Source organism: Pogona vitticeps, chromosome 4 (assembly GCF_051106095.1).
Source record: "Pogona vitticeps strain Pit_001003342236 chromosome 4, PviZW2.1, whole genome shotgun sequence".
NCBI classification, from domain to species: domain Eukaryota; kingdom Metazoa; phylum Chordata; class Lepidosauria; order Squamata; family Agamidae; genus Pogona; species Pogona vitticeps.
Window position 1 is genome coordinate 21979087 of NC_135786.1, and position 144179 is coordinate 22123265.

Consider the following 144179-nt stretch of genomic DNA (forward strand, 5'->3'; position numbering starts at 1 on the left):
TGTTGTCTGCTCACCCTATTTCAGCAAATCAAAATCACTTCTTGATTCTGTACATCCAAGCACATAGCATTCTTTCTGCTTGTCTTGCTTCTCTGTGTCACCTCCCTCTCAAGTGCCTGGCTCCTGCATTTTGTATTATTCTTCCCATCCTCCCTGTTGCTGTTCCAGAAGAAAAAATTTATTTTCCATGACAAGCTGAAGTGTGGACAGGTGGGCCTCAAGTTGCTGTACTTTCTCTTCTAACAAGACAACCAGCTTGCATTTGCTTGCTGCTGCTATGGGTTTTTGCATCTTAAGGCAAAACGATAAATAAGTCACATGTGTTTCAGGTCACTGGAGAGGTTCTCTCTTATCCTAGATGGGTGGTAAAGCAACATTACAGGCCTCCCCTTCAGACTCCCCAACAAAACACCAAGGCAACACTGAAATCTTAGATTACTTCTGTTGTCCCATCAGCTTCTGCTCACAACCCTTCAGAGGTCCTGAATGCCAATATAAGCATTAACACTGCTAACTCCTTCCCCGAAAAAGTCAGTGCTATCACTTTTTATCAGTCCTCACTTCTGTAGTCCCTCCAGCTAGCACCCTGTGCTTGGACCAGGGCACATTGTTGCAATAAAAAAGTCACAAATATACAAACAACCCTCCAAGAGGCTCAGACAATTAGCTTCAGGCCAACAAAGAGCCTCATTCTCTCCTGTCTCTTCCACTAATCCCATGCAACCTGTTCACAAATTCTTGCTCACAACCTTATAGGGACTGTCAGTACAGCTATAGACCTGACCACTGCACAGTACAGAGGTTTTCCTGTTGCTTCTGACATAGCCTAGTGAGCCTAGTTAGAGGAAGAGGCATTAGATTAGAATCTTACTGCATAAAATATTTAGCGGGCAACATGTTGAAAAGTGGTGAACGTTATGATGCCCAGTCATACTTACATGTCTTGTTTGTATGGTTTGATAGGTATGTGAAAGGAAGACGTGAGTGAAGAGCACAGAATGTTAGTAAGAATGGTTCTGATTGCCTGGGAGAGAAACTAGATAAGGAGTGTGTGTGTGTGTGTGTGTGTATGTATGTGTGTGTCGGGGAGTCGTGTCTAAATAGAAATCAGTCTTGAGTTGGACACAGAGGAGTAGTCTGGTACAGAGAGATCAGTAAAAAGGTGGTTCTGGGGTTTGAGAGATAAGTCTGAGAGAGAGATGGGGTAAGTAATAGAGGAAAGGATTGTACTGCATGAATGTAAAGCCTAGGAATAAACAATTTTCTTTTTAAAACAGTTGTTTAATAACACTTTATTTGTTCTGTTTAAACAGAGTGATGCTGAGTTCAATACTTGAAGGCTGGCTATGTGGAGAGTGTTATAAAGGCCGGAATGAAGGGTTAAATATATACTATACACACAAGAGCAACTAAAGTTTGGTGGCAACAAAAGAGAAGGACTAAGTGAATGTTGTTAAAGAAAACACATGTATTCCTGTGGCGATTTAAAGTCATGTATCAAGACAAAGAGAAGACTGATCCATGTTCTTAGGTGCAGTTTAAAGGAGCTGTGCATGCTCACTGTGTCCCAGAGTCAACTCTGCTGACTTTCAAGACCCCAGTTTTGCTTACATGCAAAAAACTTGAGTAGGCCAGGTCTTGGAGACATTACTATATAGCCACCAGTAATAATAGATGTCTTTCTCTAACAAAACAGGAAACCTGGCAAACCACAGAGAGAATATGTTACAAATCATTTTTTTAAATACAGAAAAATAACCTTGTATTTTATAGTTCTTATGTGTAGAAGTCCTCTAACATTGTCATCCTACACGTCTTCCCATGACAGTAAGGCTTATCCAGATGATGTGTTCATTGCCCTAAAAGTATCTGTTTCATCACAGATTGGTTCAATATTTTTTAAATCTTGCAATGTCATGGTTGTCTAAGTAACGACAACAAATCTCTGCTTCCCAAGCTATTTTGTACTTATTGATAGCATGAGGGGGAGATTGTTCCAGTGTATGTTATGCAGTGTGTGTAAAATTTAGCACCATGGTGTTTTCTGTGCTTCCTTTGCAGTTTGTTTCAGAAGACCCTCCTGATCAGAGGTATTTAATTAAGACACTATTAAATTTTAGGAATAGCTCCAGAAAACAAGCAACAGTAAGGGGTGTGAATTTCAAGCATGTATTTCAAAGATCACCTGAAAATAAGCATTTTTGGAGATGCAGATTTTAAACCTCAGAGTATGAATTAATCCTGTTAAGTCTGCTGACAAACTGCAGCCAGTTAGGGCAGTACTGAATGGGACTTTTAAAAAAATGTTTAATAGAAGTGGAGGATTATACCGCCCTGTACCATTTGCTTTGGGGAGCTAATGGCATATTATGAGCAAATGTTTGTAACTCAGCTCTGATACATTTTTTTAAGTGAAAAGACCTTGTAGAACGAAGTTTAGAAAATAAAGGTATGGATGGGGAAAATATTATGCAAATCTTATGTTGTTTCTTCACTATAGATTCCCCTTTTTAATACTGAGGTTTATTGGCATGTTCCTGACTGCTATGCCCTAAATGAGTGTATTGGAAGGTTACATTTAAAAGGACTGAATGACAAGGTAGCTGTTTAGTCCAGCTAAATGGCATTTCCTATGAAGATAGTTGTAAAACTCTTCTAGAATATTTCCAGATAAGTGGAGCTGAGCTCATAAGAGACTCCCCCACTTTTTTCATTTTTATTTGCTTCATTTATTTTTAAAAAATAATATTCAGATAACAGAAATAAAATTAAGAAGTTTAAAGTCCTGCTTGAGAACCAATCAGACTAAAAATGTAACATTATCCATTTGGTTCTTCCCTCCTGATGCAGTTCTTTCCTCTTCCTCTTGCTTCCTGTTGTATCTAACAAATGCCATTCTCTGTGTGTTTCTCAATACAGTATGCAGTGTGCATTTCCTTTTTCTACAGTGCTTATAACAAGTAGGCCTGCTCATTAACATAATGTTCCACTTTTTCCATCTCCACATATTTAAGGATTGAAGCTGATTCACCCTCCATGTTTTCCACACCCAAACCTGATGTGGCTTGTGATCAGTACAGAGGGTGCCTCCCTGGAAATTTTGGGGTATGGTACCCATTGTCCTTGTCTACAAAACACCCCAGCTATTAATGTATACCATATCACCATGTGGTCTTTGTTATTTCTGCTTTCAGACAGCCCTATAGTACAGTTAGAGGGTCCAGGTGAGTTTTAGATCCTCTAATGTCCTCAACATGTTGCAAAATAAGTTACTCATAATCTTTAAAATGTCTTCATTTCCAATATACCCAGAAAAGGTACCTGTTACAGACAGCTATGACATCACCTGCCCGTCACTGCTGAAGCTGTGTGTCATCTACCAATGGCGTGACGGAGGGTGGGACATAAGGGGTGGAGCTGTTGTATATAAGGGGAGTGAATGGTGTGAGAGATTCAGATAGGGCCAGTTAGGGCTTGGAGATAGGGACGGTTAGGGCTTGGAGATACTGTGCTATATAGTGAGGGTTTGTGAGAGTGTGTGTGTGATTGTTATATTATTATAGTGATTGCTTTATTATTTATATTCAAGTGATTTACCATTCCTTTTGTTGTACACAATTGTCACATACAGCACTGATGGTACCTGTCTGTCATGGGTTTGGAGGGAAAGTTCCATCCTATGGGGAGTGGAAGGCGGGACATCAGGGGGGAGGAGCTGTACTGTATATATATTTGGAGCTTGTGTGGAGAGAGAGAGTTGGAGTCTGTGTGTCAGCCTGAGTACAACTGTGTGTCAGTTAGTACATACCTGATAGGTTCAGGTTTCTATTTAGGTAGCCAGAACTGATAGGTTCAGGGTCTGTGCGTTACCTTAAAGGGTTCAGTGGGAACCAATCTGTTGTATGTGTGTGATTGGGGTTATGCCACGTTACAGTATCCTATTTACCTGATTCTTTTATTTACCCTGTTTGTTATTTCAATAAACCTTGTTCTTTTGTTTGTAAAAATCCATTCCTGGTCTGTGTGACTCCTTATAGGGAATGGTTGGTGGCAGCATAAGTACAGGGTGGCATACTCCAGTAGGTCTGGGGTTGTCACATTGATTGGTGTCCAGCGTGTGGGATACGACTGGTCCAGTTGTCCAGTGGTCCAGCAAAGCCTTGGCAAGTGTGCCCAGAGCAAGGGGGGTCTAGTCAGGGACAATCTGAGGGCGCGTAGGTAATCTTCTAGGCTTACCTCACGGGGAGGTAGGCTAGTGGAAGAACGTGCACACTCGGATTGGGGGGACTAGATTAGGGAGCTCTGAGGCAACCTGTTTTGGCGGGAAAGGGCTGAGGCAAAACTGTGTGAAGTAACAGTGATCTAGCCTGTCTGCTGAGAGGCCTAGCAGAGGGGGTGGATTCTGCCTGGCAACAGTTGCAAGTTGGTGCTGAAGGAACAGCAGCAGTCTATAGAAGGCTGTTTCTGAGGCAAAAGGAAAAAAGTCGTCGTTTTATTTTGAGGCTTGACTTTTGAAGGCAGCCTGTTCTGGGGGGGGATTATGCCCTTGACTCGAAGCCAGATGGCAGAAATGGGGGAAGTGAGAGAACCACAGGGAGACCAAGGTTCTGAGGAGGAATTTGGCTCAGTGCAGGAAGAGAGCACGGGAGAACTGACCTCAGAACTCAGGAAAATGCTCCTAGCCCAACAGCATGAACTGAGGGTGAGGGAAATGGAAAAAGAAGAAAGATTAGAGAGAGAAAGAATGGAGGAAAGGGAAAGAGAGAAACAAAGACAATTTGAGATAGATAGAGAGAGAATGGAAAGAGAAGAAAGATTGGAGAGAGAGAGGATGGCGTTTGAGTTAAAAAAAATGGAAATGATGAATCAGAACAATAATAACAATAGAGATTCTGAGGTGGGCCAATTGTCTAAAACTGACTTGAAGAAATTCCCTGTGTACCACAAGGGAGATTGCCCTGAGGTGTTCTTTTCCCTCGTGGAAAGAGCGTTTGTGGACTTCTCAGTAAGGGAAACTGAGAAGATGACCATTATGCGATCTTTAATCAGTGGCAGCCTGGCAGAAGTCTATGCAGAGATGCCAGTGGAACTGCTGAAAGACTTCGCTGAGTTTAAAAAACTGGTGTTTGCCCGACATGGGATAAATGCGGAACAGCTGAGGCAAAGATTCAGGTCACTCACAAAAAAACCAGAGCAGACTTTTACCCAAGTGGGGGCCCAACTGGTGAGGTTGCTAGAGAAATGGCTGTCTCAGGAGGGGACAGAGACCTTCCAGCAGCTCAAAGACCTGATAGCGCTGGAACAATTTTATTCAGTCCTGCATGGGGAACTAAAGTTCCATGTGAGGGAGAGGAAACCTAAATCGGTGGCAGAAGCGGCAGAGATCGCAGATTTTATTTCCCAAATAAGGAAGCCCTTAGGTGCTGAGGGGAAATCTGTGGGTAAGCCCAAAGAAACCTACAGCAGGTACTCTCAGGGACCAGGGAAAAACCAGCAAGGGGGAGGGGCCCATGTTGAAGGGAAGCCCTCAGACATGAAACCACCAAGACCTCAGATTTTGGAGGGAAAACCAAAACCAGATGAGAAAGACTCCAAGTACAGCAGAAAATGTTATTTCTGTCAGGGAAAGGGCCATCTAATCTCAGAGTGTGAGAAATTAAAGCAGCTAAAGGGAAATTTGCCTCATGATTTGAGTGGAACCAAGCCAAAAGCTGTGTTCTGTGTCCAGACAGAGCAAAGCTCCTTGCCATTGAGGGAGCCTGTTACCATGGCTACTCAATCTGGACCAGTTACATCTGCTGATCAGGCTGGGGAAAATGGTCCTCTTGTGGAGGTCAAGCGCTGCTTACTAGTGAGGACAGATTCGCAATTGTTTGAGACCGCAGGGGTGGACGTAGGAATACTTGACCATCAGTATAGGGGGCTAAGGGATACTTGTTCCCAGGTGACCCTGTGCCATCCAGACATTATTCCTAGGAAGTATGTAATCCCAAATGAGAGCCTGAAGGTGGCAGGGATTGAGGGGCAGGTGATCTCACTGCCAGTAGCTGAGGTACCTGTGAGCTTTCAAGGCTGGAGGGGAGTTTGGCGGCTAGCGATTTCATTGACTCTGCCAGCAGCCGTGCTCGTGGGAAATGACCTGGCTGAACATGTGAAACGGGTGCTAGTGATTACACGCTCACAAGCTACCACGGGGACAGTTCAGGGGGGTACTGAAGAGCCCGAGGTTGAAGCAGATGAGGGTAGTCCCGAAGCTGTGGTAGAAACCTTAGCCACGGACAGCAAATTTGGCCAGGAGCAAAAGGCAGACGCCACTCTCCGAAAGTGTTTTGAAAAGGTGACAGACACCCAGCTAACACCTGAAACCCCAGCGAGATTTCGCGAGAAAAAGGGAATTTTATATAGAGAGACCCTGATGAATATCTCAAAAGGGGGAGATGGGATCAGAAGTCAGCTAGTTGTACCTGAAAAGTATCGCCCCATGATCTTACAAAGGGGGCACTCTGACATATTTGCTGCACACTTAGGGGTGAACAAAACACAGCAGAGAATCACACAAAATTTTTACTGGCCTGAAATAGGGAAGCAGATCAAGGAGTTCTGTAAACAATGTGATGTGTGTCAGAGGCAGGGGAATAACCGTGACAGGACCAAAGCGAAGTTGTGCCCTTTGCCTGTGATTGACACCCCGTTCAAATGTATAGGAGTGGATATTGTGGGACCTTTGCCCAAGGCCACAAAGAGGGGGAACCGGTTCATTCTCACCATTGTGGACCATGCCACGAGGTACCCCGAAGCCATTCCCTTGACTAACATCGAAACTAACACAGTGGCAGATGCCTTGGTGGGGTATATGTCCAGGATGGGATTTGCCTCAGAAATAATCACAGATTTGGGCACATCGTTTACATCAAAGCTCATGAAACGGTTATGGCAAATCTGTGGAATTAAACACAAGGAAACCACTGCCTATCACCCCGAAAGTAATGGGTTAACGGAGAAGTTCAATGGGACTCTGATGCGCATGATTAGGGCTTACTTGGCAGAGAATCCAAACAATTGGGACCAGAAGCTGCAATCCCTTTTGTTTGCTTATCGATCAGTGCCACAAGCCAGTACCGGGTTCAGTCCGTTTGAACTTTTGTTTGGGAGAAAAGTAAGAGGTCCACTTGATTTAATCAAACAAAATTGGGAGCAGATCACCCAGGATGACCCACAAGATGTTGTGACGTATATAGACACCTTAATGAACGACCTGAAGAGAAACCTAGAGCTAGCAGCAGAAAACCTGCAAGCTCAGAAGGTCAGACAGAAAACCTGGTATGACCAGGAAGGCAGGGAGAGGCACTTTAACCCAGGGGAGGAAGTGCTTTGGCTTAGGCCCTGCAAAGAGAACAAACTGCAGCTCAAATGGGCAGGACCATACAGGGTCATTTCCAAGATGTCAGATCTGAACTACCTTATAGAACAGGAGGAACACCAAACACGAAGGGTGGTACATGTGAATGCCCTGAAACCCTACTACAGAGGGGAACAGAGGGTTTTATTTGCCATAAAAGCAGCTGAGAGTGAGGAAGCTGAATTACCTTTCTGGGAGGGTAGAGGGGAAGTGAAATACAACCCAGATGAGGTGAAGATCAGTCCTGCACTCACCCAAGACCAGCAGCAAGAACTAAAAGTGCTGCTCACGAAATATCATAAGGTTTTTTCGAATAAGCCGGGGACAGTGAAGGGAGTGATGCATCGGATCCACACAGGGGATGCACCCCCGCAAGCAGTATCCCCATACCGAGTGACAGGACCCTATAGGGACAAGGTGCGGAAGGAGCTGGACGAGATGCTTAGGGAGAACATAATCGTCCCCTCTTCTAGTCCTTGGTCCTCTCCGATAGTCCTGGTGGACAAGCCTGATGGGAGCATTAGATTTTGTGTAGATTACCGGAAATTAAACCGCGTAACCACTCCTGATGCCTACCCAATGCCCAGGCTAGACAACCTGATTGAAACCATAGGGGGTTGTCGGTTCATTTCATCGTTGGACCTAGTAAAGGGTTACTGGCAATTAAGGATTGATCCCAGGGATCAGGAAAAGACCGCATTTTGCAGCCCTTTCGGTCTATATGAGTTTAGAGTCCTTAGTTTTGGTCTCAGAAATGCACCAGCCACATTCCAACGGCTGATGGACCAGACCTTAGCAGGGCTCAGTGACTTTACTGTGGCCTACATCGACGATATAGGGATCTTCAGCAATACCTGGGAAGATCACCTGAAACACCTGGAGATAGTGCTGCAGAGGTTAAGTGCAGCAGGGCTAACAGTAAAGGCAAGCAAGTGTCAGCTGGGTAGCCCAGAAATAAAATACTTGGGTCACATAGTAGGGGGAGGAGTGATCAAACCCCTCGAGGCCAAGATAGAAGCCGTTCGTGATTGGCCCAGACCCAACACCAAGAAAAAAGTCAAATCATTTCTTGGGTTGGTGGGCTACTACAGAAAGTTCATCCCGAGGTTTAGCGAGATAGCGACTCCGCTGACCGATCTGACGCGGAAGAAGTCTGATGACCGCATCCCGTGGACCAGCGACTGTGAGGAGGCGTTCCAGAGGTTGAAGGAGGCGCTCGTCCATTATCCAGTGCTGCGTGCTCCCGACTTCGACCGGGAGTTCATCATCTACACCGATGCGTCTAACAGCGGGGTAGGAGCAGTTCTTTGCCAGGAGGATGAAAATGGTGACCAGCATCCAGTGTCCTACCTGAGTAGGAAACTCCAGAAAGGTGAGAGACATTTGGCAACCGTGGAAAAGGAGTGCCTGGCCATAGTATACGCGATTCAGAAGGCCAAACCTTACATCTGGGGAAGACATTTTGTTCTGTGCACTGACCACTCACCACTGCAGTGGTTAAAGACAATGAAAACCCATAATAGTAAACTTATGAGGTGGGCTTTAAACCTGCAAGATTTTGACTTCGAAGTGAAGGTGGTCAGAGGGTCAATGAACTGTGTTGCTGACGCCTTGTCAAGAAGACCCGACGAGTGAAGACGGCGAAGAAACCATGGACTATGTATATTTTGGTGACCAAAAGTTAAATGTAACTGTTTATTGAACAGGCTTGGTTTGTATTAATAAAGGTAATTTAATGTATTGCAAATATTAATGTTTAAATGTATAGTTGATATGTTTGACCTAGAGTGAGTAAGTATGGGTTATGTGATTGTATGATATTGTATAACTGTTTATGTATTTTGATCCTGGTTGTTTTTTTTGGAGAAAAGCACTTTAGCTTTTCCCCTGCAAAACAACTTATAAAGAGGGGAGGTGTCACATACAGCACTGATGGTACCTGTCTGTCATGGGTTTGGAGGGAAAGTTCCATCCTATGGGGAGTGGAAGGCGGGACATCAGGGGGGAGGAGCTGTACTGTATATATATTTGGAGCTGATGTGGAGAGAGAGAGTTGGAGTCTGTGTGTCAGCCTGAGTACAACTGTGTGTCAGTTAGTACATACCTGATAGGTTCAGGTTTCTATTTAGGTAGCCAGAACTGATAGGTTCAAGGTCTGTGCGTTACCTTAAAGGGTTCAGTGGGAACTAATCTGTTGTATGTGTGTGATTGGGGTTATGCCATGTTACAGTATCCTATTTACCTGATTCTTTTATTTACCCTGTTTGTTATTTCAATAAACCTTGTTCTTTTGTTTGTAAAAATCCATTCCTGGTCTGCGTGACTCCTTATAGGGAATGGTTGGTGGCAGCATAAGTACAGGGTGGCATACTCCAGTAGGTCTGGGGTTGTCACAACAATAAACCTAAGTTTTATTTTGAAATCATACTTTGGCCTGAAGCTTCATTTGAGGGAATGGTTGGTGGCAGTGGAAACAAAGAGTGATTGAGTGTGACGTAACAACCCCTTTGTGAGATATAAGGTGGCTGTTACAGTACCTATCCTGTTTCTACATCTACAGCAAAGAACTGAAACATCAATTTTAGTGGCTTTGCACTATATGGTTGCCCTCATCATTACCTCTTCCATGTGATCTAACTATGTGGTACCCATATCTTGGCTATTTTCTCACAATCTTGTAGACCAGTGATCCCCAACCTTGGGCCTCCAGATGTTCTTGGACTTCAACTCCCAGAAATCCTGGCCAGCAGAGGTGGTGGTGAAGGCTTCTGGGAGTTGTAGTCCAAGAACATCTGGAGGCCCAAGGTTGGGGACCACTGTTGTAGAACAGTAAAGTTACAGGGTTTGGCTGAATGTAGTAAGATGTTGCTGTTGCTCCTGCTGCTGTTAAAAGCTTAAATATTTAAGTCAGGGCTCTCAAACATGCGCCCTGGAGGCCATTTGTGGCTGCCGGCCCATAGTTTGTGGCCCCTGATTTGCCTGCCCCCCCTGAAGCGCCCACTGCTGTCAAGAGTCAAAAAAAGCCTCACCTTACTCACCAGCTCTCCCCCAAGACAGCGCCTCTTGCACCAGCCAGCCCGCCTGTCTGCCAGCTGGCAGGCTGCAGTTCCGGATGGAGGGTGCAAGAGATACTGTCTTGGGGGAGAGGCAGCGAGCGAGGCACGCTGCCAGCCCTTTTCCACCGAGCGACACCTGAGAGCGGAGCTCGCTCCCAACCCGTCCTTGAAGAGGGCCTCCAAGCCACCAACAGCAGCTGAGGCCGCCACCACCTCTTCCAGGGAAGCAGCTCTCTGGCTCTCTTTCTCGGCACCCCCAGCACCAGCCCAGCCAGCAGCCGCTTCTGTGCCCAGCGGTGCTTCCTCTTCCTCCTCCTCCTCCTCCTCCTCTTCATCCTGCTTCAGCCGCCTCAGCTCTGGAGGCTGCCTGAGCTCACCTCAGTTTACTGCTCTGTCATGGTGGGGGTAGCTGCTGCTGCTGAGTGTGCCTTTTTTTGAGGGGGCCCTTCAAAAAAAGGTTGTCGGACCTCCATATATGTGAGTGTGTGTGTGTGTGTGTGCGTGCGTGTGTGCGTGCGTGTGCACATGTGTGCGCACACACCTGTGGGGCCCCCTGCCCCATTCTGTTTAATTTTGCGGGTACCGATGGGGGCTTTTCTCCTTTGGCAAGGCGATTCTGTGAGGGGTTTTTTTTTTAATTTTATGTTGTGCCCTCCTCCCCCCCCCGGCTAGGTGGTCGCTGGTGCTCCCTTTTTTTTTTATTAATACCCCGCCTATCTGGTCGGTGAGGTCCACTCTTCTTCGTCCTGCTGCTACTGGTGGTGGTGGTAGTGAAGAAGGAGCTGGAGGGGGTTGTGGCTGGCGACGAGGGCTCGCACACCCCTCCTCCTCGGAGCCCCAGCCGGGTTAAGGAAACTCCTGGGCGGCTGCCTTGGGCTCTTGCTCTGCTTGGCAGAAAATCTGATGTGGCCCAGCCTCACCCAGACTTTGCCTCCAGCGGCCCCCAGGTAAATTGAGTTTGAGACCCCTTGTTTAAGTCTTTTGAACTGGGCAAAATCCATATCTCTATCCAAGGGCTGGGCTGGACAATACAGTAAGCTGAGTTCCTTCAAGAGATAGGAGACAGTATATTAATTCTAACATGAGCTTTACTCAATCTCAGTTTTGCAAATCAAATTGATTGAAGATAAATGCAGGTCTTGATTTCTCCAGTATGCTGTCTTGAAAATTTTAGGACAGCAAGAACTACACATTTCCTTGAGAGTATGATCTGACCCCCAGTCTCTGTCATGACTCTGTCACAGGGATGAATGTTACAGAAAAGCCTATTATTAGAAGAGGGAAGTTGTAAAGACACAACAGGAACTTTTCTCATCTCTCTTAATGTGAAAATTAGCTGGCTTCATTTTGTGATTGGGCTTCAGTAGCTAAGCACAAGTTTTGTTTGGAAATCAGCGCCAAGTTGAAAGTCTGCTAATTATGTCTCTATAACCAGTGGTTCTTAACCTTGGGTTACTCAGGTGTTTTTGAACTGCAACTCCCAGAAACCCCAGCCAGCACAGCTGGTAGTGAAGGCTTCTGGGAGTTGCAGTCCAAAAACACCCGAGTAACCCAAGGTTAAGAACCCCTGTCTATAACAATAATGTGACCTCTGGTCTAATGATAGTTATCTGTAATATATAGTGTTATTTTGTCATCCTGAACTTCCTTTCCTCCTACCCTTCCATGCTTAAATCTGTAGACCAATCCCAAATTTCAAAACCATAAACAAATCAACTTAAAAAAACTGGTTTCCTGCTTTATGAATCAACAGCATCCCATCTATCTTCAATTAACTGTGCATGTTTCCTTTAGGGAGTATTCAAGATTTTGTCCTGTGAGTTATTGCTGATTTACTGCAATTTCAGTCTTAATGAATTAACTTACAGTAATTGCTCTGGTTAAATAAATGTGCATTAAAAGGAAAAGAAATTGAATAATTCATAAAAATTATGCATAAATGTTTTAACTGCAGAAATGAGTACAAATATTCTGCCACACTGCCCAGTAATGTGAAACTGCACCATGGGGAGGCATGGAGAGGGAAAGAGAGACCTTAAAGCAGCATAGCACCTAACATATTGCAACATCTATTTTAAACTAGTTAAATTATACGACGTAACTGAAATCAACATGAATTCTCACTTGCAGTGGAACATAAAATATCTCAGGTCAATGCAGTAGCATATCATCTGCTCAGGCAGACTGTTCCCAGACCTAGGCATGCTGGTGTACAAAAAGTTATCATTTTTGCAGAAGTACTTGCCTGCAAAGCTTTCATTTGTGGTTGTCTGTTGCTTGGCTAATAAGCATTTGCTAGTAAGTTTGAATATGCCCCAGAATTATGGTTATTGCTTGAGATTTTGTCTCCCTGTGATGTGGCAGGACACTTCTCTGTATTTAGTCTTATGTTCTAGATCAGTTTAGTCTAAATATCTGTAAGTAGGTGTGAATGAATATTATAACATAGTTTAGCAGCAAAAAGCAGTATAATATTGTAAAACTATAATGAGAAGTGCTGCTTATGTCAGATTTTGTTGCTTAGTCATTAAGTTGTGTCCAACTCTTCATGACCCCATGGACCAGAGCATGCCAGGCCCTCCTGTCTTCTAATGCCTCCCGGAGTTAGGTCAAATTCATGTTGGTAGCTTCGGTGACACTGTTCAACCATCTCGTGTTCTGTCGTCCCATTCTCCTCTTGCCTTTACACTTTCCCAACATCAGGGTCATTTCCAGGGAGTCTTCTCTTCTCATGAGATGGCCAAAGTATTGGAGCCTCAGCTTCAGAATCTGTCCCTCCAATGAGCACTCAGGATTGATTTCCTTCAAAATGGATAGGTTTGTTCTCTTTGCAGTCCCAGGGGACTCTCAAGAGTCTCCTTCAGCACCACAATTCAAAAGCATCCATTCTTCGGCGGTCGACCTTCTTTATGGTCCAGCTCTCACTTCCATACATTGCTACTGGAAAAACTAGTTTTGACTATGTGGACCTTTGTCAGCAAGGTGATGTCTCTGCTTTTTAAGATGCTATCTAGATTTGTCATCGCTTTTCTCCCAAGAAGCAGGCGTCTTTTAATTTTGTGGCTGCTGTCACCATCTGCAGTGATCATGGAGTCCAAGAAGGTAAAATCTGTGACTGCCTCCATCCCTTTTTATTTTCCAAGAGCTGATGGGACCAGTGGCCATGATCTTTATTTTTTTGATGTTGAGCTTCAGATCATTTTTGGCACTCTCTTCTTTCACCCTCATTAAGAGGTTCTTTAATTCCTCTTCACTTTCTGCCATCAGAGCGGTGTCATCTGCATATCAGAGATTGTTGATATTTCTTCCGGTAATCTTAATTTTGGCTTGGGATTCATCCAGTCCAGCCTTTCGCATGATGTATTCTGCATATAAGTTAAATAAGCAGGGGGACAATATACAGCCTTATTGTACTCCTTTCCCAATTTTGAACCAATCAGTTGTTCCATATCCAGTTCTAACTGTTGCTTCCTGTTCCACATACAGTATAGATTTCTCAGGAGATAGATATCTAGGTCAGGCATGCTCATTTCTTTAAGAACTTGCCATAGTTTATTGTGGTCCACACAGTCAAAGGCTTTTGTGTAGTCAATGAAACAGAAGTAGATGTTTTTCTGGAACTCTCTGGCTTTCTCTATAATCCAGGGGATGTTAGCAATTTGGTCTCTAGTTCCTTTGCCCCTTCGAAATCCAGCTTGTACTTCTAGGAGTTCTTGGTCCACATACTGCTGAAGCCTACCTTGTAGGCTTTTGAGCATAACCTTGCTAGCGTGTGAAATGAGTGCAATTGTGTGGTAGTTGGAGCATTCTTTGGCACTGCCCTTCTTGGGGATTGGGATGTAGACTGATCTTTTCCAATCCTCTGGCCACTGCTGAGTTTTCCAGAAAAGGTGAGTGATTCAGAAAAGTAGGTATTGGGTGAAAGTAAGTCATGGCTGTTTTCAGAAGTGGTATATACACAGTTCCATGTGAAATGCACAAAGATTTCATTTTGTCTTAGGGAACACACACAGCCTTGTGTGACATGGGTCTATTTGCAGATTCCCCTCCTAGGCCCAGCTATTGTTTTCTGTCTCTTTTGTTGACTATGAGGACTACTCCATTCCTTCTATGGGATTCTTGCCCACAACAGTAAATATGATAATCGTCTCAATTGAATTTGCCCATTCCCATCCATTTTAGTTCACTGACACCCAGGATGTCAATGTTTATTCTTGCCATCTCCTGTTTGACCACATCCAGTTTACCAACGTTCATAGATCTTACATTCCAGGTTCCTATGCAGTGTTTTTCTTTGCAGCATCGGACTTTCCTTTCACTTCCAGGCGCATCCTCAGCTGACCGTCCTTTCGGCTTTGGCCCAACCACTTCATTAGCTCTGGAGCTACTTGTCCTTGTCCTCCGCTCTTCCTCAGTAGCATGTTGGACACCTTCCGACCTGAAGTGCTTATCTTCCAGCGTCATATCTTTTAGCCTTTTGTTTCTGTTTATGGGGTATTCTTGGCAAAGATACTGGAGTGGCTTACCAGTTCCTGCTCCAGGTGGATCGCATTTAGTCCCAACTCTCCACTATGATCTGTCCGTCTTGAGTGTCCCTGCACGCATAGCCCATAGCTTCTCTGAGTTACTCAAGCCCCTTTGCCACGACAAGGCAGCAATCCATGAAGGGGCAGCAATCCATAGTTCTCACCAAAATTTCTCACTCGTCCCTAAACTGTAATGCTGATTTGTGGGGTGCCCCCAACGCAATATGTTTATACTGCAATGACACATCAAACATTTCTCAGATTAGACATTTAGCAATTCTGTTGACATATTTTGTTACACTCAGCATTAGTGCATCTGCTTTGTGCAAAGAATGTTCCTGATTCAGGCTCTGCTGTCTCTAGGTAGGGAAAATTAATGTTCCTGCCTGGAACTCTGGAGTGTTGCTTCCAGGAAGAGATGCCAGTACTGAGCTATAGGTACCAATAATCTGTCCCAGCCTAAAGCAGCTTCCTGTATGCTTTCTACAATCCCAATCCAGATTGCGTCCCCATCCATGCTATTTGAATTAGAAAAATCATGCATGTTTGTGCCAAAGTAAAGCTTTATTTCCAATACAAATTTCATATTTATACTCATTAAGCAGATTATTCTTCATATTTCTCACCAAAAATGGTATTCAAGGCACCTAACAGTAGAATCAAATTTTGAAAAAGCAGATTAACTGAAATACAGAACAGAATAAAAAGCTTGAAAACCCAGCTCTACAAGAGTCTGTTTCCATCCCCCATAGTTGTTACTTAATGGCAATTAAGTGCATGCCATGAAGGCCATAGTCACAAGGGCCCTTACTGAATATTTGCCTGGAAAAGAACTGGTCAGTGTGGTGTTCATTTAAGCTTTTTGCATTGTCTTAGCTCTAGCTAGGTAGACTGTAGAGAGGGGGGTGGTTTTGGATCACAGTATGGAGAAGTGGCAAAAAATTGAAGCCCTTCTCCAACACACATATCTTACAGATGTACAACCATACTATTTACATTTTTAGCTGCCTTTTTGTTTGACCATAAGACATAAGTAATGTGCAGTCCTATATTTACCTAGAAATAAGTTCCAAAGAGTTCAAAGGGACCCACTGGCAAATTGTGTGGTTCTGCTTCTTATAGAACAACTGCACCTACTTTTTTACTATGGAGCTAAGCAGATAAGAGAAGGGGAACCACACAAGATACAGAACGAGTGTTCATTACTTCCCTCTATCTGCTTCTTCAAATAAGAAAAGTCAGTGCAATTGTTTTTGTATGCTGTATGCACAATTTATGCACATGTACTCAAAGAAACATCTGCTACTGTCCTAGCTGCATGATTTGATTTGACATCTGGGGGCATGGGAATGCCTTTTACTGGGGGGAAAACCCTACCTTGCACTGTCACCTGTGAGCAACTGAAGTTAGATTAAAATTGTAGAGAATAGTTTTGCCTTAGAAAACTGATGGCAAAAGGAATGAATGCTCTTTTGCACTACAGACTGCCTTAGTTGAAGAAATTGTAGACAGTCCTTATACCTCAGGTTGTTTGATTTATAAGTGATCCTTGAGTGAAGATGCAAGACCTTTCGCTTATTCTTATTTTGTTTCTTAGAGCCTTGCATGTTTTCTCAGTGCTCCTGCCATTGCTTTCTGTTGGCACCATGTGCAACAAGGACTTATCTGTGAACCTCTGGTAGAATCCATCTGCTTCTGTTGTACTCTCTCCAATTAATCATGGACCAAATGTTGACTTTGCTGATAAAACCAGCACTCATTAATGTGTGAACACAGTTCACTCTAGCATACCTTACAGAGCCAATGTTTTCAGTATTGTCTGCAAATTGTTTTTGTTACCCTGGATAAAAAAAACAAACTGTCATCTTTAGAAGAGAACGTATAAATTCCGATTTGGAAAAAAAAATGGATTGATGTGAGGGGCTGGCTGTCAAGAACATTTGATGAAATACATTGTATCTACTATACAGGCATAAATTCCGTGTGAGCCAGAATTTTAAAAAAACAACACCGATATTAACATGTAGGCATGGTTTGCAGCAACAGTGGATGAATCCCCTGCCCTGTTTCTCTTCTGATTAGCTTGTGTTTAGCTAGTCCAAGGGTCAGCTCATGTGGCTTTATTTGAAGATGTAGAAGTGGACAGCCTAGGTTGAATGCATCACTTATTTCCAATCAATTGCTGTAGATAACATTGATTAATGCATATCAGGACTCAAAATATAGCATCCACAGCCCTTGCTTGGACTAATCCAATTTTAATATGGCATGATATAAGCTTTTATAGATTGCATTCTGTTTTCGTAGGTGCTAAAGTTCAGTAACTGGCCTCCAGTGGTACAAAGAAATCAACAGAATGTTTACTCTCAACAGTCCTAATTTTTAAGAGAATGCAGCCTTTCCTACCAATATATGTAATTGCAGAGCAAGGGTCATGCGAAGACAGATTGTTCACTCTGTCTTTCTAGTGAAAGAAGAATGCAGCACAATTGCTGTTTAAACCCTACTCTGCACAACCAGCTTTTCCCATGAATTTCCATTCTGTCCTACGCACTACGCATGTCTCATGGATCAGATTTTCACAATAAAGTTCCTGGGCCTCTTATGAAAAAGCTTCCCTAGGTTTTAAGACCTTCCAGGGAGGCCTTTTTCTCATTCCCACTGCCCTCACAGCTAAGATATGCTTGCTGTAGGCACAAGAGAGGGCCATTTTTGGTGGCTGCTACCAGCCTGGTCTCCCATGGAAGGGGAAACCAGGGTGGTCCATCCCTGCTTGATCTTACACTGATAATCAAAGACCTTTCTTCCTAAGTATGTTTTTAATTAGTAAATTGCTGCTTAAGATTGGGTTTTAATAAGGAAGTTGGGTTTTAAACATCTTTTAACATGTGTTTTTAAATTGTTTTAAAGAAGTTTTATTTAGTTCTTTTAAACATATTATGTTAATAGTTTTAAAATATTGTAATTTATTGTGTTTCAATTTAATTTAATACCTCTTTTTGTTTTTAAATTCTCTGGGCCCCTGTGCTAGGAGAAAGGGAGGGAGTGAAAAAATTAAAGATCTAAAGAAAAACTACATTCTTTTTCACAAATAGAAAATGTTTCGGCTTTTGGGCCTAAAGCTCTCAAAGTACCAGGGCTAGCATGGTTAATCTCCTCAGGCAGGTTCTTAACAATCATGATTGAATCTCTGAATGCCTTCTTAGAGTTAAGATAGTTTTTCATGTTTGCCTGTTTTTAATTGTTCAGTTGTATTTTAATTAGCATATAGCTTAATTGTTTTTTAATGTCTGTGTTTTTAATTCTATTCCCTTTAATACTGTGAGCCACCTGGAGTCCCCTTATCAGAATAAAGGAGCATATGAATAAAACAAGTGAACAAACAAATAAATAATGACCATATAGACTGTAGGATTCTAGGAGCTATCCAAAAAAGCAAACATTTCCCATATCTGCCTCTTACCACTTCTCACCACGTAGAGCAAGAAGGGAGACTCTTTAGCCTTTCAAATGTTTTTAGCCCTCAGCTCCACCCAGTAGGGCCATTAGGAGTTGTCCTCCAAAACATCTGAAGGGCCAAAAGTTTCCCAACCCTATCTTAAGGATACAGAGGTAGCCCAAGATGTTTTGCTGCGTGAAGTCAAGGTCAAGATACCAAATGTGCCCCTCCCGTTTTCACATACAGAAAACGACAGGACTGACAGATAAATCTTGACATGACGTGTTTCGCCACACCCAAGCAAGCTGCTGTACAATAGTTTTAAACATTTGTATATCTTGCAGAGGGAATATTTTAGAAAACACAACAGCATTTCCTTCTCAGAAATAGGTGCTTGAATGAATCAAAGATATTTTCATTTTGCATGGCGTGACTCATGATATAGTCCTTTCTCACAGAAACTGTTTTACACCACCTCCTTTAATCTAGGGTTGGGCGGTGGGGGAGATCAAGTTTCTTGCCTGACATCTGTGAGAAGCAAAACACGGTTGCTTAATACCCCACGATATGCAGCTTAACTGTCTTAGTGGAAGTTAAGGCATCCCTGTGGACAGCAACAGTCTGAAGGGGGAATTTTCCTTTACATAAGGTAGTGACTCCCAACTTTGGGCCCTCAGAGGTTCTTGGACTAAAACTCCCCAAAGCCGGTTCAAGATTTCTAGGAGTTCTAGTCCAAGAACATTTGGGGACCCAAGATTGGGAACACCTGGCATAAGGGGACTTTCCACACAGCACCAGTGCAAGCTACTCTACTGTGTGAAGCAGGAAGAGAAACACCACAGATGGCACTCGGGCTCCTTGCCACCATATCACAATATTTAAGGAATGAGAGAGAAGGAAAGGGGCATAGTTGTATTTTGTCTTAAACATCACCGGCTCGGCAATTCTAAGTACCTGACAGGCAATATTTTGGCCCATCCTACAGTGCTAGCCTTGAAGACCTTAGGAGCCCACCATTATTGATACTCATGCCTGAGAACTGGATGTGCTAAAGAGGCAGTAATTGGAAGGAAGACACCAGTAATGGCTCTGTGCTTAGGCAGGCCCAAGTGGGCACCAGGAGCTGCTGTTCCACCAATTCCCTTGCTCAGGCACTTGAGGTAACTACCTCATCCCAGCTAATGACCAAGCCAGTCCTATCTTCATACAGCGAGGGACCCTGATTTTTTTAACAGTCCTCACTACCAATAAACAGGTACCGTACATACCAAAGATTCTTCTCTTCAGATTGCCACTTTGTACATGTAGAGGATGACAACAGAGGAAGTGGGGAGTGCTCAGCCCCCCCCATGAGTCTCCACTTCCCTGAATGTTTAGATTAATCCTGTATGAACATACATAGTTCATATGAGCTGGAAAGAAACAGAGATTTGGAAAGGGCCTCAAAGGTAATCAAGTTCAGCTGACAGGCTCAGAGCCAGATTATGATAGATAAAAAGCATAAAACATTACTGAAGCTACTGAGCTCACAGTGTGAGGTGGTTGCAGGAAATGCTGTGCAAGAGAATGAAGCCATTGCTTTAGAGAAGCTTTGCACCGCTGATGTCAGAGTCACCAGTCAGTTGTGGTTGATGAACAGAACAACTATTCTCAGCACAGCCACAAAGGTTGTGCAGTGGTTTTAAAGACTTCTGCATATGTGTTTAGGACATATACCATATTTCTAGTTGGGGCTGCACTTTATATCTATAATATAGACGATTAATTGGAGGGGGGAGGTAATCTGGTTCAGCCCCTTGGTGATACAGAAAACCCAGTACCGTAACATCCCTTAGCCTCTGCTTAAAAACCTCTAATGGTAAAGTTTGCTGTTTTCCTGAGGAGTCTATTCTAGCTGGTTTGAGTCAAACACTCATGGCATCAGGAAGTTCCACCTAATGTGTATATATTTGCATGCAGTTTGAATCTGATAGCTTGGGTTCTACCTTTTGGAGCAACAAGAAAATAAATGTGCTGCATCATATGTAGCCCTTCAGATATCTGAAGGTGCATAATGTATCACCTCTTAATTGTTTTTTTCTTAAAGTTAAACTTTCCTAAAACTTTTCTTCACTAGTGTTGATCCTCATCTTGAAAGTGACCAAATAGCATTGCAAGCCAATAGCACTGGATCCTAGAAGAATAATAATGAAGAACAATAATTAGACAGAAGAGCTACCTCAATATAAGGCTATATCTACATATGTATAGTTAAATGTTTCAGGTTCTGCTTTTGGCTGTAACATAGGGTTTCAAATGACTGTTCTAAAACAAAATGATGGTTTAAAGAATGCTCAGAATGCAATAGCTCTATTCTAGTCAATTAAAAATTCTAATAAATAAATTAGTGTGGTTCATCAATTAAGAACATAAGAACCAAACATGATCACTACAAAGCCTATTTAGTCTACAAGCATCCAGACGAGGTGCCTGCAGGATGTTCACAATCAGTGCAACAGCATGTGTGTGCATGCATTCTCCCTCCTTCCCTTACACACACACACACACACACACACACCATGCTCACCAGCAACTGTTGAGAGTGGTATGTCATATTCAGTCCTGGAAGAAGTTATGTTTATTGGAGTTTTATTTGCAACCTCAAATGCTGACTGCAGTTTGAGTGAATGGGAAGGACGTTTCTGAATTGAGGTGATTTTCTATCTATCCAGTACTAATCAATTGTTCCTTGGAGTTTTTGAAATTTAAAAAGAACTCCCCTTTCTGTTGAGTGTTTTTCTCTCTCTTTCATTGGTTGCTGGCAGTTGTTTTGTTGCTGTTGATCTGTTTGTTTGGTTGGTTGCTTGTATGTTAGGGAGGCACACATAAGAAAACAGTATACATAAGTATGTAATTTCAAGCAATTGTAAGTAAAGAAACATTTTTATTCTTTCTCCTACAAATGTCTCAGAGTGAGCTGCTGAGACTTTAAGTGCTAGTTAATTAGAAAGAGGTGGGATCCGGAGAACTTGTAGCTCTTCAGTGGATCTCAATTTCCATTGTGTTGCAAAAAGATAATTTTGCCAGAAATTCAAAATTGTGCAACAATGTTTTCACCATGACTTATAGCCTCAAACAACCTGAGCCTTCATGGATTTGTCTAGTCTCTTTTTAAATTTATCTAAATTGACAGTCATCACTGCATCTTGTGGGTGGAAATTCTACTGCTTTAACTATGAATTGTGCATGAAAGTGTTTATTTTCACCTGGCTTTTAAGTACTAGTTTACTTAATGTGTCCTGCAATTAAACTTTGACTGACCATCTCCACCCCATGCGCTTTCCATAAACTCCAAAAATATTCATTCAAAGAAGGACTGCACCAAGTTTGTCTTTTAATATCACATGTAGAATTCCCAGTCTTTTCCAATTGCTTGCCATGGTGATATGCAAGTTCTCATATATGTTTCAAATTTAGACAATCTGCAGTGGAAGCAAAATTGCCATTTGTCACTGTATCCTTGAGAGGTTGACAGTTTGGAACAGATTATAGACCCTACGGCAAGTTTCAGTTTATTTCCATGAGTGCTCACTGAAAGGCAAAGCGGCATGTTCCTTTCAAGGTAATATACTTTAATGGCCTCCAGCCTTCAAAGCTAGCTGCAAGTACAAATTGGTCTTACATAAGAACATAACTTTCCAGGGCTTAGGAAATACTGCAAGCTGTGATTTGGTGGGTGGTGGTTTTTGCTGTCCATAAGGTATGAACTATTGCCTTTTTAGTTAAATCAGGAAGAAGTTCGCTCTGAGATCCTTTATGTGTGATGTCATGCTTTCCCTAGCAAGTCCTGATGTAGGGCTTGGTCCAGGTTTCAGTTTCAGTAATTATCTATGTGTGTCTCATTCAGCAACAGAAACAACTGAAATCACAAAAGGTATTGTGGAAATCTTGTGCCTGGTGTGTCTAAAGAAGTGGACTGCAATCCACAAAAGCTTAAAGGTAAAGGTAAAGGTTACCCTTGACAATTTTTGTCCAGTCGTGTTTGACTCTAGGGGGCGGTGCTCATCCCCGTTTCCAAGCCATAGAGCCAGCGTTTGTCCAAAGACAACCTTCCGTGGTCACATGGCCAGTGCGACTTAGACACGGAACACTGTTACCTTCCCACCGAAGTGGTCCCTATTTATCTACTTGCATTTGCATGCTTTCGAACCGCTAGGTTGGCAGGAGCTGGGACAAGTGACGGGCGCTCACTCCGTCGCGTGGATTCGATCTTACGACTGCTTTGTCTTCTGACCCTGCAGCACAGGCTTCTGCGGTTTAGCCCGCAGTGTCACCACGTCCCTTTCCACAAAAGCTTACACTGAAATAAATGTGTTAATTTTAAAGGTGCCATAGTACACTTGTTTTGTTTTTGGAGTGGAGGGGCATGTCTGAACATTTGCAGGCATGTCTCTGTGTTTCTGTGAGTGAATTCCCACCATCTTGTTTCACAAACATACTCAAAAGAGAGAGAGAGAGAGAGAGAGAGCACTTGCTATTCTTGAGAATGCTGCCAAAACTTTGAACAGATATCCTGCAAGCAGAATCAGCCAGCACATGCCTGTTTTCCATGCTGTTACTCACACTTTGGCTTTCCATGTGTAAAATGTTTCTTTCGTCAGTTCCCAGAAATTCACACCCAGCATGGCAGTGGTGGTGATAGTGATGGCATCCTAGGGGTTGTCATCTAGAAAGGGAAGATTCCCCATCTCTTTGCTGACATACATACCATTCACAGGCTTAAGCCTCTGATGAGGGAGAACACAACAAGCCTGTGAATGTCATCTATACCAGCCAAGAGATGGGGAATCTTCCCTTTCTAGATGACCACCCCTAGGATACCATAGCCTGCACCATTACTGCCATGCTGGGTGTGAAATTCTGGAAGCCGACAAAGAAATATTTCCCCTCTCTGTTACAGCAAGTACTAAGATGCTAGAAAGCCCGGCTATGTAAAAAAAAGAAAAGAAAAGAAAGAAATGTATACTCATACACACTGAGGTAAAACTATTGTTTTAAAACATGTTTGTGCTGGGGTAGGCATTGTCTTCTCCATTATTGTGATTTTTTTAAAAATTGCATTTCTCTCTCATGTTTCCTTCAAGGAGCTTAAAGCAGCACATCTGATCTTCATCCCTATTTTCATCCTGACAGCAACCGTGTGAGGTAGATTAGGCTGAGGAAAAAGTGACTGGCTTTTTCAGTGAGGTTCACAGCTTGACGGGAATTTGGACCCAGAACTGTTTCATCCTAGCCCAGCACTTCCACCATAACCCAGCACTCAAACCACTATGTCTCAATAACATTTATCCCAACATATTGTATTTCTGCAACCAATCTGTACGAGGAAAAGGTTTACAAACCTTCATGCCATCTAGACCTGTGACCATTTGGAGAAGCAACAGGAGCAGCAAAGAATCTCAAGGTGAGCCATGCCAGTTCTAACCATGATGCAATAGATTTTGAGTGGTGCCACAAGCAGATATTCATTTACGGTCTGAGTCTACAGCTGAACATTTTGCTTTCATTTCATCTCCTGATGTACAATTTGCACTTGTTAATTTTCTAAGGCATCATGTGAAGCAGAGATGTTTGCCAAAACAGCATTATTTTGCATAAGCATAGAGCCTTGGCCCAATGTTGCTTGCCTTGATTGTCTAAAAAAATTGCATGCAAGCAGTTCTTCCCTTGCCCACTCCCTCAAAACTGTCCACTCCATCAACATCTACATCATAAGCAATTAACTTTTGCCTCTGTTAATGTGTCCCTGAAAAGATTATTATGCACCCTATTGCCAACATTTGAATGCAGCCAAATAAATTATTAGCAGAAGCAACTCGGCTCCAAAGGGTTGTGCTCCAGATGAGGTATAAATCACTGGCAACTAAAACTGCAGCAGCAACAGCTGTGCTCAGACTAGAAGATATGCCTCTCTGGCTAAAAATGTACCTTCTTGCATTTTGTGCTTACTCATAATTGTTCATTTAAAGCTTCTAGAGTGGGAGATAAGGAGAGGGAAAGAACAGCAACAACTTGCAAAAGCAAGCATTTTGTTATACTGTAGGTCCTGAACTGCTGGCTGTATAATTGGGATGCAGTGATTCTTTAGCGGAGCGGGGGGGGGAACCCAAAATCATTTGAGTTAAAAACAATAATTTTAAAACTCCTAAGTATGCAATCCTGTCTCCAAGAGTCTGAGGAAAAGCCTCCCTGATTACAGTGGGTTTCAATTCTATGCACATTTATTCCCAAATAAGTCATAAAGGTAGGTTACTTGTGCCTCTCCAGAAAAGAGGACACCAATTTATGTAATACGTGTGCTAATTTAAATCTACAGATGTGCATTGTGCAGCTTAAATAAAAGTACATTTTTTTCATGGTGACAGTTTACAGTCCAGGTGATAACTGTTCATTGACAGCTCTGCTTTTTTTAATGGCTCCTTGTCTTTCAAACAGGCTTAGCTTATAATACATGTATAACTCAAAGGCATGCCAGCTAAAGTGGATTTGGGATGGGCAGAAGCCTTTTATTGCCCTTAGGCCATAGATAGCTCATTGGGTGGGCAGGCAGGTGGATCTCAAGACATCTGCAGGCACAGTTGCTGTGCTAGCTAAGATCAGCCAGCAAAGAAGCCAAAAAGGGAGCAAAGAAGGGTGAGAAAAAGGCTGCATTATGCCCGATCCAAGTATCTTCCAGACCAGGGAATTTTGTCAGCATGAGGTTAGGCCAAGGAGAGGATAACCCTAAGTAATTTCCAACATCCTTCAGAACAGAGGGGATACAGCCCAGCTTAACTAGTCTAGCATCAGTTCATCTGTCCCTCTCCCATCTTGGCTATTTAGGACTGCACCCTTAGACTGAACAGACTCAAACAAAGGATAATTTCAAATAGAGGACTTTTCTCTATCAGTCCTACAAATCAAAGACTGTCCTCTATAAAAATGGAACATAAGGGTATTCAAAAGTCCCAGGGGATTTAGTGGGACTTTGTTTTGACAAGCCATCCTGCCTATAGTTTATGCAACATTTTCTCCTTGAAATACCAATTTTAGAAAAAGAGTTAATGTCTGTAATTAGTGGAATTGCCTTCAGTAGGAGATGGGGTTGGGAACCATCCTTCTTATCCTTCCACCAGCAGACAAAGACCATTCTCTTCAATTAAGTATATGGCCACTGATCAGGCTGCAGAGGGACTTTTTTACAGGGGTGCTTCTGTTTCTTTCTAACTTTTTAATCTATATACTGGGGTATTTTTAATTTTTAAATCAAGTCAAGTTCAATTGTATTTTAATATTCCTAGATGTTTAATTGCATTTTTAATATTTTAATTTACCTATCCATCCTCACTATCACCACTGTTTTGTAAGCCACCTTATGTCCTCCAATTGGGGGAAAAAGCAGATTATAAATGAAATAAAAGAACTAAATAAGAAAATTTGAAAATAAAGATGGTATGGAAAGCTTGGAATTCATGGATTAGAACTAGTGATATTACATGTAGGCATAACATACTGATTTTGAGCAATAATGAAAGGTAACCATAACAACATTGTGTTTTTTTTTAAAAAAATAGTTATGTGCCATCAAGTAAAAACTGACTTATAACAACCCTGACAGGGTTATTAAGGCAAGTATGGTATTTAAGGAGCGGTTTTTCCCGTTCTACTGTCTCAGTGAGTTTCCATGGCTGAGCCAGGAATCTAACTTTGTTCTCCAGAGTCCTTGTCTGTTACTCTATCCACTACACCACACTGCTTTAAAAATAGGTTAGCAATATTCATTTTTTAAAAAATTGCTGTGCTAGTTCAGAAATGTCCTTGTTACTTTTTCCAGTTCACTTTGAAGGGGGATAGAATAATATGTCATTATGTATATATGTATATGTAATTATTCTATCTTTAGGGGGTTTTACCTCACCCCAATAAGATGTAAAAATGCAGATTTTTTGTTGTAATCCCTTCAGTCTCTAGTAGAACAAAAAAATGCAAGTTAACAATTTTTTTAAGTATGAGTTAATACTACAAAGTCAGGAAACAATGGAAATAACTATCAATATTAATATTCAGGGCATTCAGCATTGTATAGTGGATTGAATGAAGAAATAGGACTCTGGAGACCAGGGTTTGAATTACTGCTCAGCCATAGAAGCTTACTGGTGGGGGAGGGCACTAGTAAAACCACTCCTTAAATATCTCACCTCAAAAACTCTATTAGGGTCACTACAAGTCAAATATAACTTGGCAGCACATAATATACACATTATATTTATGGCTTTATTTTATTTTTTGCCTTTATGCCAGTTTTATAATTTAAAGGCAAGGTGTCAGCAAGGATGTATGCAACATTTTCTGACTTTTCTGAATCAATCAGTCCACTAAGAAGTCTCACATTGAAATGTTTCAAAGAATTTCTCTTTTTATTTTGCCTCTTACACGTTTCTTGAGCTGAAGAGCAAATTGCATTCCTAAGGGAGCCATCCTCAAAAACAGAGGTCATCATTCCTTTGGAATCATTCCTTTTCATCTGTATTCATTTCCCCTTATGATATCAGAGTGTTCATCTCGGGGACTCCAAACATGCCAGGAAAAAGAATGTTGCTAAGGAGAAGCAAATTATCTTAGGTGCAGAAGGCACCAGACACAGCAGGAGACTCCACTTTCTGTAAATTTCCCAGGGGGAGAAAGCCTCTATAAACAGCTAAGTAAAAGATAAAAGGAAAGGGGCACATTGTCACTGATTAAGCCTTTCCCAAATCCTTTAAACAAAGACTTCTTTGCATATGCCTTTTGTCAAGGTGTCTTTCAGGAAGCAATTAGGGAAATGAAATAGGTAGAGCTCAGCTTAGCAGTATCACCCATGGACTGGTTGCTGATTACCCCCTCACTAAGTATCAGGGGGCATAATGTGCAGTATGAAGGTCAGTGCAAATTCCACAAAGTAAAAGAGCAGAGGATCAAGCCTGTGTACAGTGGTGCCTCGCTAGACAGTTACCCCGCATGACAGTTTTTTCGCTAGACGTTGACTCTTTGCGATCGCTATAGCGATTCGCAAAACAGTGATTCCTATGGGGGAATTTCGCTGGACAATGTTTGGTCCCTGATTCACAAACCGATTTTCGCTAGACTACGATTTTGACAGCTTCCTCTGCACTCGCGAAACAGGTGCTTTTGGGACCTAAGCTTTGCAAGACAGCGATTTAAACAGCTGATTGGCGGTTCGCAAAGCAGCTTTCCTATGGCTGATCTTCGCTAGACAATGACGATTCTTCCCCATTGGAACGCATGAAACAGGTTTCAATTCATTTAAATGGGGAAATGCTTTTCGCTAGACAATGATTTCACTAAACAGCAATTTCAGTGGAACGGATTATCATTGTCTAGCGAGGCACCACTTTACTCCCATCTAGGAGGATCAGGCCATCCTTTGCTATTTGGCTAGGACCCAAATATATGCTGTCCCAGCAGTAGTGATTGGAGCTGAAAGGGAAAGCCAGAGGATTTGTTCTGGTTCAGAAGGACCAGGGAAGGAAAGTCTTGTGCTACTAATCTGGCTACTTGTTTGCAGAGTAGCTCAGAAGAATAATCAGCCCTCTCCTCATCTTATGTTTTCATATACACCTTATTAGAAGCCGCCCAGAGTGGTCAACCAGACCAGATGGGCGGGATATAAATCAAATAAATAAATAAATAAATAAATCTGTGCTTAAAGTAGAAATCCACAGCCGGTTGGGCAATTCATTCTTATTTTGTTCCCTTCCTCTTTTCCTGCAATGACACTTCAAGGCAACGCCCAAATATTTAAAATTTAACTGAACTGAAGAATAGGTTGATGTGGTAAGTTTCCGTACTATTGTACTTGATTCTCTGCTGGTGAGTAATGTGTGATCTGATCACCCTTTCTAGCCAGTCTAGCAAAGGGACAATGTCCTAACTGCCTAAAATAACAGCTTACACTGTATCTATGTAACAAGTAACATGCTTTATTTGTTCTGATAACATTTTGCTGTTTTGTTCCCTATAAAGCTCATTTTCCAAGTCACATAACTCCTATTTTTACAATGTTGCAAAAATAAACACAAAAACACCACACCCTTTTTATCTTCAAAGCCCTCCATGGCCTTGTCTCTCCTTTTCTCCACATGTGCTTATCCTTGTACATCTCTGCCGATAACCTTTTGTTTCTCCAGTTCAGGTATCTTCCACCATATGAAGGCTTCCTGTTCCCTCAAATTCCCAGTCCTTTCTCCATTGCTGTTCCTTCCACATGGAACAACATCCAAATTTAGGATGGCCATGAGCTCTGTTTTACAGAAGATAGCCTTCTGGTGGAAGAAAGTACATCCAGTTAGCTCTGGTGTAAGGTACAGAACCATTAAGAAGAAAAGGCAAGTGCCTTGAGATGTATTAATTGGGTAGCAGGCCAGCAGAGAACTTACTAGCCATTTTGGTACCTGGGGCAATCAGCACCTTCTCCCATCCACTCCACCCTAACAAATGGATGTGAGTCACCCCCAAGGAAAAAAAAGGAGAGAAAATGGTTACCCTCAACAGCAACAACTAAAGAACAAGTTTCATAATAGTGAATTGGATGAGGAGATGCTGCCGTTTATTTTCTTAATACTAATTAGTAATTTAACCTCTAAAATGTCATGCCCTGGGGCAACACCTCATTTGTGCCACCCTAATTGTGGCTCTCTAAAAGGGACGTGGTGGTGCTGCGGGTTAAACTGCTGAAGCCTCTGTGCTGCAAGGTCAGAAGACCTGCAGTCGTAAAATTTATTTATTTATTTTATTTATTTATTGTATTTATACCCCGCCTATCTGGTCATTTCAACCACTCTAGGCGGCTAGAGTCCACGCGACGGAGTGAGCCCCCATCCCTTGTCCCAACTCCCGCCAACCTAGCAGTTCGAAAGCATGCAAAATGCAAAAATGCGAGTAGATAAACAGGTACCACCTCGGTGGAAAGGTAAACGGCGTTCCGTGTCTAGTCACACAGGCCACATGAGAACGGACAAAAGCTGTCTGTGGACAAAAGCTAGCTCTGTGGGTTGGAAACGGAGATGAGCACTACCCCCTAGAGTTGGACACGACTGGACAAATGGCCAAGGGGAACCTTTACCTAATTGTGGCTCTCTAGATCAGAGATAAGAAAAGTTGCTTTTCGAGATGCCAAAGTTCCAGAGCCAATGTGGCCAGTGCATGGCTGACTATTGTATTCTTGAAGTTGCATACCAAAAAAGTCATGTTTCCCACTTCTGGAGTAGACGACGATACAGTCATATAGGTCACCTAGTTATAGTCTTCCTCAGTAGATATAAGATTTCTACTGAAATTGTAATTTTTGTAGCTAGGAGCCAACAGAGTACAGTACTGAACTTGATGGAACTGCTTTTGTCAGCAGAAGCAAAAGGAGGTGGGCTCCTTCCCTTCTCTGCAGGCCCAATGGACTCCCAAAACTTGCTCTGGACAGCTGTTGTTTTTTTTTAGATTGTCTGTGTGTGTTAGGGAGAAACAGGAGAAGAAGAAATTACCATCGCCACTGCTAACAGAACATTGGATTTCAGCCATTATTTCTTAATCTACATATATAAGTGAATATATGCAAATATTATACAAATCTATATCCACTTTTCAGGTCATGAGTGTCTTGGGTTTGGGCAATGAATAAGTGGCCTGAATGATGATGTGCTGGTACCTCTCTTGCATCTGTAAAGCCCTAACTTGTATTTCACATGTAGCCTTTGTCACAGCTATTAGGTAAAGGTAAGGGTTCCCTTTGACATTTAGTCCAGTCATGTCTGACTTGAGGGTGCAGTGGTCATCCCCATCTCCAAGCTGTAGAGCCAGCGTTTGTCTGTAGACAGTTTCCATGGTCACGTGGCCAGCGAGACTAGACATGGAGCACCCTTACCTTCCCACCAAGGTGGTACCTATTTATCTACTCACATTTGCATGCTTTCAAACTGCTAGGTTGGCAAGAGCTGGGACAAGCGATGGGGACTCACTCCGGTGCATGGATTCGATCTTACGACTGCTGGTCTTATGACCTTGCAGCACCACCACGTCCCCATCACAGCTATTACATGGGGAACAAACATCCCCTTATCTTCAAAACAGAGAACAAGGTGGATACTGTCCCACTGATAAAAAGTGGCACTTGCCTTGTTCCCTAGTTTTGGGGATACCATCCAGTTATCCTGACGTTGGGAGGGACTCCAGTAGGTTGCTCCTGTGTGCCTTCCCTGCCCCCATATCTTGAAGCCCTCAACATAATGTTAGGAAGAACTTCCTAAGAATGAGGCCAGTGGAATAGAAACATCAGAATGTGTTGGACTTCACTGACATTTCTAAAACTGTAGTTGGATGGCCACCTGTCCAGGATGTTTTAGATGTGGACTTCCTACTTCCTCAGGGGGTTGAACTGGATGCCCTTCAATTATTTTAACACCCTGCGACTTGAGCACAAAGCTTACCAGGTCTGGAGTACCACTGTGGCTCACAGGTCCTTGAGGCCTTCACATTCACCAAAATTGGCACTCATGGCTCCAGAATAGGGGATTGCTCCTTTTCTTTGCATCAGTTCCTTTTTTTAACCGCAGGAACAGTTTCAGTAATATAACACACTCAACACTGTAGGCCCAGTTCAGTTTACCACTTAGCTTACTGTTCTGCAAAAGTGTGCACCACTTTTGTGGGTCACTTTAAGACTTGTGCTCCACTTCTGCTGGAGAGACGTTCCTCATTGATGTTATCTGTTTAACAAGGCAATAAAATGCATTCAATGTTTGTGCAGGGCTATTAGATCTAGTCAGTGTTAGCTACCTCCTCAACACAATAAAACAAGGCTATTAAGCAATTATGTTCTCTTGAGTTTGACAAGACTCTTGACTATCTCATAATCAAGGATTTAGAGGAAGATGCCCAGACTATATAGGCTTTGAGCACACTTCTCTCTTACCCTTCTACAGGACCTGGAAAAGGTACTTTTTGGACTATAACTTCCAGAATCTATGGACCATTTGGCTTGAGATTCTAGGCATCATAGTCCAAATAAGTATCTTCTCTCGACTCTGCAGAGCATACATAACACAATGGGATATCCTTACCATGAGAAATTCTGTCTCTATTCTAAATTGTTTTATTTAAAAAATGCTAAGAATCAGTGTTACCCAAAATATTTGACACCCAGGTTTGTATAATTATCTACTAGAATTAAAAACGCAAGGTGAAATAGTTAAAGAATGTATGATAAAATGGGCCCAATATTAACTTAAAGTCATGGTCACAAATATCGGAAGGGCCAACAAAAGCAATTAATTACAAAGAAAATATATAAAAGATGTTCTATATACTGTAGATGATATATTACACTTGGAAAATTATTGAAAATATATCAAAGTATCTCTAACAGATGTTGGAGATGCAAATCAAAAGAAGGTAGCTTTTATCATATATGGTGGACTTGTAGGGAAGCTAAGAGCTTTTGGAAACTAGTCCATAAGTTTTTACAAAAAATGTCATCCTCTATAATTCCATATGAACCTAAACTGTTTTTGTTGAATATAATGCCAAACTTGATTGAAAAAGAAAAATGATATTTGATCATACATGTAACTACATCAGCAAGAATTTAATATGCCAAAATACTGGAAAAAAGAGGAGATTCCAACAACTCAGGAGTTAATAGAATTTTTTTTTTGAAGCAGCAGAGATGGATATTTTAACTGAAGTATTAAATGACAAAGAAACTGCTGAGTCTATAAAAAAGTGGGAACTTTTGTATAATTGGATGAGAGATGAGAACACGAATGGATTAAATTATGAGAAAGAAAATATAAGATATAATTTTAGATTTTAAAGAGTTAGGAAAAAATGTAAGATAAGTGTGAAGTATGCTTAGTAAGAAAACATATCGACAAATGCAATAACGAAATACACTGTTCTCTATCACATTCTGCATTTTTTATTTACCCCAATACCCTGATCCAAATCCCCTTCCCTATAATCTTCCCTTACCTAATGGGAAATGAATAAAAAAATAAATATTTTACACCCAGGCAAAGTAATCAGTGGTGCCATCCACTTCCAAAGCCAACATGTACAGTATCTATGCCAGTCAAATTATTTTGGCACCTGTGGCGGAAAATCTCACAAGAACTTCTACACCTTCCCAGCAGTCAAAATATGATAATCAGAAACTAAATATGTATCTATTGCCTTTTCATGACACACCCAGTACTTGATACCTGGCCTGCTGGGAATCCCATCCTGAGTTTTGCACTTCCCCCCCTATAAATGTCAAACGTGGAAGAAATTGTTTGTGGAGTGTAATATGGAAAAGGGATTTCACATGGCAAAGCAATATTTTCCCCCATTCATTTTAATTTTGAACCCTGCACATAAACAGGCTCCAGATTTAAACTCTGACAATAACTCTTTCACAGAAACTAAGGATGAGCAGCTTCTGAGGATCTGGTGGATATTTTGCCCACCCAAACTTGGAAGTCCACGCACACCTCACACCTCCTGCCCTTCTCAAAAAGAAATCCATCACTCCCATGTTTAAAACAATTATTTTAAAGGCGTTTTCTTGCAAACTCATAACCATGGCTTCCTGTGTTGAGTTAACCCATCTCTTAGTATTCCTCTTTTCCTGTTGCTTTAAATTTTTCCCAAAATTATCTTCTTTTCCAGTTACTCCTCTATTCTCATTATGTGCTCAAAGTATGGTGGGCTCAGGGCTCAATCAGTTGGTCATTTGTCCTGCTGTTTGGTCTGTTGCAGAGATGCAGTAGTTCACTCTTTTTCCCAGATATCGCATGACATCCCCAGAGTGGTCTTACTCACACCTTTCTAAGTCTGTCTGGGCTCTCTCTCTCTCTCTCTCTCTCTCTCTCTCTCTGTGTGTGTGTGTGTGTGTGTGTGTGTGTGTGTGTGTGTGTGTGTGTGTGTGTGTGAGAGAGAGAGAGAGAGAGAGAGAGAGAGAGAGAGAGAGAGAGAGAGAGAGAGAGCAGGTAGAATAACTCTGTTTTGGTCCATTTCCAGCATTTGTGATCACTAGGAATGGTATACAAGTGAGCCTTCCAGCTGTCAAAGTTCCTTCCAACTGGACTTTCCAATTTCATGAAGCATGTTAATAAACAAGAAACTGCAGTTTCTTGACTAGTTCTTTAAGAGAAACCAAAAAATGTTGTTCTCTCTCTCTCATTTTTGAAGTGATGCAATGCCTCAGTGATTGTCTACTAGACTCTTAAAAGAAATTTCATTTCCTCTGCCCCTCCACCTACAACCAGAGGAAGTGTACAATTTGCTAATATCCAGAAGTAGCTCACTTTTTAAGCCACTCCATAATACCAGAAGGAGCCAGACAAAATAGGGTCAACTGAACTCCAATATGCTATTTGAATGCAAGGATCACACCCTATGTCATATCATACCTCTGGGAACCATGGTCCAAAAATACAAATTTGCACAACTATGGCATTAAAGATGCAGGTTTGAAAAAAATGTAGATAGAAAATGCTGGTTGTGAGTGTTGAGAATTATCAAGATGACATCAGGTATGGAATTTAACTCTTTCCTTTCCTGCTTTTATCTTGATTAAAAGCCCTCCTTAGAAATGTTATGGTATAGTTTAAGGACAGAGATTTTCTTTAGAACAAGAGAGGATGTTGCTCACCCAAAGATTGCTGTGATTGAGGCCATCCTCATTACTTCTTTCCAATGAATAACATTTCCATTTTTCAAAATGTTGACATTTAACATTAGATCTGGCTTGGCCCTCCTGAGGTGTCACATAATTCTGCTATCTTAAAATAGAGAAGATTCTACTGATGCACAGAAAGAATGATGTAAAGTTCCTGCACTTCTCATAGTTCTTTTTGCACATCAGATGCATAGTGCAGCAGAAATTAAATGCTAGCAATAACATGCAGAGTACAAAGGACTTCAAAATGGCAGGGAAATTTGTTGATCTCTGCTTGTATTAATATTCTCCTCCACTTGCTTCATCTCTCTGAAAACTATGGATTGTCTGCCTTTCCACTTGCCCATCTCCCCCTTGTCTTCCTGTATTCCTGTCTCAACTCAAACTATTATTATGTGCATTTATATAAGGTATTGCATTTCCCACCTACCATTAAACTTTCCTCCATCCACTCCTGCATGCACTTCTTCCCTGCCTACTACTTCCTTTAAAGGTATATTCTCTGAGTTGCTGCAGGAGCCTGACAATGTTTTTCAGAGATTTCTGGAACTGCTATGCAGAAGAACTATGGCAACATACATAAAGGAGTTTGGAAAGGTTACTCTTTGAACTACAAGCTCTAGTCTTGACAGATAACTTTTCCACACAGCTATGATCCAAAGAAAGAGGAAATGAAACAAAAAAATTAACACTGCTGGTTGGAGTTTTGGTGCTTGATGTTTTGTCACCTGTGGCAGTAAGTAACCTACTAAAGGTAGTTCTGTTTCCTTAGCATTGAAAAACCATATACAGTATATTTCCCTGTGTTTTAATCCAATCACATTCCGTTCCTATTTATATTGCCATTTCCAATGCCATTTAATTTGACACAAACAGGAATTAAGAAATGTCAATACTGAAGAACAAAATGGGAGAATGGTTCAATCTACCATGACAGTCTGTCATGGGAAAATGTGGTTTGACCTTCTGAATGGTTGTTGTGGGTTTTTTGGAGCTCCTTGGCAGTGTTCTGAAGGTTGTTCTTCCTGATGTTTCACCAGTCTCTGTGGCCGGCATCTTCAGAGTGCTGTCCTCTGAAGATGCCAGCCACAGAGATTGGCAAAACGTTAGGAAGAACAACCTTCAGAACACGGCCAAAGAGCCCGAAAAACCCACAACAACCATCAGATCCCAGCCATGAAAGCCTTCGCAAATACATTGACCTTCTGAATATTTGCAGTTTATCAGATCAGGTTTTCCCAGGTCAGTTGCACTGCCATCCAGATTTCAATTTGCATCAGTCATCAGGGAGAGGCAGAGAGTTAGTTTGCAGAGAACTCCAACAGCAGAAGCCTCCTTAATCTGCTAACAGGGTGTTAATTGGGAATATCCAACTCTTTTTAAAAGCATTTTCCTAGGTGCCCTAGCAATAGTGTGTTCTAGCACTGAATTGAAACCTTTTTTTAAAAAAAAGAAACTGTGTGGAGACAAGTCACACTCCGTTTGACACCCCCACCCCCACAGGTGCTGCTTTGCATCTGTCAAATCAGGCAGTCACACTGGACAGAGAAAGCAAATGAAGGCATTGTAAATCCAATAAGAAGAATTTCAAACCATCTCTGCTGGCTGAACAAAAAAGATGATTCCTTGTTCAAAAAAAGATAATTCTACAATGAGCTTCCCTGCATTAAGTTTATATTCTATAGTCACTGGGTTTTAAAGTAAATTTGCATGGGATTATGGCTTTCACCCTGAACTCAGCCTAAGGTACATACAGCTGCTGGTATTTGAATCGCTAGCTGTTAGCAGCCCAGCACGTGTATCCTTTCTCCTGTGTTCTTTTTCTGAGTAACTCCTTACCCTAAAGTGACATTAAGCAAAAGTTCCCCTTGACATTTAGTACGGTCGTGTCTGATTCTAGGGCGCAGTGCTCATCCCTGTTTCCAAGCCATAGAGCCAGTGTTTGTCCGTAGATAGTTTCCATGATCACGTGGCCAGCGCGACTAAACATGGAGCGTTGTTACCTTCCCACTGAGGTGGTATCTATTTATCTATTCTCATTTTTACATGCTTTCAAACTGCAAGGTTGGCAGGAGCTGGGACAAGTGACAGGAGCTCACTCCATCATGTAGGTTTGATCTTACGACTGCTGGTCTTCTGACCTTGCAGCACAGAGGCTTATATCATGTGAAACCCACATGAATATATTCAGGAGATTGGGTGTTTCCTGTGGTCAGGGTGTTTTTTGTTATGGGTGTTTTGTTGTGATGGGGGGGGAGTTGATCAGTCACTGTGATTAATGGGTGATATGGTGTGCATGCTCCTCGATTTAGCACTGCAAGAAAAACCAAATGAGACAACCTTGGTTTGTCAGCAGTGATAGTGGCAAGAAGCATGTGTCCATCTATTGTCTTTCACCACACAGTAATTGCTATAGCAGCAGTAGTAATAGGAGTGAAACCCACATGAATAACAAATAATTTCTCCCAGATAAGGCACACCAAATGCTTTGAACACTTGAGAGTGCTATCCAGTTATTAAGCAGAATATCTGACATCCAGAGCTAAAAATGCTGCAACTCCCCTTTTCACCTTGTATAGGTGTCAAAGGATTATTAACAGGTTGAAATGCACCACCCCTTGAGCTTCCCAGTTTTGCAAAGCTAATACTCAGAAAAAGTCTTGAGAATATTTTTGATTCAACCTATTGGTAGAGGAAGCATAATCAGGCATATTTGTTCTCTCCTTGCACTGCTTATCTGTGTGAGCTGCTCCATCTCTGCACTGTGTATTGTAGCTGCAGACTTTGGTTCCCACTGAATGTTTATGTCCAAAAATTTGAGATGGGGTCCCTGTGAGAGATCTAGGAAAATGTCTATTAGACAGGTGTTACCATGTATAATTTAAAAGACTCCTCTATTGTTTCTTTTCTTTGTTTACTTAAAATATTTATCCCACCACTTACCAGAGTTAGTTCCAGGGCAATTTTTGAGCTTACCATTACATTGCAAGGTAGCTGAGAACGCTGCATTTGTTTTTACCTTCTGTTATGCATGTCTTAATCATTCTTGTTACTTCCCCAGCTGCACCCATTTTTTTTATCTGAACAAGATATTCCATGACATCTTCCCTCAGCCTTTAACTGATATGTAGGAAGCTGGCTGAATAGCTCAATTCTTTAAGTATTTGAAACTGGGAGTTAGATTTCCCCATTGTGCCTCTTGGCCTTGGGCAAGCTGCACAGTCTGGGGGTGGCACCCCAGAAGAAGGGAATGATAAACCACTTCGGAGTATTCTCTACCTAGAAAACTGTGAAAAGGCTGGCCATTAATAAGAATTGGCTTGATGTCATGTGATTGTAATTCTTATTTAATTGGCATACTCTATCATTTTTATATGTTGTAGGTTTGTATCAGTTGTTTAAGATGGTTTCAAATGTATTGATCGTTCTAACAAAAATAGAAGTGGAAAAGTAGAACTAAAATTTAGAAGAAAATTGTTCTAGTGGTTTTTCTGGGTTTTTCGGGCTCTTTGGCGTGTTCTGAAGGTTGTTCTTCCTGACGTTTCTGTGCTGTCCTCTGATGGTGCCGGCCACAGAGACTGGCGAAACATCAGGAAGAACAACCTTCAAAACATGGCCAAAGAGCCCGAAAAACCCACAACAACAATTAGATCCCAGCCGTGAAAGCCTTCGTGAATACATTGTTCTAGTTTTGAAAATATATTGGGTCGGACACAGATTTGGAATAACATTACAGAAAATTGAATGCAGACTTCCAAAAATAGCAAGGAGAGACAAGAGGGTCTTCTTAAATGAACAGTGCACAGAAATAGAGGAAAAGAATAGAAGGGGAAAAACCAGAGACCTGTTCAAGAAAATTGGAGATGTTAAAGGAACTTTTTGTGCAAAGATGAACATGATAAAGGACAAAAATGGTAGGGACCTTACAGAAGCAGAAGACATCAAGAAGAGGCAGCAAGAATACACAGAGGAATTATACCAGAAAGATTTGGATGTCTCAGACAACCCAGATAGTGTGGTTGCTGACCTTGAGCCAAACATCCTGGAGAGTGAAGTCATGCGGGCCTTGAAAAGCATGGCTAACAACAAGGCCAGTGGAGGTGATGGCCCTGAAAAAAAAAATCTACTTCTGCTTCATTGACTACACAAACTATGGCAAGTTCTTAAAGAAATGGGTATGCCTGACCACCCTATCTATTTCCTGAGAAATCTATACGTGGGACAGGAAGCAACAGCAGAATACTGTACATCATGAGAAAGGCTGGACTGGATGAATCCCAAACTGGAATTAAGATTGCTGAAAGAAATATCAACAGCTTCTGATATGCAGATGATACCACTCTGATAGCAGAAAGTGAGGAAGACTTAAAGAACCTCTTAATGAGGGTGAAAGAGGAGAGCTTAAAAAATTGAGGCTCAACATAAAAAACCCTAAGATCATGACCACTGGTCCCATCACCTCCTGGCAAATAGAAGGGGAAGATATGGAGGCAGTGACAGATTTACTTTCTTGGGCTCCATAATCACTACAGATGGTGACAGCGCCACAAAATTAAAAGACACCTGCTTCTTTGGAGGAAAGCAATGACAGGTTGCTGTCCTCTGAAGATGCCGGCCACAGACTGGCGAAATGTTAGGAAGAACACGGCCAAAAAGCCCGAAAAACCCTCAACAACCAAAAGCAATGACAAACTTAGACAACATCTTAAAAAGCAGAGACATCGCCTTGCTGACAAAGGTCTCCATAGTCAAAGCTGTGTTTTTTTCCATTTGCGATGTATGGAAGTGAGAGCTGGACATAAGGAAGGCTGACCACCAAAGAATTGATGCTTTTGAACTGTGGTGCTGGAGGAGACTCTTGAGAGTCTCCTGGACTGCAAGGAGATCAAAACTAACCATTCTGAAGGAAATCAACTCTTGAGTGCTCACTGGAAGGACAGATCCTGAAGCTGAGGCTTCCATATTTTGGCTATCTCACGAGAAATCTCCCTGGAAAAGACCCTGATGTTGGGAAAGTGGAAAGGCAAGAGGAGAAGGGGACAACAGAGGACCAGATGGTTGGACAGTGTCATTGAAGCTACCAGCATGAATTTGACCAAACTCTGGGAGATTATGGTCTGTCATTGAACAACCCACAACTTGAAGGCATCTGCATAACAATTCAAGCATCAAGGCTCCAAAAATGTAGGTCCACCATTGGGGGAAGGTACTGAACTCTTAGGAATGAGGTGTTGAGCCAATGTTTAAAGACCCCCCCCCCGACAGTCTGATAATTTTGTTTTTCTTATTTCTTTAGAAGGCCATTTTGTAGAGGGTCTCCCTTCATTTTTCCACTTTTGGGGGGTTGTGTTTGCATCCATCTGACCACTACAATGTCTCAGAATGCTACGACTAAGTATTGTAGATGAAGCAAAATGCTGGCCAACACACTTGTGTTTTTAGCTCCTTGTAATGGCAATGTCAACCAACCAACCAAATCTTTTGGAGGAGAGAGAAAAGGGGGAAAATCAAAAGTTTTCTTACAATCACTACTAATATTGAAGAGAAACTAAAAACAAAGAAGTCTATAACATTGTGGCAACTTAAAGACTCATTTAAAACATTTAATGTGAGCTTTTGCGGATCAAATCCACTTCTTTATTGTCAGAAAAAGTGAACTGGATCTGCTATTTATACAGTAATAGTAGTTTTTCTTTGAGGTGCCACGATGTTTTTGTCTTAATTTTTATTTTTCGTTTGTTTTTGGCCTGATCTGCTAGCAGAGACGAACACAGCTACCTCTTCTAAAACTGCTAATAAATAAACCTGGGCTGTGGAACACCCTTCCAACCGAAATTCGGCTGGCACCCTCGCTGGATGTTTTTAAAAGTCAGTTAAAAACTTGGCTATTCAAGCAGGCCTTCCCTCCAGTCAATTAAGTGATTTTCATCCTTACCTTTTTCTTTTCTTTTCCCTTATGATATGCCATCTTGGTAATGTCTTGTTTGTAAGTAATTGCTATAATTGTAATTTTAATTGTAATTTTTAAGATGTTATATATATTACTGTGTTTTATTTGTAAGCAGCCCCGAGTAGACATTGTCTAGAGGGGCGGGGTAAAAATCAATCAATCAATCAATCAATCAATCAATCAACCAATCAATCAAACAAACAAACAAACAAACAAATGTACTAAGAAACTTCCTCTGGAGAAATTGGGTGGAATTCTTGCCCAAATACGTTCCAACAGTTAGTTAGTTAGTTAGTTAGTTAGTTAGTTAGTTAGTTAGTTAGTTAGTTAGTTAGTTAGTTAGTTAGTTAGTTAGTTAGTTATTGGACTTATATACCGCCCCATAGCGCTACAAGCACTCTCCGGGCGGTTTACAATTTTTTAATTATACAGGCTACACATTGCCTGTAGTCATCAAAGTTAGTCATCAAAGGTCAGGATGCTCTCAGAGATTTGGGAAGGCAGTGGAGATGGGAGGGAGAGAGGGAAGAAGGAAGGAGCGAGAAATTTGCAGAGGATCCCTAGTCTGGAGAGCAGAGCGGGTGTTGTGTTTTTACTGCCGTGAGAGCGGGAGTTTGCAGAGAGCCCCTGGCTCCTCCTCCTCCTCCTCCTCCTCCTCGGGCCCCTCCTCCTCCTCCCTCCAGCCTCGCTTTGCCGCCGGCTCCAGTTTCGCCGGCAGCAACGCCGGCATCAGCGAAGGGGAGGAAGAGGAGGAGCGGGGAGGGAGAAAGGCGATAAGGAGGGTTTTTGTCGAGCGCGGCCGGCTCTTCATTCATGCATCGGGTCGGAAGAGGGAGCGGCGGTGGCGGGGACGGAAGGAGTGAGTGAGCCCGCCTGCTCGCCCGCCCGCCCGCTTGCGAGGGAGGAGCCGCTGCGGAGCCAGCCGCCACCTCCCCAGTCGGCAGCCGCCTTGCTAGCCGCGGCGTGTGCTCCTGAGCCCCTGCCGCCTCTCCTCCTCAGTTGGATCGCCTGGGACGGCGGCGGGAGCGAGGAGGGGGCCGGACCATGCCGTGGAAGCGGAGCCCTCGGAGGCCCTGGCGGCTTCCCCGGCGCTCGCTGGTGGCCGCGCTTTTCCTCTTCTCGCTCTCCTCTTCCTTCCTCTACTTCGTCTACGTGGCTCCCGGCATTGGTGAGGGCAACGCGCGCGGGTCGGGGCCGGGGAGAGGGTGCCGGGTGCGGGCCGTCAGGGTGAGGTCCGTCGCCTCAGGAGGGCCGGCGGGGGGTGGGGGGGGAAGGCGGCAGCGGCGGCGGCGCCTCAATCCAGGGCCCACGCTTGGTCTTCCTCTGTGAGGGGAACGGTGTGAGGGAGAGCCCTCAGGAACCAGAGCGGAGTGGGGGGGGGAAGGAAGGAGGGAATTCTCCACATTCCCCCCCTCCCAGTGACTCCTGAGGGGAGAGGAGAAACGCGTGCCCGGGGCCCTTTGCGCGCGTTTTTATTTCTGGAGGGGGGGGGGCAGAGGATTGGGGATGAGTCTCCCTTTCAAGGCTAACGGTCGGAGTAGAGAGGGAGGGGAGCGGATTTTGGGTGCAGAAGCCGGGGAGGGGAGGGGGGGTTATCGGTGGGGTGGAAGAGACGACTCTCTGGAGGGTGGCGTGGTTTGGAGCACACTCTCTTCTCTCTCTCCCCTCTTCCCTGCTCCGGGTGGTGAGGCCCGGGTGCTGCTGTTTGTATTGCGGGAGAGAGAGAAGGCGAGCGACCAAGCGCCTGGGCTGTTGTGGCCCAATCTCCCGCCAGCCCTCAATTGCCGCAGACTTGGGGCGGGATCATCGTCCTTTTTTCCTCTCTCTCTCTGGCTTTCTTCACACCCTTCCGCTCAAAAGCCCATCCTTTCTTGTCTCTCCCTCCCCCCCCCACGCTTCCCCAAATAACAGGGGTAAAGCAGGAAATTGCGAGAGCGCTCCTGCATGGGCAGGGTCTTCTCTCCCTCTCCCACCCCCACTATGCCTTCGCTTTTCCCGCCCTTACGCCTCTCTTCCCCCCCCCCCAGACAGCCCCATTCTAAGAATCTGCGGTGTTGTTCTCCGTTCTCACCCCCCTCCCCGCGGAGGCAAGCACCTCTCTCAGAACATGGCGTTGGTCTTGAGGATGCGGTGTCGCAGAGTTGAAGTACTGCTATTTAGAAAACCTAACCCTTTGTGCGGTTCTGTATGGGTACCTGGTTGTTTCCCTTGGAAGATTCTTTTAAAAGAAAAAAATGGAATGATGTAAATGTGTATTGGTAAAAAAATATAGATAGTATGAGCAGGAGGCTTCATACCTATAGGGTTTATGTATAATGTGTATTGTACATCAAGGGAGGCACCACTGGTATTTGTAAATATATGCATATGGTGGTTCCCTAATATCTTAAGGCTAATTTGCCCCTCTAAGGTATTATTTCATTCTTTATCAGCGTTCTTCATTTTTTTCATCCCTCTCTTTTTATTCATGATCTTCGTTAACTAGATCTGCATCATAGAGGAGAGAGCAACTATACGTGGGGGGTTGTGGACTGCAAGTGAACAGGGCTAGATATAGGTCTCATTGAAAGAACTACTTGGGCAGTCCCTTTAGCCCATATTACTAGCAGGTGAATGATGTAAGGCCTGCATCTAAGTAATTCTCAGATGAACATTTTAGAAAAATAATACAAAAACATGTAGATGTGACAACAGCTTCTGGATCAGAGTAGAGAAGAAAGCTATGTGAGGATAAAAATGCAACTAGTTGACCTAGTATCATAACATACTAATGTTCTATAGTTGTGCTTTGCCTTAAATTAAGATGTTTTGCTAAATGAAATAACTTTTGCAAGAGAGAATGAGGAAAACGCTATTTGGTCCCCAAGATTACACAAATGTAAGAGTGGGTGATACCAAGAAGTTGCATTTGACATACGGGAATCCAGTGAATGAGTGATACCTAAAATGTCCTGTCCTCAGCTGCCCCGTTCAGCTCTTCTAAACTCAAGCCTGTGAAAAAAAATCATACTATTTCCTCAGGCCGAGGAAGTTTCTGTTCATTTAAGTGAAGATAACCTATGCTTTTTTTGGTTACTGTCATCAGCTCAATTTCCCTTTCTAAGTTAAGTTGTTTTCAAATGTCTTGTGTAAGTGCAGTACTGTAGTTTCAAAAAGCCTTCTCTTCTGTCTACTACATTATTACTGTCCAATTTCAGTTCAGAATTCTAACAGTATGCTGAAAGTAATAGTATTTAGATTGTGGGCTATTTATATTTAAAATATGTTTATGATATTTGAAGACTGTTTTTCTTTATCCTTGAGTGGTTTTGAAATGAAAAAATTTTAATACTTAACAGCTTATTCCATACTGAAATAGTGGACTGTAAAAAATCAGTAGTGCGGATATCTGCTTGGGTCTGTGAATGTTTCTGTGAAAACATTGATCTTTTCCTTTTGTTCATGTCAGAAGCACCACAGTACAATTATTTACTATCAAGTCAATTTGCTATGAATTCTGGCTTAAGGCAAACCTTTCCAGGGTTTTGTAGTTATAGAGTACTTAGAGCTCAAATTCTTACCAACTATTCAATTAAAAGTAGCCATATAAGCCACTGTTGACTTTGAGAAATACTAAATGTAATATGACAAAAGGAAACTGATAAGATGGAAACTTTAAAAATAAGTGGAAAGAAATCTGCATGCATACCTAGGTTTTCTCAAAGTAGCCATGTCAGCATAGAATCCCTGTATGGAATAAAGTCAGTCTTCTTTTTTTCTTCTTACTCACTGAGCATGATGTTTTCACGCATACGGTTATTGTGATAAGTATGGAAAGAAACATTACTAAGGAAAGCTGAAGAGTCCTATTCCCACGTGTTTCTGTTCCAAAAGATGTCATTTTATGGCTGATGGAATATGAAACAGCTTATCTGTATCTTTGATGCAAACGTGCAAACAACAGTGTGCAAATCTGAAATTGATACAACAGCATTTCATTTAATCTACATAAATTTACAGAGTTAATGCTGTAAAAATGGAAAAGCAAATAGATGTATGCAACGCATCTTTATATTGTAGCATAAGATATGCTCCTTAGGATAACAGATACTCTGTTGCTCCTTAAGATGTTGGGAGATACAGTTGCTGAAATCCAGCTGTTAGTCCCAACTAAAATAAACCCATTGAATCAGTTGCTGATTCAGTGGATTTGCTCTCATCAGGATCAGCACTTGGATTTAAGACACTGTTTTTACTGCAGAGTACTCTGGCTATCCTACTGAAAACCATTCTATTGTAGGTATTTCATTTCTGAGTTGGATAGGCCAAAGAACTCTTTTGCTTAATTTAGTGGCATTGAAAACTCTTGCTGAATTTTCATTACTTTTTGTATTTTTAGTTACTGATGTTTGAAAGGACTCAAACAAGGATTAATCCTAAGGTTTCCAAAGAGGTAACTGTGTTAGTCTCTTTTGGCATGTTAACTAAATATAAGAGGAAAAAACAACCCTGGTTAAGAAATAAAAAAAGTTTTAAGAGTTGTGTTTGGTTTGGTTGGTCACAAATGGGAAATATTTGTTCTTGAGATACAAATTGTTTTTAGAATAGACAGTATTGGGTTAGATCAAGCTTTTTAGTAGTGCGGACCAGTGGAGCCTCTGAGCGAAGTGGGGCGGCCCTTTGCACTTGGGCTCTCCGACGCACACACGTCGACATGATGTCTTCCGTGGGAACCTTAGCAACTGAGTCAAAGTTCTGCCAAATGCACACAAGCAAAATGAACTCGGCAATAGGGGCTTGACAAATATCCCCCCCCATCAATCACAGCATCTGCGAATCTCACAATATTTATTTTTCTTTCCTCAGTGATGCCCTTGGAAATCAGAGGGTGCGTGCTGAGGAAGGCAAGGGAGGAGGGGAGCGAAAGGAAAACGCGTGCAGCACTTTAAATTGCCGCTCAGCATACTCGCGCCTCCTCCTCTTCCTCCTCCCTCTCCCCCTCCGTGTTTTCCCCTCCAGCCGTCTTTCCTGATGCACTGTGAATTTTCTGTTTTAAAGGTTTTTTCAGACCCGCAGATCCGTATTTAAAAGAGCACCATTTGGGCAGGTGGGAGATGCTGTTGCTGCTTCGGAGTTCTTTCACAGCACATTTGGGATTGCATTAGATGGACCAGAAATTCCCCCCTCCAGCTCCTCTCCCCCTTGGAAAGCAGATCGCCAAACCCTCCCGCGATGCGCCACTCACCACTTCGCGCATGCGCAAGAGCACCTGCCCACCTGTGCGCCCACCCCATCTCTGCGCGTGGGCACGTGCTTGAAGGGATGAGGGAGTGTGTGCCAGCGGCGGCAGCGGAAGCCTAGGAGTCTTTTTAAAAGTTTATTTTACTAAAAAATTTTTATTTTACTCCTTCACCGCCCTCTGCAGGAAATTCAAATGCAGCCACTGGTGCCAGTTCTGGAGCTGGAGGCACCAGCGGCGGCATCGGCCTGCTGAAGGCGGCGAGGAGCACCTACCTTGGTCTCGTTGGAGCCTGCTGGGAGGAGAGCAGCCAGAGCACCCAGGTCTTGCCCATCCCCCACCCCTGTTGCCACCGCCACTGCCGGGAGGAGAGCAGCCAGAGCACCCGGCTCTTGCTCTGCCTCCTGGCTCTTGCTCTGCCTCCTGGCTCTTGCTCTGCCTCCCGGCTCTTGCTCTGCCTCCCGGGTCTTGCCCACCCCCATTGCCACTGCCAGGCTGCAAAGGCAGACCTCCCGTCCCGACACTCCCCTCCCCATAGCTGCAATGCGCGTGGGGGGGCTTGCATGAAGGAGTGAGGGAGCGCTCATGCCGGTGCTGGCACGCGTGCACACAAAGCAGCTGTTGGGAGGAGAGTGCGTGCGGCAGGAGCTGGCGGGAGATCTGCCTTCGCGGCCCGGTCGGGCTCAAGCCACGGACCGGCAATGGGCCGCGGACCAGGGGTTGAAGACCTCGGCTTGATTTTTTTTTGTAAGTTATTTTCTGTTTCACATTTATAGTTTAAATAGGGATGAGCATTGGCCCTCTGACCTGGTCCTTGCCCTGCACCCTTCAGACAACATTGATTAAATTGTCCATATCTGTAATATTTGTATATTTCCACACCATCATAAGAAAAAAAAAACACTCCCTATGAAAGGGAAAATGCCAAGAACAATGACATGGTATTGGAAGGAGGCTATACAAAGCCATGATTTTTGAGGACATAGTGACATTTAATAATCAAAGGGAGACACACAGGAGAATTTTATTTCTGCTCAAAGGCACCCTTCTGAGAAGAGCACAAAGCCCAACAGGCAGCACTATTTTCACCACCATATGAACAAGTAAAAAGAAAAAAAAGTACTTCCCTGGGCCCCACTAGATAAACACCTTTCAATTAAATACAGTAATTTTTAGGCCTTGTTTGGACTAGCTCAAACCTCAGCTAAACAACAAACATATTATTACCTTTCTTTTGCTATGAAAGCCTAAGGCTGTGCTGAAAAACTTCTTTTATATTTGAATGATATTAGTAATAAACATGTCTTTCTCATGTACTATGACTGCCAGCAGTAATTTTCATTTATTAAAGGCTTCCCTTGGCCAAAAGAGATCCGTAGGGAGCCTTGGGACAAGGACATATTGCTGAAGATAAGAAACTTTTAATTAAAGCTAGGGCTAGGACTGATAACGTTATCAGCTTTGTGTTTGTATGGACTTCTACCTATAGGATTCTGGTCATTGATTTCAATGGGGATGAATTGTTGCTCTAGAATCAGTGAGTTATTTGCAGTTAGAGCTGACTCACTAAAATCAGGTGGGCTTAAGTATGATTAAATTGGATCCAGACCACCATGTCTTAGTTCAATACGTATTTATCACAGTGATTACAACAACAGTCTGCTAGAGGGCTTTTTAAAAATGATGTGATCGCTCTTCAAAAGTCCAAGTACAGAACTTCCAAGATTGGATGTGTCCAGCTTTCTATAATATGGAAAGTTACGTCTGACAAGCTTGCTGCTGCAATCTTCCAAATGAAGTGGCTTTGTACATGTATTAACTTTGACAGGAGTAAAGATTTTCCTGCCAAAGAATTGATGCTTTTGAATTGTGGTGCTGGCCATCTCATGAGAAGAGACCCTGATGTTGGGAAAGTGTGAAGGCAAGAGGAGAAGAGGACGACAGAGGATGAGATGGTTGGACAGTGTCACCGAAGCTGCCAACATGAATTTGACCCAACTTCGGGAGGCAGTGGAAGACAGGAGGACCTGACGTGCTCTGGTCCATGGGGTCACGAAAAGTCGGACCGACCTAATGACTAAACAACAACAAAAGATTTTTAGTAGCTAAATAGTGCATGATATCTTGTAACCTAGGGCCACTCTTTAAACAGAATATTACTTTGCTTCATAACTCCTCAGCCTTAATGGATTTATTATTCATAAAACAAAATGACAGTAAAAACATATAATTAACGGTGTTTGGCTATTTGCTTCCAGGTTAACCTTTGAACAAAAAGAGTAGTCTAGCATTTATTCAGCTGAGGAAATAGTTAGCTTTCTCTGGTGTTCATCCATCTTTTCTAGGAAATTACTGAATCTTACAACTTGTTTTCGTGATGGTTACAGAAAACAACATATTATAAATACTGTCTCTAAGGCATCTAAACAAATATTATGATTATAAGAACAGTTTATAGCTGGGAGAATTTGTTTATGAAAGGGATTTATTTGTATCCTTAATAGCATATAGAAAGTGAAAGGTGTACTTCTCTCTCTTTTAGTAACATAAGTTTCCATCTGGGAAAAGCTTGTGAAAACTCAAAATACTCACACAGGGAGTATGCCTTTGAAATTTTAACGCATAGATTATTTGAATTAAGAAATGAGGAATATCCAGACATTGACCTTCACTATTCTGCAGTGTATTGGATTATTCTATGGGTCTCTCCCCCCCCCCTTTCAGTGTTACCTGGTTCTCTAAATATGGTATTGCCTGATTTGTGGTTTAGCTGTAGTCTTCTCATCTGAACGTTCCTGGTCTCTTCCATTCTCAGTAATGGAAATCCTTTTTTGGTTCAAAGTTTCCTTTCTAAGGCTTCTTGCCATTTATGATCAGAATAATGACATGTGGATAATGCATTAAGTCAATTCATGTTAATATTGTACTTGGTATAATAAGCAGTTGGATCTTGAGGTGAATTTAGAACTGATCTTTGAGGAGTGGTACTGAGAACTTATAAGAAAGTGTTAAATGATTTTAAAGGGTTCATCCAAATGAAACGACCCTTAGGTGGCATTATTGGTGCTTAGAAGACTGGTTGTACATAGGTCTCGCCAACTACGGCTGTTTGCAAACTCATTCTAAACAGATTGCATGTATACCAGTAGTAGTTCTGACTTCAGTCCTTAGGCTTTAGTAAAACTACTCTCAGAAGCAAATATCAGAATATTTGAGGTTTAAGTGCCTTTGAAAATAAATGAATCAAGAATCTTAAAGTATAATAAAACCTTGTTTAGGTTTGGGCTCTTTAAACTGGTTATGCTTTATCTTATATATTTCCATCTGACCCTGTATGTCAGAAATAAGTGGAGAATAGGGTCTAGACTAGATTATCACAGAGTGCCGTGTAACAGGCAGTTTAAACTGGCTTGTGCATTTTATGGGCCCTGTTTCATACTGTTTTTTATTTGTGTACATTTATAAGGTACATTCATATAGCTTGTGGATGAAAACATGATCCTTGTGTCAGTTTGCTATTTAAAGGTTTTACAAAACCTCTAATATGGTGAAATATCATGAACCACTATCCCACACCTGTACACCTCACCTTCATGATACCCTCCTACCTTGCTCAACAGTAAGCATGTGTGTGTGCCAACAGCTGAGAAATGCATCAGCAGCATATAGGTGTGCTCTACATATAACTACAGACAAATTAAATACAGTATGTGGAAGACTGGTCAGAGGCAGAGGGATAACAGATGTGGTGGCAAGGTTAAAAGGAAGGTGATTTCTAAGTAATACCTTTTATATATCTTCAGCAAAGCTCTTGTGTTCTTGAAACTTCTTGTTTTTTGCCTGTTAAAAGCTGCTTTCTCTCAACGTTCAAGTAGGAAAAAGTCTATTCTTTGCGTATAGTCACGATGGGGGATTTTCAGGTCTGTGAAACTATATAATTGGCCATAATCATTGTCTGTAGAATTCAAGATCTCTGTTCCTTTCCCATGTCCCATTTTACAGGTAAATATCCTAGCAGTAAAGTATAAGCAGTGAAATTCACTGTGAAGGACAAGTCAGCAAAAAAAGGTCACTGCCCTGCTAGCCTCCTCAAACCTGGGCAGGGCAGTGACTTTTTTTGCTGAGTTATCCTTCGCTCAGCAAAGTGAAGGAGAACTTTCCTGAGTAGGTATCAGTCTGGATCCATTGTCTGTACTGAAGGTAAAGAAACCTATTACATATAGCATTGTCCATTGATGTCCTGAAGATTGTGTTCAGAATAATGGTGTTAATACATTCCTTCAGTTACTATTCAAACTGTGCAAACTTTCAGAGAATGAAATTGAATCTCAGAAGTGAAATTTTCATTCCCTTTTCTTCCAGTTATTCTTTAAACAAGCTGAAAAAGCATTTGAGCAGTACCTTAGTCTGAAAACCTGGCAGACTCGGTGGCTTTGAAATTAGTGGTCAGAAATTTCCCTGTGCCTCTCAGGAGAAGGGCTAGCTGCACAATCCCAGAGTGCCCCCAGAAGAAGGGAATGGTACACTCCTGAGTATTCTGGGTCTAAATCCACTCCCTTGGAGTATTCTGTATGTAACGTGTTGCGTTAATTTGGAATCATCTTGACAACATAGTGGTATTAGTCTGATTACCATATTGTATCCTCCTAGGTGTGAAAGGCAATTCAACCAAATAACATTATCCATGAAATCCAAAAGGCCTTTCCCAAATGTCAGTAAAGAAGAGTGATGGAGGGGAAAGGGATGTAGCCTAGCTGTAGTATATCAGTGCCTTTATGGGATGTTAGTCGTATGATCCCACCTTGTATTTCTTAGGATTTAATTTTCCACATGGAGATCCACCATGTTGGTGATTATGGACCAAAGACCTCTAGTTTTTTCCTTTTATATCATTCCCCACAAAATTTTTTATTGATGGTTTGATACCTTCCAAACCTTTCTCTCTTAAATTAAAGTCAGTCTATCCAGCTAACTTCCATCTCATATTGCATTCTACTCATCCCATGAATTAAATACAGATTTCTTTATTTTTCTCTGCATCTGCAATGTAAGTTGATGTCATTGTCATGTTCTGTGTCCCTCATGAATGTCAGCAGTAACATACTGGAAAGAAAAAACAGCAGAATCCCTGAAGGAAGTTCATTAATTGTTAGAACTCTGAACATTGTCATCTTAAGACGACCCTTCCCATCCTTGTTTACTTAATTTGTAAGATTTCTCTTGTGCAGGGACACAAGATGGCATGCAAAATGATCAAAACTTTGAGACCGTAGTCCTATTGGTGTTTGTCTGGAGTTTATGTAACTTGCTGTAATTAATTGTGGCTAACTGAAAAGATAACACTTGTGTGGTCACACTTCTGATTGCACAGCTGACGAGTATCAGGCCCTTCATCAGTTAATTGCAGTTAGCATACCTGAATACCAATAGGATTCCTGTCAGATTAAAAAAACAAAGTTATATTATTAAAACACTTAAGAATAGACGGAAGGTAGTAAAACACACAGCATCACCCTATTAAAACGTCTTTGTCAAGAATTTGCTCAGTTTTCAGAAAGTTCATCTAAAAATAAAGGTCTTTGTATCCTGGTGGAAGGAGAGCAAGGAAGGTTGCAGTTTAGCCCCTTGTGACAGAGTATCCTACCTAGGAGCATCCACCAAAAAAGACTTAGTTCATGTCTTCACCAAATTTGGCCTCCCTAAAATTTTTTAAAAGCTGCGTAAAGTCATATGAATCCTTTCTATCCTAATAATCCAAACTACATCCTTTCTAGGTCCTTTAATAGATTACCTTCCATCCAAAATTGTCTATTTGTCATTCTTTTCTGGTAGTGAACCACATTTCAGATTTCTTCACTGTGTGTTAGGGAGCTGTTTGATAGGATTCTTGCAGTCACTATGCATTAGTGATAGAAAAAAATATTTGACACATGCTTTCTGCTGCATTGCTACAAGACAAAGAATTTTCCAAGATATTGGTAATAATCACTTCAAGTCAAATCTTTATAGTAATTGGATGTTGATCTTCAGTGTGGATTTAGTTGTCATATGGTAATGTACAATATATGAGGCTACTGATGCTGGTTTTGTAGATATATCTGTTTCATTGTGCATTGGTCAGACATTCCTGTGAACAAGCCTGGAAGTACTGAAGCACTAGTATTGGTTGCTAAGTATTGATTACACTGGACAGAGCTATTTGTTTTTGACCACTAGTTCTTAGTACTTTTTGCTTGCTTTTTGTTCATTGTGACAGTTAAATAAGGGGGTAACTAAAATGCAGAGAAAATGCAATCAAGTAATATACATAGGGATTATAAACCGGTGGTGTATGGCTAAGTTACAGATAGACAATCTGACAGAGTTCCTGAATGTAGTTGTAATATAGTAATTGTATTTTTTATGATTATATATATTTTATATTGATATATTTTATGTTGTAAGCCGCCCCGAGTAGACATGGTCTAGAGGGGCGGGGTATAAATTTAATAAACAAACAAATAAACAAATAAATAAATAAATAAATAAATAAATGTATTGCTTTGTTCAATTATTGAACCCTTTTTCCATATGTGGAAACTTGAGTTAGCTACAGCAGTATTCCTAATAAAGTCTAAAACCAGTAATGTGACAACATACTGGCAGGACTCAATAGTTTGGTTGATGCTTACATGAATGGAAAATACGCAATATGATAATTGAATTGTACCCCATTAAATGTGTCGTTCTTGTAAACATTATTAATGGGATAGAAAAACTTTTAGACATGAAGTATGGCTGTTTCCAGGTAATTTACCTCATATAAACAAATTAAAGAGCAAAGAGAGAAGGAATAAAAAATAACACATCTGTGTATGTATTGTAAATTTTTTCTCTTTATGAATTAAAAAGATTTCAAGAAAGGTATACAAATGGAATTCTATAACTCATTCTTTTTTTCATTCTTTTAAATGTCTAGTTTCTTGTACTGAACAAAATTTCAAATCATCAACAGGGAAAGTTCATGACAATTAGGCTTCTGCATTTAAATCACAAATGAGTGATGGGTACTGGTGGACTTTGAATATATTCAAAAACTGTTAACTTTTGAAAGATTGCTAATTAAATAAAAGAGATGTAAGGAGAAGACATTCTATATGGCTTTTCAGGATGTGGTGTTCATGAACAGAATTTAAAATTATATAACCAAAATATGATTGATACCAGTAGGCACAATTTTCAAAAACTCGGAAAAAAAAACTGTTCATCAGGTAGAGCCCAGCTTCTTTTTCAGTGATTTGTGCTTCCTTGTTTTCAGAAAAAGTTATGTCACATTTCTAGCTTAAAATCAGTCTTCTCAGCAGATGTGTCTCCGGAGGAGCAGAAGCACAACCATACTTACTAGAAGAGTCCCAGGAGCAATTAAGGACTCCAATTTATAACAGCTTCCCAATAGGACAAGTCTCTGTAGATATTACAAATACACTACAGTACATAACAACATAAGTAATGGAAGAAGCCAAAGCCTTTATTTTGCATTTTGAGCTGTTAATTTTACAATTTTCCAAATTTTAGAAGGAAGATTATAGCAGGGCAGTATCACATTGTAGACCCCTCAATTCATTGGATTTACAGAGCAAACAGTTAAGAACGTTGTCTTGTACAACATGTTCTTGAAACTTATCTACCATTAATATAAAGGGTATAGAATAAAGCATGTTGGCAAAGTGAAAAGAGAAAGAAGAACAAATTATTAAGGCATCTCAGAATATGGCCTCCATTGTAAATGGTTGGTATAGAGCAGTGGTTCCCAGGCTTTTTAACACCAGGGATGGGTTTAGTTGAAGACTGTTCTTCTAAGGAGTGGGGAGTGGCAGGCATCCATGCAGGTGTGTGTGTGCAGGGGGGCCAGGCATGCGGGCGCGTGTGGGTGGGAGTGCATGTGCAATGTAAAATGAGGAATTGAAGTACTAAACTTTGGCTGAATTATCCTGCCAGCTATGGCTAAAAAATTTACATGAGAGTAGTTGATATCTAGAAGGGACGTGGTGGCAATGTGGGTTGAACCGGAGAAGCCTCTGTGCTAGAAGGTCAGAAGACCAGCAGTCGTAAGATCGAATCCACGCGACGGAGTGAGCTCCCGTCACTTGTCCCAGCTCCTGCCAGCCTGGCAGTTCAAAAGCATGTAAATATGAGTAGATAAATAGGTACCACCACGCTGGGAAGGTAACGGGGTTCCATGTCTAGTTGCACTGGCTACATGACCATGGAAACTATGGACAAACGCTGGCTCTACGGCTTGGAGGCGGGGATGAGCACCGCCTCCAGAGTCGGATATGACTGGACTAAATGTCAAGGGGAACCTTTACCTTTACCTAAATTGATATCTGTTTGTTATAGCTGTGCATGCTGTTTAATTTATTTTGCAACACAATTCTTAGGCTTTAGTGGAAGCATAACTTCTCACTTTAGAATAGTGTTCCATCTTTTCAAGACGAATAGCAAAGTATGTAAACATCCTTAGATGTGATCAACAGGACTGCTTCCCAACTGGTGGCAATACTCAGCAGTGTTTTCTCATGTCACACTAAGTTTTTGAGAAAGTAGATAGAAAAAGAAAATATTATATCCTATATTTTTCTAATAAAAAGAAAGCCAACTGTAGCTAATGTGACTAAAAGTAAATATTGGAATGCAGCAACAACTGACAAAAACCAACTAAAATATTAGAATCAGACTTCAAACCTAAGATGTACAAATTAAAAGCTCATCTGATGGTTGAAAACTTCAGTCTAATATGCAGAAGATACATGGCGGCTAAAAAGCCCTCTTACAGAACGGAATTTGGTACTTCTAGTGAGATCACAGGCAAAGGGCTCTGTGTATTTCTGGGAGGATTCTAAGCCAAAAATGATTGCCAGCTAATATTAAAATTTATAGCTTCTTCAAAATTTATTAAAATTTATAGCTTCTTCAAAATATGCAAAATAAGCTTTAGGATTCCCAGTTATTTATAATCTAAGAGGGCCTAGCAATGCAGATAGATGATTGGTTTAATACTCACAGGGCCTTTGTTTAATACGTGCTGGTCAGCCTCTTTTGTTCCACAAAAGCAGTGGCTTGCAGACTATTGATTTGTTATTCATATACAAAGCTGATTACAATCAACTTTTGATTCTTCCCTTGTTTTGATAAATGATCCTAAAGGCTGCAGTGAATAGATCCATTCAAACTTGTTTTAATTTTTTTTGTTTCATGTTCAGGAGTTCTGCAGATTATAGATAGAACTTCCTTTGCAGGCAAGCCAATGGACCATTAATTCTAAGGCTAACACATGAATACATATGTTTGATGTGGTACTGCCTGCCCATGTTTTGCCTTATATTGTATGTTCAGGTTGGATAGAATAGATTCTGAAGTCAGTATGTGTCTTGCAGATATGGGTGCCTCACTGCTGTTATCATCTCACCTCTCTTTGTATTTGCAGTGGTACACAGATTATGAAACAGATTATTACTATACTCATTTTTTACACAATATAGAATGGCTTGGCTGAGCTACCTATGATTAAAATAAGTTGACCAAGAAAATTAAATGGAACACTTGCTTCAGTACTAGCTTTCCCCCACCTTTGATTGTAAACTTTTGCCCCAGATCACCAGATGTGGATAGATTATTAAATTATTTTAACATATTACTTGGTTAACTGAGACCTAATAGTTGGGCACTTGAAATGGAATATCTTTGCAAAGTTCAAATCTATCTTTCACACTTGCACTTTTGAAATTAGTTTTTAGTCTGTAACGACAAGGTTTAAAGCTGTATCTAATGGCAAAACAAATGACAGGATGAAGAAGTAGTACTAGATCCAGATTCATTCCATCTTTTGATTAGGATGCTTTAGCTATCCTTCTTTAGATGAAGTATTGTTATCAGAGCTGACCATTCCATAAGCAAAAAGAAGCAATAATATCAGCTTCTGTGGAGTTGTTTTACATTTAATTTTGCTTTGTAATAAACTCCATTCTAAATAGAAATCATGTGGTAGTCACATGGTTTTTGGGTTGGTCTGTACACCTTCTTGGGAAAACTTAATACATTTCTGCTGTGTTTTATCTCAGTTCAGGGGGCTACACTGGCTTTTAAAATACTTGCATTTGAGGCTTGCCGGCCTTTTACTCTAGTCACTTGCCACAGCTACTGTGGTGAGGTGAGAGAGGGAGAGAGAATGCAAAGTTGCTTGTACTTTAAAAGCTTGTCTGCTTCTCTCCCTTTAAGAATGTTCCAGCTGTTGCCATTTGTATCCACAGAATACACCACAGATATGAAGGATGTCCGATTTTCTAATAGTGTTAAAAACACGGATCCAGGTATGGATCCTCATAGATCCATATGAATTTATCATGGGATCTTCCCCAAACCACTGTCCAATCTGTGGGCAAAGATAGTGACTATGAGTGAGATTGTTTTGGGGGTGATCCTGCAAAAAAATCATGTGGATCTATGAAGATCTTAGCCTCTGATCCATTTTTTGCCCAAAGACGGCTCTTTGCTCCTCCAACACTGCGGTGGATTATCTATTCTCTTTCCTCTCAGGCTCCCTGCTCCCGTCCCTCCTTCCTTCTTACCCCCTCCCCCTCAACTCTTGTTGCTTTCGCTGCCTCTCCCATCTCCAAAGACAATTTGCAGTAAGAGACAGGTTTTTATATATGCAAAAATAATTGAAATAAATCAGGGTTTCATATGCGTGCTAAAATAAACAACCCTATGGTAGAACAGTATTTTACATTGCTTTCCAACCACAAAACACACTTATCTGACAAAGTAATCTATGTTTCTGTTTACTTCATGTAGACAGCAATCATTTTTTAAAAAATAAAAAACGTGATACAACAGCATTTCTTTTTGTTAGTGGAATTAAGCACCAAGTTAGTTTTAGGAACAGGTTATCTGTACAGTACAGTTTTAGTAGCCAGAGGGCTAATTCACATTTTCATACAGATACTTTTATTTATGTAGCAGGGGAGAGCAAAGCTTAGTACCATATCCTGTCTCCATTGTAGGAAGAACTCGCAGGCAGAAATGCAGTGAGGGACCATGTCTGTTGGACATGGTTGGTCATTAAACACTATGGAAATGTGTATTCAGTTTCATATTTCATAACAGGGTAATCAGTCCTCCTAGGTAGTCTCTGACTCATCCCAGAATGAACACAGATCACTTCAGGATTCTTCTAAGTGTAAGAGAAATAGAAGATTAGAATTGAATTGTATTGTTAGTCATTAACCCTAATCAGGCAGGTTGAGAAACAGTGTATAGACCTGAAATGGTGGTGAAGATGTAGGATCCATGTAAACCTGATCCCCACATCCATCCATGCCCAGAAATCAGTCATATCTTGACCTGAGGAATGAGAAGGACTGAAGCACAGCCTGTACATGATGCAGAGCTCTACCATACCATGGTTACTGATCATGTGAACACTGGAGTGCTTTCAGCCAGACACACTTAATCAGGTTTATTTCAAACTTTTGTGTTAGTCCTTCCAAGGTATCAGTGACTTAGAAAAGTACAAGCTTTTTAGAATCACAGTATTCAACACCTACAGAGAAGGAACCCGCAGTTAGAACTGAGTGGTAAGACAACAAACAACATATAGCAGAAAGCAAGTTCTAAATCAATAAGCTGTGGGAAAAGATCCATTTCCATTGCTGCATTTTAGAATTTCAGCCATAGGCATGAGGAAGAATCTGATTTTGTGCACCACTGTCTTTACAGTAAATATGTTATTAAGGTGCTATTTGAAACACATTACAACTTCTGCATTGTTTGCGTTGTTTGAGATGTTTTGTTTCTTCCTTTCCCCCTTTTTCCTACTGCTGCACATTTGGCCAGTGCTTCCGACAGAAATATGAATTGCAGCCTGGACCCAATAGGTAAAGTAATGTAAACAGAATAGTGTAAAATGCTTAACTAGGCAGGGTCTAGCTTGCCACTGTGCTCCCAATCCTATTTTTCTGAGTGTTTTTCCAACTGAGGGCTCACTGCCAGAGCCTGCATTAATAATGTATGGCCTTTTTTATTTCACTTCCTTCCCAGCATTCCTTTCTGCTGCTGAGTCAGAAAAGACTGTTATAGCAGCAACCTCCAGAACAGCAGAAAGCAGTGAAATCCCCCTGCGGTGCTGTCATCTATTATGCACGTTTGCTCTGCTGAAAAAGTCCTTGCTAGAGGTTTGCTAGCTTGGAAAACCTAAAAGGACTGGAATAGTTTAAGTAGCTAGTGAATAAAGAAGTAGTCACACATCCTGTCTGGACAAAATGGGGGGGGGGAGTTAATCTCCCTTCAGATCTGCTTGCTTGGGTTCTCTGCATAGAAGCAGGTGAGACCTGGAGGCTGTGAGGCAGAGGTGCAGTGGCCTTTCATGAGTCCATCTGCCTCATCAGGGAACATATCCTGTGGTTTTCCTGGTTTGTATATCTGAAGATATGTGCCCAACATAAAATAGGGATTCTGTAGTACAGTAATAACCTTTCCCGGGGTAACTGAGTTGATCTTGGTTGTGGGGGGGAGCTAGATTTCTGTGAGCTTACTGTGTTGCAAGATTCCAGCATCCATGCTGAGACAGCACGTCAGCAATGGTTTAGGATTTTTGTTCTCCATAGCAATTGTGATTCTGTCCCAAATGCTTTTGGCCCCCATTTACGCTGCAGGCACACACTGGACCTGTTTGCTTGTTTATTCGTTTGCTTGCTTTTTGTGCTGGTGGGATGCTAGTATGGGTGTGGAGGAACTCTGTAGTTCTGTTGTCATGGCCAGATCATTATTAGCTGATGAGATTTGGATTCACTGGAACTCAGGAGCCTCTGCAAGAGAAGGAACAGGTTAGGATTGTCATCATGCCACTGATGGATCTTAACTGATTTCACATCTCCTGTTGATAGCAGGAACAAGTGCGTATGTGGTGGTGCGAGGGAGGAAAGGTTGTGAAAGCTTAAGTTTTTTTTCTAGAAGGACACCTGTATTTGTCTTTTCCAATAAAACAAATTTACAAATTAAGAAAATTGACTCTTCTGACAAGTTAAGGACTTGACAGATTTATTATGACCAGTGAATCCTGGCTGGCCTTAACAGCTAACCAGAAATGTTTTACTGTCTGTACCACCTTTTCCCATGGGGAGGGTCATTGTCCATTATTTTGTGCTTTTGTTGTTGTTTAGTTGGTAAGTCGTCTTCGTGACCCCATGGATCGGAGCACGCCAGGCCCTCCTGTCTTCCACTGCCTCCCGGAGTTTGGTCAAATTCATGTTGGTAGCTTCGATGACACTGTCCTGCCATCTCTGTCGTCCCCTTCTCCTCCTGCTTACACTTTCCCAACATCAGGGTCTTTTCCGGGGAGTCTTCTCTCTCTGTGCTACATTGGTAAAAAATTGAGTGTATCTTGTGGGTTTTTTTCCCCCTAGGTTTGAGCTTAGAGCTCGAGAGTGAAGTAGAAAACAAGCCCTGCAACATTTCACAAGTGGGGTGAAAGCTTAGGGGCCTGGTCTACCTGTATGTTTCTCACTCAGTAGTCACTCCAAACTGCAATCGTAAGGTGGGAGGGGCATAGGTTTGCTTTGCCTCTATTTATAACCAGATGTTCAGAGATCAGAGGTGAGGTCAGATATCTCAGTCTGCCTGTCGCAAGTTATACAAAAAGAACAGCTGTGACAATTCTGTGTAAAATATCACAGTATGTAAGATAAGCAAAATGCTGGTCCATTTCTTTATTTAATCAGAACCAAAAAACAAGCAACCCCTCACTCCCAACAGATGTGTAAAAAGCATCAGGTAAAAGTATCATTAAATCATGTTTTAATGTTAAAAATACTTTTTTAAAAGGCAGGGGGAAATGTTTCCATTTGGTTCCTAAAGAGATGTATGTCTAAGGGGGAGGCTCTAGAAAGCCTCACTAACCATTCATCACATGATTAAATAGAGTGTGGGCACTGCCAGTCGAGTCTCCCGGCAATAACTCCATGGGCTCCAGGTTGCGAGAGTGAGCAAGAACAGATCTTATTGCAACCAAAAAGCCAACAGAAAGAAGAATACTATCGTTTTCTCTGTCCAAAAGCTTCCTACGGGCAGTTTGAGTTCTTGGAATAGCGCTCCCTTTCAAAAGGATTCCCTGTTAAAGCCACAGGGTGGCCAGAGAATCCTGGTTTCTGACAGTGGGAGAAGAGGATGAGTCCCAGCCCTGGATGAAGCCCTTCATGCTGGAGTTAGGTGGAAGTTATTCATGGCCCCTTCTCTCCTCCTCCTGGAGCCTCTTCTGCCTCTTGTGCTGGCACTTTTGTTGCCAGCACCACTTCTAGGTCGGGGGGGGGGGAGGTACCACTGCTCCTGTTGGGTGTTGCAGATGCCAAGGTCATATCAGAAATGCAGCTGGCTTCTAGAATCCTGGCCCTGAGATCTCTCATCCACAACCTCTTCCTCTACTCAGTGGGTGAGGGCTCAGGGACTTTAGACTGAGGCTTCTCATCTCACTTGTTCCCCACTTCTGCTGAGACACAGAATTTTGGGTTCTAAGCCTCTGTGGCCTTTTGCCATGACACCACCTCTTTTGAAGTCTGTCTCCATCCCCCTGAAGGAAACCCTTGAGCCTTCCTGGTTGTCTTCTTCTTTCTGTGCTTCACCATCTCCCCTTTGCAGGTGGCCCTCACCAGCCAGGTTGCTTGCAGGCACCTGTTGTCCCTACCCTAATGCCTATTAGAAGCCTGGGAGCTATTAACTTAGATGGCCCATTTAGGATGCTGGCCATGACCCCCTCTCATAGGGGCACCTCAAAAGAGCCTATGAATATGACATCAGTTGTATGCAAGCAGACTGAATAAACCTAGTGGAACTTTCATACATCCTTAATATTTGGCACTAATACAATGATCTATCTGTTCTCTGTTAATTAACTGTTCAAAAAGGAAATTATTCTCATGCTAGGTCTGATCTGAAAGTATCAAACTTTTTAATCAGTTCTAATTTCAACAACTTCATTTTCTTCTGTCTTTTTGAAATCTGTTAGCATTTATTTCTTCGTGCAAACCATTTACATAAGTGTAAAATAAGTGTCCTGTTTACATTTAAAGGTCTAAAAGTTCTTTAGAAGTTTGTATCTGGAAAAATAGACACACACTGTAAAAAGAAAACTTTGGAACAACAGATTTAAAATGGATTGTTATGAACATTTGAGTGCAAGAGCTCACAGAGCTTGACATTCCACACCTGCCAAACAAAAATATTATGGCCAGTAATATAAGCAATGGTAATTCACATATCACTTTGTTTCTATTTAGAGGCATAGAAGTTATTTGCCATGTCACTGGAGAGAATATCAGCCAGAAAGCGTCTGCATTTAGTGTGTAACTAAATTGCCTATAACTCGTGTTTGACTAGCCCTTTTGTGACCATGGTAGATACCAGCTGACAATTGATCTATATATTACCGTTGTACTATATAGGTACAAATTGTCATTTTTGAATGAAATATTCAGTAAAAAAGTGACTTATATTGTATTTAGAGCTCTCTGAAAAATGCTCTTTTCTAAAACTTTTGACTATGGTGGTACTGGGAAATAATAGTTTTCAGTATATGATGGGGTCACAGCAACTGTCATTTATTAACTTCTCAAACTAACTTTTCTCTTAAGAAGAGGGAGGGAAGATCAGAAGCACCCACTAGTGATTGTAAATTGAACTGTTCCAGATCAGATAATCTCAGAAATTGTGAAATTAAGGTTTATTTAAACTGTTGTTTGGGAACAAATCTGTGTCTGAAACTATAGTTTGAATCAATTGTCATCTTGTAAAAAAATGATAGTTTCAAACTGAAAAATTCAAGAGCTGTCTTGTGTAAGAAGAAACCATGCTTTTGTATTACATCAGAATTCAGTCATAAGAGTTTAAACACATTCTTCCCAGTCCTTGTATCTAACAAGGACTGGAAAGAATGTGTTTGGCCACAGCATGAAGAACTTTATCATGAGGTGGTTGTGGGTTTTTCAGGCTCTTTGGCCGTGTTCTGAAGGTTGTTCTTCCTAATGTTTTGCCAGTCTCTGTGGCACTCTGAAGATGCCAGCCACAGAGACTGGCGAAACATTAGGAAGAACAACCTTCAGAACATGGTCAAAGAGCCCAAAAAACCTACAACAACCATTAGATCCCAGCTATGAAAGCCTTCGCGAATACATTTATCAAGAGGGCTTTAAACTGAATTGGGAGGAAGACAGAGATGGAGATGCAAGCACAGAGTTAAAGATAGATGAAGCCTTACTTATAATAATAATAGAGACAGACTAGACTTTTCAAATGGAGGTCAATAATAACATTAATAGTAATATTCATAGAAATGTACAAACAGGCCACAAATCACAATCTCCAGTGTCTATATACGAATGCCAGGAGTATGGGAAACAAACAAGAAGAACTGGAAATTTTCAGTTCATGAGGGCAACTATGACTTGATAGGAATAACTGAAACTTGGTGGAATGACTCCCATGACAGGAATACAATAATTGAAGACTATAAATTGTTCAAAAAAATAGAAAGGGAGATTGAGTTCCAGTATATGTAAAAAATATGCACTCCAGCACAGAAATACAGGAGTTTGGGTGTCCCATTGAAAGCATCTGGATCAATCTAGTTGGTGCAGAAAGCAAAAAGAACATGGTAGTTGGAGTGTATAACCAGCCGCACAATCAAGGAGAAAACTTTTGAAAAACAAATTGCAGATTTTTCAAAGAGATACAGTGTAGTACTGATGGGAGATTTCAGTTATCCAGATATATGTTGGCAGCCAAATTCTGCAAAATATGGTTCTTCCAAGAAATTCCTGGCTTGTGTGGTTGATAATTTTCTCCTACAAAAAATGGAGAAAGAAACTAGAGGACTAGTTTTCCTTGACTTGATTCTAACCAATACAGATGACTTGGTGGAGGAAGAGGCAGTAAAGGCAGTAAAATATGAGCCTCGTGGCACAGTGGTTAAAATGCTGTACTGCTGCTAAAACTGTGCTCATGACCTGGGGTTCAAATCCCAGGTAGCCGGCTCAAGGTTGACTCAGCCTTCCATCCTTCCGAGGTCGGTAAAATGAGTACCCAGCTTGCTGGGGGGGGGGCAATGTGTAGCCTGTATAATTAAATTGTAAACCGCCCGGAGAGTGCTTGTAGCGCTATAGGGCGGTATATAAGTCCAATAAATAAATAAACAAATAAATAAATAATAAAGGGAACTCTGGCCAATAGTGACCATGTTCTACTAGAATTCTTGATTTCAAAGGAAACCAAAAGCAGAGTGTAGCCACACACACATATGCTGCATTTTTAAAAAGTCAGTTTTTATAATCTCAGAACAAGAACTATTACTGTGTTTTCCCCAATGCAATAATAGACCACTAAAATCATCATACAATTCATGAGCTTTCATGGCTCAAACCACCACTTATTCTCCCAATTGTTGTTAGCTATGACCACTAGCTATGATGGTTCTATCAGGGACTAGAAAACCTCATGATATATGTTTATGCCAAAGTTATATTTTCTTGAGGTGTCTTGTTTTCTGAATCTTAGGAAATGAGTAGGCAAATTATTGTCCTGCATTGTTAAATTGTCATTCTATTAATGTTGTTTCTTGTGTATGTACCTTTGCTGGTTTGATTCTGTCCTATTTGGACAGGTAGGTGTCCTGTAAAATCTTCAATGTTTTATATCAAAATTCTTGAGATCGACCAGTTGAAATTTGGTGCAAAGTATTTTGAAAAGATATTAGCATTTTTAGTCAAACAGTTTGGAGTTCTGATCCTGGTTATTCCAGCTTGCTCTTTTCTTTCCCAGGTTACGCCAAGCTTTTTTCATTTTAGAAGTATAATAGGATGGTACTTTGTTGCTATTTTTAAACATCTGATAATAAGAAAAGTCTGCCAAAGATATAACACTGCTTTCAAAATGCTGGAAGTTCTGTCTTTGTTTCAGTTTGTGATGAGTATTTTCTCACTAGGTGTATATAGTAGTACTTTCGTAGAACATGCCTCCTTTTGGTGGAGGAATTAGATAAGAAAAACCACTGGACTAGGAATTCAAATCAGTATTCATTTGTCCATTGCTTTCACAGTAAATATTTTTTTTTCATTTCAGTCAGTGCTAGAAACTTTGTTAAGAGTACGTGGTTGTTTACTCAGCACTTTCTCCATTATGTGAGTATAAAGATAACATTCTCAGGTATGGTTTCAGCCAAGGAAATCCATTAAGTGATTTTCTTCATAAGAAGGAAATGCAGTGTGGTATAAGTATAGGAGACTTAGTTTCTAGCTAACAAGATTTAAGTGGATTAGGCTATGTATTTAATGAAAGCTTATTGCCTTACTTGAAATGAATCAATCATTCTCTCTATACAGAAATAGTATTTTACTGTATTTTAATAGAAGTAAGGGAGAAAGGTGGAGTTAGTTGGACAATTAACACATGAGAATTCATGGCTGTTTTATCTTGGAGGATAATCCAAGACAGGAATGTACAAATTTGGCTAGCCTTACCCTTTTTAGTTTATGTACCTTTGTATTGGTATGTCCGTTGTTCTTCAAATAAAACTTGTTAGTTGTAAAAGGAATGTCTCTCCTTTTTGGGGCAACAGACTTAATATATCTACATATTTGGAAAAAAACTTTAAAATATATTCTGGATACAAGGGGGCGTTGCCTCTGATCTTTGCACTGAATATTTGTTAAGCAAAAAAAAAAAAGCTTTGTAATTTATGCTGCTGCCTTCAGAACTTTCTGGAATTCACCAACCTCTTCGTTTCCCTCCTGCCCCTGTCTGTAATTGGTGCTCTCTTCCCCTTGCCTTATACTGTAATTCTTACCCATCTTACAGGATTGTTAAGACTTCTAAGATAATACAGTATGTTGAATGCAGCACCAATTACAGGCAAGGGCAGGAGAGAAGCCAAGAGGTTGGAAACCTCACTGAGTGCTGAATGCTGCAGTATAGTTTACAAACACATTTGTTTTGTATGTTTAGCACATATTCAGTGCAATGATCAAAGGCAATGGCCTTGTCTTTAGAATGTATTTTCAATCATTTTTTCAAAGTATATATATTAAGTTTGTAGATGTCCTGTGTGTTATTATAAATAAAATAAATTAAAAAGTTATTATTTCTTATCATTGTGCCTTTTGTGTTGCTGCTACTTTCCCTTGATGCTTTCTGAAAGTGCTGTTGGCTAGATACCTGAATGTCAATATTTATGGTGACAGCAATACCAGCATGCCTTGTTTTGTTTGCTTGCCATTTAACATCTCCTACAGATTCTGTGAATTGCAAATGGAATGCATTGTGATGCAGATTTAACTTGTGGATAATCAGGTGAATAAACCTGTCATAGTTCCTAAACAAAAATGTATTTAAAAGGGGGAGAAAGCAGGCTGATTTTTTTTTTGCCAGCTAGAGGCAAGTGAAATATTTAAAACCTGAAATCTATCCTGTAAAAACAAACTTTCAGTGCATTCTCACTTAATATTTTAGTACTTAGCCATTGTTCACTTAGCGTAAACAGCTGTTCCTTCTATAAGAATAGTTTACTTTGCTCAAACTGGGTTTCAGTAGTTCTTTCCTGCTTGAAATAATACTTTAACCCTGTTGACTTGAATCTGAAAACCTTAACTGTTGTTTGCATGTGAGAAGTTTAGACTTGTTTTTCTTAAGCAGTTTTTTTCCGTGCTGCCCAAATATGGCTGTTTAGGAACTGAGGAGGAGACAACTCATAAGCAGTTTCTGACATTGATGGTCTGCCACTCAAAATAAGAATAAAAATGTAAACAAATCAGAAGCATCTGAATTTATTGCAAATGCTCGCCGTGAGCTGAAATGTTTAACAACCAACACTCTGAACATTATTAAAAGAGATACAGATTTTTCTCACCATTATTATTAGTTTCATTCTTGTTACTATGGTATTTCAGTTCAGAAAATATTTAAGGTTAGGTACAGGTATTCAGGCATACAATAACCTGTCAGAACAGAGCTCTACTAGGCTTTGAAATGCTCCAATTTGGCTCTTATAAAACCTGGGTCACTTGCAAGGGACTTCTTGTGGAGCCTCTTTTCTGGAACAGATTATTAGTTTGGAGAGAGTACTGATACACTTTTACAAATTTAAGTGTTCATTGGCACTGCAAACAAGTGCAGAGTTGTGGAGCTAGAGTTTCTGTACTTACAATGGCTCTTATCTGGAATTGGTGATGTAAGGTTTTTTTTAGTAGCATAGTTGTGAAGATGTTTTAATATGCATCTTATTAAAAATAAAAAGCAAAAATGTGAGAAATATGTGAGTCAGTGGTGTAATATTTATACATCTGACTACTAAAGATGGTAGATTTGACTCTAGCCTGGCTCAGTAAATTGTATTTGGGAGTAAGTAAGTAAAGCAAGTTTATTTGTGTATAGTTGCAGCCATTACAAAAGAAGTTTGAATAGGATAAAATATCAAATATGGTATTCAAATAAAACTGTCTAAAAACAACATTATCAAGTAAAACAGTTCAATCCTCAGTTAAAGCATGATCATTATAATTACAAAACTTCTTTCTTAAAACCATTGCTTTAAAAGCAAAGCTGGCTGCCTTTTCAGAAATGTATAGCATTTTATCCTCCAATAGAAAATTTATGAAATATGAACTAGATCTACCAAATGTGAGATCTAACTCTTGGAACAAAGCTACTATGTGATCTTTATAGATTGGGCAGTTAAATAAATAGTAGGTTACATCTTCAACTGCATTAGTTCCACATGGGCAAACTCTTTCCTCCAAGGGAATCCATTGGTAATGTCCTTCAATCACTGCAGAACTCATAGACTGTCAATGTAACATTGTAAAAGCATTTCTCCATACATAACATAGCAGGGTGCAGATTTTGTCAGCTCAAAAATCATATGGTCAGCTCAAAAATCATATTTTAAAATATTTGGGAGTAGGTATTTTGTGTATAGAGGATCTTAAATTCAGTCCCTGGCATTCTTAGGTAGAGCTAGGTAAGTACTGCATCTGAAAACCTTGGGGGAATGACTGCCAGTTAGTATGGAGTCAGAAACAACCAAGAATCTGGTTCTGTACAAAGGAGGTTCCTCTCTTCCTATCCTTTTAAGTATTTATTTATTTATTTACAAGATCTTTTTTTTTAGCAGCACCATTACCAGTGGTCTCTGGGCGGCATACAACAATATTAAAACTTTAAAAAACATTAAAACCATTAAAAATAGTGTGAAGGAGGAGTTGTTAGTGAGCCGTCCTCATCGAAACAAGCTACCAAGGAGGAGCCAGGATGCGTGGAAAGAGTCTTGGTAGAAATAGAGAAGGATGAAAGGGAAGAGAGGAAGACATTGGAGGTGTGTTTAGCAGATGAGAGAGGGGAGGAGTTAGATCTTATTGTATGGGAGGAGGGTATAAAAGGAGGAAGAGACGTGAAAGTTAGTTGTAACTGATGTGATAGACGCACAAAGGATTGTGCTGTGCAGACAAAGAATGAGGAGGACATGGACAAGGTCAGAAGTCTAGTGGAGGAGTTTCCTAGTCTTAAGACAGGTGGAGGCTTGCTCCCTGATCCTTCTAGAACCAAACTTGACGCTGCTAAAATGGACCCGTTAGAATGGACTGTAGTGGTCTATCCCCACAACCAGTGTGGGGAGAGGAGGGTGATTCGCCTCAGTCCTTGTTTCAACCAGCCACCGCGCAAGGGGGACTGGGCAAGACATCCTTGCTGTGGAATGGTCTGTGCATTCCGGATTATTCCCTTGCGGGCAATGACAGATTGGGAGCGTTTTGGTCTGGCCCCGATGTGAGGAGAGACTTGTATATTCCAGATGTGAAGGTTCGAAGTTATAAACTTCTACCTGAACTTGATGCCTTTGATCCGTTTGAGTTGGTTAATGTTGCTGTTACGGAGAATAAAAAAGACTCTGTTCATTTTTTAAAACCTCCTCCAACTATTATTCCTGCCCAAATGACGGGACCGCCTCCAGCTTCAGAAGAACCGGATCACAAATAGGCAATATTATAATAATATCCTATATTAAAAACAGTCATTAAAACAATATTAATAAGCCCTGCTGCTCATATGGCTAGCTAAAGAATACTATTTAATAAAAATGCTGGCTAAACAGAAAGATCTTTGCCTGGCGCCGAAAAGCCAAACGTCTTGCAGCCAGGCAGATCTCTATAGGGAGGGTGTTCCAAAGTTGGGGGCAACAGCCAAGAAGACCCTATTTCAGCATGCCGTCCCCCTCACCTCTTTTAGGGATGGCACCTTCAGTATATTGTCCCTTTTCCTGAAACTTCACTACGTCAGACAGATCTATATTTGCAGGATGTATACATGTAGCCCTCACGTCTATGCACTTTGGTCTTGTCTCAGTGAATGCTGTACAGTATTTTCACTTAAAGAGCAGTTTTTGTTTAAGTGCTGTTAAAGCTATTGTTGTTGTAATCTACTTGATGTCAGAAACAGGCGCACCTTGCAGCTAAAGAGACAATTCCTTGAGAAAACAAAGGAATCCTGTGCAATTAAGGTAGCCCAAAATGCATTAAGTGACAGAAAGGCTCACTAACAGCTACACCAGGTTAAAATGAGCTTCCTGCAACAAAAATGGAAGCCAGGCAGAAAGTAAATTCTGAAGTGCAGAGAAGAATATTGAATACATTTTACCAACCTAGTCATTCTGCTGTGAGGAGGCACAGTAGCAATTTAGTCATTAACATCAAAATCACTACAATAGCCTCCGGTCTAGGCATTAAACTAAATTACATTTTCAAATGTGTCTGGTGTTCAGGGGCAGATGGTAATTGTGATTTGAAACCTTAATACAGATTAAGTCCCTTCATTCTTCCTTCAGAGTCCTGAAGATGTAGTTGATTTTTTCCTGGCAGTTATTTGCCTTATTTATTACAGCTCATTATTGATTTCAGTTTGTTTGGGGAAAGAATTCTCATAACCTGAGTTTTAAAATAGAGGACAAAGTAGGTGCATTTCCTGCACTTTTTTTCTGTAGTTCACCTAATCTTTTGGATTGACTGTGAAATTTAAGTGTTGGAAGAAAACAGTAAAATAAACCAAGTATTATTAGAACAAAATATTATCCAGTGTATGGATACAATAGGATAAATGTTCAGCATTGTGCAAATATATTTTGGTAATGATTTGATTTGTGTATTTTTCTGAACATAGCAGCTGCTAAGTGATGAATATTTTCTGCGTCAAGTGAGGCACGCCTAGAACATACTCAGATTGCAATAGATGCCTACCTAGTCATGCCTAGAGCAGACCTATTGAAGTCCACAGAATTAAGTTAATTATGTCCTTCAATACATGCTTTGTAACTGTGGCAAAATTGGGAGTTCAGTCCATTGGCAGAAAACCCATTGCTAGCATAGTAAGTTTCACTAGAGTAGGCCCACTAAATCCATAGACATTTGATGTGTTGGCTCCCCTGTAAATTCCATTTATTCAAATGGGCCTACTCCAGCTGTGACTTGCTTGAGTTTACTAAGTTTCAACTAGACTAGGCACATGGGGATCAAAAGAACTTACAAAGGAATTCATTCACCAAATCCTTACTGATTCAGTGGGCCTACTATAATACAACTTATTATCTATGGAAGTGAGAGCTGGACACCGAAGAATTGATGCTTTTGAACTGTGGTGCTGGAGGAGGCTCTTGAGAGTCCTCTGGACTGCTGGGAGAACAAACCTATCAATTCTGAAGGAAATCAACCCTGAGTGCTCACTGGAAGGACAGATCCTGAAGCTGAGGCTCCAATACTTTGGTCATCTCATGAGAAGAGAAAACTCCCTGGAAAAGCCCCTGATGTTAGGAAAGTGTGAAGGCAGGAGGAGAAGGGGACAACAGAGGATGATATGGCTGGACAGTGTCATCGAAGCCACCAACATGAATTTGACCCAACTCCGGGAGGTAGTGGAAGACAGGAGGGCCTGGCGTGCTCTGGTCCACGAGGTCACAAAGAGTCGAACATGACTAAACGACTAAACACAAAATGAGGGAAGGCCCATTTTCATGTGTTCTAGTTGTTATTCTAGTGTTGAATTTCTGGGTCGTGGAAGATCTCGGAGGAAATGGCCAGAGATTTGTCCTTCATCAGGCAAGGCTTTCTCTCTCAGACTGCTCTATGTCTTGTACCTTTTGGCTTCTCTTGGTGGGGACAAGAAGTAGTGGAGCACAGATGTTTAACCTTGAAAAACCTATCCTAAGATGTTTCAGTTATCACTGATACAAATCTTCCATTTATTAGAAACCATTTCTTCAGTAATTAACTTTCAAATGTTCACAAACCAGAGAGAAAATATTGTAAGTAAATTAAATATATTTTGCATATTAAAATGTTATCCATGGATGCATGTGCTTGTTTTCTGGTTCTGATACTTGCCAGTGAATATCGAGAACAGATATTTCAAGTTCCATTTTAAAGGATGAAATGTACTGTATTCCTTCTAAAGGGAAGACTGGGGTCAGTATTTAGCAATGTCATTGTTTATCCTGAAGGTCCATTCTGCCACTAGATACTAATTTGCAAACTTGATGCAAAGGTAGTGTTCAGTCTGGTTTCCATTATGCAGGTATTTATTTACATAATTTAGAGCATGCCAGGAAATTCTCAATTGCAAAAAAACTGTCTGAAAAAACATGGTTCCCATTTCATGGGGTTAAAGGATAATTTTTACTGACAAAAGGGAGTTGGATTAATCTTTCCATAATAAAGGTGCTGGTCCTCTGTGTCTGCTTTTGAATGAAAAAATTGCCCATGACTTTAGTACATTCCTGGTCTCTTACTATCAGTGGCCATGTGATATTTTCTGAATATTTTTCAGTAAATATGATGAATGAAAGGGATAAATTCTGCAGTATTGTCAGAACACCTAAAAACAAAGCCTTGTCTGATGTGAAGTCACTTTCTTCAAGGATTTTCAGAAACATATGTTGCAACTACCTTGTGTGCACAGGCAGTCCTTAATCCTTCTTTTGAGAAATGGGGCATAGAGTTTCTGTACTTTCTTTACTAGTACTGTAATAGTAAATATGTTAGTACAGTACTATTAATATAAGTGTTGGGTATATATTTCCAGCCATAATAGTGTTTTACTTCACTGGTTTCCTAGTACATACTGACAGAAGCCGAGCTGAGCCCTTGAGTCATTTTCTTGCGAGTGAAAAATCTTAGCAATGAATCATTCCTGTTTGACCCCTCTTTCCAACTCTGGTTTTGGCTTTGACTCGGGTATCTTACTGTCTTTCTGCACTACCACACCTTTTCCTTAGGTCAGTGTCTGGTGACTTATTCTTAACTTACAGTGTCGTGAGGTTCTTTTTCTGTAACTTAGCCAGAGAAAGTGTATGCCCTTGAACCTATGCAATGCTGGGCAGTTCCCTATCAGTGCTTGCACAACATTGAAACGAGACAAGATCTTCTGTTCTCTAGTACCTCTGTGAATGGAATGTACTGTACCTGCCTTTCCAAGGGTGCTAGTGAAAAGGCTTATTTTTGGACATGGGTTAAAACTGTTCACAAATGTCACATACTAGTTACCAGAATGAAGTCTGTAGTACAGTATTCAGTTTCTTTGTTTTGCATTACTACTCAACTCTAATCATGTCTTGGATTTTATATTAACCAATGTTCAGACTCACTGAAATGTCATCTAAAGTGGTGCCCAAGGTTCAGGTAGGCAGTTTCTAAGTGCAGTTCCTAATGGATTACTATTTATACAGATTTCAGTTTGTATTTAAAAGGAATCCAGAAGCAATCATAGGTTAAGTATAATGTTCTGTCAGTTTAACTATAGCAGCTTCTGCCATTGTAATTTGCTATATGGATTCTTCTGCCCAGACAGATTTGTGCAATTCTTACAGCAGTAAAACGTATTGATAACTGCTAAGTGGAGGAAAATCCAAGTCTCTCAAATGCATTAATGTGACGCAGTATGCCATGGCTGTTTTTGCAGAGTGGCATGTGTGGCTTGAACTTCTGGGATAACCAAATCAATTTGGGAGTATAGCCTTTGATTCACATCTTATCATGGAAGGAACCTGCTTGTGTGACTAAGACAGCAGCTAGTACCTTCCTGTCCTTGAGGATGTTCTGTGGGTGCTCACTTACAGTGTAGAAAATTGCAGTCATGTTTGTTTCATAGTTTCAACCCTTTATCTTTATTTCTCATTATTTCACTATTTGTCCATGTGTGTGATAGAAATGGAGGATTTCAATCTACATTTTCCTAAATAGCAAAAGGTTTTCTCTTACATGCTTTGCCTTTGACTTCTGTTGCATATGTTGTCAGCTGGTGTGTGTATAATTGAGATTCAGTTATCACTGCTAGGTGATATTCTCTAGGTATAGGGCAAAGAGCCTTAGAGAATAGCTATAAAGTTGAAATTTGCGACATATCACTGGGGAGATGTGAAATTGTTAAGTCTGTGGCACGGATCTCATCCCAAAAAGCTTCAGAATAATAGCAGTCCAGAAATCAAAGGCAAACATGTATTTATTTGAAATGTTTATATTCTACCTTCTACTGTGTTTGCAGTACTCAGAATGATTTGGAATAACTTGAGTTTGTTTAAGAAACAAACAGCAGTTGAAAATACAGTGGAATGTGGAGCCATGTACAATTTCCCCTTGCATATTTGAAATGTCTTATGGAGATACGGATTTGTATGTATGTCTGGAAATGAATTTTGGTTTACTCACCAGAAAGAAGTCAGTTGAAGTCCAATTAGAGCCAATTAAAAATTTTACCTGGTGAGTGTGTAAGGAGATGTTCGTAGTTCTCATCCAGCTTGGTTGATGCAAAGAATTCATGTAGTCCAGCTTGATTGAAAGAAACAATCCTCAAAGCTGCCCCAAAGCACCATGGCTGATGAGCAAACCAAAATTTATCCCATTGTTCTGGTGGAGATTGCTATGTCCATGTATGGTTCCCCCCCCACACCCAACCAAAAAGGAAATTTGTATCCTTAAATCAGGCTATCTAGAAGTGGGGCCGGAGGAAGCTTTAGTTATGGGTACCTCTGTCTGAATATTGAGTGGAAGTTTCCAACCACATGGTACCTAGTTTTTTAGTTGTTTAGTCATCCTTCAGTCTCGGGAGAGTACGGTTACATGCTTTGAATAGAGAGGTCTTGAAACAGTGTGTGGTTTGGCTGAGAAAGCCAATTCGAGAGTGACAATCCCTTCCACATTGAAGACAAATGCAATCTGTCTCCTGTCCAGCTCCCTGATATTGCTGGTTTTGGGGCTGCTTCTTTGCCCCAGCCTGCTGGACAATGGTCTCTTTGAATTGGGAGAGGCCATGATGCAGTGCCTGCCTCCAGGCTGAACATTCAGATGTCAAGGTTTCCCATCTGTTGAGGCCCATTCCTATTGCCTTCAGATCCCACTTGCAGATACCCTTGTATTGCAGCTGTGGTCTCCCTCTGGGGCGATTTCCCTGCACTTATTCTCCCTACAGGTGATCTTTTGGAATCCGACCATCAGCCATTCTCACGACATGCCCGAGCCAACATAGATGTTGCTATTTCAGTAATATATACATGCTAACAATTCCAGCTCGCTCTAGGACTACTCTATTTGGAACTTTGTCCTGCCAGGTGATACCAAAAATGCGTCTGAGGCAACGCATATGGAAAGTGTTCAGCTTCCTCTCCTGCCATGCACAAAGGGTCCAGGACTCACTGTAGTACAGGAGTGTGCTCAGGACACAGGCTCTATAGATCTGGATCTTTGTATGTGCTGTCAGATTCTTATTAAGGTATACTCTCTTTGTGAGTCTAGAGAACTGCTTTGCCAGTGCATTTATCCAGCTCGAAATCTAGGGAGAGTGTGTCAGAGATTGTTGAGCCAAAGTACAGGAAATCATGAACAACCTCCAATTCTTGTGTGGAGATGGTAATAGAGGGAGGTGAGTCCACACCCTGGCACATGACTTGTGTTTTCTTCAGACTGATTGTTAGTCGAAAGTCTTGGCAGGTCCTGCTAAAATGATTCATGAGTTGTTGGAGGTCTTCACAGAGTGGGCAACAATGGCTGCATCAACGGTGAAGAGGAAGTCCTGCATGCATTTCATCTGGACTTTGGTCTTCACTCTCAATATAGAGAGATTGAAGAGTTTTCTATCTGATCTAGTCAGGAGATAGTTGCAGTTCCAAAGGCGTGCTTCAGCATGACAGCAAAAAAGATCCCAAACAGGGTCGGTGAGAGGACACAGCTCTGGTTCACTCTGCTTTGGATATCAAAGGGATCTGATGTTGAGCAATCAAAAACAACAGTGCCCTTCATTTCCTCATGAAAGGACCTGATGGTGTAATGGAATTGAGGTGGACATCCAATCTTGGGAAGTTTTTTTAAAAAAGCTGTCCCTGCTAACCAAATCAAAGGCCTTTGTGAGATCTATGAAGGCCACAAAGAGTGGCTGTCGTTATTCCTTACATTTCTCCTGCAGCTGTGTGAGGGAAAATACCATGTCAGTGGTGGATCTATTAGCTCGAAATCCACACTGTGATTCTAGATCAACTCTATCTGCAAGCACCTGGAGTCTCTTCAGTACTAACACGTACATGGTACCAGGGTGAAGCATTAAACCACACCCCTACAGTTTGTCTGTAACTAGCTTTAAACTGACTGTAAGAGGATGATGCCTGGCAACTTTTGCCATTAATTTTCAGGGTATTCATTTATAATTTTTCTGCACTATTTACAATTTTCTAGTGTGTGCCTAAAGAATAGATGAAAGCTTGCATTAATTGTTAGATTTTTAATAGATTAATAAAGGTGTCGCATTCTTCTACATCCGCTGTGGTGCCTCGTATAACAAGTGCACCGTTGAACGATGAATCCGCATTGCGATGCGGATTCCCCCATCGCTAATGCGAGGGCATGCTCGCATTACGATGGGGGAACAGCTGTTCTGCGGTTCGAAAATGGCCGCCGGAACACAAAAAAGAGAGAGGAAGTGTGTGTTTAGATGTGTTTTATATCAATCTGTCTACTTTTGCTCCATTAGTTGCTTCGTTTTCCACCATACCAACCATAATGGTCACTAACCGCCACTCAACAAAGTACCTAATGCAATTCACACATTTTCATGCAAAATTTATAGTAAGCAAGAGAAGTCATAAGATTTGAGTTAAAAATTCTTTCAGATCTGATTCAGTACATTAAGATGATTATGACATTTCTGGACCTTGGTGTTTTGCAGACATATGTTTAGTCTTCCGTTTTCTTCTGGTATGCTGTGGCTCTGTGTTCAAGCAAGTATGACATTCTTCATGTTTTTTAAAAGGATGTTGCACCCAATGAGTGTTGCTGTTGATGCTTATTCTCACTTCAGTGATGTTAAAAGTGATCCTTCAGGTTTTGACACTTGTCCTGACATCTAAGCTAACATAGTTTGCATTCCCTAACAGAAATATTAATTTTTTGATAAACAGTGCAGGAACAGCCTTTCATAGTGAATGCATACTTGTCTAAGTATTTGAGAGAGAGAGTATCTTGCGGATATCAACATGTTGTCAGTCAGTGTACGTACTATGCGTGTTAAGCTAATTTGTGTAACATTGGTAACTTGGTGGGAAAAAACCCCACAGCTGCTTTACATCAGTCTGCCTGAGTATAAAGAGACTTTCCTCTGAAGAGCCCTGATAAGTTTATTTAGACATGTGAGTCTGGAATGTAGGATTTTTCAAGGATAAGTTTATCTTGTATGTCTAATGCAAATGCTACTTATTATTGTACTATATATGTTTTCATGCCTTTTAATGAATTATCTTGTAAAGGTTCATATTCAAAGACAATATATGTGTGTGCATATACAGTGGGCCCTCGAGTTAGGAACAGCCCTAGTTACGAACATTTCGGGTTACGAACCCGATTTCATCACAAGTAGTAAACCCTACTTGTGAACGCAGATCAGGATACGAACCCAAAAGGCAGGGAGAAAGTGCGGGAAATTCGAATTTTCTGCCCTTCCTGCCTTTGGAGCTTTCAAAAGGCTTCCTCCGACATCGGAGGAAGCCTTCTGAAACCTCTGAAGCCAAAAAGGCAGGGAAAAAGCACGGGAAGTTCAAACTTCCCACGCTTTCTCCCTGCCTTTTTGGCTTTGAAAGCAAGCCGGCCGGCCAGGGAGAAATCGGCTCCCTCCTTTCACCCGATGCTGAGTCATCTTCGCGCTGGGCTGAGCTCAGCCGGCACGAAGGGGACTCACTGTCGGGTGGAAGGAGGGAGCTGATTCCTCTCTGGCCAGCCGGCTTGCTTCTCGTTTGCAAAAGCAAGCTGGCTGGCTAGGGAGAAGTCACCTCCTTTCACCCGATGCTGAGTCCTGTTCGTGCTGGGCTGAGCTCAGCCGGCATGAAGGGGTCTCAGCATCGGGTGAAAGGAGGGAGCTGATTTCTCCCCAGAAGCCTGGCTTGCTTTCGAAGCCAAAAAGGCAGGGAGAAAGCGCTGGAAGTTCGACCTGCGCTTTCTCCCTGCCTTTTTGGCTTCAGAGAGCTCTGAAGCCGCCCATCGCGGCGGCGGGGACCCCCAGGGAGGTCTCCCAGGGCTTGCACACCACCATGGGCGACCTCCCTGCGGGTCCCCACTGCCACGATCGGTGCCTTCAGAGGTTTCAAAGGGCTTTCCCCAACTTCGGAGGAAGCCCTTTGAAAACTCCAAAGGCAGCGGAGCGCCTGGTGGCTAGAGCAGCCCGGGTGCCTGGCCGCTCGCCCCCGCCGCACGGAACCAGCGGAGGGCTGGGAGACTAGAGCAGGCCGGGCACTTGGCCACTCGCCCCCGGCCACACGGAGCCAGCAGAGCGCCGGGAGGCTTCAGACTGGTAAGTCCTTTTTTTTAAAAAAAAACTTCTATGTGGGTTTTGGCGGGTGGGTTTGGACTGGGGGGGTTATGTTTCTGTGGTTTGTGTGTGTGTGTGTGTGTGTGTGTGTGTGTGTGTGTTTTGCAGCCCCAACGTGGGACTTGCTCTTTTTATTTTCATTTTTGTATTTTTTTTTAATGCTGGAACGGATTAATTCCGTTCCCGTGCATTTCAATGGGAAATGGTAGGTCAATTTACAAACTTTCCGAGGTACGAACGTACTCCCAGAACGGATTAAGTTCGTAAGTCGAGGGCCCACTGTATAACTCAATACTTTGTACATCTACATATGATTTTACCAACTGTTTACCCAAATATGATTTTCTTTCACTAAAGAAGACTAGACAATTAGATATCTTTCTGTGTATAGACCAGCCTGGAAGCATTTTCAACTAAAGAGTGGGTTAACTATGATTTTAAATAAATATATAAGCAAGGATGTATGGTTTAGATGAAGTTATAAATTCAAATTACCTTCCATGTTTGTAATCTAAGGTATAGATTTCAAAATATTAGCACTTTCTGGCATCAGTGGAGACATGGGCCTAGTAGTACTTATGTGTTGCATCCAGAAGCTAGTGATGAGCACTTGAGAACCTAGTCTAGGGCCAAATGGAGTTTAGTGTTGGTTTGAGATATAATATCAGCAGTTCTTGTGTAAAAATATGTAGAAATGCTTTCTAATATGTGAGTCTATTTGAATCCTAATTACAGTATTTTTTGCTCCATAAGATGCACTTCCCTCCCCCAAAAAGGGGGGGGGGAAGTCTGTGCGTCTTATGGAGCGAAGGTGGCGATTTTGCCTCCACTGGCCCCGTGGGGGGGAGTCTCCCAAGGGACCGAGTGGGCCTTCCAGGACCCTTGCGGGGCTCCCCCCACACCCCACAGGGCCAGCGGGGGTGAAATCGCCAGCTTCCAGGACCTTTTCTGAGCCTTTCAAGCCTCACAAAAGCTCCTGGAAGCTGGCGATTTCGCCCGTGCTGGCCCCATAGGGGGGTGGGGGAGTGTGGCAAAGGTCCGAGTGACCCTTCCAGGACCCTGCAACGCTCCCCCACCCCACCCCCCACAGGGCCAGCGCGGGTGAAATCACCACCTTCTGGGACTCTTTTGAGGCTTGGGAAGCTTCAGAAGAGTCCCAAACGGTGGTGATTTCGCCCCCTCTAACCCCTGGGGGCAGGGTGAGTCTCTAAAGGGTCCTGGAACACACCCTGGGACCCTTTGGAGGCTCACCCTGCCCCCCTGCCGGGCCAGAGGGGGCAAAATTGCCACCTTATGGGACTCTTTTGAGGCTTGGGAAGTTTCAGAAGAGTCCCTGAAGGTGGTGATTTTGCTCTCTCTGGCCCCTCAGGGGGGTGGGGGAGCCTCCCAAGGGTCAGAGTCTGCCTTCAAGGACCCTTGGGAGGTTCCCCCCAACCCCCCCCTTACGGGGCCAGCAGGGGTGAAATCACCAGCTTCCAGGACCCTTTTGAGGCTTGGGAAGCTTCAGAAGAGTCCCTGAAGGTGGCGATTTTGCTCCCTCTGGCCCCTCAGGGGGGTGGGGGTGGGGGGAGCCTCCCATGGGTCCGAGTCTCCCTTCCAGGACCATTGGGAGGCTTCCACCACCCCACCCCAGGCCCGGAGGGGGCGAAATCGCTACCTTCTGGGACTCTTTTGAGGCTTGGTAAGCTTCAGAAGAGTCCCTGAATGTGACGATTTCGCCCCCTCTGTCCCCATGGGGGGCAGGGTGAGACTCCAAAGGGTCCTGGAACACACCCTGGGACCCTTTGGAGGCTCCCCCCCATGTGCCCTGAGGGATTTAGGGTGTGTTCCATAAGACGGACCTCTCCATAAGGCTCACCAAATTTTTAGGAGAAGAAAACAGATTAATTTTTCCTTGTTTTCTTCTCCTAAAAATTTGGTGCGTCTTATGCAGTGGTGTGTCTTATGGAGCAAAAAATACGGTAATTTAATAAAGTGCCTTTGATTCCAACTTAATGTGATCCTTTCCAGGGTTTCTTAGATATGGAGTACTCAGAATGGTTTACCATTCCCTTCTTCCAGGGCGTTCTGGGATGGGAGTTCTCAAGGATCAGGAATTTGATTCCCCAGTGTGCCCCATGAGAGAAGTTCCAGCCTGTGTTGCCTTAGATAGGCCAGATGGTCCCAAAGTGCTTCCAGAATAAGTGATTGGTAGATCTCTTCTGACTACTGTATATGTAGAAGCCTCTGAGAAGGTGTGCTGTACGTCAGAAATGACATGCTGACAAGCAGTTATTCTTTTTATCTTGGCCTGCGAATTTTATCTTTTCCAAAATAGCCATGCAACTGAACAATCCTTGATTATATTAATTGTATGCTTATAAAACCATTCATAATATATTTTATTGAGCTCAAAAAATGACAAGGTTAAAAATTCTGTTACATAGGTAATATGCTAAATGTGACCAAGAAATTTGTTGTTCTGTTAACACTGACAGAAAGTCAGAATATGTAAGGCTGTGATAATGTCAGTTTTTGGTATTGCTATGTATAATACTAATAGTGTGCTGATAATGCTGCATATTGGTTTTGGTACACTGGCGCTTCACATTGGAGAGCCAGTGTGATGATATGAACATGGTGTTGGTCTAAGACTCAGCAGAGTTCAAACTCCTGTTTGACCATGGAAACTCACTAAAGGGTAGCAGTGATAAACCACTCCTCACATACTCCAGAAATCTTTATAAGGTTTCTATAAGTCAACCCCATAAGGTGCATAACAACACAGAATTCCAAACTACTCTTGTCCTATTGATAAATTTGATGAGAAGAGATATATTACCCTTCTTCATCGTGGTCCATGTGAATCACAAATTGGGCTCATACTGAACAAGCACAGATGTTTCTGGAAACTTCTGGAGCTTAGTGACATAAAAAGTGCTCCACCCTCTCCCCTAAATAAGCATGCTCTTATTACGATCCTTCCTCATTTCCCTCTTTACCTCCACAAAGCAAGTAAGGTATGAACCAAATGTGTGAATTTACAGATGGCTAGTTGAAATATAGCTTTATTTACCTATTCTTCTTTCATGTTTGATGGACCTTACAAATGCTAGCTCATTAGAGTATCTTATCTCTTTTTTAAAAACATCAGACTTCAAGGTCCTCACTTTTTCTCTTCTGATTCATCCAATCTAATTTGGCAGCTGTGACTAAAAGCTTTTACTCAATGCTTTGGCATATATTTAGTCCTTGTGAGACCATAAATAACATGTCAGAAAAACATTTTATCAATAAAAGTAAGTGGAAAGGTTGTAGTGGTAGAAGTGATATAGTACAGTGGTGCCTTGACTTACGAACATCCCAACATACGACTATTTCAAGTTACAACTAGCTCCGGCCACAAAATTTTGCTTCTACTTGTGACCGGAACCTTGAGTTACAACCAAAAAAGGTGGGGAATTCAAATTGCTAACCGTTGGTGGCGAAGAGGCTGCTTCTTTGTAGCTCTTTCGCCCCAGCAGTTAGAGAATGTGTGATTGGAGGAGGCTTCAGGCTGCCTGGTAAAGTGCTGCTTTCTACTTTTTAAAAACTGTTCTGGGTGGGTTTTGCAACATGGTTTTGGGCTGGGTGGTGGGATTATGTTTCTATGCTGTGATGGGTCTTGCAGGGTTTGTTTGCCTTTTGGGTTTTTCTCCCCATTTCCCATGGGTCTTGCAGAGTTGGTTTATTTGTTTTTGAAGGGGTTTCCATTTCCATTGGGTCTTGCAGGGTTTGTTTGCTTTCTGCTTTGCATTTTCTGCATTTCCGAAGGGTCTTGCATGGTTTGTTTCCTTTTCTTTTTTCTTTTCCTTCAGCAGGAATGGATTAATCGTGTTTCCGATGGGTCTTGCAGTTTTGTTTGGGTTTTTTGGGGGGGGATGTTCCCCCCCCCCCTTCGGCTGGAATGGATTAATTGCATTTCAGTACATTCCTATGGGAAATGGTGCTTCAACTTACAACCATTTTGAGTTACGGCCGGATTTCCCGAATCAAGTTTGTAAGTCGAGGCACCACTGTAGAATTTATTCCTTGTACAAATAACTCAGAGGCATGTAGGCTTCCTGTAATCTGCTTAAGTAGAATTCCTCTCACCCTCATTAAGGAGTGTTTTAATAGGATTGCATTTGCTTCCAAATCCTTATTTATCTATGCATATTTATTGCTTGCTAGGGTGCAGTTGTCAAGGCATGATATGAATTAATAATATACACTAATGCTGATAATTGATTCCTTTAGCAGCAGCAGCACAAGTAATAGCAGAAGATGAAGAGTACTGTAATTGCGGTATCCATGTGTCAGAAGTTACTCATCTTCTGATTTCCCTGGCTATAAGAAGTCACCTTGCCAAAGGATTTCGATTGCTAATATAATTTTATTAGATTTTTGGCCCATCGTGTTAAGCCTTTTCAGGTTATTATTCATACAGGCAGAACATGAGAAAGATACTCTAAATTCATAACCTGAAGCATGTTCAATTCCTGTAAAACATGGAGGATCTGAAATCTGAAAATAGACAGCAAGACACTAAAGACATTTGGATATGTATTATGTGAGCAATTCAGAAGCCTGTCCGGTTATTTAGTTTAACTGTCTTTAACAGACTTGTCAAATGTTTAGTTAACTGTCTTTAACAGACCGTCATACTTTTTAAAAATACATCTCAGGCAGCACAGAGCTGCACTTTGGGGAGGATAGCTGATTGTTACTGGTTTCTTCCTACTTGTAGCCTTTTCATCAATCCGTCATTTATCTGGACATTAATTATGAATAGAGCTAGTTGTGCCTAGTACAATTAGGAGTTAGCCAAGCTCTCCACCCTGCCAGACTCCCAGTTTCATGTTACTGAGATAGAGGGAGGACATGGCTGATACCTTGGATACTGGAAAGAGTAAGTTGTTACTGACAGCCACAGTGTCAGATAGATTTTTCTCAGACTTTGATTTTTTTGGGTAATGTCTCGATTATAGTACCACTTCCAAATACAGTCAGAGTAACATCACAGAAAAAAAAATCTGATCAATGAAAACATGCTTGTCAGGGGGCAGTATGCTACAGCCCTTTTCCCACAGATGTAATGAACAAAGAAATTCTAAAACTGTCGGCTTCCCAACCTAATAGGATTCAGTAAAGACAGGTTGCAGTTGTCACCATTTAATTTTTGTGTCTCTAATTCTCTAGCCATTTGTCCATTCTTGAGTATGTGTTTTTGCCCATGAAATTATATATATTTATTTGGAGAGCAACCTTTCAATTTTACAATTGTAGGAAAACCAGGAATTTTCATGATTTCCAGACTTCAGTATCTGAAACACATTGCTCTTCTTGGTTTTGCTGAGTTAACATGGGTAGGAACTTGTGACCTACTTGTGAACTCTCATGCCCATTCACTCCAACAAGTACATGGACAAAGCTTAGTGGTCATGGGAATTGTAGTCCTGCTACATATAGAGGGCTACAGGTTTCTGAATTCTGGAAATGCAACTAGTATCTGAGTTTAGAAAAATCCTGAGTGCCTTCTCATGTCTGTTCCAAGTAATTTGCTGCTAGCACTTTGCAGATTCAGTGTATTTCTTTAAACTGTCCTTCGGAGCTGATTCTTTTGCTTGGTGTATCCAACTTTTCAAGTATCCAACAGTTAAAATAAATTATTGGCACATCTTCCTGTTCAGAGTAGGCTTGCAAAAAGATGTGTGTTTCAAAGCAGGACAGCCCTTGTGTGCATAAAGTTGAAACTGTATGGTTTTCTAGAATTGAGTTCCTTTTGTATTTTCAGCAAAATTAAAGGTGACTAGAGAACCCAGTGTGGTGTAGTAGACTGGGCAATGGGCTGGGACTTGGGGGACCTGGAGTGGAATCCCTGCTCATCCATAGAAGCTTATGTGGGTGAGGGTGTAACTGGTAAAACTACACCTTTAGCTTGTCTTAAAAGCCATATGAAAGTTGCTATAAATTGGTGGACTTCAAGTTGGCAAATAATAAAAATATTTTAATTTTTTAGGTTAAATGAAATGAAATTAGTAATGTTTTCTTTTCAAGGGTTAAATTCTGCTTTGTTTCACAGTTGTGTTTGATACATTATGCAAGCCTGTGTAAAAACTACACATGTAATCCATTTAATGGTAATGAAAGTTTTCAATCACTGTATAAGTGAAGACCTGATTGATAAACTACTATACCATGTGCTTATTGCCAAAGTATAAATGTGCTAGCATCACATGGTTAATATCAGTCAACACATAGCTATTAGTGGTACTGCTCACTGACGTGTTTGGAGAATATTTGGAAGTATCTCTGGAGTGGATCTTTGTGTGGCACAATTTAAGCCTAACTGACCTGGGAACAATATTCCAATTCTGTCTCTTGCATATTTCCAGGAAACAGAGATGGTAAATTAACCCTGCTCACTTCCTCTTAATTTGGAATATTGCAGGTTGCAAAGTTAAAAAAAACAACAGCAACAACACTCAAAGAACTTGGATCTTTTTCCCTATGCAGTCCAAAGAGTTTTTTTTTGGCTGCAGCTCCTCAAGCAACCCCACAGGCAAAGCAGTGATCAAATTTCTCTGTGAGTTTGCCTGAAGGCAATTCCTGGGTGAAAATGAAATATGAGAGTAAGTGAAAAACTCATTCTCCTTCATATCTCTGTGAATATCAGTTCACATTATCAGTTCATTGGAAACAATTTTCCAGTTTACATTTTAATCTGAGCTGAAGAATAGTTTGCAAGTTAGTATGATTTGTCATTGAAAACAGTTCCAATTTGCATATAGAATTCAAGTGTTTCAGATTTCTAATTTAATCCAATTCTTATGTTTTCTAACTTCAAAAGTTTACAAGAGAACGTCATAGTGGAATATAAGGGCAATAACCTCAGGTAGCCTGCCTAACCTTTGTTCTCTTATCTGAGTCGGCATGTGCAATAGCGAAGTTTGTAACTCCCTGCTATCAGCATGTACCAGTCTTCATACCCAAGTCTGATGGACTCTTAGACCATATTATGCAATATATTGCTTCATTAGATAGTTCAGTTCTGGCTATTAATTTCTTACATCCTGCATTTGGTCTTATTTAAATGTTTATCATTTCACTCGTTATTTCATTGTTAGTTTTTTTTAAACCTTGTGCTGTTAGTTGACATAAGTTCTTGTGGTTTCTTCCTTCTTTTATTTCTTTACGGTACATGTACATTCCAGTGTGTCTGTGCACCTGACAAAGTAATAATATTTTGCTGTATACCCAGCTTTTTAGTTTTTAATAATAAACAAGGCATAGTAATGCTAAGGCAGTGGAGACATGTCTGAGGTGACAGGTATGTCCCATAATTTTCCTGAATCAAGAAATATAAGATAGCACTGGAAAAATGCACATTGCAACAAAGTCGTATCAGACAATGTTTATATTAGAAACTATGCAATCTCTGGAAGGGACGTGGTGGCGCTGCGGGCTAAACCGCAGAAGCCTGTGCTGCAGGGTCAGAAGACCAAGCAGTCATAAGATCGAATCCACGCGATGGAGTGAGCTCCCATCGCTTGTCCCAGCTCCCGCCAACCTAGCGGTTCGAAAGCATGCAAATGCAATTAGATAAATAGGGACCACTTCGGTGGGAAGGTAACAGCGTTCCGTGTCTAAGTTGCACTGGCCATGTGACCACGGAAGATTGGCTTCAGACAAACGCTGGCTCTATGGCTTGGAAACGGGGATGAGTACCACCCCCTAGAGTCGAACACGACTGGACAAAAATTGTCAAGGGGAACCTTTACCTTTACCTTTATGCAATCTCTAATATCACCCATAGTTTTATTACTACTGTTTTATCACCTTCAGGGTCATTTTAAATGTAACATTCTAGTTTAATCACCATAGTTGATGAAACTAGGGAGGAATATTAATCTCATGCACTCCCCTCCAATATTAGTGTTGGTCTTTCAACCTGAAGCTCTGTAAATTACTTTTGTCCTTATCTCTGAAATGGGAAATACTAGTTGAAAATGAATTTATTTAGTGCAGTCTTAATGACCAAGGTCAAAAAGCACAGAAGTCAGCACATAATATGAGGGAGAGTAGAGTGCAAGGCTTGATGTACAGTTTTGGTAAAGGTATTTAAGATTTTGTTTTACCTTCTTTACTACAGCTCTTTTCTTAACAGATAGTGGTTTAAATTGGAAGAATCATATATTTCTGTCTTGTATATGATGATTTGAAAAGCTGTAACATCTGCGTATTTGTATTCTAAAGAAAAGCAGAGTTTCATAACCTCTTAGATACTCTATGATCCTATGTCAATTTGATATTTTTTCTGTTTTGTGAACTGCTTGTTTGAGTAGGGAGATAGGCAAGGAAACCTTCCCCCAACCATAACTAATATATTTTGAAGCTTTATTTAAGAGTTATGCAGACTAGATTAAAATTTAAACCCAACATAATTTTGTATCTTTAAAATAGAAGGTAAAAGTTATCACTGTGGACATCTGAATAGCCCACAGTGGTAGTTTGCCTGTAGTTATTTAGTGTTTGCAAAATACATATTTTGCTTCTCAGTTTTTGTATATATTCTGGCACTATATACCCTGAAATATGGCCCTGCTAGCTTTTAGTGTTTCTTTCCTTTCTTTCTGACATGATGTTGGAGAAGCAGAAGTTGTTTCTAAAGATGCAGATTGTATTTGGTTCCCCCCCCCCCAGAAAGGCCTTGACTAATCTACCCTTCCTTTTCTGTTTTTTTTTTTTTTAATTTCTTCTTCTTCCAGTAAACACCTACCTCTTCATGATGCAAGCTCAAGGTATTATGATACGTGAAAACATGAGAACGATAGGAGCTCAGGTTTATGAACAGGTAGTCCGTAGTGCCTATGCTAAGAGAAACAGCAGTGGGAATGACTCAGGTACGTATTATGAATATTGATCATTACAAGATAGAAAACAATCTGTAGTTGTAGTCTGGGACCTGTTTTTTGCTTTGTGGCTGGAGATGGTCTTGCTTGATGTTATCAGAGCTTTGGTGCCTATATCCTATCATCATCTCCATCATTCCACCTATCTTGTCACTATACCAGGGTCTTCAAACTTTTCAGAGTGAGGGCCACAACATGTTACACATTTTCGAGGGCTGGAGGAAGATGCACGTGCATGCATACGAGAGCGTGCGCACACACACACACACACACTCCCACTCCCACTCCCACTCCCACCCCCACGTGTGCACACAGGGCTGGATAAAAAGGCAAGGCAGGCCAGATTTGGCCCATGGGCTGTAATTTGGAGACCCTTGCACTGAACAATAGTTTAAAGGTAATTTAAAAAAATGGTCTAGATATGTTATGTGCCATCAAGTCACTTCTGATGTGTGGTCACTACCATTCACACTTTTCAAAAAACAGCTCTGACAATTGCTTTGCATTTGGTTGAGAAGTGATTAACCATTGGGGGTTAGGGGTCAGCTTCTGGGATTTTCTCTTGCTTGGTGTCTCTTTGTGAATGGGTGACATGAGTGATGCCATTAGTGTTGTCAGCATTAAGGCTGCCCTTTGCAATATAAAGCTTGGCATTCTTTTTCCTGCTGGCAACACGGGCATGATATTGTACAGAAGCATCAGGCCATTTCCTGGCATTTGGAATTGTATAAATACAATTAATAATAATAATAATAATAATAATAATAATAATAATAATAATAATAATAATAATAATAATAATAATAATAATAATAATAATAATAATAATAATAATAATAATAATAATGGATACAGAAAGATGATATTCTGCATTCATAAATTGGAAGTTTTTTAAAGAACTGAAAATATTATTTGCAAAGATTTCCCCTTTAAAGATGCAATGCAAAATATGACTATTAAATCCCATCTTCTGTTACAGAGTAGGCACTCATTTTCCCAGTTTTAACCTGAGGGGAATTTATATCGGTGTGGGGCACATGTCTATTAGGTTTGGATGAAAGATAACTCTCTCTTCCCTAGGTTGAGGTTAGTGGACATGGCCCTTGTATCTCCGGAAGTTGTCTATGTCTGCCACAGTCAATTCTATAACTGTTATGTCTCAACTTGAATTGTATACACAAGAACTACTGTATAGCCCATCTTACCCTTAAGCCAGAGCCACTCTGGAGATTTGTGTTATTGTCTAATACTGTAGTCTAGCAAAATCCACTGGACATTTGTAGGGAGATGCTAGATCTATTATGCCTGCACTAAATCCAAAGGAAGATAAACACACACAGTTTAAGATTTCTGTATACCTCATATAGCCATTTATTCAAATTCTTTGCCTTTGTACAAATGCTAGTTGCAGAAATTATGTTTTTGAACTTGTGTTTTAATAGTAGTTTGTATATTGAACCCTAAATTTGATAAGCATACTTTCATAGAAACTTTCTTAACGTTAGGGACACCACTTTGTTTAGTATCGTCCTATAACAAATGTCACTTAATTCCCTTTGTATGACCATACCCAGAAGAAGAAAACGTTACCAATTTCTTCTTTGTAAAAAGCCTTTAATGACATTTAAGTCTCTTCCATTTTTTTTTAAATATTACACAACTAACCCAGTCTTTGCTGGAAATCCCAGTAGTTTAATTTTTTATTAATGCTTTTTAAGATGGGTTGAGAAGAGGCTATGAAATATAGCATGAAGCAACACAGAAGCATGAGGAGGCTTTTTTCTCTTTCCTGTAGGTTATACTAGTCATATTGTACTTTAGTGTAGGTTGTTATTCCACTGAATTCTAAATGCAACCACTTCGACCTTTTCCTTTTAACACCATACAAAAAAAGAACAAATGAGCTGAAATTTGTGGCACAGTTTTAATGTGCAGTAAAGGCAGAAGCTTGAGTGAAGGTTTATTGCAGGCTTTGGAACATGGGACCTTTAGATTTGATTGGATTGCAACTCCCCTAGTCAGCATGACCAGTTGTGTGAGGAGGGGCTCTGGGGAGGCGGGCCTGCCCCTGCCACACCCCCACCCATCCCCACCCTGGCAAAGCGCTGCTTTCAGAAGCCTCCTGGGGCTTTTTCAGCAGTGAAAATGCACTTCTGAAAGCCCCGCTTTGCCGTGGGGGGGTGCGAGGGGGCGGGGGGTGGGCCTGCCCCACCCACCCTGGGAAAGCGCAGGTTTCAGAGGCTTCCCCAGTGCATTTCCACTGCTTGTTTACCTGCTGGGCAAGCCTGGGGAAGCTTCTAAGACCAGCGCCGATCAGCTGTGAGGTGGGGAGGGGCTGGAGCGGAAAAGATGGCAAAATGGCCGCCCGCTGTGTTTTCGCCCAGATTCCTCGCTTACTGGGCAGCGAAAATGGTGGCCGTATGGAGGATTTTCGCATAAAGGTGAGTTTTTTGCCCATAGGAACGCATTAAATGGGTTTTAATGCATTCCTATGGGCTTTTTTATTTCGCATCGTGACGAATCCGTATAGCAACAATTTTGGCTGCACGGATTATCATCGCTATGCGGGGCACCACTGAATATTAAATTGAGTTCCTTCTTATGTCTGTAGTTGTGATGACTATACAAAGAAGAGGAAATTCATGAATTGAAATTATTGTTGCTATAGTATATATTATTCAGTTTTATAGACTTTTAAGCATGTACTGGCCATCCTAAAGCGATTTAGGCATAGAACAAAACAACAACAAAAACAGCAGCACATTCAAGTCACCTGTTATTAAGAGGAATTTATTTAAATACTGCTATGACAATAACAAGTAGGCATGATAAAGAAGTTCATCCAGATGCTAATTGAGTACCTTGGGCTGTGTGCTCTTTGCAAGTCAATACTGGAGTGTAAATAGGAGCAAGCTGCCAGAGTTACTATAGTTTTTGACAGCAGAAGTCAGTTAATAGCTTCAGCTGAGTTTGTAATACTCAATAAAGACCTAGTATAGTCCTGTAACTCCATAGTTTCCATTCTCACTAAGCAGTAAAAGAGTATCAAAATTCTCATTTGTACTATATAGTGATACAAACACCAAGAAATAAGCTACCTGCATTTATTGGGTACTACTAATAATGTTATAATAAATATAAATAAAGCTAATATGTGAAACATTATCCATGGGGTCATAAAGAGTCGGACATTACTTAATGACTAAACAACAACAAATAATAATGTTAATGAAGTAAAGACTGCAGCATATATAACCTCAGCAGAACATTTTCTCTTTCTCTTCAGCAGATTATCCTCTTGATCTGAATCACAATGAAACCATTCTGCAAACCACAACTTTTCTTCCTGAAGACTTTACGTACTTTCCAAACTATACCTGCCCTGAAAGACTCCCTTCTATGAGTGAGTATTATTATGACTATCAAAACCATATGCCTAACTTTCATATTAGACAAGTGTGTGTGGAGACTCTTGAGTTTATAGAAATCAGAATGAGTTGTAGGAATAGATTATGAGAGCATAAGAAGTGATCTACCCAAAGATGTAATCATTTCAGCTGGAATGTTAATGGTGTTTATATAAGGTTTGTGGACTTTGTGCAGCTATGGTTAATTGATGAAGTGTTGGATACATCTCAGTTGTATGCCTGATTACATAATTGAGGCGCACCCTGGCAATTGCCAGTTAGTTACACAAACCTCACATGGCTACCAGTAGCACTTTGGCTAGTAGCATTTCAGTAGTCCATGTCCTTTAGAGCAGGGGTCCCCAGCCCCAGTCTGTGGCCTGGTACCAGTCCTTGGCAGGACCAGGCCACAGAAACACACTCCCGTCCCCCCAAATGCATGCCCCCCATACATGGCACACCCACCTGCATACAAGGGTGCCCTGCCCACCCATGCATGTGTGCAAGCACACCCCGCCCACCCCGTGCAGTGCATGCCCCCCGTGCACGGACCCCGGCCACCCCAACCGGTCCGCGGTTTAGAAAAGGTTGGGGACCACTTGAGTTTAGTGAGGCTTCAGTTCAAAGGCCAGTGTCCTTTGGGGAGTTTGTACATGAAGATACTTCCACTGTCTATTATGGTTCTGAAATTACTATCTATTTATTTGGCTCATTCTGTGCTTACAGGATACTAGATGTATGTTTGCCATTTTCTTGCTTGTCAGCAACTGCCCATTGGCAAAAATACAGTGGAGTAATATTTTTCAAAGAAATGCAAACTTTTGGTTTAAAAGGAAAAGGTTAGGATTGAATGTACTTCCAAAAGTAAAGGAATTCAGGCCTCAGGTCAGTCCCCCTGCCTTCATTCAAAACATGGGCACAATGGTGTATCTTTCTTGTATCTTAATTTCTGCTACAAGGAAATACAAGAGTTTCATTCTACTCTTTCTCTAAAAAGGAAAATCCCCTTCTGCTTGCCTTCAGCTTAGCCCATTAAACAAAACAAGGCTTTATTTCCCCAAATACAGGCCAACTTGCTTGACTAGTAAGGATTATTTTAAGTATGAACAGGACTATACTGTTAATCTGCAGTAAGCATCTAACACTTTCAAAACCTGCGTTTTTCAAGTCAGCTCTTCTAATCACTAATGATGTGCTGTTTAGGGATATGACACCAAGTGGATTGATGTTAATATTTAGTTGGGTATATTAAAGTGCATTCTTAAGGTACAAGAAGAGTGTATCCATGTGCCCATGTTTTGGGGTGTGTTGGTTTGTGGTGTGAGGTTCCTTACTTTTGGGGTATACAACTTGAGCCATGACATTTTGCTTTAACCTCAAGACCTCCACCCTTTGAGGAACATTTCTGCTTTTTAAGATATCTGAACATATAAATATCAGTGTTAGGAAAAAAAGAGTCAGTCCTTACAGAAGAACTTCAGGTAACAGACATGTTCCACTAGGCAGTAGCCCTATTCAGGGCTTAGAATGTCACATGTGGATCCATAATTGGCAACCTAAATTATCCATTAGGTAAAAGACACTGTACAAAGAGAGCTGTATATCTGCATTTTTTTCCCTTTCCACCATATGGGTAATGTTTAGAGTGAGTGAATAATGTTGGCTGCACCTCCCAGACCTTGTGTACGGAAGAACCTGAAACAACAGACAGCCACATGGAGTTGATTGCTCTCTAGTATTTGCATACAAGAAGATAGTAGTAAATGTTAAGCTTTATTGGCAAGCCATAATACTCCTTTTTAATTATATAATAATAATATCTTTCAGTCTTGCATAGTTACATCAAAGGTGTGGCTTTCAAAGGAAAATCACTGCAAGTTAAGAAGTCTTGGTAGATTTTATCTGTTGCAAGCTGAGTTCAGTGCAGAACAGATAATGTCTGAGATGATTTCTTAACTAATGCAATTCACCTCTAAAAGTTAAGCCTTTTTCATAACTGTGTAACATGAATTAAGCCAGTGTCTGAAATGGTAGATGGTTATGAAGTTATTAGCAATCTGCTGACTCCAGACTAGGAATTCTGGTTGTGTATAAACTGAAACTGGCTGCAGTGTAATGTAACACAGTTCAAAATATGTAAAGAAATCAGCCAAAGGTGCATTTTTCTCATTTTCTTTGTTTAAAATACTGTTTACACAGAGGGTCCCATTGATGTAAATATGAGTGAAATTAGTATGGAGGAGATCCACCAATTCTTCTCTCAAGATCCCACTATCAAACTAGGAGGCCACTGGAAGCCTAAAGACTGCCTGCCTCGTTGGAAGGTGAGCTGAAATGGAGAAAAGCTCTGAAATTCATTGTTTCCCAGCATTTTTATGACAATGTGATTTCCACATTGTAAGAAAAATCTTGGGCTCATGTGACTAAAGAAATTAAGCCGTCTTCTTGTAGTTCTGTCTGAAAGCTGCAAATTTAATGAGCTTATTCCTGATTCTGAGTCTTGCCAATAAATATATCAGCTGATTCTTGATGATTATTTTGTATATGGTATGCAATCCATATCTAGCCACTCACAAATCTGCTCGCCAGCAATTGTCTCTAGACCTTTGGCAAGGAAGGTGCCTAGCAGTACAGAAAAACCCCATCATTGACTTTTTGTTTTAGCTGCACATGCTGTGCTATAGAAAGAGCTGGTGGTCCTTTCAGGCATCAGGAGTGTCTTGTGCTGTGCCTTTCCTCCTTCTTACTAGGCACAAAATAGAAAAGCCGTTTCTCTTTTCTGAACCTTCTGTACATCCCCAAGGATGTGGGAGATGAATTTAGTGGTTGCCACAGTTGTTGTCTGGCTCACATCAAGACAAGATTTGTAGCCTGTTCTGAAACTACTTTCTGGTAGATTCTTCTACATTCACTTCAGAATTTTTGTGCAGTCATACATTAACGTAGCCGTTAAAGTTGTCATGGATCTTACTGTCTTGGAATTAATTAGATCCCTACTTTACAGTATTCTGACAATAGGCCACACCAAGAGAGTAAGACTTGTCTTCTTAAAAAACAGTAGCAATAACAAAACCCAGGTGGGCTTCATTACAGTACTAGTGGAAGAACAAGGAAGTGAGCATTTCAAAATAGAAGCATCTGACAGACTGCAAGAGATAGCAGTAAATGTGTTTGTGAAAGCCATATGGCATATCCTTTCAGCGTCCAAGTTTGACATCTTAGTGCACTGGGATTCCCCAAAGGGGCCCAGATTAAACTAGATGATGTTTCCTTGTGTAAGTCTGGACTTTTGGGCTGTGCCGGTAGTGGGCATCTGCAGGCATTGTAGCTTCTTATTCATGTGTACAAAGACTGAATGGGTGGAGACTATCCTGCCTGTTGTGTTGGAACTGGCTGGAAATTTGTAGTAGATTCTGAAATCCCTCTTTAGGTAAAATTTCTGGGATGAATTATATAACTGAAGCTTGAATCATAGAAGATTTTAAATAAACAAGGCTTTATGAAATCCTCACTTGTTTCCCAACAAATGGTAGAGGATGTTCAGACCAGGCAGTAACTAATTCTTACAGATGCAATTCTGGAAAGCTGTGCTTGCTGTATTGCAAGGATAGTGTGTGGATCCCTGAAGTTTAGGTGGTTCTGAGACTTAACTAATGGTATTTTTCTCTCTTTAGGTGGCAATCCTTATTCCATTCCGTAATCGTTATGAGCATCTGCCAGTCCTTTTTAGGCATCTTATTCCAATGTTGCAACACCAGCGCTTGCAATTCGCATTTTATGTTATTGAGCAAGTAAGTGAATTTGTGTGCACTGTTTTGGTTTGCAAAGCTAAGTCCTCTTGGGTGGAAGTATAATGCAATAGTCTTACTTCTCTTCCTACAATATGTTTTGTAATTGTTGGTTGTCTTCCCCATAGGGTTCTTGTACAACAGTTGTAAATCCGCAGAATGTACCTAAAAGTATAGCTATAATCAACATACCCTCTAATTTTCAGCCCCACTGGGCGGAACTACACCTCTCTCATGTGTGACTTTTCCCCTGCGTGTGCACAGGAATCTGTTGGAACTGGATTTAAAGGGGCTGTGCAGAGGAGGAAAGCTGTCCGCACGGGGGCAGAGTAACACATGCAGTCGTGCACCTTAGAGGGAATTTGGTTCTTGTGAATGGTGTTTGGAACCCCAGTACTAGTCTAAAGCTTATGGGCAAGAATCCTGTTACTTACATCTACTAGCATAATTCTCCAGTGACACAGATTTCTACATCAAAGACATCAAAAAGGACTTTCTGACAATGTATTTGCTTCATGGATCTTGTGAACCCTCGCAGAATAAGTTTGACAATGATACACAGCTACTCCAGTTCATCTGTCATTTTTGCCCCATGACCGATATCTCTGAACAAACCTCCTTAGTCTGTTACCCAACAGACTATAATACCTATAATATAGTCATTGTTGTGCAAGACCTCTAGGGCATATAGCCTCCGGCTTGCAGAAAATAACCAGGCTACAGATCCAGTCTGGTTGATCAGTGTAGTACAGTACTGGGTAAATGGGATCTTGGAGAATGCCAACCTACTTGCAGGTAAACTGTAACTGCTTTTAAATCAAATTGTTTTCTGTCCCTTTTATGTTCCAAAGCCTCTCTCTGCTTTGGATTACAAAATATTGTCCTTCAGGCTTTTCCTTAAGGAAGTTTTAAGTCCGTTATTCCACAACATTTTACTTGCACTAAGCCAATAACTTTGACAAACTAACAATGTAGATTTTTCACTATACTGAGACTTAGTCATGATTGGTCTAGCATTAAATCTACAAAATACTCTTAGAGTGTTCTTGCCATTCAGTCCTGCCAAAGTGCCAGACCAAATACTGCCCAGATATAGGAGTTCTCCTGAGGAGTCTTCACCACCTTCTTTTAGCAGAAGTCCTGTTTAGAAGCTCCCAATTAAAAGTGGGGCTGCTTCCTTTATAAACAGGGAGCTAGGCCTAGCTAGACAACAAGGCCTTCCAGCTTAGGCCTTTCTATCTGGTGAGACACATTTAAATGTCTATAGGTGTTTGTATGTCAGGTGGAACTTTCAGAATGAATTATGGTATTTGTGATTCAAAACATGAGAAAACCCTACCTGTATCCTTCTAGGTAATAAGCAGATGCTCTTTAACTTTGTTCTGGTACCTCTTTCAGTGGTTAATAGATTATGAGTCAGTAGTAGTATCAGCTTGCATCATTGGGAGAAAGGCAGCATTACCATATAATACAATTAGTAAGACACATTAGAGTCCCAGTGTTGGGATTCTAACCCATGAAGTCATGAAATGAGCAGGCAGATAGGCGGGATATAAATAGAATGAATGAATGAATGAATGAATGAATGAATGAATGAATGAATGAATGAATAAATAAATAAATAAATAAATAAATAAATAAATAAATAAATAAATAAATAAATAAATAAATAAATAAATAAATAAATAAATAAATAAATAAATAAAATATGTAGTCACAAGTAATTTGGATAGCAAATAGTCTCTTAGAGAAGTTAAAGAAGTCAGCCACACACAAGGATGGATGTCTGCCAGCAGTGCTCCTGATGGGCAACTGGAAAGAGAGGACCTCATACGAGACAACTGCCCTGCTGCCCCCAGGAGGACTGTGTTTTATTAACCTTACAAGCTCACAGATAGTGGACAGTATACAGATAGTTGACAGAGTTCAGATAGGACAGTGGTTACATAATGCCATTATGATTGGCCCAAGGAAAGGGCAAAATTAAGTAAGCTCTCTATCACCTATGAGAAAGAAGAAGAATGTGTGGCAGCTCCTCCCAGAAGCAGCTGTGATGTCATCCAGGAGGGTTTGCCCTGCTACTGTAGATTAAGCCAACAGTTTAGCAACTTTGGGGAGGGGCATTCCTCCACATCCCAGTACTGGAGACTCTGACTAGATTGGGAAAGAAAGAAAGACTTTTGCTTAAATCCCAGTAGACAGAAAAGAACAAACAATACTTAGCTAGATGGACTAATGGTCTGACTAAGATGGTTGTATATGTTCACTCCAGAAGGAGAAAATGAAATTTGGATAGGAATTCTTTCAGAGAATGTCCATATTATTTTAATTATAAAAAGCAAATTTTTCCAGTGTTTCCAAATTCAGGAGACTTTCTTGGCTGCCACTGCATTTCAGAACAAAAGGGCACTTTCCTCATGGGAGCTGACAATTGGCTTCAGGAATTCTCAAGAACTAGCTTTCAATCTCTAATTTCAGTGACCATTTTTGTATCCGAGTCATAAGATTGTCCTAAATCATTATGAAACTATTTCTATAGCCCTAATTTGCCTGTCATGTCAGAAATGAAGGCATAGTGCCAGTAGTCTAGTGAAATAAATTCAGTCTATGAAATCTATCAACCTTTGAGAAAGCTAGTGTTTTCTGTGTGAACCAGTGTTTGAAGCAGTTGATTGAACTTGTCCATATTCATTGCAAATAGTTGAGTGCAAGATGGAAAGCAGTGCAGATCAATTACATGCTGGGCTTCTCTTGTAGGCTGGTAACCAACCGTTTAACCGTGCCATGCTGTTCAATGTTGGCTTTCGGGAAGCAATGAAGGACTTGGACTGGGATTGTCTAATTTTCCATGATGTTGACCATATACCTGAAAATGACCGCAACTATTATGGATGTGGCCAGATGCCAAGACACTTTGCAGCAAAGCTGGATAAATATATGTATCTGTAAGTAACTGGAGTCCCCTATTTATGAAGTTAAGAAGTTTGAAAAAGTTCACAGAAGAACAGTGACTAACATTACTGTATTTAAAAGCTGTGAACAGGCAATTCTGTGACCTGTGATGTGTTCTATTGTTGCAACTTAACTAAACTTCGTTTGTTTGTTTTTTACATTTGTATATAGACTTCCTTACAATGAGTTCTTTGGAGGAGTAAGTGGCTTAACTGTGGAGCAATTCCAAAAAATCAATGGCTTTCCAAATGCCTTCTGGGGCTGGGGTGGAGAGGATGATGACCTTTGGAACAGGTACTTTGAATACAGAGGTGGGAGGGAATGGGTTACATGGAAGTTCAAATGCATGGCTCCCCTTCCACTATCAGATTTCCATAAGAGCAGATGAACAAAGATAACTGTGATATAAAAGCATGACAGGATGGTTTAGTTGGTTTATCTATGAAGTGTTTGGGTTGGAGGCATGTCTTGCTGGGCACATACTGTATACACACCCATCTTGGCAGTGCAAACAACCTGCAGGCTTATCATTCCTTTTTAAGTTACTTGGCTCTGCCCCTGCAGTTGCCAGCTTTGCACAATAATAGTAAGAACTGAAAGAAAGCCGTTCTGCCTAAGCCCAAAGCCCTGTCTGTTCCAGAATTCTGTTCTCACAGTGGCCAGTGAGATGGCTGTGAGAAGCCCCTAAACAAGATGAGACATGAGTGCAATATCATTCTCCTCCTCATATTTCCCTGCAATCCTGATTATTAGTCACACATAGCCTTGTTCTCCATGAATTTATCTAATCCCCTTTCAAAGCCATCCAGGTTGGTGGGCATCATAGTACAGATATCTTGTGGTAGCAAATGTCACAGACCCAAATGGGGAAAATGTCTTTTTATCGGCCCTCAATTTCCCACCTTTTGCTTTCAGTAGATGGCCCTTGCTTCCAATGGTGGTGGGGGAATATACCTGGATTTTTTTTTCTTGAAATAACTAGCCCCAATTTTTTGTTGTTTTTCTAACAGAGGAGTTGCTTCAACTACTTGATTATTTGTGTTGCTGGGCTTTTTTGCACCTTTTTCAAGCTGTCCAGCATCCTTGTTGATCACTTTGATAGTTCCCACCTCCTTGTAACTTCTGGAAGAACTTCCATGATTTATGAAATAGTCTTAATCTGTTCCTTTCCATCTCTGCACAGTCTGAGTTTGCTTTCAGAGTGTTTGTTTTCCCTGAGAATGCAGTTTTTCTACAAAGCTTACTTTCTTGAAAATGCAAAATGGGAACAGCAGCACTAACTATAGCTGTGAGCAAAGTTTGGAATTACTCTGTCATAGGTTCTTGTATTTGTCAATCACTGGTTGAAACCCTGTTGGCATAACTTACCTGCGTAAGGGTGATGACATCACTCCTTTGTACAGTTTGTGAATAATGTTGATAGTCTGTCTATTCCCTGATAAATATCTGCCCAGTTTAAAAGTTCAGAAATGTGTCAGATGATTCTTACAAGTCCTCATCATGTGGGAGCCATGGGATGGTAGGAGGACGTCTATCACTACCAAAAATCTCTTCTGCTGGCTGAGTTGTCCTACATTTGTGATTTTCAGTAATGGAAAACTTTCTCCTTTTATACCTTGGCTTCCACACCATGAAATGGATTCTTTGCAAATAAATAAGCTGGAGAAGAGAAGAGGGGAGTCTATATTTAAAAAAATTCCCCCTGCTTGTAGGATGTCAACCAAGGTAGGCAGACATAATCTACTTACAATGGGAATTTAAATGCACCCATTTAGTTAGGTACTTTGTTGGAAGTGCTTGCCTACAAAGCATAGTAAGGTGATAGTTGCTAAAAGTGTGTTGTGCTGGCATATGCTGAAGTTAAAGCAGCTGAGAAATTATTCTCTTCCTCATTTTTTCATCCAGGGTGCATTATGCAGGCTACTTGGTGACTCGACCAGAAGGAGATACAGGGAAATACAAGTCCATTCCCCATCATCATAGGGGTGAAGTGCAGTTCTTAGGAAGGTAAGTGTCAGATATACTTTGTTTTTATGTGCCTTCAAGTCACTTCCAACTTGTGGTGACTCGATGAATTAGTAACCTCCAAAAACTATTATTAATGCCCCTGTCCAGCTCTTGCAAACTTATGGCTCTGGTTTTCTTATTGCGTCAATCCATTTCATTCTCAATCTTTTGCATTTCTTGGTGCCTTCAGTTTTCCCCAGCATTACTGTCTTTTCTAATTAACCTTGTCTTCTCAATCTGTGTCCAGAAATACTTTAGAATTGCTAAATATCCATATCAGTTGCTAGCCTGACTGTTTCTTGCTAAGTCTCCACCCAGTTTTAAAGTTCAGGAGCATGTCAGATTATTCTTACAAGTGTACAATATACCACATTTACTGATGTTTAGAGAGGAATTTTTTTCTCACTCACTCACACACACACACACACACACACACACACACACACACAAATCTCCTCTCTAAACATACTATATATACATATGGTAGGAGCTTGAGTAGAAATGCTCACACTATACAGTACATCTTTGGAGTGGGAATTCTCGCACGTCTATTCATACTCAATATAAAATACTTAGTCTCTGTGGCTCTCTAGTTTAGCTGTCTTTGTCTTCAGACAGCCTTAGCACAAAGCTTCAGAATTCTGCCAAATCTTCAAATATTTCAACTAAATGAAGTGTCTGTTGGTATTATTGTTTCCAAGTAATAGTTCCAGGTTCTTGTTCAAAGCACAGTACTGTAGGTCTGTCCTGAATATTGGTTTCATTGTCATTTGCCTCATCATCACAGTAGTCCACAGTGCTTCATTAATTGGGTAGTGTGTCTTTGTGAATGCCATTTCATACAGTATAGTCGTATTAAAAAATGCCCCCTCTGGCCATTTGTAATAAAATCAGTGTGAGTTTTGCAGTTATACAGTACTATTACAGGCAGTCTGTACATCCTTCTTTTCAGATCTGAGGTAAGTCTGCGTTATCATTGTGCAACACTCAATTATTGTGTTGGGCAGAAGAAGCCAGCAGTAAGACTGACCAGAGTAAACATCATCATTACCTTCTCCCTTAAAATCTCTCATCCAGATCAGAGCCAACTGTTCATATCTTGCAAAATGAGCTGTAATCAGATCCTGAGTATTCAGTGTTACTGCCATTACAGTGACCTCTGTCCTTGTTTGTTCTACATTGCTGATGTGCTAGAGTTTGTGCCTATGTCAGTCTATGTGTGCAGTGGAGCCTATTTGAGTTTGTACGAAATGCAAAACAATTTTTCTCCTGTGGAGGCAATTTGTGACTACACTGCCTGCCTTACACCATTTTCCCCTTTACATTGCTTAATGGAACTTTTGGATCATTTTCAGATTTTTCACAGTTAGAAAGGTCTGAGTTTCACTTCATTTTTTTAAAAGCATAACTGAAAGTTTTAATATGATAATACTTTTAATTTCCTCAAGCATTCAAATGTCCTTTCTGGCTTGCAGTCTCAGGCCTTTTTCTCACATTACAGCTTAGGTTAATCAGATCTTCTTGTGGTTTTAAGAGCATCCTTTTGGCCCAGGTCTCTACAATGACTGTATTTTGAATGTGGTTCTCAGTGGGAAGCTAAAATATCTTCCATAGCGCTGGTCCTCATGATTTCTTGGAGGTAACTATACGCTTGCTGCAAGGTCGAAAGATCAGCAGTTTGAATCCGTGCGACAGAGTGAACTCCCATCTGCTTGTCCCAGCTCCTGCCAACCTAGTACTTCGAAATCATGTAAAAATGCAAGTAGATAAATAGGTATCACTAAGGTGGGAAGGTAACAGCGTTCTGTGTCTAGTCACATTGGCCACGTGACCACAGAAACTGTCTATGGACAAACGCTGGCTCTATGGCTTGGAAACGGACTGCCCCCTAGAGTCGGACACGACTGGACTAAATGTCAAGGGGAACCTTTACCTTTACCTTAAGTGCAGTATAATGCCAGTTGCTGTTAAATACAAGAGATGGTGATAAAGACATAAATAAAGTTTCTAAAATTGTGTTTTTATGCTAGGTTGGGCCTTTCAGACTTGTGGGGATCTATCTTTCTTTGTTAGCGTTTTATCTACCAGCTGTTGAGTCCAGATACAAAATAATGGTGCAGTTATAGAGCCCAGAAACAAAAGGCACTAAAAAGTATAGAAGGAGGATGTTTCTGAATATCTGCCTAGCCCAAAAATTTATAATCAGTACCAGTATCAGGCCCTTTAGACTTTTCAGTGCACAAAGATATTCTTGATTTCCCCAAGAACTTGAACACTTAAAACAAGAGGAGGGGAGAGCTTTTTCATCGCCATTGTTATTAAACAAATGAGAATTGGAAACTTGCTGGTACTACAAATCATCTAGCGATCTTCCAGTAGACCCAAATCTACATTCTGCCCATCCCTAATTTAATATAGTATGTGTAATAATTGTAATTGTAATGTACCGTTGAAGTTAAGCACAGAACAAGCCTGTACTACACAAGGTGTCCTGGGCTGCTTTCCAACCTCCTCTTTTTCCTGAGCAGCCATTTGATAGAATGAAATAAACACACACATACTTTTTTGCCTCCTAGTTTTCATTGCATTCTTGCAGTTGGCAAACAGATGTTGTGCTTAATTCCTGAAGTCAGAGCAGCTTCCTACTAACCCAGATGACTGTGGGTTGGTTTTGATTGTGTATTAAAGGGCAGCATGTAGTATCCAGAGCCTCGGCCATTGAATACCTTGTGTTCTTTTGAACCTAAGTCCTAAGTTTTTATGAAATAACTGAATGATTGATACCAAGGTCCCATTATAGGGTCCCGTCCCATCCTGCCTCCCCCCCCCCAAATCCATGGGTATTGTTCTATACCAGGAAAACTCTGGTACTGTGTAGTACTATGAATGGTTTTTAAAGTCCGGTTATAAGTGCAAGACATTGTTAAACAGGCTAATAGTTCCAGACAAAGTATTTTTGTCAGGAGGTGGGCTTTTAGTTACATTGTTTTCATGCTATAGTGTATCTGAGAATATAAACTCAATTGGTGTATAAAAATACTACTCGGTATGCTTATCTGAGATTTTAGTTCCCTCTTATAGTGAATAGTATTATTTCTAGAAAAGCAATAACATATTTAGAGGCAGGAGGTCATCTTATAAGAAACAACGATGCTGACTATGTAGATTTCTGTGAGTGGATCTGTTATCTTGAATTTTGAACCACACTGGCCTTAACGACTTCCAACTTTCTTCTTTTCATTAGGTATGCGCTGCTGAGAAAGTCCAAAGAGAGGCAAGAACTAGACGGTCTCAATAACTTGAACTATTTTCCAAATATTACATATGACGCCTTGTATAAAAACATAACTGTCAATCTTACACCAGAGCTGGCTCTGGTGAATGAATACTAGGAAAATATGAAAGAAAAAGACATGTTGAGATATTGTTTTGTAAGTGTCTCCTGGACAAAAAGAAAATCTTGTATCTAATGAAGGATCACAGTATTTTGAAGAATAATACTCAAAAGCACGCACACAGATCGTCAGACTGTAGACTCATTCAGACTGTGGAGCGAGCTTGGACTTCACTTGCTTTTGGGTTTCTTTTTTTAAAGAACAGTGGTGTGACCTGCTGCTTTTGTCCAAGCATTCCATCTCCTTGAACAATCTCCAGTACCAAACTGTGATTAAATGTGCTTTTCTGCTCATGAAACCAGTTTGGCTGAAAAGGACGCTCTGGGCTTCTTGACTTGGATGCTGGAAGCTATCCTGTAGGCAGTAGCGCCTTAATGGGAGATGAACTGCTACCTAACAATGATATCATTCTCTACATTTGTGTTTGTATTGGTTTTCTAATTGACCTGCTTGAAGAAGAAAATATATATAAATATATGTACAGAAAAGAATCACTTCTTAAAGAAGTGTAGGTGTAAATAAGCTGTATAAATTGCTTTCCTTTTTTTATTTTAAAAAATTATTTTACAATTCAAAACTGAAGTGAAGGTTTACAACTTAACTCAAGTAAGCCCCCGCCTGTTCAAGCACTTCAGCACATTATGATGACATTCATGTAGGTAATTCACTTTGGGTCTTCTTCCTAGTTGCTGTCAGGATTGTGACCTTGTCCTCAGCTTCTGAAGCTTAACAAATGGAAGCCATAGCAGTGCTTATTGGGGGGGAGAGAAATCTTGCTTCAGGAGCAGGGATTCTGTTTGTAAAAGAACTGAAGCTAATCTTGGACAGCTTAAAATCATACAGGCTTTCAATTTTTTTCACTGATCCATCAAATTTTGCCATATATCCCATAGTAGCAATGAAACATCAAGAAAAAAGCAGATTTTATATAGCATCAATTTTATAAGGGACAGGTTCTCAAAAAATGTCAAAATCTCCACTTGTTCCTCTTATCCACACATTTCCATTCAGACTTAAGTCTGCAAATATTAAATGTGTCTTTGGAGGAAGTCCTACAGTGATTGATGGAGCTTAATATTTGATGGGCAGCTGGTTATGAATAGTATTTTGATATATTTATTGTGTAGATGAAACTGTACACTGAACTAATATAGGCTAAAATTGTAGGTTAGAGCTCTTGGTTATCATTATTAACCAGAGGAAGAGTTGCACAAGTACAAATACTGGGATAAATATATCTAGACTCCAAATCATAATTATATGAATGAAGGGCATTGAGATTAGTTCAGGGGAAAACCCTGAGTATAGGACAGAAGTGCTTGGTCCATATCCCCCATCCAGTTTCAGAAATCCACATCTTTTCTGAAACTCATTTTAGATTTGTGCCTTTTGTTTTTTGTTTTTGCTTTTGTTTTTGCTTTTGTTGATTTTGCCCCCCCCCCCGTTTGAAACCAATCCATTTGTTTATATAATGGACAGACTCCTATTGATTATTATGTTGGCATAGGTGCCGTGGCATAAATTGCAGTGGCAAATTGCTCCTAGTTAACTAGTTGCTACTTATACTCTTTGTTTTGTGCCAAGATACACAACTGGTGAGTGGATGATGAGGAATAGAAGCAGCTATTCATTAACTTGTAGCAATTCATGATTGCAATTTACCATTTCACTTAATGCAGATGTAAATAACTAGTAGGATTTTGGCCAGTGTGTACAAGTTTTTTGTTTTTTTATTTTGGCCTAGGGCCTATAATTCTGGTAAATGTTGAATTGCTTCTTAAGATATATATTATATATTTATAGACACAGATTGTGAGTACTTAATGTGAAAAGTACTTCAGTTTCTTTTACTACATTGTTGCCTTCAATTTCGTTAACTTGCATAGTTTACACATAGTTTTTTGGGTTCTGTGGATGTATGACCCCCCATATACATTGATTGTGGGTGTGACTAACCAGGCCTATTTTTTTGTATCTCAGAAGAGTTATACGTGTGAGTGTATGTGTGTGTTTGCTTTATCAGCCGATATGAAAGAGCAGCTAGCCTGCCCTTGAGAGTGCTGATGTGTGCTTTAAAATATTTCATAAAGGAATCTTTCATGGCTGCTGCAAAGGTAAGACTTTGTCTTTTTTTCCTTTTCCTTCTTTAATGGCGCATATAGCAATAAAGACCCCTCCGTTTTAATATTTTTCATGCCTGGATAACATCGATACTTTCATTTCTTAGTCCTTATTTTAAACCCAGAAACCTGGGAGGAACCAACAGTTTTATTTGATGGTGCTTCAGTTGAGGAATGTATTTCAAACTATCTGAATTCAAGGTCACATGTACATATGCCCAGACAAACTTAAGGCTATCTTGCAGTTCAAATCTTCAGACTGTCAAGGTAGACCATCTCTGTATTATACTTTCTCTTGTTAGATGAGAAGAGGAATAATCTCTGCTCAGAAATGCACTTGTAAAAGATTGGAATGAAAGAGCCCATTTCACTTCTTAATCAATGGGTTTGTGGGGGTTTTTTTGTTTGTTGTTTTGTTTGGTTTTTTGATTTATTTTTTTAATATGGAGTGTCTTTGAAATGTGCACTGTTACTCCTTATCAGCTAAGTCAAATACTGTATAGTAAATGTAATTGTTGAAAACATAACTGTCAAGCGCATGTGATATGATGTTTTTTTAAATCATTTTAAAAACTGTACATTGGCAGCTGAAATTTCAACAATACCACTGCTCCCCATCTTCATGGCACTGTGTCAGCAAACTGTTAAGGGGGCAGAGCACTATGATAAAATGTGTATGTTTTTGTATGAGCCATGTGGGTCTTTATTTGCTACAATATTTGTTTCAAAATCAGTAACTTTTTGTAAAAGCTCCTTTGAATGAGTTTACCAGCTGAGTGACCACCATGCATTTCCAAACAACTACTGTCAAAGATACTATTAAATCATATGTAACTTTGTTTCATCCTATTGTTTTGAGCTTGCTCTTATGTTTTCTATCAGGTGCCAGGGTTACATTTTTGCACTGAAATCTAGTGTTTTGAAACACACACAATTTTCAGCAAAGCAATCCATTTTGTCATTACATTTATTTACCCATGTGTTTGTACATTTTTGTATTTGTTAATTTATGAATGATTTTTTCAGTAAAAGGAATACATATTCAAGAACCAGGAGACTGTAGTGATTGTGCTTTATTTATGGAGATAATATGTAACATGCAAGTTGAGCCAGGTTTTCAGGCAAGCCTTTATGTATCAGTCAGTGAACAGTTGTTTTTGAAAAGTAGATAACGCTCTCCTATATCATTCTTCCTCCTCCCTTATGTTACATAAAATAACATTTGAACACTCAACATTTAATTTTGTAAATCAACAACTGCCTCCTGTTTGTGTTAAAAGATGCATGTACATACACCCAGTAAATGATCCTGTATTTGTCAGAGAAGTTGTTTGGATAATAATTCTCATGCCGTTTGTGAAACAAAGAATGGTCAAAATTCTGTTGGCGTTAAGTTAAAAAAGCTGGATGATGTCATCATCCAGCAAAGGGAATATTTAATTGAAATCACTTGGAAGACTCTTATCCCTCTGTTTCAGGTTCTGAAGCTCCCTTGGGGAAGTCTTTGGGCATCTTGGATGGAGAACCTTTAACTGCTTTTCTAAAAAAACAACCAACCACCAGTAGTGGTCCAAATCTTGGTGCTGGCAGTCTGGTGGCAGCTTTTTTCATTATTGAAGGCTGTCCCCCTCCCCCATCATGATGCTCCTAAAGGCTTCCCCCAGTGCAAATGGGAACACTAGGGAGTCTCAGAACCTGAAATAGCTATAGGAAGCTTTCAATTCATTTGAATTATTCCACTTTCCATATGATCACATCATCTGGCTCTGTGATGTAACTACATCCACAAGATTGTTTGGATAACTTTGCACACCAGTCAAAGCTTTCTGCTTTAATTTTACCCATATTTAGAACTTAGTAGAATACAAATGTAGATGTGTATCAAAAGCGGCATGAAAGCTACCAAATACCCCACTAGAAAAATGCATCCTTGGGCATAAGTCACAGTATTCAGGAAACAAGGCACATTTCATCTTTCCTTCTCTCCTTTTGGTCTGCAAAAACTGCAGTTCAGCTGGTTCTAAATTTTTAACCAGGAAGTACATCAAGGTACATAAAGATTTGATTCTTTGCTCCCAAGCAGGTAGAAAGGTATAACCAGAAATATCTCAAAGCTATCTATGGATACAATTAATTTTAAGATGTATTTAAGTTTAACACAAAGAACATGTTTTTTTTGTGATAGTACAATGCTTAAGGGAGAGACTGGTTGATTCTTCTTGTGTTTCTCCTGATTGCTTTGGAAGTAGGTGAAACCAGTATGCATACCAAGCATTGAATAAATTCTTCCTACCAAACAAAACATTAAGGCTCCCATTTGTCATAATGTAAGTGTGAGGAAAAGAGTGAATTTATATGGGTAATGGTCATACCCATATAAATTTGATAAGCCCGTTTGTGGTAGAAATGTGTGAAGGAATTCAGAGGAAACTTAAAATTTGACAAAACCGTCAATACATCATTTCAGAACTGATAGACAATAAACAGTTCATTGTTGTGGTCTCTGTGAATCACACATTTGTTTAAATTATTTAAAATATTTTCACCTCATCTTTCTCCTTAAGAAGGACCCAAGGTGGCTTACATAATGAAAAACACAATATTTAAAGCTAAGAACAATAAGTATACAGATTTGAAAAAGCATCAAACAAATACCACACAAAATACCACATCAAAACACATTCAAAGCAGTAAGGCACAACAATCCAATTAAGAACCCCACTCAAGGAGCCAGTCATTAAGGGAGTTTGGCACAGCTGACTCAGACTCTTCCAAAGGTAAAAGGAAAATGTTTTTGGTGGGAGTCCTGACCATCATGCCTGCTGATATAAACATGTGTGCCTCCTGTCTAGCTTCAGTTCTCTTTGGTCCACTACTTCATCAGCAGTAGTCTTCTCCATCCACCACGCTACTGAACCTCACCTTAATTTGGCACTGGTTCATCTCCTGCACTATCCAACTTCAAGTAATCCAAAGCCTTTCCCTGCCATTCTTCCATGTTTAGTAGGCTGCCATTTCCACTTATTGCCCTCAACCATAAGGGCACTCATGGTTCTTGCTTCCACCAATCAAAATGTTCCTCTGGGGCTTCTGACACCTCTTTCTGTCCCCAGTTACTCCACCTTTCCCAATTGGAAAAAGCACCCAATTGGAGCCCATGTTTCTTCCTGACAAGACTTCAAGGCTATATGTTTGAACCGATAGCAACCTGTGACATACGTGCCATTTCTTTCAAGGTAACCTTTCAAGTCACTGCCACTTCAGCCCATTGGGCCATGACCATTGCCCTTTTCTGGACTTCCTCCGACCATATCACATTCTTCCCTAAACTGGTTTCTCGCTTCCACTGAGGACAAGACATTTTCTTCCCCACTTCCTACCCTACCCTAGTCTCATTCCACTCAGTATCTGTCATAAGAGCATTAAGATTTTTACACCTAAAGGGGGTGCTACTTCTAACAAATCTCTCACCTCTTTGTCACCAATGGCCATGGTAAGAAGGGGCTTCCCATCTGCCCAGCAACTTCCAAAGTGGAGCATAGCCACTATTTGTTCCACATACAACCTAATCTACTGTAATCCACAAGAGCCATGACGTCTTCCACAGTCTAGATACATGGCATCTTGCTGAAAGCAGTGTGCCATTTTGTCACATTTATTTTGTCTGGCATCATTGACTAGATCTCTAAGCTGGCCAGGAAGCTTTCTATGGCTCCACAGTCTTATCTTCAGTACTATGATGACACCCACCACCTGGTAAGTCAACTTGCTAAGCACTCATATATGTCTGATGCACAGAGACCACAAAGAAGAACAGATTACTTACCTGTAACTTGGATTCTTTATGTGGTCATATGTGCATTCACACATCTCACCATCCTGCTCTCCAGAAGGTTTGCTCTTTACTCTTACAGCTACCATTCAGAAGTAGACTTCTAGAATTGAGGCTAGCTGGGAGCCCTACTTATTCATACCGGTGGCTCACCCAAGTGGCTATTGATTTAGTTTGGGAAGGGTTCTAGAGGGCTGCACATGGACAAGATAAATCTCTTGTGTGCAAATATACAGATGGCCACTCAAAGAACCAGTTACAAGTAAGCAACCTGTTGTTTCTTGAACTCTTCAAAGCCTCTGCAAAGTGTTTGCTCAGTTAAATATTTCTATCCTTTTCAGGAAATGGGGTAGGAATGAGACTCTTGAGCTCTCTAAGGCCTCTGCAAGACCCTAAAGAAAGGCAGTGAGGTCCTGCTGTTGACTGTGAGTGGGAACAGGAGATAGTTATAAACTGGAGAAAACATCTCACCCAGAGTTACTGTGAACTGGTTGGAATCATGAAGAGGTATGCCATTTGTATTGCTATTTTTTTAGAGTGAAGGAGCTATACAATTATTATTATTATTATTATTATTATTATTATTATTATTATTATTATTATTATTATTATTATTATTATTATTATTATTATTATTATTATTATTATTATTATTATTATTATTTTATTTTTATTTTTATTTTTATTTTTATTTTTATTTTTATTTTTATTTTTATTTTTATTTTTATTTATTTTATTTTATTTATTTATTTATTTATTTATTTATTTATTTCTAAAAAAATTTTTGCAGGACTGATTTGGGAAAGAATGTAACAGACAATTCATTGCCTGAAAAATTTAACTGTGTTAATTTAGAGATGAAGAGCTGGAAGGGACCCTATGGATCACTGGAGCCAGCCAGTGTCACAGAGGCACAGTGGAGCATTGAACTACTACCTCTGACTGCACGGCCAGATGCCTAAACCACTGAGCTATCCAGCAGCTATGAATGGGGTAGTTTGAAAGAATACTGTTTCTATATTTGCTCATTCTTGGCATTCCCCTTTCTATGGTCATGGCAAAGGTTGTGCTCTTAACTCTAGTTTAATTTCACCTTCTGGCTTATCCATGGCAACACATTTAAATCAGCTATAAGCAGCATGTTTCTTCCTTAACTGAAGATTACTTTCTTTGTTTCCTGTAGGAAATTCTCTAAGGCTGATGTCATAATTGGACCTGTTGTCCTTTTCCTCCCTTAACCAGTCTTCAAGTTGAATTTCTACATTATCCAGAGGGAGCTGAAATAGTCAATAATTAGCAGAGGTAGAATTGCACTAGCTAGAACAGATGATTGGGGAGTAGAAAACTACTGGCAGGTGTTGAAACCACATCCTCGAAGCTGGGAATTCCTGTGGCAATGTAGGGGTTACTTCTATGAATCAGCTAGGCAAATCCCAGTGTAAAATCTCACACTTGATATGAGTTCAGTGCCTTGCTTAGCTGGGTGGACAAAGAGCAACCGTCCAGATGTTGGACTGTAGCTCCCAACATTTCTCACCATTAAGTGTGCTGACTAGGGTTGGTAAGAGTTGTAGCCAAATAATGTCTGGAGAGCTACATGTACTTTATCCTTGCATTAAAGCAAGCCACATCGCTCAAGCACAGGATCTTTCTCTGGCTCACCTATGTCAGTGTTGTTTACTGTTCATTGATAGTGGCTCCCAAGATTTCAGTGTTTCCCAGCCCTACCTTAGAATTGAACCTGGGATTTTTTTGCATGCAAAGTGCCTAATTCATCAGCCCCCTTGATATATTTTATTTTATTTAAAATATTTTTGCCCACATGTCTCCTTTAAAAAGGATGCAAGGTGGCTTAAATAATTAAAACATATTAAAAACTAAAACCAGTAAATTGTTTAAAAGGAATTAAATAAACATATTTTACAAGTTAGGTAAATGTATTAAAGCAGATTGAAAAGCAACAAAAATATGAACAATCCCATTTAAAAACCTCTCTTAGACAGCCAGTTATTTGGAAAAGCATGGCTGAAGAGAAAGGTTCACCTACTTGCTGAAGAATAGCAAAGATGTGGCCAGCCTGGCCTCCCCTGATAAATTGTTCCCGGGTCTTGGAGCAGCAGCAGAAAAGGCCATCTGCTATACCCCCACCAAACATACCTGTGAGGGTAGTGGGAGTGAGAGAAAGGCCTGACCAATGTTCTTAACATCCAGGGAGGCTCACAAAGGGAGATGCAGTTATCAAGATAGCGTGGATCCATTTAGGCCTTCATAGGTTAAACTAATAATGTGAATTGTTTCCAGAACCAGATCTGCAGCCAATGGAGCTGGTATAACAGGGAAATTATGTGATCCTTGTAGCCAGCCCCAGTTATCAATCTGGTTGCAGTGTCTAGGATTCACTGAAGTTTCTGAACACTTTCCAGTGTTCATCACATTGCAGTAATTCAGCTGGGATGTAACTAAGGCTTGTGTCACTGTGGCCAGATGAGACATCTCCAGGAAGAGGCGCAGCTAGCACACCAGTTTTAATTGTACAGATACATTCCTGGCCACCACTAAAACCTGGGCATCCAGGCTCAGGGATGAATCCGGGAGCAACCCCAAGCTGCACATCCGTTTTCAAGGGGAGTGTAACTCCATCCAACTCTGGTTGCATCCCTGTTCCTTTTGACCAACCAGGAGCACCTCTTTTCTTGACCAAATGCTTTAAATCAGATTAAGTTACGTAAATTATGACAGATTTGTGGTCTGACTTAATTTAGTCTGTTCTGCTTGGTTAACAGTTTCTCATGTTATTCTCTCACTTTTTAATTAGTGACAGAACAGAAACATGAAATCAGCTGGTTCAGTATAATCTGTCCAGCTCATAATACTGAGCTACTTTGTAAATTCTGAGTGAACTTGTTTTTTGGCACATCTGAATAAGTTATTAAATGCTAGCTGTTTACACTCTGTGACGCTTACACTGATTGCTGTGGATTATTTGACCACTCCATCCAGTTGTGCAGCCTTTTGTTTAATGAAGATCTGCTCTGTTTGGTTCATTAGATTCACCACTTTCTTATGAACATTTAGTGTGGTACACTGTCAGTTCTCTTTCTCCAACATTTGAATTTCTAATACAGTGGTGCCTTGCTTAACGATTGCCCTGCATTATGATGAATCCACTTTATGACGATCTTTTTGCGATCACAATTGTGATCGCAAAATGATGGTCTAAATGGGGGAATTTTGGTTAGCAATGATCGGTTCCCTGCTTTGGGAACCGATTTTCGCTTTATGACGATCAAAAACAGCTGATCGTCGGGTTTTCAAAATGGCGGCTGGGTGCTTAAAATGGCTCTCCGCTGTGCTTAGGGATGGATTCCTCACTATACAGGCAGCAAAAATGGCCGCCGTATGGAGGATCTTCGCTGGACGGTGAGTTTTTACCCCATTGGAACGCACTGAATGGGTTTCAGTGCGTTTCAATGGGGTTTTTAATTTTGCTTTACGATGTTTTCACTTAACAGCGATTTTCCTAGAACTGATTATCGTCGTTAAGCGAGGCACCACTGTACCCATTTTTTTAAAATCATATTGAATATGAAGAAATGTGTGGACTTTGGTACATTTCTTTTTTAAAAAATGAAAGGAAGATATGAATTCCAGTGGCCAAATCCAAGAGGTATAGGTATTACTGTACAGAGACGACCATGCTGAAACCATTGACCATTGGTGGTCCAAGTTTTCCTGCCACTTGTAGCTGGAAAGGTGCTGCCACCAGCAGCAGCTTTGTGTGCATGCATATGCCCACACTGATGCCACTGTCAGGCCTCCCTTTCAGTATATTAGCCCTACTCCGGTGTTCTTAAACCTACATACAATGCGAAGTGCACACTAGCTCTATCGCCCTCTGTTATTGCTTTGGCTGTGCAAAATTTACAATCTGGGGAGGGGGAGATGGTATCTGTGTAGACTCACTCTGTAGTTCAGCGGTTAAACTGCAGTCCTGTAGTCAAGCCTCTGTTCACAAGCTGAGTTCAATCCTGACAGGTTCAGGTACCTGACTTAAAGCTGACTCAGCCTTCCATCCTTCTGAGGTCGTTAAAATGAGTACCCAGTTTGGTGAGGGCAGCGGCAAAGTGTTTCTTGCATAATTATGTTGTAAACCACCCAGAGAGTGCTTTAGCATTATGGGGCAGTATATATGTCGAAATAACAACTCCAATATGAGCCAGAACATTGGGGGGGGGGGGAGAATGCAGGTTTGGCTCATATGGAGAACTTGTGTGGAGAGAAGATCTTTCTCCTCTTTAGACTATCACATTTTTTTGTAATGAAACCACATAAGAGGAAAAGGCTAGTGTGTGAGTCACAGAATAGGGTTATTAACAGACAAACTGTTTTTTTTTCTTTGATATTTAAGATGCAGCATAGTAGCTAGGATGAGTAAATGCTGTATAATGGTCGCAGTGTTGATTTGATGGGTGAGACCTAGGATAAAATCCCTGCTTAGTAACAAAACTTTTCCTAGGCATCTTTGGATCTGTTGTAGACTATGACAAGAGTGGACTTCTAGTGAGGAGATACAATAAGCACATACAGAGAACCCTGTGTGTGCTTCACAATGAATGAGTTGCAAACGAAGACAGACGGGGTTCCCCCCCCCCCACCTTGCTGTGCAAGTATCTCATCAAAATTTAGAATTGCATGTTCATTGCTATGGTATTCGTGGTTGCTTACCTGCCCAGTCTATAGTGATTCCAACATTGAATGGATGTTATCTTCGTAAGATTTCTATTCAATCACTTCTCCCTTCTGAAACCTTTTTGTAACTGATCATTTTGTTCAGTAAGTATTGTCCTTTTAATGATGTAAGCCACTTTGGGTCCTTTTAAGAAGAAAGGTGAGCTAAAAATATTTTAAATAAATAAAATAGATAAAAATTTCCATGTCCTGCTCCTCTACATTCCAGTAGTAGGCACAGTAGCTTTTTTCCATTGCCTTGTCAATACTTGATGTGTTAAATTTGCACCACTACTGCTTGACGTTGTTGGAAAAATAAAATCTTTCATGCATCCCATATAACACTGGGTTTCTGTGGGGAACAGGTACAGTATCTACCATTAGAAGACCAGATGGGTGGGGTATAAATCAAATAAATAAAATAAAATAAAATAAAGGGTCTTTTTTCTCATTTCTGTTTTTCAGCCCACCACTTCCTTCCTGATCCTTTCCTGACTGCCTTTCCTCCTCCATTTTCTGCTGTCCAAGAGTAGAAATGTGGAGAGGTAGCTTCATGCTATATATACAAAAGAACAAAGCCATGAAATGTAAGCAAATGCTCGATGTTTCTTTCTTCCTTTCACAAGGGTTGAGACTAGGCAGATCCCGGCATACTTTTCTGTGCACTAAAAACACAACCACTAAATTCCAAAAGATTTTCTCTCCAAAATGTATTTTGCCAAAAACCTCAAAGTCCTATGAAAGGGGACAGTTGGATCTACCCTGCCATGTAGATCCTATCACATGTTTTAAGGGTTGCCAAGTATCCCCCAATACTGATTAACAGAGAACATTTAAAGCGGTTGCTGCATTAAATTCCTGAGGGAGACTGAAAACTAATGGGAAGAGGTGAAAAACAGGGCAGGATTGAAAGTACAGAGAAAGGGGAAATGTAAGGACAAGAATCTTCAATTAATTTGATGGTAAATGTGGCAAGAAGCCAGCAGTCCAGTTGGTGGGAACATAACAGTGGGAGCATACGTATTTTTAGCACCGTTGTCTTGATAACCTCATGAATGCAAATGCTCCATCACCAACACAGTCCCGTCTCTGGGTAGTAACTGCATGTTGCAGTAGTCACCATTGTGGCCCAAAGGGTGAGAAGATTCGGGGGGGTGTGTGTGTGATTTATCGTGTTTGGGGAGAGACATTGGAAAGAGGCTGATGGTGCAAGGGTTTGTTTGTTTGTTTGTTTGGAAGATTTAACTACCATTCCAATTTGTTTCTCTGCATGGAATCACAGAAAAGGGAATCTTGCCTATATACACAGGAGGCAGCAACAAAAACCATACCAAAGAAAAGGAAATGCAAGAAAGCAAAATGGCTGTCCAATGAGGCCTTACAAATAGCAGTGAAGAGAACGGAAACAAAATGCAAGGGAGATAGGGAAAGTTACAGAAAATTGAATGCTGACTTCCAAGGAATAGCAAGGAGAGACAAGAGGGCCTTCTTAAATGAACAATGCAAAGAAATAGAGGAAGATAACAGAAAAGGAAAGACCAGAGATCTGTTCAGGAAAATTGGACATATTAGAGGAACATTTTGTGCAAAGATGGACATGATAAAGCACAAAAATGGGAGGGACCTAACAGAAGCAGAAGACATCATGAAGAGGTGGCAAGAATACACAGAGGAATTATATCAGAAAGATCTGGATGTCCTGGACAACCCAGATAATGTGGTTGCTGACCTTGAGCCAGACATCCTGGAGAGTGAAGTCAAGTGGGCCTTGAAAAGCATGGCTAACAACAAGGCCAGTGGAGATGATGGCATTCCAGTTGAACTATTTAAAATCTTAACAGCTGTTAAGGTGCTATACTCAATATGCCAGCAAGTTTGGAAAACTCAACAGTTTTCTTCTACATCCCAATCCCAAAGAAAGGCAGTGCTAAAGAATGCTCTAACTATCATACAATTGCACTCATTTCACATGCTAGCAAGGTTATACTTAAAATCCTCCAAGGTAAGCTTCAGCAGAGAACTCCCAGAAGTATAAGCTGGATTTCAAAAGTGCAGAGGAACTCGAGACCAAATTGCTAACATGTGCTGGATTAAGGAGAAAACCAGAGAGTTCCAGAAAAACATCTGCTTCTGCTTCATTGACTACGCAAAAGCCTTTGACAGCAACAAACTATGGCAAGTCCTTAAAGAAAAAGGAGTGCCTGACCACCTTATCTATCGCCTGAGAAATCTGTATGTGGGACAGGAAGCAACAGTTAGAACTGGATATGGAACAACTGATTGGTTCAAAATTGGGAAAGGAGTATGACAAGGCTGCATATTGTCCCCCTGCTTATTTAACTTATATGCAGAATAGATAATGCAAAAGGGTGTACTGGAGGAATCCCAAGCTGCAATTAAGATTGCCGGAAGAAATACTAACAACCTCCAATATGCAGATGATATCACTCTGAAGGCAGAAAGTGAGGAGGAATTAAAGAACCTCTTAATGAGGGTGAAAGAGGAGAGCACAAAAAATGTTCTGAAGCTCAACATCAAATCACTGCAGATACCAGCCACGAAATTAAAAGACGCCTGCTTCTTGGGAGGAAAGTGATGACAAACCTTGTTGGCATCATAAAAAGCAGAGACATCAGCTTCCTGACAAAGGTCCACATAGTCAAAGCTATGGTTTTTCCTGTAACAACATATGGAAAGGAGAGCTGGACCATAAAGAAAGCTGATCGCCAAAGAATTGATGCTTTTGAATTGTGGTGCTGGTGGAGACTCTTGAGAGTCCCCTGGACTGCAAAGAGAACAAACCTATCCATTCTAAAGGAAATCAACCCTGAGGCTCCAATACTTTGGCCATCTCGTGAGAAGAGAAGACTCCCTAGAAAAGACCCTGATTTTGGGAAAGTGTAAAGGCAAGAGGAGAAGGGGACGACAGAGGACAAGATGGTTGGACTGTGTCATCGAAGCTACCAACATGAATTGACCAAACTCTGGGAGGCAGTGGAAGACAGGAGGGCCTGGCGTGCTCTGGTCCATGGGGTCACAAAGAGTCGGACATGACTAAACGACTAAACAACAACAATGAGAGCTTCAGCAGGTGAGAGCTGGGAGTAGGCATGACTAAGGGATAGCCAAGGCTGGCCTTCTGATTAAGCAGAATGAAATGGTCACCACAGACAGCAATGTCTGGAATTCTTTGAAGGTTACTTACTTACTTTGCTGTATTCGGAAGGTTTAACTTTCACCATTAGGGCTATGGAAAGATGCATATGAGACCTTCTGCCTTCTTTGTCACAAAAAAAATGAAGCTGGCTTTGTTTGTTCAATGCGCTTTGCTGCTCCTTTTGAGACACCAAAACATCTTGAGTCTCGGGAAGCCTCATATAGATCAGGCATTTTTCATTATTTCACAACTCCTTGCATTGTCCCACATGGTTTCACAAGGCTTCCAGACTCACTTCTTCTCTATTATATATAATGTGGAACATATTATTACCATGCAATAAAATACAGACTACCAATAGCCTAGAGCAGCTTCCTTATGATGAAGAATAAACTATGCACCAAAGCCTAAAACTGTGTTTAAGAAATGCTGTTATGTATTTCCAGTTCTACTGTGTGGCATGAAAGTGTGGATGTTTACACAAGCGTTGAAAAAGATAAAAATAAGTTACCGGTAATTGCAGAATGCCAACATTCTCTTCAGTCAAGAGATTTGCCAGTGAATAAGTACTAAAGCAAATGAAAACAGACCAAGAAAAGCAAATGCAGAAAACAGTAGTATGTCTGTTACCTAACGAGAAATAAAAAGATACCGGTTGTCTCCTGCGCTAATTGGTGTTGATCTTGTCTGCCATTTTTAGTGTGATTTTTGTTTGATTCCTTTTAATAGTTGTATGCTTACTCTTTGTAGCTTTTTAAATATTGTCTTTTAATAATGTAAGCCACCTTGGGTTCTTTTCAAGGAGAAAAGGGGGTATAATATTTTTAATAAATAAATAATGAAATAAATGTCTTCAATTCTGTGAGCTCACACAAATGGCCTCCTGTGCCTGTGCAGAGGCACCTTCAGAACATTCCAGAGTCGAGCCCTTTAGGGGCTCAGCCAATGCGCCTAACCCGAGCTGATCATGAACCAGTGCGTCTAACCTGAGTTGATCATTCATAATGAAATAAATGGTGTGTGTGTGTGTGTGTGTGTGTGTGTGTGTGTGTGTGTGTGTGCAAGATGTAGAAAGCACTGGCTGAAAAACTTTGTAGACTGCGTTGCATGGGACATCACATCATTAATTAATGCTGCTGCACCTGCAGTCGAAAAAGCCCTAATCATCATCGCAACCAGCCTCTTACAGGAGTGAACCGAGAAGAAGGAACACAGGGTAAATAAAACTTTGAAAGGTGTGGACTACAGTTTCTCTAAAGCTCTGGCTCTTAGGAGTTGTAGTTGAACAGAGTGAATTCTCCAAACTATGCCTCAGCCAAATATGATCCCCTGAACAATGTTTTAATGTCTGGAAAAAACAGGTGGGTTAGTAAGATGTCTCTTAGTGTGCTTTAGCAAAACTGGCCTGACACTTCCCTGACATAGAAAGAAGGAGAGTATCGGCCTTCCCTGGTGATGTCTTGGCATCTCTCCCAAGAGGAAACTAGAAGATGTTAACAGGGTAGGATGCAGTTGTTGCTCTGGATGGCTGTCATTTCTCTGGGTACAAACTTCTATCTTAGCAATTCTCTCCTGCCTTTTTAGTCTCTGCCCTTGTTGAAGCATGGTATCAACTGGGGGGAAAAGAAGGATAACATTAGCATGTTGGGGAGTTTAGAAACCAATGTTTTTAAAAAGTAAACTTCCAGAAATTAAAAGTGGCAACACACTCAGAAAATAAACAAACAGTGAGAATTCAGCGTGCTCTGTTAGAAGCTGCATGTCAAATAACAAAAAGAGGAAACCAGCAGTTTGGAAACTTTAGCATTTAAACTAACACAGGACATAAAATAGTTAAAGAAAGTTAATTAGTTAAACACAAAGTATTTAGAAGTGATATAAATTAATTCATCACGGTAGGCATTGCCAATAGGTTAATAAATCACTTTTACTTGTTGAAAAAATAGAATACATAGTAACAAAAATAGCACAACAAATTAATGCAAAAAGTTAATTACTGTACCTCAAAATTATATTTCCTGTTGGTTCTGCTTGCAGATAACACCAGAGCCACACGCCATGATACAAGGCAGTGGACAGCACAAAAAAGCAAATCACAGCCTTATGTCCCTTGTTGTTATGTGCCATCAAGTTGCCTCTGGCTTTACGGTGATTCTATGAATGACAGATCTCCAGAATGTCCCGTCCTCAACGGCCCTGCTCAGCTCTTGCAAAGTCAAGGCTGTGTCTTCCTCGATGGAGACAATACATCTCATATTTGGTCTTCCTCTTTCTCTGCTGCCCTCAAATTTTCCTTGCGCTCATGTGCTTTCTTTTTATGGTTTCTGCATAGGTATTCTTTAAATTGTTTCCACCTTCTCTTCATTTTCTCCTGGTCAGATAGTGTGCTTCCCTGTTGGTCTTTCATTATTCCTAATCTAAGTTTAGGAATTCCCTTTTGTTTTCTTGGACCTTGTGGAAGAGATTTCTTGCTTTTTCCTCTTTGGTTGTTCTCTTCTATTTCTTTGCACTGGCCATTAGAGTACAGGGGGGATTCTTTTATTTAATTTAGGAATAGGCCCCACTAAACTCAATGGGATGCCTACCTGAGAAGAGATGTATACAGTTATTGGTTGAAGGATCTCTTCAGCCCTTCAGTCGCCCATTGAGCCCCCCCCTCCCCCCGGATTACTTCAGCATGATAACAATGCATTTGAAACAGCCACCAGGATAAATCTTAGGTCAGCAAGGTAGTGAGGATCAAGTGTTTGTAGCCTGGGCAAGCTAAAATGTTTAAACATAGGGATAAAAGGACCTCAGAAATTATCCTCATTTTTTAAACAGCATCTGTCTTGGCATATATTTAGAGAAATGTCTGAATAGTTCATAAGAAGAACATTAGACATAATCAGAAACAGTCTCCTTCTACAAAGGCATGTTGGCATAAAAAACCACATACCTTCATTAGACCAACCGGAGCGGCACAAAATATGTGCAAAAGCACTAGCAACCACACAAGCTTTTGAGAGAACACTTATCATCAGGCATGATGTTTAAAAAAAAAAAAAGCAGGATGCAGGAAAAGGGCAGGGGAAGGAGGAGGGAAGGCTATGTTGTCTGGTTACAGATATCTTACTTTTTATATGCATTTTGAAAATTTCCATATAGTCCAGGGTTGCCTTTCCCGATTGGCACTGGCTATCTAGAAGCTAAAGTGGTAGCAGTCTGCCAGGGACTAAACATGAACCCGGAGCTGGCTGGATAACTCAGTGAGTAAGGTATCTGGCTGTGGAGCCAGAGGTTGGGAGTTCAATAGCCCAGTGTGCCTTCCAGGAGAAGAGCCAGTCTGTGTGGACTTTGGGCAAACTGCACAGTCCCAGGGCATCCCCAGAAGAAGGGATTGGTAAACTACTTCTGAGTATTCCTCACCTAAAAGGGTCATCATAAGTCAGAGTTGACTTGATAGCACACCAACCTGAACCTGAGCACAGAATGGGTATTCTATCCCTGAGCTAAGGCCCTGGTTTCATTTTGGTGGGATTTTCCAGTCATGCCCACATTTCCTTGTTCTCTGCTAAAATCCACTCTTTTGCCTAATTATCAAATGCATAGGAAGTCCATCCTTGCCTCAGTATTATGATTTTAGCATTGTCTCCTGTGGAGAGAAACTCGCCATAGGCAAGATCATGTTGTACAGCATGTTATTTCCCTGGTCTCCTCTCCCCCCCCCTCCCCGAGCATCCAGGATCACATGAAGAGTCACAGGATTTCCTCCGAGTCCCCTAATTTTCATTCTATCAATCACAAGATGTGGAAAATATTCTGCTGTATAGTTGGAGCATTCAAGGCATGTGATATCTAGCCACTTCCTGAACAATTGGGGTCTTTTTACTTGGTGTATTTTTTTAGCATGTGATTTCCTTTCTGTATCATTTTCAAGAGTCTTTGGAGGAACCCAGAAATATCGACATTCCTGGCTCTGAGCGCTTCAAACAGAAAAACAGCTTTTCTGTTCAAAGGTTTTAGGATGGATTTGCATTGGCCTTTCTTAGCAGAGCAGTCCTTTCACAGTGATATTCTTTATTATGTGGTGTGCGTGTCTTTTAAAAACCAAATTAAAGATGCCAAAATACTTTATCTGGTTTTCAAGGGTTTATGAAACAGATATATAGCTATGTAACAAAAGTGTCATCTAGTGTACCTAGATTACAGCTTGGAAAACTTATCATTTTGGATTATAATTATCCAAACCTTTCATTGGAATTTGCTCATTGCTTGCTTTGTGGTTTATGTATAAATTTGCTATCTTTCTTGGACAAGACCAGTTGTTGTACAGTATGTGGAGAGAGGGATACAGTTAGGCTAGTGCCTCAAGAAGAAAAGGATGAACCAGGCCAGCCAGAGGAGAAAGGAACAGAGGCTCAGATGAAAGACCCTTGCAAACAGCTTCAGGCATCTCCGTTTTGGTTCCCTTATGCATTGACCTAACTCCTCTCCAGCTCTGTTTATTGCTGACCCCATATAAGTAACTTTCTGGACTGACTCTTGGCTTTTTGGACATTGACCTCATTATTCTTCTACTGTTCTTCCTGGACTGCCTTTTGACAGCATGGCCATTCATCCTGTTATCTGGAAGGTTCAGTTGGCCTTGATACGGATGTTTCTGGCGGAGCACTTGCCTTAAATATTAAGGCTAGTATGTTAGGACATCCCAGGGGCCACTAGATACTGCAGACCCCTCTCTCAGCAGGAAGGAAGGTAGGTGTGTAAAAGGCCTCCTTTTTGTCATAGCAGAATACCACCATCACTCCCTTACTGATGATAATTTTCCCACAGTAGGAAGGGGGGGGAGATTTTACTAGCAGTGGGTAAAATGAAGCATTGGCCAGAATCGTGTTGGTTATTTACTCTAATGTATGCCATAAACCACTGTGGGAAGTTCGCACTAGTTAAAAAGTTACTGCTTGTATTCGGCCTCAGTGCCAAGTCATGCAACTGATGCATGACACCAAATAGAAGTGTTGACAGTTACTAGTGGCCATTCACAGCTTGGTGACAGTTACTAGTGGCAATTCACAGCTTTTCTGTATTGAATTTATATTGAGAACAATAATAAGATTCTAACCACTGGATTCCTGGGAACCTCTTCTCCCCCGCCATCTCCTGCAGCTAGAAGGACCTCTGTGCAAAATCTCTCTGCAAGAGAAAAAAAAGTCCCCACCACCCCATCTGCTTAAGAGAGAAGAAAGTTTTCTGTGTGATAGTGGACTTTGGAAAACCAATGCCATGCCTCTTTTGTTACCCTTGCTCCCTTTTAGGGTCCTTCCACTTACTCTAGTTAGAGGCAACTTGGTCATTTTGTCCCAAGTCCTGTCTTGATGGTACCACAGGCTCTGGGCAAGAGAAAGGAGGGGTGGGTCCTGAGTGGCACCAAACATTGGAGCAGCTGAGGCTTTTGCCAACACGAGAGTTTAGTACAATCTCTGGTGGATGTTTTTTGTACTCTTCGCCATTTGCTCTAAGTGTGGAGAGACAGCGGATCTTGGTAAGACACGAAAGTAACTTCTGCATACTTGTGGATGTGTGGATGAGCCTTCCTCCAAACCATAGGAGAGGCAGGGAGACAGGCTCCAAGAAGAATAGGAGAAATAACTGTACAAGACGTTCCATTGTCTCTGGCAGCTTTCAAGTACAGTACATGGTTCATCCTTCATTTTTGAAGAGGACCATTTCCGTGAGATGCACCATTTTAGAGAAAAAACCAAGACGTTAAGGTTTGACCGCTGGATAGCTCAGTGATTTAGGTATCTGGCCGCAGAGCCAGAGATTGGGAGCTCCAAGCCCCTACTGTTCCTCCTTGACAGGGGTGGACTCAATGATCCATAGGGACCCTTTCAGCACAGTCAATCACAATTCTAAAAACATTGACTGGTATTATATAAAAGATACAAGTTTTAACCAAAAACCTGTTAAATATTGGCACGGTACTTACGCTGTTCCTAATATTGCCAATTTTTGTAGCTCTGACGGTGTTATTTCTGAGATCTGCCTTGTAATAGCATTTCATAATTCCCTGACCCAGTGGGAGTCAAAGTTTTGTCTTTACGGCATTCCAGTAGCTTTGCAGCAGCCTGTCCTGGTTCCTCAACAGGGTCTGCTGAGCCCTGTGACCCACTTGTCACCAGATGTCCAGGAGCTATAGCATCTGATCTGGTCCGATGACTAATCCAGGATGGACTTCTGTTTATTTCTTCTCAACAGAACTGATGGTTGGTGAGTAGTAAGAATACCTAGCCCTCATCAAAACTAATTTTGACAGGTGTGCCGCCCCTGCGAGGCAGGTCAAAGGGTCAAAAATAGACCCAGGGCCCTCCTCATGGGTGGACGGGGCTTTGGGATGACATAGGGGGTTGGTGAGGCCACCATGGGTTTATATAGATGCAAGAGTCCCCCGTGACCAGACCGTGGCCTCAGGATTGGCCCCAAAGTGACGTGTCACCCCAATGGCCGTGTAGGTCAATGGGGACAGGTTGGAGGGCTTTGGCTAGAAAAGGGGTGGCCTGTGAAATCCACAGCGGTTGTTTTGGGGAACTTCTGCGCCTGCCTGCGGCTCTTTGCAGAGACCGGTGAGGCTTTGAGAAGATGGAAGACAAGGAAAACCAGCTCCCTGGGACAAGTCAAAAGGCACTGGTGAAAGCCAAAAGGTGCTTGCGCCCCCAAGGTTACTACCATGGACCTGTGGTTTTTTCCAAGCCCCTGTGCCCCTTGGGACCCCCTGTAAGTCTCAGGAGGATGCTGCCTGAAGACCCAGAAAATCTAAGAAGAAAATGCAGATCTGCAGAGGACCTATTTGTATTTACCAAAAAAGCCAAAGCAGAAGCCGAAAAGCACAAGAAAGTCAGCCTGCATCCCAGTTTAAGACTCAGATCCAAACATGTAGTAATTCATTTGAGTCCTAGGATACTCTCTGTAGAAAAGATAAGAAGATTTTATTCTCATCTTCAGGTGAGACATTAGGGACAAAAAGACATTAAGACTAAAGGAGAGAGCTCTGTTTTTGGCCTTGTGAGTATTTAGTGAAGAATATGGGGGTAGGGTTCAGTGTACTTTTGCTTCATGGCAGTTTTCGTGGGAATATTAAACAGCCAAAGGAACAAAGCACACAGGTCTTCAAAGGAAGATCAAAAAGAGAAATGGCATGCTGGAGGGATGGTGTGCTCTTTATATGTTAATCATTCTTCTTCTGTTGCAGAGTTTTCAATATCTGGTAAAATTCTCTTTTTGCTGCACAGTAGACATATAGAGATCCACAGAAGTTCGCAGAATCATAGAAATAACAGAAAAGTGAAGTTGGAAGGTGCCTACAAGGCCATCAAGCCCAACCTCCTTCTCAATGCAGGAATACAATCAAAGCAGATCTGCCAGGTGATTATTCAAGTTTTTCTTGAATGCCTCCAGTGTTGCAGCACTCACCAACTCCCAAGGTAACTGGTTCCACTGTCATACTGCTCTAACAGTTAAGAGGAAGGATCTATTCCTGTGTGCATAATGTAGAGAATAATGTATGCACTCAATTTTTAAAAAACTTTCAGTTTAAAAACTTCAGGTTCTCTTATGTCTACACAAGCTCCACAAAGCCAGGCAATAGGAAGGTAAAGCCAATTTTGAAACACAAGTTTTCATTAGGATATTTCCCATAGCCAAACCCAGTAAGAAGTTAAAAAAAACCAGGCAAATATGTTGAAAGTTAGCTGTCTCTCTGTGTGTATCCTTCCTCTCCCTCCATCTCCATGTGTGTATGCACCACACAACTATCACACAGAAAGCTCACAGTAATTTACTGTAGCTGTTGAGAAAATCCACTTCTGCATTTCTACCCAACTGAGATAAGAATTGCTGCTACGTTCAGAGGGTACAGACAAGCCCGCAGAGCTATGGTTCTCAACCTTGGATCTCCAGATGTTCTTGGACTACAACTCCCAGAAATCCTGCCCAGCACAGGTGGGTCCCCAACACAAGGTAGATGACAACATCATCCTGGCAAATAATAGAAGTCCCAGTGCTTTTATCCTGCAAGCCCACCACCCATGTTGCTGAAACTGGGAGCAAACAACAACCCTACGGAAATCTTCTATATGGAGCACTACACCGTCCTGGTGTAAGTCAAGTTTAATCGTTTCCTAATTGTCAAGATAAATTAAGATAAATAACAAACAATTTAAGAAGTTTTATGTTTTATCTTAATTTGATTTTGCTATAGGATGTCACACACAGACACAGACACACACAGAGACGCACAGACAGGCACAAACACACACACACAGAGAGAGAGAGAGAGAGAGAGATACACACACACCTGTTCAACTGGAGAAATGAGAACAATCTGCTCAGCAACCAACGGGACCTTGCCCGAGCTATTCATTTACATTTGTTGACTTTATGGAAGTGCTACTGTCTACAATCTTTATTCCTATATCAACAGCCGCCCACCTTTCTGTTATCCTGTCGAATAAAACCATTTCCTTTATGCCGTATGGGGGCGGTTTTGTATGCAGAAGCATCTCCGGCAAACAGGTATATCCGGTATGCCTCCAAGAGGCCGAGGACAAAATGTAATGCTGTTCAAAAGAATGTGATAAATACTTATCTCTGTGTGCCTACACGTGCGTCAAGTCCATGGTTGCACAGTTTCAATGGAAAAATGACACATCCCTGGTTTCTCTCCTAGCTAAATGACTTTAGATGATAGCCTAGGAAAGGTGGGAGTATGTAGGGAAATCTTTTGTGTCTACAACAGGAAGAGACTCCTTTTCCTGGGAATGTGCTTTGTCTGATACATGTGTGTACTTTCTGTTTGGCTTTTGGGGGGAAGGAAGTACAGATGGTCACAGAGCATGAAGAGCATAGTTCAATGACAGAACACAAATTTGGAATGCAGGGGATCTCAGGTTGAAGCTCCAGTCCTTTCCAGATAACACGAAACGATGGAATTGTAAAGCTGGAAGGGATCCCAAGAATCACTGAGCCCAGAAACTGGGAATCCACTGCTTAAAAAACAACACTGGTAGATTTCAGAAAGCCTGGGAAAGAAACCTGATGGAAATCAATGTTCAGAAAATTTACTTTTTAGAAAACTACAACTCCCAATGGTAGACTTTTAGAACACTTTCTCCAGTTTTGTTGGGAAGCCATTACTACTGGAAGCCTAGGATCGTGAGGTAGATGACTGTGGATTGGTGTAGGGCGATTTTCTGGATGAGAGCCAGTTTGTATAAATGGTCAAAGCAGCTTTCCTTAGCCTGAGTCTGAAGGTATTTTCCAGTACAACACCAGTGAACTGGGGAGGGATGATGGGACTGTGGACTCCTAAATCTATAGTAGTTCAGGTTAGAAAGGATAGTTGAGTCAGTTTTTCACATGGCTGATAAACTTACAAAAGTCCATTCAGGTTTGACCTTGCCTTAGGTAAAGTGTAAAATAAAGAAAAATAAAAGTAAAAAAATAAAGAAGGCAAAAACGTTGTGGCATTTTAAAGATTAACTGTATATTTTAATGGGAGCTTTTGTGGACAAGTCCACTTCCTCAGATATAATCCTTTATCGGCATTATTTGACAATGGTTATAGTACAGTGATCTCATTTCTAGTTTCATTGTGCAGAGATTCCTAACATTTTAAAGCAGTTGCAAAATCTTCTATTCATATCATTGAATCGCGGGGGGTAGGAAAAGCCTAGTGGAACAACAGGAGAAAGGGTGTGACATAAATTGTGAATCTGTGAAAGGGATTCTTGGATGCCAGAAATAGTAGCTCCGTCTGATCTTACATAACAAATGTTACAAAACACAACATGTTCTATACCATCCTGTTCAGGTATTGGAATGAAAGAAATCTGTTTCCCAAATCTGTGCTTTTCTACAACTGTCAGAACAATGTCAGCTAAATTGGCAACCAAGGCTTCTGATTTTCTTTGTTAACTGGAAGAAAGTTCCTCCAAGTATTTTCTTCTGCCTTTCTCAAAGCCATTCATTCCACTTAATAGTGGGTTTTGTTGTTTAAACTGTTGCATGTGGAACATGTAGAAAAATCACTGTTCTGTCCTGTAGATGAACCTCAGTCTGAACATTCAACAAAGGAATCATTATGATGTGCAAACACCACTTTCTTCTTGCATTTATGAAATCAGGGATGCACATGATTCTTATTATCACCATCTCGTTTGCCTTTAATATTTTTCCCACTGCCTTTATGTTCCCCTTTGCATTTTCAAGTATCTTTTCTCAAGGACTTAAGTGTATGATTGAAACCAGTGGACTCTGACTTGTATATCTCACTCATCTTAAACCATCTATTTATTAATGCACTTGTGACATCCCAAGTATATTTCTTGAGTATAGATGAAGTCTTCACTTCTTTCTGCACCGATTAGGATAGTACTCCAGAAGAGGTGAAATTTAATCCTGATCTTAGCTTTTATGTGGCCATACCAGGTTGCTCCATGAGATAGTCTATGTGTCCTGGATGGGAGAGATACATGACCAAAAATAGGTAGTTTGGTTAATAAGTGATGAAGATGTTCTTGATTTAGGAGTGGGATGCAGCACGTGAATGCAAGACACACAGCGAGGCCTTCCAACACTTCCCTCCCCTTCTCTGCTTCTCAGCATCTGTCACTGTCGTTTCCTCAGGTTTCCAAGGACCAACCCTGTCTCTAGCATTCATATGAGATTGGCATTTTCAGAACCTTAGCCAGAAAGCTATTTATGTTTCTTTGTTGAATACAATATTGGATAATCATGAGACGGGAAACCAAACCCAAAGACTGAAAGAACTGGGCATGTCTGGCCTTGTGAAAAGGAGACTGACGGGAAATATGATAGAACATTTCAAATACCTGAAAGGTAATCATACAGAGGAGGGGCAGGGTCTGTTCTCAATCATCCCAGAGTGCAGGACACATCATAATGGGCTCAAGTCACAGGTCAGATTTAGGTTGAATATCAGGAAAAAAAACTTCTTAACTACACCAACAGAACCAATTACCTCAGGAGGTGGTGAGCGCTCTAATATTGGAAGCTTTCAAAAGAAAATTGGGCAACCATTGGTCAGATCTGCTTTGATTTGGATTCCTGCATTGAGCCAGGGGTTCAGCAGACTCTTTCCAGCTCCATTATTCTATGATTCTGTGGCTGAACTTTGATAATCTTACCTGACTGGCCCGGCTAATTATGCAACATACAGCAAGTTACTCTCTAATAACATACAGCAACCAAGCAATATGTGGTAAAACTGTGTCTTGTTCCACCTCTTAATCTGGAGTGCCATTCAATCGTTTTAACATTGTTATCTGCCTTGAGTCTCCTCTCCAGGAGAAAGGCAGCCTACAAATGATATAAAATAAATAAAATGCACAAATACATGTGAATGATATACTTTGGAGGAATCTGTGTTTCTCTCTTTTCCTTCCCCCAGCTTTCTCTCTCTCCCTCTCTCTCTCTCTAGACTAATCTATTTTGCTGCAGCCCTCTCACTTTGATTGATTTAAGCATGTAATCCTGTTATCCATGTGATCACCGAGAGAGGGATCATACTTGGCTAAGGGAAGATGGTCTTTGTCAATACTGATGTCTCAACAGCCGTAATCCTCTTTCATTAGGCATTATACGTCTCCAGAATTCCTTTTCTGCTCTTCCAGTTGCCAGCTTGACTGACTCTGCTAATTATGCAACACGCAGTCGTTTATTCTCTAATAATGTTTAGCGTCCAAGAAGACAGCATATAGTGTTGTGAAAGGGAGGATAAGAGTGCAAGGAGAACATAAGAGATTATGACTTGGAGAAGAGTTTTATTTCAAAGGCATTAAAAAACAGAGCAAAGGTAGTTTTTTTAAAAAAAACAAATTAAATCTTATAATATTCTGCTTACCACTGAGCTGTATGAAATCTTTTGTCTTTGCTGGAGGGAAGGTGGAGTACCACAGGACATGAAGGATGCAAACATCATCACATGGTATAAGAACAAAGGCGACAGGGGCAACTGCAATAACTACTATGGAATCTCTCTTCTCAGCCTTATAGGGAAGCTGCTTGCCTCTGTTGTGCTGAAGAGGCTCCAGGTGCTTGCAGACAGAGTCTATCCAGAATCACAGTGTGGATTTCGAGCTAATAGATCCAACATCAACATGGTATTTTTCCTCAGACAGTTGCAGGAGAAATGTAGGGACCAAAGACAGCCACTTTTTGTGGCCTTCATAGATCTTACAAGGGCCTTTGATTTGGTTAGCAGGGACAGCCTTTTTAAAATACTTCCCAAGATTGGATGTCCACCTCAACTTCATAACATCATCAGGTCCTTTCATGAGGAAATGAAGGGCACTGTAGTTTTTGATGGGTCAACATCATATCCCTTTGACATCCGAAGCAGAGTGAAACAGAGCTGTGTCCTCCCACCAACTCTGTTTGGGATCTTTTTTGCTGTCATGCTGAAATACACCTTTGGAACTGCAACAGAAGGTGTCTATCTCTGGACTAGATCAGATAGAATCTCTCTAGATTGAGAGCAAAGACCAAAGTCCATCACTGATGATGCAGCTGTTGTTGCCCATTCTGCTGAAGACCTCCAACAACTTATGAATCGTTTTAGCAAGTCCTGCCAAGACTTTGGACTAACAATCAGCCTGAAGAAAATACAAGTCATGGGCCAGGGCATGGACTCACCTCCCTCTATTACCACCTCTACACAAGAATTAAAGGTTGTTTATGATTTCTTGTACTTTGGCTCAACAATCTCTGACACTCTCACTAGATGTCGAGCTGGATAAACACATTGGCAAAGCAGCTACCATGTTCTCTAGACTCACAAAGAGAGTATGGCTTAATAAGAAGTTGATGGCATATACCAAGATCTAAGTCTATAGAGCCTGTGTCCTGAGCACACTCCTGTACTGCAGTAAGTCCTGGATTCTTTGTGCACGGCAGGAGAGAAAGTTGAACGTGTTTCATATGTGTTGTCTCCGACATTTTTTGGCATCACCTGGCAGGACAAAGTTTCAAATAGTGTAGTCCTGGTATGAGCTGGAATTGTTAGCATGTATACATTATTGAAACAGCAACATCTATGTTGGCTCGGGCATGTTGTGAGAATGGCTGATGGTCGGATTCCAAAAGATCTCCTGTATGGAGAATTAGTGCAGGGAAAGCACCCCAGAGGGAGACCACAGCTGCGATACAGGGATATCTGCAAGCAGGATCTAAAGGCCTTAGAAATGGACCTCAACAGAAGGGGAACTTTGACATATGATCATTCAGCCTGGAGGCAGGCGGTGCATCACGGCCTCTCCCATTTTGAAGAGACCCTTGTCCAGCAGGCCGAGGCAAAGAGGCCGTCCCGAAACCAGCAAAGTCAGGGAGCAGGACAGGGGACAGATTGTATCCAGTGTGGAAGGGATTGCCTTCTTGGCCACACTAGATGCTGTTCCAAGACTTCTATTCAAGCACGTTACCCTAGTCTCTTGAGCCTGAAGGATGCCTACCAAGAATATTCTGCTTAAAGATATCTGAGAACTTACTTTATCTACATTTAAAAATTATTTACTTCAACATTTTTCTGAATATGATGCAGTCTTGACTGGAATGCTGTCCCTCCTCTCTCCTCCCTCTACCGCTATACCTCAACATAGAGCACAGAAGAAGAGAGAGAGAGAGAGTCATTCGCCATGAACATTCCTTCTCCCATTTTCTTCTCATGCCCCCACCTCCTCACAGAGTTCATCAGGAGGGGAATGCAGGTGGGGCTCTGTCGTTCCACTTGTGGTAGGGAGGCAGGAGTGGGCTTCAGCCTATGAGCAGTTGGGGCACTGCCCCATTTGCAGTAATGGAGTAGCCTCCACTGCACACAGAGGAACCTCATATTTAAAGATCCTGGATCCAACTCTCTGTCCTTCAAGTCAGTGAGCATGTGGCATCTCTATCTATCTCCTCCCTGGTGAGACTTCTCCAGTCATTCTCTGTGAAACATCTCTGGAGACATGTTCTCTGTAGTGCCTGATGGATGGTACATTTCAGGATCTGGGGGCAGAGAAATGTAGGTTACAAGCCACAGCTGCCCTGTCACTTGCTGCACCGGGTGATTTTTAAGGCGTGTACTGTACCTGACTTGAAAAGTTGTATCAGGTTGCAGCCCTGTAAATAATATTTATTCCACATAATCAAGAGCTGGGCAACCCCCTACCATCATGTTCATAAGCCTGCTCCAAGCTGCTCCAGGCACCAGCTTAATCAAAAAGGCACACAGAGGTCCGTGTCTCATGCAACTCAAGTCAGAGGAACACCACACCTAAGTATAGTATCAGTAAAACTAAGTTCATAGTGCTTGTGCCCTGCCTATTAATAATATTGGCAGACAAACATTCCTGAGCAATTATCAAGTCCTTTGCTAGCTAAAACCTCCTATTATTTCAAAGAAGAGCCTATGGGCAGGTAGCCAAGGCAAGCCTTCCTGTTCAGAGATCAGGCCCACATCCGGAAATTGTTGACGCAACAGCAGAGTTCATGCAGGCCAGGCATGCGATACTATGAGTCAGATAACTGTTGATACCACATGCGCATAACTAGCTTGCTAACAAGCACAAATGTGGGAGAATGGTAGATGACATCCAATTATTTAGAATGATTGAAACAAACAGAGACAGCAACACACCTTCCAAACTGGGTGACTGGGCAGCAATATGCCTAAAATGCTCAGGGAGGAGATAGATAGAGATTTACAAGTAAATGTAAACTGACGTCAGCTGAAGCATAAGATCTTGAATGCACATATACACTGCTAGAGTATAAACTGAAACAGGCAGACTAGAAAAAAGGGTTTTTTGTTGGAACTGGGTTGGACAGCTTGACAAAAAGGCAGACGCAGCAGGTGTGGGGGGGGAAATGCCCAACATTGCAACAATAGATCCGTAAGATCTTGACAGAGTTTCCAAATACAAACTGATAGACACCTTGTACATAACACACCAGAATAGTAACAGAATGAAGGAATGTCTGGATCATTGACATTGCAATTCCAGGAGATGCCAGAGTTGAAGACAAAGAATTGGAAAAAAATAACAAAGTACAGAGGCCTGGCAATTGAAACATCTCACTTGTGGATGAAACACACTTCAGTGGTCCCCTTTGTCATTGGGGCTTTGGGACAATATCAAGCAGTTTCACACAGTATTACAAGCAGTTGCAGATCTCAGAAATAATACCATCAGAGCTACAAAAAAAACCCAGCAATATTAGGAACAGCATACATACTGCACCAATATTTAAAGATACTTAGGTATTTGGTTAAAACTTGTATATATATAAGCAGCAAGCAGCACACTTTTGCTTTGTACAGTATTTGTTTTATAATGCCAGTCAATGTTTTTATAATTTTGATTGACTGTGCCTGGTATTTTTTAATAATAATATTCTGACTTGTGGCAATTTATGGGAACCTTCTCCAGGGTTTTCCAGGCAGAGAGTACACAGAGGTGGTTTACCATTCCTTTCTTCTGCAGGCGCCCTGGAACTGTGCAGATTGCACAAGGCCACACAAGCTGACTGTACTTGCAGGAGGCACAGTGGGGAATCAAACTCCCAACTTCTGGCTCTGCAGTTAGATATCTAAACCACTGAGCTAACCAGCCAGTTGATGGCTACATACTACCTCCAAAATCAAAGATAATGTCCCTGCAGTAACATAAGTAGGAAGTTGCTGCTGTGGTCATATCCTGCTTCTAGGCATCCCATTGAGGATGCTGGTTGGCCACAGTAGGGACAGGAATATGCTGGGCTAAGTACTGGCTTTGGGGCAGATCCAATAACACTTTTCTTAGGTCAGCTTGTTGTTTAAGGAGTGATCCCATTAAGTTTACCTTTTGGATAAAGCTCAGTCAATACTTCATGGGTTTCACAAGCTAGTAGGATAGGCCCCGAGGACCTTAAAATCTACATTTCCATCAGATGAGAGACCAGGGAGACCTTGGTGACACACAGAGAAGAAAAATTCAAAAGCAATTATAAAGAAATATCATTTGAGCTATATACTTTATTATTCATGCCAAAAAGCTCCACAAAAATCTATTGTAAGTCTGCACTGGAAACAGTATGTAAAATACTTTAAAATGTAATGAATTATTATTAAGAGAAGTGGTCTTCATACTACAGGTATACCTGACTGTTGGCTATGCCTGCTGGGGCTTCTGGAAACTGGAGTCCAAAATACCCCAGGCACTGTGGGTATGCTTTTCCCACACCTTTTATATTTTTAAAAAAGCATTAAACACAGATTCTGCTAGCAGAGATCAATGTATTGCTATTAAGTATAGCGAGACGGTGTAAGTACGCCACCTTCTGGTACATTTGAGATAAGTCATAGGCATCCTCCAGTCTCGAGAGACTATGGTAACATGCTCTGAATCGAGGAGTGTCCTCTCCAGAGCATGAAGCCCAGGTAAGGTAATATGGAGGATAGGCTGTTACCCAAGCAGCAGATCCCCCCTCTCCACATTGCTGAAATGGTCCAATGGAAAGGCAAGAGCCAATACGACTGGTTCCAGCAACGTCGCAGGAGTTGGCAGAACGACACGAGCTGCCTTCGGGACTCCAGCTCCGGATTTTGCCTCGAGGTTAACTCCTGAAGCCTTTTCCATTGGTAGATATAGCCACAAGGCAGTGGAGGTTTGAAATCGGAGTTTTCCTTCTCCTAGATGGGCTGCCTTCCATGGCTGACGAGCCCCACCTACCCGGCATTTGAGATAAGACTGTCTAGGCAAAAGGAAAGGTTCCGTTTTTCAAGGACTGACCCACTAGGTCAGCTGCAAGAAGTTAAATAAATAAATAAATAAAGTTGGGAGACAGGGTTGTTATCTGCTATATGGTCTGTGTTGTATTCTTAAATTATCCTATCCAGGAAGACAAAAAGGAGTGGCACCTTAAAGACCAACACTTATATTCTAATGTGAGCTTTCATGGAGTAATCTAGTTTGTCTGACACATCAGAGTAAACAAGAAGCCAAAGGTGCATATTAAGAAAGCACAGGAATGTGACAACAGTATTATTGACCTAAAGGACTAACTGCAAGAATGTTGACTGAATATGCATCTTGGTTTCAGCCTTCTGCCATTAGGCGTGCGAAAGGAATGTAGTCCCATCCTCAGCATTAAAAAAAAATTCCTCTACCAGGCTGGTTGGCTTCTATGGAAGAAAAAGACATCTTGTCCTTCCTTTCAAGTAGCAAAATATCTTGACCTGGCCCTACAAATCCATAAACAGCCATCAAGTTGCCTTTTCCAGTTATGTAGCATTTTGCCCAATGGATCAGGACCTCCTATTTTAGCTGGATTCTTCTCCAACCTGTCTCCCATTTTCTATAGCTCGGGAACTGCAAAGAGGATCCAGAAAGTGTATACTACTTTTTTTAAAAAAATACAATATTTTCCACACTTAAATAGAGAATTTCAAAATTCAAATGAAGTCCTCCTGCCGAAAATGCAAAGACAAGTGCCTGTACATCTCCCTCCTGAGCAGGGAGAAATGTCTCAGGTTGAACCACTATTCAATAACACAAAAGGTAGGTATGTGTGATCCACAAGCACAAATACAAATCAAGATTGAGAAATCCTTTTAGTGGTTCTCTACCATCTCACAAACGAGGTGAACGTTCCTGTTCCACACAGGCCTTCCCCGGGCTGATGGTACAGTTTCTTGGGGGGTTGAGGGAGACCATCAAAATGTCCCAACAACCTGGCATGAGGTAAAGGCTGTTGTGTCTGAAAGGAGGCTGATTTGTGAGATAAAGGTTCTCACATTTGGTGCAGAAGTTCAACGGCTCGGTTTACAGCCGTTTCTCCTCTCTCCCTAGAGATAGGGCCCACAGCCAGAGCATGCTGGCTCCTGTGTTGCTGTAGAAACACAGGAGCCAGCAACACACCAGTCTTTAGAAAGAATTATGAAAGAGATGAGTTTGCCATTTTGTCATGTAAGACTCATTTACGCATATAGATACAAGTAAACAGCAAGTTTCACAACATTGCAAAAGGTTCTTGCTCCCTGTCAGATTTCTGGGAAACCCCTGGTGCCATATTATTTCCTGAGGAGAGCAGTCAGCTCTTTCTCAGAATAGACTAATGACTTGCTTCACAAAGACCTAATTTGACCTTCCTCCATGTCTACTGCATGAGAAAGATGAGTCCCTTCACTTGTCACCTATGCTTTTTTTGCCAGTCCAATCTTGTAATATAACACATGACCACAATATGATTGAAAGAGCTTTGAAAATTTGTTTTTGTTGTTTTTTAGATAACACACCTCCTCAGATCCACTAACCCTTCCATGTGGGGTATTCTGGAAGTTGTGGATCAAAATAACATTTCCAAGTTCCAGCCTAGATGTCACAACCAGGATTATCAGCTGGAATTCCATCTGAGCTGAGTTGTTCACATTTTAGCAGGTGTTGGCCTTTGGCAGCCATATCGATCCAAGATTCCCAGCAGAATCTCACTCCCTGCAATTACAGGGCCAACGCCTGAAAGCCAGAGAATAGGCTCTTGTTACATCACAGGAGCAGTCCCTTCTGATGTCACAAAAACAGATAAGAGAACAATCCAGGCGTAACCCAGCAAACCAAGTCACATGACAATCCAGAACCATGAGGAAAATATAGTTGGGGAGGCCAGGTGTGGCCATCACCCTGCTTTGGCTCAGGTAGAAGATTATTTGCATCTACCAATGAGAGCTGTTGGGAGGCGGAGCCAGAGAAACTAGAAGGGAGGGGTGAGTCAGAGTCTAGGGAATTCAGTCAGAGACAGAGTTTTGAGGGGAGGAAGTTTGGGTTTGAGGTAGAGAGAGAATTTAAGGAGTGAATGACTTATGTGTATGAGTGAATGAGTGTTATGTGTATTAGTTAAGATAGACAAAGTTAAAGGAAACTACTGAAGTTTGTGGAACTTTAAGAATGTGCTTAAGAATTATTCCTGAAACAACTTGTAATCAATAAACCTGTTCTTATTTCAAAGTTAAGGACTGAATGGACCTTAGTCTTTCATAGGAAATATAGCTGGTGGCAGTGAGGTAAAGGGCATGTTGGGATACCTTCATGAGCTCTGTGTCTGGTGAAAAAAATCAGGGGACATGAGGTAAACGTTACACCAGGTAGGCAGTGGCTGCAGTTGTTGCTGGCTTTCCCCCTCTGGGGTTTACATGTAAACCAAACTTTCTCCTCCACCAGTTCTGTTTCTGTGAGAATCCATTCCTTGGAGACCTGGTAGACTAGAGAGTAGTAACTCCCTGAGGCTTCAGCTGGCATTTATACCTTTTTAAAGAGAAACGTGAGGTAAAAATGAATGGCTGAACGAATGAATGGTGTGCAGAAGGCATTTGTTCATTTTCAGCCATCAGTGCTTAAAATGAATAATTTTGGCCCTGGATTTGCTGCTAAAACAGAAGTATTCTATGGGTGAAAATTGCTAAAATGTTCCAGTGGTGCCCACATTGCACTGTTTCACTTCAAGCAATGGAATGCAGCTCTAAAAAAGAATGTTCTCCCCCTGTCTTACTCTCAGATTTCCCCCAAATTTTCAAGGCACCACTGCCACCTTCTGGGCAGAAATGATGGGAAACAGAGTGTGCTCTCTCCATCCCCTGAGGAAACAGTGACAGTAAGAGACGATCATATGCTAATATTTAGAATTATAGATGAAAATATATCTCTCACTCACACATAGAGAATTTTTCTGCCATCTCCAAATAGGATAGTAAAACAGGGAGAGTGATTTCAGGTGTATATGGAGGCCTGAGTTTTGGGGGCAAGCAGCTCAGATGTCCACTTCGGGAATCCTGTCCAAGTTATTCACCCAACTGTCTCCTCAATCACTGATGAAAAGAATACAAAGTTCAGTCACAGATCAAAAGAAGACAACAACCATACAGGCCTGTTCTGTCATTTTCCATGTTTGTTTGTGTGACCTACGTTCTCACTTCCTTCTGGGACTGGGACTCAAAGCAGCTTAGAACAAAATTAAAACACACACAGCTTTAAAAACACAGATAAGAGAAGGTACATATAAAATAAACAGAAAGTTATGTTACTGAAACATAGTTAAAAAGTCACTTTAACAACACGCTGGGTAAGAGCTCCATGCTTACACCACTCCGCGTTTGCCTCAGAAATCCCTGGCTTGCAGTTATGAAGATTGCCTTGTGGCCAACAATGGGGTCTTTACGCTTGCATAAAGGGTGACTGGATTCCCACTTGTGTCAGCAATATTAAAAGAGGACCCATGGGTGGAGGGGAATGGTTCCATGTTAGGTTACCCTCAGGCCATTGTTTGGAAAAGGTGCTGCACCAACCCATTCTATGTGCCTTTCTCAACGGCCAGTGAAGTCCACAACTTGCCTGATCAAACAGTCTTTCCTTGTTGGTGGAAAGACAATATGGAGAAGTCAGACTTACCACCTTGGGGAGGGAGTTGCATTAAACAGGAGCACCAGGAAGAAGGCCCTGTGTGTTAACATTTGTGGGATTAAGGGGTTTATTCCCAGCTCACACTACCTGTGCTCCTTCAACAAATGGTGTACACAAAGCTTGGAAGCAGCTAGTTATGAGTAACTAGTTATTTTTTTAGTACCAATGATAGAGCTAACTGACATTTCAAATTAAATGTGGAAAGTAATTGTAATCAGAAATCAGCACAAACCTTCCCCAACCAATGACCTACTGACCAGCTCCTCTCCTCCTCCTCGTCACCAGTTCAACCAGTTTACAGCAGGAGCAGGGGCTTCCCTGTCCTGCCTCCTTGTCTGAGTGGGCGATCAGCCAAGGAGGCGGGGCAGAGAAGCCAGGGCTCCTGCTGGAAACCTGTCTAAGAGCCAAAGGAGGAGGAGAGGAGCATGTGTTGACTGGTGAGTGGGGGATCCAGTTGAGGAGGTGGGGAAGAGCATATGTGGCACATACAAACTGGCATGAACCTCAGAACTGAGGTTAATACATATCTCTAGTTGCAATGTTTCTTTGGGATGTAATAAGTAACAAGTTCCGTTGTTATTATGTGCTGTCAAGTAGAAACTGATTTCTAGCAACCTTAATAGGGCTTTCAAGGTAAGTGAGTATATGAGGAGTGGCTTTACCAGTTTCACTCTCCTAGTGAGTTCCTCTGGTTGAGCCAGGATTTGAACCCAGGCTTCCTAAGTCCTAGTCTGTCAGTATAGGATATTTTAAAGCATTTTAGAAGCATTTAGACAGAAGGATTTGTGCCACTTTTTAAATCAATCCTAAATGGCAAGAGAGATATTTCTGTTTGTGTAATCTGAAAGTATTTTCAAAGTGCATTATCAGCCCTGGCCACTGGAGGAAACCAGAAAATATCTTCCTGCATTTCCCAGGCATGCTGGTAAGAGGACCTTAATAAAATACATTGCAACAAATTACAGTGTTTGTGAATGATGGTACAGTGCCTCTTGCAAAGTAATAAATAAAAGTCTGTCTTTAAAAAAGCAATCCATTCAAAAAGAAATTCTAGGTTAAGGAATTGGGTGGATCATTGTGATGAGATCCACATGTGTCAATTCACCTTGAGTGACAAGCTTAGTCATTTCCAAGAGATAGCTGTGTTAATCTGTTTCATTATGTTGACAAAAATAAAGAAGGAAAAAGGGGTGGGGTGGGAAGAGGGCAAAATGTAGCGCTTTAAAGACTAAGACTCTGTTCTTTCATGGATCGAAATCGACTTCTTCAGAAACAGGAAGTTAAATACACATCCCTTATCTTTATTCTCATCCTTATATATTTAGTCCTGTTCTTGGAACTAAACTAGTGTGGCAGCTGTGCCTCTTTCCTGGAGAAGTCTGATCTGGCCTTGGTGACAAATGCCTTAATCATATCTCAGCTGGATTACTGTAACATGGTCTACATGGGGCTGCCTTTGAAAACTTTCTGGAGATTGCAGCAGGTTCAAAATGCTCCAACCACATTGTTAACTCGGGCTGGTTAGAGGGGTTACAACTCCCCTGTTACAGCAGCTTCACATGATGACGATCCAATTCAAAGTGCTGGCTTTAGCGTATGAAGTCTTAAACAGCTTAGGCCCAAGCAACCTGGACTTGATGATCCCATTCCAACTCTGCAGTTCTAAGATTACCTCAAAGACTATATCTCCCTCTATGAGTCTGCCTGGGTATTAAGTTCGTCAAGGGAGATCTTTCTCTTGGTCCCATCACCCTCACAAGGGCATTGATGGGGATGGGAAGAGGGCTTTCTCCGTTCCTGCTCTGGAATTCCCTCCCATGGCCCCATCTCTGCCAGCAGATTTCTCTTCAAGCAGGATTTCCTTTAGGGACTGGCTGTCTAAGTGGTGTTTTAAAAAGTGGGATGCCTAGTATTTTGTTGTATTAATCTGTTTTAAGAATGCTTTTATTTAACATTTTAAATAAAGTGTATGTTTAATACTTTTTAAACATTTTAATAATTTATTGTTTTTATCTCTTTCAACAGTGTAAGCTACCTGGTGTCCTTTTGTGGAGAAAGGCGGGGCAAAAATATTTTAACTAACTAACTAACTAAATCCCTGTGTTCAAAAAACATTGTACTTTTTCTATTATTTATATACTCACCTGGACATGACTCTCATCAGCATGGGAACACACAGAACATGTATTTGTACTCCCACTGTCTGAAGAAGTGGATTCCAATCCATGAAAGCTTGGAGTGAAGTAAATAGCTTTTCCCCACCTTCTTTTTCCTCTTTACTTTTGCTGACAAGAGTTGCCATGTGTACTACTTTACAGAGATGAAGCCTCTGTTTGCAGGGATACCCAGCCCAAGTCTAACCTAAAGAGGAACAGAAAGAAGGGAGATCTGGGTCTTTGAACAGCTCCTGCATGGGAGGTTGAAGAGGCAGACAAGTAGTTTCATCACAGTACTCCCTGACAGAGTGGGATGCATTGTTTCTGAATAGAATATAAATTATGCACCATCTTCAAACAAATATGCAAAAGCAAACTGAATTTGGAATATTTTACTTGGCAGTGGGGTGACCACAGGGCATAGCAAAGAGCTGCTCTGCACTTCTCGGGGGGGGGGGGCAAGATCCCAACAGATCCTCTTATTCCAGTTGGCATTCATACGTTTTAAAAAGGGTCTGCAGTTGGAATGGAGGAAAGGGAAAGTTGAAAGAAAACACACTGCATTCCTGGTGCCAAAGGAGAAGGTGAGTGAACTCCCCTAGCCTCTTTTCCCATTGGTACAGAGCACCGATATTATGTTCCAAAGACAACTGCTGCCAGAAACTCATAGGACTTGGTTTGCAAGGCTAACTGTGCTCCTGAAAGTTTCACAGGAGTGCAATTCCGCTTGTAAACGACGTGTACAGAAAATGTCGCCTGCATAAAAAGGCAGGCATTGGGCATGTGTGAAAAGCTCCTGATCCACTCTGTATGCAATACTGGGCTAACAAATGAGGACTGTCCCTCCCTGTGACCATAAAGAAATATTACAATCCATTATAGCCGAGGTCCATGACATACCTGTCTGTTTTTAGTCATCTGTATAAATAAAAGCCGTAACTGCAAAATGGGACACTTGTGACAATTTTTTTTAAAAAAAACAGTCTTTTTGTTAAAGTCTCTTCCAGCAATGATCCCATGTATATATAAATATTTGCCATGAAATTCTACTCTTATGTCTGAAGAAGTGGACTTGTCCATGAAAGCACACAATAAAATATAGCAGTTAATCTTTTAAGGTGCCACAACGTTTTTGTCTTCTTTATTTTTTGTATTTTTATTTCATTTTTGCCTGATATGCTAGCAGAGACTAAAATGACTGCCTATTCTAAGACTGCAACTTCTTCTTAACAGTAAAAGACGCCATAGTTTCATGACCCTTTGCAGGCGGCCAGCTTAGGGCAGGGATACTATGTATGTAGTCTTTGATACTTTAGCATCGGAATATTATACAATGAAACTGTAGCTGTGGAAGAGAAGAAACAGTGGGGAGGAAATAAAGAGCTTTTTTTTGTGCAGGCACTCACCACTAGGTAGAGCCAAAAGACTAAAATAGTCAGAACATAAGGAGCCCAAAGTATTTTGCCTGGTATGTGAGTATATAACCCTTTACTGTAATCAGAATAAATTATTTTGAGCAAAATAATCTCATCTGAACCAAAGAGCACACCTATACATTTGCTGTGCGCTGGTTTAATAATTATTTGCCTATTCTTCAAAGTCCTATTGTCTTAGTACAAAATGCTATATACAGTTATAGAAGAAACAGAGAGAGAGATCATTCTGAAACTATGGAACCAAGGCAGCTTAAACTTGATATGCATTCTCTGGGGGAGGTGAAGCGGTACATCTGTGGGTTATTTGGGTTTTAAAACAGATTCGTTAATTCAATTAGATTTTAATTAAACTGTAGTCTGCAATAACAAAAGTTGAGTCCCTAGAAGGCAGCCACAAGTCTTTTCCAAAGTAACAAATGACTCAAAAGTGGGAATATTGCGTTTTTAGTTGAAATAGTTGAAGCTAATTTTAGGTGGAGCTAGAACCAGCCAAATTCAGTATCTGAAGCCACTTAGCTTTAGCTCAAACAGCATAGGTGCTCAGAGGCAGCCACTGCCCTCAAGCACCAGATTTTGCCATACCAGTGTATTTTGCCATCTATCCATGGCATGGATTCACATGAATTTTAATGTACGCTCATCTCCAAATCATTGCCCATCTCAATTTCTTCGGTTGTGGCACTGGTGTGAGAGGCTGGACTGGAAGCTTCTTCGAAGTGGCATATTTTCTCCCCACTTGTACTCTGTAAGGAGCTATCCATGGAGTGCTCATGGTGTGGATGATAATGAGGCTTGCCAGGTCTCAGAGAATGAGCTGCTGTGCCAGGAAATGGCTGGGCTCCCCTGAATCTCCAGGCCAGGCAAACAAATGTGAGGAAAGTGGTGGAAGGGAAGGAGCGAGTCTCGTTTATTGTTACGGAGTGACCATAGTGTTTGAGTACCCAACTCCAATCCTGTCCGAATGGCACCAGGGCTCACTGGCTTCCTGTGTCTGTCCAACACGACACATAATATACTTGCTTAGGAGCTCAGACAGGGAACCCACAATGCCTAGCTCACTCCCTCACACATGCATGGAGAAATATTATGTTCCCAATTCCTGTGACATCCCAAGGCCCCACACCATGACTTCACAAAGACCCACCCCAGACATTGGTCCCCAGATATAATGAGGGGATGGGGAAGATAATCCAGTGACAGCCCCTGACAAACAAAACACTTCAAAACCATTCCATAAAAATTCTTTTATTGGTTTTCAAAAAGAGGCTAAACGTGTATGCTCAGCGAAGACAACGGCCTAGTTCAGCTCCAGCAGGATGCCTGCCTTCTGGTCTCTCGCATCCCCCTGGGGAACAGGAAGCTTCGGGCCCTGCAAGAGAAAGAGAGAAAAACAACTAAGGGGCAAGCTTAATTGTCCACTGCCGTCAACCGGCTTCAACCCAGGCATATCCACCGAACAATGTTCTGGCAACTTCATCCCAAAGTTCTGCCTGCCAACATCCACTGGCTTCCACCAGGAATATCCACCCTTACATCTCTTCCCCTCAGCTTCAGAAGCCAGCCTCTGCCAGCTCCCACACACGCCCCGGCGGCATCCCCATGGAACGCCAGCCAGCCCATTCACACACATCTTCACACACACACACCAGCCACCCCTCCGACACACACACACCTTCACTCCACCAGCCATTCACACACATGCCCAGGCTTCCATCCACCGATATCCACCAAGCTTCCTCCAGCTGGTTTCAGGAGGCCAACGTTCCCCGACTTCATTCGCCAACCTCTGCCGGCCTCCTCCTTGCGGCCTCAGCCAGCTTCCGCAGGAAGATTCCACCAGCTTCTGTCTGCCAACATCCACTGACTTTTCCCCGGTCCATCACTGACATCAGCCAGCTTCAAGCCATGGATCTCCACCAGCCTCGAGCTGTTAACTTGCAAGCCCACTTAGCAAGTTCATCTGCTTTTGCGAGAGAACTTGCCTTGGGCAGAAGGGCTGAGTCCCCTGCAGCCACTGCTGCTCTCTCTGCCAGACTGCCTTCTGGTATCCTGCCCTGCCCAGCAAGCCCCTTTTATCTGCCAACAGAGAGGTGGGCCTCTCTGAGGTCACAAAGACCCAGGAAAATGGGGTTGGGTTCCCAAGGCAGCAGCAGCAGCACCCTCAAGATTGGCTGAGTCCTGAAGATGATGTCAACAGTCCCTCTGAACATGTGATTCACCCACAAAAGCTTGCATTTCGCATTATTATTTTTAATTTTTTAATATTATAGCATAGGCATCCTTCAGTCTCGAGAGACTATGGTAACATGCTCTGAATCGAGGAGTGTCCCCTCCAGAGCATGAAGCCCAGGTAAGGTAATATGGAGGATAGGCTGTTACCCAAGCAGCAGATCCCCCCTCTCCACATTGCTGAAATGGTCCAATGGAAAGGCAAGAGCCAATACAACTGGTTCCAGCAATGTCGCAGGAGTTGGCAGAACGACACATGCTGCCTTCAGGACTCCAGCTCCGGATTTTGCCTCGAGGTTAACTCCTGAAGCCTTTTCCATGAGTGGATATTTATATTAGTGGCCTAAAGAATTCATAGAACCATAAAGTATCATAAAATAATTGAGCTTCTCAGGAAGAAAGCCAGTGATTTGAGATGCAGTACCACAGAGGACCAGATCATCTAAATACAGTAACTCTCGCCCAGAGGTAGAAAACATTATGAAGGCTGACATTGAAGCATTGCTGCTGTCACATGACCGTCAAGTTGCTTTTGACTTGAAATGATCCGATGAATTAGTGACTTCCCAAAGGTCATATCATGAAACTCTTGGAAACTACACACCTTTCCTGAGTGAAATCCAATGCATATTTGATTTTCCTCTTGTTCTCCTGCTTTCTAATTTTCCTTGCATTGTATTTTTCAGTTAATCTTGTCATCTCATAGTCATGTTAATGTTATTTCCCCCTCCCCATTTTTTTAAAGAAACTATTTGTTGCTCATTACTCATGACTAAATAATCATTTATTAGTATCAGGTTTTGATATACTGTTCTTTAAACTGTTCTTTTAAAAAAATCAGTTAAGAATAAAATAAATGCGCCAAAGTAACTATGTTAGTGATTGAAGATGCAGAAATTCAGCAGAGTAACTTCAAGGTCCTGGTGGCAATAATGACTCACTCAGACATGATCAGATTCTTCCAGCACCAGACGTGTACTTACAGGATATTTACAAATATACAGAGTGACAGCATGACACCATGAATTCATCAGAAGAGCAGGAATACATCTTCTCTACACAGTCCACATATATGTATACACTTATGCATCTGGCTGTGTCCAATCAGCACAGATGTTGCATCATCCTTGAGCCAGCCCTCCTGAGTCACTGTGACTCAGCATTTTGACACACCTGAGCATCATGGCTGCTCATTAATACATTTGTTCTGCTCAGGCCTGTAAATATTATACTCTGACAAACTAGCCAGAAGAGTGTATTGAAGCAAAGAGTTAAATGTCACTTGTTACATGAAAAATAACATTTTGCTATTACATTAATTTCCAAACTTTGGCTGATCTTTACCCTGCATGTAATGTGATAACCTTCAATGCTTTACTTCTAAGCAGAGGCAGATCTACTATGAAACTAATGAAGCTTAAGCTTCAGGGGTCCCTAATCCTAGAAGGGCCGCTGAAGTGACTTTAGTCTACATTTTAATAAAAAATGTTGTGATCTGTCATGGGACCACCCCACTGAAGAAGATAGCAGTGGCTACCCAGACTGCATTGCTGGTTGTGAAGGGTTCAGGTTTCAGGGCCTCAAAAATGTATGCCTGCCACTGCTTCCAAGCTCAGTTTTCCTAACATAGTATCACAGAGACTCTTCTCTTTTCAAGCTGGACTGAAAGCCCTTCCTTCAAATATTAACTGCCGGTTCCCTGCCATATGGTAAGATATTCATCCAGGAGAAAGTTGGCAAACAGAGAAGCCCTACCCAGTTTTAAAACCTGTATTTGATTTCTTCAGCAAAGATTTGCCCTCTTTCAATACCCACGTTTTAATGCAATCATTTAGCCCTGTTTCCCCCTCATCCCTCTTGGTACAAAGCCTGTTTTTCTCTGTACCTTACCCTAGGGAATTCCAGCAACTTCACAAGCAATAAGTTTTACTCCAGATGTGCTCTGTCCCTACACAAATGCTTGTGATACTTTTATGGAATTGTATATTGAATCTGAAATATGGCTAATAAGAAAGAATGTAACACTGCTGAGCTCTTGCAAAGATTCTTGCAAAGAACACCACACTTTGATATTTATTACAAAATTCTGGGGGAAAAAATAACGGTGTTTGAGATTTGCTATCTAATTTTCTAGAAAAGATGCCTTCCTCCTAAGACCATAAACCATTTTCCGTCTCTTGCTTTTCCTCAGGCCTGTGTGCCATCTTTAGAAGTATACTGATTCTGTGAGAAGATAATCTGTGAGGAAAGCTTGCTTATCAGAGCAATAACAATGTCAATAATATTTAGTTCTGAAGCAACCTCTGGTAGATTCCAAGATCATCCCACACAGTTGAGAGTTCCTCGGTGTTTAGGGTCAACATTTCTCCTGTTTTACAGTTAGAAGATGGCTGATCCTCCCCCACTGCAAAGAGGTTAGGAGGGCACAACAAACCATAAACTATTGAGAAGGCAAGGTTGCTGATGGATAGCCAAGCGGTCATATAAATCTCCTAAATCTGAAAGTGGGAGAGGCTGAAAAAGTTTCCATCGCAAATCCTGCAGGCTATTCAAGGCCCATTTGTTTTCCTCTTGGCAGACTTCTCATCCTCAAATATTTTGTCTGCAGCTTTTTTTGAAATGGTCCTGAAGATGTTATTCATGGAGATGCTTCCTGTTGTCACAGAAGAAACTGTGTTTTTTGGCCAGTAGCATCAGATTAGCCATAAAGCTAACTTGATGTTACTGACAGAAGCACTAGCAGTAATCCTAGCTGAAATCAAGCATATAGTACTGTATATTTGGGTCTACTACAGTAAAGATGAGACGTAATACAATAATTTACAGCTGATTTCTTGGGTGGTGGTGTTAGAAAGGACTAATATAACCTGTGTTAATGGAGTGGATGGATTAATAGCTCAGTGAGTTAGGAATCTGGCTATGGAGTCAGAAGCTGGGACTTTGATTCTCCACAGCATGTGTGGCCTTGGGCGAGCTGCATAGTCCCAGGACACCATCAACAGAAGGCATCATCAGACCACCTCTGAGTACTATCTACCTAAAATCTCCTGAAAAGGGCTGCCATAAGCCAGAACTAACCTGACAGCACACAATTATTGTTGTTACTACATTTTCTGGCATGAGAAGTGCTGTTTTGTAGTTGCCAAAATCCTATTACTACTATAATGCAAATGGAGTAATTTTTGGAGGCAAATTATCTCAAGGTAGACACAGGATAGGGGACGTGGTGGCGCTGCGGGAGGGGACATGGTGGCGCTGCGGGCTAAACCGCAGAAGCCTGTGCTGCAGGGTCAGAAGACCAAGCAGTCGTAAGATCGAATCCACGCAACGGAGTGAGCACCCGTCGCTTGTCCCAGCTCCCGCCAACCTAGCGGTTC

The 144179-nt window shown here is 41.2% G+C and overlaps 1 protein-coding gene and 1 long non-coding RNA gene across 4 annotated transcripts; one reads left to right on the forward strand and one right to left on the reverse strand.

Annotated features, from left to right (window-relative positions):
- Positions 1-13624: 13624 nt before the first annotated feature.
- LOC110071773 (uncharacterized) lies at positions 13625-40372 on the reverse strand. Its single transcript, XR_013544781.1, has 3 exons — positions 40083-40372; positions 30915-31193; positions 13625-28760 (listed from the first exon to the last, which is right to left on the reverse strand). It is a non-coding gene; the product is annotated as an uncharacterized LOC110071773 (long non-coding RNA).
- On the forward strand, positions 33326-103851 carry B4GALT5 (beta-1,4-galactosyltransferase 5). 3 transcript variants are annotated; one of them, XM_072996865.2, is made up of 9 exons: positions 33326-34883; positions 84984-85118; positions 88414-88530; positions 90734-90858; positions 92209-92325; positions 95080-95267; positions 95446-95568; positions 97180-97281; positions 100526-103851. In XM_072996865.2, exons 2-9 carry the CDS (start codon positions 85001-85003, stop codon positions 100671-100673), a joined length of 1038 nt encoding a protein of 345 aa, XP_072852966.1. In that variant the 5' UTR covers positions 33326-34883; positions 84984-85000; the 3' UTR covers positions 100674-103851. The 3 variants fall into 3 exon arrangements, with proteins under 3 accessions (XP_072852966.1, XP_020635143.2, XP_020635144.2); XM_020779484.3 differs by lacking the exon at positions 33326-34883 and adding an exon at positions 40799-41265; XM_020779485.3 differs by lacking the exon at positions 33326-34883 and adding an exon at positions 40799-41265 and having other exon boundaries at positions 88417-88530.
- Positions 103852-144179: the final 40328 nt, after the last annotated feature.

What these genes read in the sequence shown, in the direction of transcription:
- B4GALT5 (XM_020779484.3), top strand. Translation starts at nt 41,142, where the DNA reads ATGCCGTGGAAGCGGAGCCCTCGGAGGCCCTGGCGGCTTCCCCGGCGC. An exon ending in GATGATGACCTTTGGAACAG is followed by an intron (nt 95,569 to 97,179) that starts GTACTTTGAATA and finishes TTTTTCATCCAG; the next exon opens with GGTGCATTATGCAGGCTACT. An exon ending in GAAGTGCAGTTCTTAGGAAG is followed by an intron (nt 97,282 to 100,525) that starts GTAAGTGTCAGA and finishes TCTTTTCATTAG; the next exon opens with GTATGCGCTGCTGAGAAAGT.